Source organism: Neophocaena asiaeorientalis, unplaced genomic scaffold (assembly GCF_003031525.2).
Source record: "Neophocaena asiaeorientalis asiaeorientalis breed wild unplaced genomic scaffold, Neophocaena_asiaeorientalis_V1.1 scaffold648, whole genome shotgun sequence".
Classification (NCBI taxonomy): domain Eukaryota; kingdom Metazoa; phylum Chordata; class Mammalia; order Artiodactyla; family Phocoenidae; genus Neophocaena; species Neophocaena asiaeorientalis.
Genome location: NW_020172781.1, coordinates 8,008,154 through 8,138,713, shown reverse-complemented (window position 1 = coordinate 8,138,713; position 130,560 = coordinate 8,008,154). Strand labels below are relative to the sequence as shown.

The following is a 130,560-nucleotide window of genomic DNA, read 5'->3' as shown; positions in this document are numbered from 1 at the left end:
TTTAAAGTATTTATTTATTTATTTATTGTGGTACCTGGGCCTCTCACTGCTGTGGTCTCTCCCGTTGTGGAGCACAGGCTCCGGACACGCAGGCTCAGCAGCCATGGCTCACGCACCCAGCCACTCCACAGCATGTGGGATCTTCCTGGACCGGGGCACGAACCCATGTCCCCTGCATTGGCAGGCAGACTCTCAACCACTGCGCCACCAGGGAAGCCCAATGGTATTTTTTAAAGCAATCCTAAAATCTATATGAAACCACAAAAGACCCCCAAAGAGCCAAAGCAATCCTGAGAAAGAAGAAAAAAGCAGGAGGCATCACAATTCCTGATTTTAAGCTATGTTATAAAGCTATAGTAGTCAAAACAGTACACTACCGACATAAAAACAGACATATAGACCAGTGGAGCAGAATCGAGAGACTAGAAAGAAACCCATGCATATACAGCCAGCTAACGTTCGACAAGGGAGCCAAGAAAACTCAATGGAGAAAAGAGTGTCTCTTCACTAAACAGGGCTGGGAAAAATGGACATTTACATGTAAAAGAATGAAACTAAACCCCTATCTGACACCACTCACAAAAATTAATTCAAAATGGATGAAAGACTTAATTAAATGTAAGACCTGAAACCATAAAACTCCTAGAAGAAATCATAAGAAAAAAGCTCCTTGATGTGGGTCTGAGCAACAATATTTTAGATATGACACCTAAAGCACAAGGAACAAAATAAAAAATAAATACGTGGGACTAAAAAGCTTCTGCACAGCAAAAGAAATGATGAACAAAATGAAGACAACCTATGGAATGGGAGAAAATATTTGCAAACCATGTATCTGATAAGGGGTTAATATCCAAAATATATAAAGAATTTATACAACTTAATAACAGAAAAACAAATAATCTGATTTTTTAAATAGGCAAATGATTTTTCTTTTTCTGGCCATGCTGCATGGCTTGTGGGATCTTAGTTCCCTGACCAGGGATCGAACTCAGGCCCTGGCAGTTAGTCCTAACCACTGGACCACCAGGGAATTCCCAAGGGCAAAGGACTCGAATAGACATTTTCCCAAAGATGATGTTCAAATGTCCAACAGGTACATGAAAAGGTGCTCAACGTCACTAATCATTAGGGAAATACAAGTCAAAACCACAATGAGGTTTCACAGCTGTTAGAATGACTATCATCAAAAAGATGAGAGATAACAAGTCCTGGTGAGAATATAGGAAAAAGGAACCCTTGTGTACTGCTGGTGGGAATGTAAATTGGTGCAGCCACTACGGAAAACAGTATAGCGATTCCTCAAAAAATTAAAACTAGAACTGCCACATGATCCAGCAATTCCACTTCTGGGTATATATCCAAAGGAAATGAAATCACTATGTTGAAGAGATATCTGCACCTCCATGTTCACTGCAGCATTATTTACAATAGCCAAGACATGGAAACAAACTAAGCGTCCATCTACAGATGAATGGATAAAGAAAATGTGGTACAGACATATACAATGAATTATTATTCAGCCATAAAAATAGGGAAATCCTGCCAATTTTGACAACATGGATGGACCTCAAGGGCATTAAGCTAAGTGAAACAAGTCAGAGAAAGACAAACACTATGATCTCACTTATGTATAGAACCTAAAAAACAAAACAAACTCCCAAAAACCCAGAACAAAAAAGCCAAACCCATAGAAAAAGAGATCAGATTTGTGGTTATCAGAAGTGAAAGGTAGGTGTAGGGGTACTGGATGAAGGTGGTCAAAAGGTACAAACTTCCAGTTATAAGATAACTAACTACTGGGGATGTAAAGTATTACATGATGATATAATTAACATTGCCATATGATGTATTTGCAAGTTACTAAGAGAGAAGATCCTAAAAGTTTGCATTACAAGAAAAAAAAATTTTTTTTCTTCTATTTTTGGTATCTATACAAGATGATGGAAGTTAGCTAAACTTACTGTGGTCATCACTTTACAATATATGTAAGTCATTATGCTGTAAAGTTATACAGTACTGTATGTCAATTATAACTCAATAAAACCAAAAGGAAAAAATAAAGCAAACTAGAAATAAATTTAATTACCCAATTTCCCCTCCTTAAAAAATAAAAAAAGCATGTGGCCTCAAAAAAAATAAAAAATCCACAAACTATGAAAGAAATTTAACGTCATAAAATTAAGAAACTTCTATATATGGAGAAAAAAAAAAAAGCCCACCAAAAGCAAAGTCAAAGCACAACTGACAAAGTGGGGAAAATATCTGTAACTCATATCACAAAAGATTTAATCTCTCTAATGTATAAGGTTGGCAACTTAATAGAAAACCAACCAAAGGGTAAAACTGAAATACGATAAATCCAAAGACTTGGGAGCAAATTCTGCTGGCATGGCTGAGGGGAAATAGTCATTCTCATACATCAGTGGTAACAGTGAAAATTGGTATGATCCCTACTGATGGCAATTTGTTAATACTCTTCAAAATTAAACATGTACCTTTCATTTTACCTAGCAATTCTAATTCTTGGAATTTATCCTACAAATATATTGCAAACATGTGAAATGGTTTCGCCTTGCAGCACTGTAATATCAAGACAGTATTTAAAAACAAAAAAAAAGACACCTCGGAGGCTTCCCTGGTGGCGCAGTGGTTGAGAATCCGCCTGCCAATGCAGGGGACACGGGTTCGTGCCCTGGTCCGGGAAGATCCCACATGCCGCAGAGCGGCTGGGCCCGTGAGCCATGGCCGCTGAGCCTGCGCGTCCGGAGCCTGTGCTCCGCAACGGGAGAGGCCACAACAGTGAGAGGCCTGCGTACTGCAAAAAAAAAAAAAAAAAAAAAAAAGACACCTTAATGCCCATCAGAAGAAGAGTAGTTACATAATAAATTACATACCCAATGGAATATATTCTGAAGCTGTTAATAAACTTTTTTTAAAACAAAACTCCCAAACCCTACAAATAGGCTCCCCTTTATGTACTAATATATAAAGATCTCTGAGCTATCTTAAGTGAAGAAAATAAAGTATGGAACAGTGAGTAAATGAGGCAGAAATCTGTGTGAAAGGGGGAAAATGTTAATGTCTACTTTCATATATATGCATTAAATAAAATCTCCATAGCATACACAAGCAACTAACAACAGCAGTCTCTTATCGTTTGATGAGATAGGACCTATGCAGCAAGAAAGTAGACTCCTGGAAATGGAACCGCCAGGCCAATGGATAAATGCATATGTGATTTTGTTAGATGTTACCAACTCCCCTACATAAAGGTGGTACCATTTTGCACTACCACCAGCTAGGCATGAGAATGTTTCTCCACAGCATCTCCAACCATAAAACTTTTAGATTTTTTTAATAAACTGGTAAGAAATGATACCATAGTGTGTTTTTTATTTGATTGTTTTTAAATTCAGGTATAACTTACACAAAATAACACCCACCTTTTTTGGGTTAGTCTGATGAGTTTTGACGAACATATATCGTGTAACACTACAGCCAAAGTATAAGACATTTTCATCACTCTGAACTATTCCCTCATGTCCCATTCCACGCCCCCTATCCCCCCTGACCACTACATATCTCATTTCTGTCCCTACAGTTTTGCCTTTTCCAGAACGTCATATAAATGAAATCACTGTATGAAGCCTTTGTGTCTGGCATCTTTCACATAGCATAATTTTGGTATCAACAGTTTGTTCCTTTTTATTGCTGAGTAGTACTTCACTGTATCATATCGTAGTGATTTTAATTTGAACTTCACTTATTATGAGTGGGTTTGAGCATCTTTAAATATGTTCAAATGCCATCATTCTTTCCTATGAACTGGAATGTTCAAGTTTCTGCCTAGTGTTGTATTGGGTTTCTGATCTCATTTTTTGAGAGCTCCTCGTATATTGAGATTAGCCCCTTGTGACAGAGTCTGCAAATACTATTTCTCAGTTTGCCATTGATTTGATAGTATTTTTGGTATGCAAATGCTATTTTTATGTAGTCATCAAGTCAGAGTTTGAAAGGCTTTTGACACTACCAAGTTATAAAGGAATTCATCCATTTTTTTTCTTCTAGCTCTTGTATGGTTTCATTTCTTATATTATAGTTGACCCTTGAACATGGCGCAGGGGGTGGGGGGCAGTGAGGAGGGGGTTAAGGGTGCCGACCCTCTCTGCAGTCGAAAACCTGCATGTAACTTTACAGCTGGCCTTCCCTATTGGCAGTTCCCCATCTATGGATTCAACCAACTGCAATTCAAACCAATGCTGTTCAAGAGTCAACTGTTTTATCTCTGACCCACCTGAATGTATTTTGGTGTGCAGTATGAGGTTTAGATCCAATATTATTTTTTCCAAAGTGCTATCCAATGATCGCAACACTACTTATTAAAAAGTTCATCTTTTCCATAGTGATTTGAGATGGTGATATCCATACACCAAATCTCCTTAAGTATGAAAGTCTAGTTTTGGAGTTTCTATTCTGTTCCATTGATTTGTCTATGGTATTACCACACCACTGTCTTCTAATTTTAGAGGCTTTATAGTTATAGTATGTTTCAATATTTGGTGGGGCTAGCGACACGCAACTTATTGCTCTTCTCTTTCAGGGATTTCCTGACTATGCTTGTTTGTTTATTTTTCCATATAGATTTTATAATTAATCTTTCTGTGCCCTGACGAAAACAGCTTTTTTATTGGGATTGTGTTTATTTTTTAACATGGGGAGAAAGTGACAACTTTGTGATACTGAAACATCCTTTTCAATAATACAGAATATCTTTCAATTTGTTCAAGTCCACATTTGTATATTTTAGGACTATCTTAAAGTTATCTTCATATAGCTTTTAAACCTTTGCATTAACTTCATTCTTAAGTGTTTCTTTTTGTTGCTACTGAAAATGAGAATTTCTATTCCAGTGTATCTTCTAGGTGGTTACTGTATATACATAAAGGTTACAGATTTTTGTGTATTAACCTGAAGAAAACACTTTCAACTGTACAACGCCGTAATTTGATTTCAAACTAGATCAAAAATTGTTGGATTCAAAAGCATGTTACATTTGAGTTCAAAGTAGGTTTAGAGTCTTGGTCTTGTTCTCTGTAGCAAGTATTCACATCACAAAATTCATCCACACTAACAGCACATTCTATTGATAGTCCTAGAAAGAAGTAAAGGACAAAATAAACCTAAAAGATAAAACTAGACATCTTTTCTTCAAGATGGTCTTTTTAGGTTAAAATTAATGCAAACAGAGGAGAATGCTCATATCAGTATCTGTTTGGAGAAAGAACTTCAGAAGTGAGCATGTTACTATGGTCACTTTTTAAAAACATGAAATGTACTTAAAATGAGTGGAGAGAAAGAAGCACTCTCTGTTTCGCCTATATGACAGAGATACTAATAAAGACATCTGAATTAAGATCTGTCTTCAGGTAACCTGATACAGGAATGCTTGAGGGTTATACTACCGTTTAATCTAAAAACATTTTCATCCATTAAACTATACTCATGATAGACCAGTAACAGAAGTGAAGACTTAGAATTCCAATGGAAAAAATCGTAACCCGTGAAAGAAAGACATGTCATACAAGAAGTTCACTGTTCATATACACAACAGCAACAACTTTACTATGTACCCATTTTTATAAGGTAGAACATGTTTCCATTGTCCATGATTGTATTACTATCAACAATAAAAAGACTATATCGATTTTTTTCCTTTCTTTTCTTCTTCCCCCCACCCTGTTTTGTTTTCAGCTTTATAGGTGTGCTATCAAGGTACTCTAGTATTTCAATACAGACTCAATGATTATTTACTGATTGCTTCCTAACCACTTTAATTCAATAACAAATCTTTTAAAATTTGACACTTTCAAAATAGTATATATTCTGGAATTTCTCCCCTGACACCAGCTAAACCTTATGAGAAGTGAATTGTAAGAAAAATTAGAGAAACCAGAAAACTTTATTTATTACAAATGGCAAGGAAAGGAGAACTCCAAAGTCACTGTACTACTTGGGCTTAACAGAATATTCCCTCTATCACCAAGTCTTATCTCTAACAGATAACAAGTGAGAAGATTCCACATGAGTGAAAACAGAAAATGCAATTACATTTTATTGTTAAGAAATTTGGAAAAGTATTTTTAACAAAGTTAGCTATTCAAAAAGTGTTACCTTAGGCTGTCTCTTAATAGCTTCTTTTCACAAGTGTGAAATTTAATGAAGGCAACAGCATTTATAAGCAAGACCAAAATGGTATCTTAATTACTAGTTGCATTTTCTTAGGCAACAAGAGGTTAAATGGAAAGAGAAATTAGTTTTACAAATGGCATCATGCATCTTTATGTTACACCCCCCTCCATCAAGCCACAGATGGTTATGTTTCTTGAACTTACTAATACTGTAGGCAATTTTCTTTTCCTTGGGCACACTCCAATCCATCACAATTCTATATTATATGTTATTTTTGGATCATTTATAAGGACTGAAGCTGATTATCAGAGTGATTTAACATTTACTGACCAGACGAAATGGGCTTTTGCCTTACTGCACTCTATATGAATATGACATTGGACACTTGTTGAAACTACTTGCCCTATAAGTTTGCAGTGCTCTCAATACATACAGTTTGGAGGAATACTTTGACCTGACCTAACGACCTGATCTAACTAACTCTAATAAAGGGTTCCTGGTTCAGTTACTACTGCCAAATCTAACAGCCAAACTCTGGAGTAAAGTCACGGCTAATGTTACGTCTGCCTGTCATGTAAATAGGTACTCATGAAGGCCTACTGCTCTCCTCACATGAGCATCTATAAAGCTCATGCATTACAAACAGCCCAGAGATTTTGCTTCTAATCATGACTAACTCTTATTGGAATAACAATTCTACATATAACAACTATAAGTTCTGGACAGAAACAAAACAAAACACCAACAACTCCCTAAAAGCACTGGAGAGCAATCAGAAGCAGAAAGATTCTGTAGTGGAGGGTTGAGCTTTCCATTTTCTAGCTGGGCAGGACCCAATCCATGCCATGCCAAGAAGCTCAGATAAAAAACTCGACAGTCTTACTTTCTTGTCTCAGAGGAAAGATTTCAGGGCAAATGGAAAATGCCATTTCCTAAGGAGGAAAATGCTACAAAGGAGGGAGCAAAAAATAAGTATCCCCAAAGTGTTTATAAACAGTGCCCAAATCTCTAGCTAATCCCTGAAGCACATATATGAAAAGCAGACTCCAAGTGGCCCTAAAAGGTTAAAAGAACTAAAGAAAAATTTCGCCTGCTGCCCACTGTGGAGGAGATGAGTTTCCAGTTTCAATTCAGCCAACCTAATGGTCTGGTTTTTTAAAAAGAAAAAATCAGTACTCTTAGGAACATAACAGAATCCAAAGTCGTTACAATATATCATTCACAATGTCTAGGATGCAATCCAAATGTACTCCACATAAACAGAAACAGGAAAATGTGAACCATATTCAGAGACATTCAATGGAGACTGACCCTGAGAGGACCCCATACGTTGAACTTTACATACAAGGAATTTAAAGCAGCTATGACAGCTATGTTCAAGGACATCAAGGAGAATATGCTTGTAAGGAATGGGAAGATAAAAACTCAGCAGAGGGGCTTCTCTAGTGGCACAGTGGTTGGGGGTCTGCCTGCCGATGCGGGGGGCGCGAGTTCATGCCTTGGTCTGGGAGGATCCCATTTTTTTAAAAAGAAAAAAAAAAAAAAAAAAAAAAAACTCAGCAGAGTAGAAACTATATAAAAGGAATAAATTAGACATTTTAGATTTGAAAATTACAATATCTGAACAGAAAACTTCACTGGATGAGCTAACAGCAGATGAAGATAACAGGATGATATATGAAACTTGAAGAGACATCAACAGAGATTAGACAGTATTTAGAGAGAAAAAATATTTTAAAAAACCCAGAGCCTCAGGGACCTATGGGACAACATGAAAAAGTATAACATGTATGTAACTGGATTCCTAGAAGGAGAGAAAATACAAAAGAAAAAATACCTGAAGGAATGAATAATGGCCAAAAACTGACTAAATATGCAAGATATAAACTTGCAAGCTCAGCAAACCCCAACAAACACAAAGAAAAATATGCCTAGGCACAGCCATAATCAAAATGATGAGAATCAAAATTAATGAGAATAATCTTGAAGCAGCCAAAAGAAAAAAACACATTACATGCAAGGAATAATGAATGATTCAAAATGTCTGCTTACTTCTCATCAGAAACAATAAAGCCCAGAAGAAACAATGGATCAACATCTTTAAAGTTCCAAAAGAATAAAAAATAATAAATCCAGAATTCTATATCCAGTAAAAATATCTCAATTGGCCAAAAACTGACTAAATATGCAAGATATAAACTTGCAAGCTCAGCAAACCCCAACAAACACAAAGAAAAATATGCCTAGGCACAGCCATAATCAAAATGATGAGAATCAAAATTAATGAGAATAATCTTGAAGCAGCCAAAAGAAAAAAACACATTACATGCAAGGAATAATGAATGATTCAAAATGTCTGCTTACTTCTCATCAGAAACAATAAAGCCCAGAAGAAACAATGGATCAACATCTTTAAAGTTCCAAAAGAATAAAAAATAATAAATCCAGAATTCTATATCCAATAAAAATATCTCAAAGTGAGGGACTTCCCTGGTGGCGCAGTGGTTAAGAATCCACCTGCCAATGCAGGGGACATGAGTTCAAGCGCTGGTCCGGGAAGATCCCACATGCCGTGAAGCAACTACCGTAAGCCACAACTACTGAGCCCACGCACCTAGAGACCCTGCTCCGCAACAAAGAAAAGCCATCGTAATGAGAAGCCCGTGCACCGCAATGAAGAGTAGCCCCCTCTCGCCACAACTAGAGAAAGTCCGCGCGCAGCAAAGACCCAAGGCAGCCAAAAAAAAACAGTTAAGGTGAAATAGAGAATTTTAGATAAAAGAAAACTAAGAAAATTCATTGTCAGCAGATCTGCATTATAAGAAATGCTAAAGGAAGTCATTAGGCAGAAGGTAAAGGATACCAGATGGAAACAGACCTTTACAAAGAAATGGATTAAATGAACCTATCTGGCTGATTCTTAAATTTTATATGCTGTGGTACATAAATTTTAACTCTAAGTAGATTATAAAAAAAAAGTTTATATATTTTAATTCCTAGAGTAACCACTTTTAAAAATACAAAGGGGAATAGTTAAAAAGCAGAAACAGAAGAACAAAAAATAAAGGAAATAAACAACAACAATATAAAAAAAAAAAAAAAAAAAAAAAAAAAAAAAAAAATACAAAGGGGAATAGTTAAAAAGCAGGAACAGAAGAACAAAAAATAAAGGAAATAAACAACAATATCAAAAATTACATTAATTTTTAGTGGATTAAACATTCCAAAAGGCAGAGGTCGTCAAAATGGATAAAAAAGACTCAGCTAGATGCTGTCTGTGAGGGATACACTTTAACTAAAAGACACAAATATGCAGAATGTAAATCAAAGAAAAGACATACCATTAAAAAATTAAAAAGTGTGGGGCTTCCCTGGTGGCACAGTGGTTGAGAGTCCGCCTGCCAATGCAGGAGACACGGGTTCGTGCCCCGGTCCGGGAAGATCCCACATGCTGCGGAGCAGCTGGGCCCGTGAGCCATGGCCGCTGAGCCTGCACGTCCGGAGCCTGTGCTCCACAATGGGAGAGGCCACAACAATGAGAGGCCCGCGTACCGCAAAAAAAAATAAAAATTAAAAAGTGTGAAAGAGATGGAGTGTCTACATGAATATCAAATAATGTAGACTTCAAGATAAAATATATTACCAAAGACATAGAGAAACATTCACATAATGATAACAGGTTCAATTCACCAGGAACATGTAACAACCATAATATGTACATATTAAGAATTGGAAATTGAAATTTAAAAAATAACGACAGCATCCCAAAACATAACATGCTTAGGGATAAATTTAATAAAACATGTTTCTAACCTTTACACTGAAAAGTATAAAACACTGCAGAGAATTATTAAAGAGGACCTAAAAAAAACTGGAGATAAACTATGTTAATGGTTGGAAACCTCAATACAGCTAAAACAACATGGATTTGAACTGTGCTGTTCACTTATACGTATATTTTTTCCAACAGTAAATACTACATTACTACACAATCCCCTGGTTGGTTGAATCTGTGGATGTGGAACCATAAATACAGAGGGACTGCATAGTTGAAGGAACCATGTAGTTGGAGGGCCAACTATGAGTTGCATGTGGATTTTCAACTGTGCAGAGGACTAGGGCCCCGAACCCCTGTGTTGTTCAAGGATCAACTGTATTGTTAAGATGTCATTTCTCCCCAAACTGATTAATCAATCCAACCCCACTCAAAAGCCCAGCAGGTTTGTGTTCACAGAAATTGTCAAGCTCTTTCTAAAATTTATATAGAAATTGATGGCCAAAATAATTTGAAAAAAGAACAAAGATGGGAGATTGATTTCAAGATTTACAACAAACTTATAAAAATCAAAGCTGTTATTGGGTAACATATATTCTGGAACACCTGAATACGCGACTGTATAAAAAAATGAATGTCAGGGCTTCCCTGGTGGCACAGTGGTTGAGACTCCGCCTGCCGATGCAGGGGACACGGGTTCGTGCCCCGGTCCGGGAAGATCCCACATGCCGTGGAGTGGCTGGGCCCGTGAGCCATGGCCGCTGAGCCTGCGCATCCGGAGCCTGTGCTCCGCAACGGGAGAGGCCACAACAGTGAGAAGCCCACGTATCGCAAAAAAAAAAAAAAATGATGAATGTAAACCCTTACTCAACCCTTACTTCACACCACAGACAAAAATTTACTTGAAAAGGATGGAAGACCAAACCTTCTATGAAGAAAATGTAAGAGAAAAATCTTTGCAACTTTGGGGTAGGAAAAGACTTAAGATAGGACTCTAAAAGCATGAACTCTAAGATCTAAAAACTGATAAACTGAATTTAAAACTTAAAATTTTGCTCCTTAAAAAGACCCCACCATTTAATAAACAATACATTAAGTAAATTATACATATATTAAAGAACCCATATCCAGGATATATTTTTAAAAAAACAACTCACAACTCAAGACAAAAATAATCCAATTAAAAAAATGGGTAAAATAATGGATTAAAACTTGAACATAAGACCTGAAACCTTAAAACTCCTGGAAGAAAAACACAGGCAGTAAGCTCCTTGACATGAGTCTTGGCAATGATTTTTTTTGGATTTGACACCAAAAGCAAAGGCATCAAGAACAAAAATAAACAAGGGGGACTACATCAAACTTAATAGCTTCTGCACAGCAATGGAAACCATGAACAAATTGAAAAGGCAATGTACTAAATGGGAGAAAATATTTGCAAATCATACATTTGATAAGGGGTTAATATCCAAAATATATGAAAAACTCATGTAACTCAACAGCAAAAAAACATAAGCAATCCAGTTAAAAAAAATGGGCAGAGGATCTGAATAGACATTTTTCCAAAGAAGATATACAGATGGCCAACATACCATGAAAAGGTGCTCAATATCACTAATCATCAGGGAAATGCAAATCAAAAGCACAATGAGAGATCACCTCACACCTGTTAGAATGGCTGCCATCAAAAAGACAAGAAATAACAAGTGTTGGCAAGGATGTGAAGAAAAGGGAACTCTTGTGCACTGCTGATGGGAATATAAATTGGTGCAGCCACTGTAGAAAACAGTATAGAAGTCCCTCAAAAAATTAAAAATAGAATTACCATATCATCCAGCCATTCCACTTCTGGGTACTTATCTGAAGAAAATGAAAACACTAATTTGAAAAGATATATACACCCGCATGTTCACTGCAGCATTGTTTAGACTAACAGCCAAGACACGGAAGCAACCTAAGTGTCCATCAATGGATGAATGGATAAAGAAAATGCCATACACATATCTAAATTTTTAAAAATGGAATAACATTCAGCCATAAAAAGAAATCTGGCCACGTGGGACAACATGGATGGACCTTGAGGGCATTATGCTAAGTAAAATAAGTCAGAGAAAGCCAAATACAGCATAATCTCACTTATATGTAGAATCTTAAATAAACAAACAAACAGAGCTCATAAATACAGAGAAGAGTTTGGTGATCGCCAGAGGCAGGGGTTGGGGGGTAGGGGGTGTTAGGGTTGCACAAGACGGGTGAAGGGGGTCAAAAGGTACAAACTTCCAGTTGTAAAATAAATAAGTCCTGGGGATATAATGTACAGCATGGGGACCATAGTTGATAATACTGTACTGCATATTTGGAAGTTGCTGAGAGAGTAAATCTTAAAAGTTCTCACCACAAGAAAAAAATTTGTAACTACAGTGATGGATGTTAGCTAGACTTATTGTGGTGATCATTTTGCAATATATACATATATCGAGTCATTATTTTACACCCAAAACTAATTTAATGTTATATGTCAATTACATCTCAATTAAAAACTAGGTAAAAGATTTGAACAGATATTTCACAAATGAAGATATATAAATGGCCAACAAGCACATTAGTCATCAAAGAAATTCAAATTAAAGCCACAAGATTGAGAACACCAAAGCTGATGAGTTTATGGCACAATCAGAACCTTCATATATTTCTAGTGGGAGTATAAAATGACATAACCACTTTTGAAAACTATTAGGCAGTTTCCTACTACAAGCAATTTCACATCTAAGTATATACACAATAGAAGTTAGTATAAATGTCACTAAAAGATTAGTGTCACTATTCATAACAGTCAACAACTAGAATAAGCTCAAATGACTAGTAACAGTAACATGGAATATTCTATGAGAATGAACCAAACTGTTGTGGAAGAATTTCACATAGTGCTGAGCAAAAGCAGCCAGACACAAAAGAAAGCCTATTATTCCATTTATGTAAAAGTTCAAAATAAGAGAAAACGAACCTATCATGATATAAGGTGAGACAGTGATCATTTTTAGATAGTAAATACTGGAACGGGCTACAAAGGGAGACCTCTGTGGTTCTGGTAATGCTATCTTTATATTTCTGCGTGTGGTTTTGTGAGTGTTTTTATTATTGAAAATCCACCAAGCAATATATTTATAATTTTTTCAGTTTTCTGTATGTATGTTATATTTCAATAAACCTTTTCTTAAAAAGCTAGAAAGGAAAGATGTATCACCTACAAAGGACCAGGAATTAGATGACTAATTTCTTTACTTCAACAATGAAAGCTAGAAGACAGGGCAATAGTATCTCAAATATGCCAAGAAAAAACATATCTCAGCCAAGAATTCTCTATCAAAGTGTTTTTTATGAATGAAGACAAAACATAGACATTTTCAGACAAAGAAAATATCATTTGCCACTGATAGACCCTTATTAAGGTAAATTTTAGAAGACAAATTTCAGGCAAAAGTAAAATTATCTAAGATGGAAGGGCTGAGATGTGAAAGGGAATGATGAGCAGATATAAAATATGGGCAAATCTAAATAAATACTGATTGTATAAAGTGGTACAAAAAAATGTTTGATTTGTAAGAGAAAAATAGAATGGGACCAATATAAAATCCAGTGTATTGTTCAAACTTGTATTCAAAGTTAGACTATTCTAAACTCCTTTTATTATTAAGTGTAAAAATACTGCTTATTTTTATACTTTACATGTATGTTATAAAAGCTAGAATAATAATTGAAATAGACAAAAGCATATAAGTTCCCCAAAAATAGACGAACAAAATGGAGAAAAGGGGGGCTTCCCTGGTGGCGCAGTGGTTGAGGGTCCGCCTGCCGATGTAGGGGACACGGGTTCGTGCCCCGGTCCGGGAAGATCCCACGTGCCGCGGAGCAGCTGGGCCCGTGAGCCGTGGCCGCTGAGACTGAGTGTCCGGAGCCTTTGCTCCACAATGGGAGAGGCCACAACAGTGAGAGGCCCGCATACCGCAAAAAAAAAAAATTCCCTCCAAAGAAATAAACTGGGGAGGGAGAGTAGATGAAACAGGAACGCCAAATTGATAACTGTTGAAGGCAGGTGATGGACACACAGGAATTCATTACATGCTTCCAACTTTGCATATGATATAATTGCTTTTGTAATAATAAACAAGTTTAAAAAGACAAAACGATATCCCAGGAGAGTACTAACCCAAAGTAACTTGGTATAGCTAAATGAATATCAGATAAAAGGTAAAAGTATTGCTAGAAAGACATTACATATGAGTATCAATTCACCTGAGAGAAAAAAAGAACTTCTCAAGCTACTGTTTTAAGTATCATTTGCCCCTCTTTGTAAAGTACTATCTGAATCTCATGATACTACTAGTTATCTTGTCAAGCCACATTCTGCTATAAAGTGTGAAATGGGGGAAATCAAACATCCACTTCAACAATAACAAATACTTCTTTCAGTAAATGATGCTAAGATTGTTAACCACGTGAGGAAAAAAAAAGAAAAAAGATGTGAAAACTTGACAAAGAAAATCCTAGTTAGAAGGTAGAGGAAGTGGGAGTAGTTAAGAACATCTCTTCAGATATGGAGCCTAGGAAAGTGAGCAGAAAACCAGTCTTTGTACAGTGCCTATTATGTATGCTTTAAAAAAACCTTCAACTTAATCTTATGAAATGTTTTAAATCATATATTATTACTGTATCACAAATAGGATTCAGATACCATAAATGGTGAGCCAGAGTTTTTCTGGCTCCAAAGCCAATATTCTTTCCATGGTAACATGCTGGCATTAACAGAAGTGATCCAGAGGGGAAGGTAACACATGTACATATATGCAGGTGATCATCAAATAGCTTTTAAAAGATGTTTGCACACAACAAAAATTATACGGTCTTTAAATACAGCAGGGTTGCTGCCTCACCTGACAGAACCAAAAATTCACAGGATTATGGAAGTTATTCAACCCAGCATAGTTGTGCAGAAATAAAAATAAAAACTTCTCAAACTACTGTTTTAAGTATCATTTGCCCCTCTTTGTGAAGTACTATCTGAATCTCATGATACTACTGGCTACCTTGTTAAGCCACATTCTGCTATAAAGTACGAAATGGGGAAAATCAAACATCCACTTCAACAATAACAAACATTTCTTTCAATAAATGATTCTAAGATTGTTATCCATGTGGCGGGGGGGAACAGGATCTCAACACCTCACACCATACACAAAAACTAAGCCCGGGTAGATTAAAGCCTCAAATGTAAAATGTGAAACTTTAAAACTTTAGAATATCTTTATCACCTCTAGGACTTTCATAGCTAGAGAGCAGAAGTCAATGCCTGACTTTAAAGCTTCAAAAGACAGGCTGACTCCCTTGTTGTGGGCTAACATGACTGGTGACTTGACGCTGAAGGCAATGCTCATTTATCCTTCCATAAATCCTAGGACCCTTAAAAATTATGCTAAATCAACTCTGCCTGTGCTTTATAAACAGAGCAACAAAGTCTGGATGACAGCACATGTTACAACATGGTTTACTGAGACCTACTGCTCAGAAAAAGATTCCTTTCAAAATATTACTGACATTGACAATGCACCTGGTCACCCAGGAGCTCTGATGGAGATATACAATGAGATTAACATTGCGATCATGCCTGCTAACACAACATCCACTCTGCAGCCCATGGATCAAGGAGTCATTTCAATTTTCAAGTCTTACTATTTAAGAAATACATTTCTTAAGGCTATACCTGCCATAGATAGTGATTCTTCTGATGGATCTGGGCAAAGTCAACTGAAAACCTCTGGAAAAGATTCAGCATTCTAGATGCCACTACGAATATTTGTGATTCAGAGGAAGAGGTCAATATATCAGTATTAACAGGGGTTTGGAAGAAGTTGATTCTAAACTTCATGGATGATTTTTGAGGGGTTCAAGACTTCACTGGAGGAAGTAATTACAGATGTGGTAGAAATAGCAAGAGAAATAGAAGTGGAGCCTGAAGATATGAATGAATTGCTGCAATCTCATGATAAAACTTTAATGAATGAGGAGCTGCTTCTTATGGATGAGCAAAGAAAGTGGTTCCTTGAGACAGAATCTACACCTGGCAAAGATGCTATGAAGATTATTGAAATGACAGCAAAGGATTTAGTGTGAACTTAGTTGATAAAGCAGCAGCAGGGTTTGAGAAGATGACTCCAATTTTAAAAGAAGTTCTAATGTGGGTAAAATGCTACCAAACAGCATTGCCTGCTACAGACAAATCATTTGTGAAAGGAAGAGTCAATTGCTGCGCCAAACTTCACTGTCGTTTTATTTTAAGAAATCGCCACTGCCAGCCCAGCCTTCAGCAACCGCCACCCTAATCAGTCAGCAGCCGTCAACATCGAGGCAAGACCCTCCACCAGCAAAAAGATTAAAACTCAAGGTTCAGGTGATGGTTAGCACTTTTTATCAATAAAGTATTTTTAAATTAAGGTGTGTACATGTTTTTAGGCATAATGTTATTGTACACTTAATAGACTATAGTATAGTGTATAACTTTTAAATCCACTGGGTTTCCACTGGGAAACCAAAAAATTCATTTGGCTTGATTTATTGTGATATTCGCTTTATACTGCAGTGGTTGGGAACCAAACCTGCATTATCTCAGAGGTATGCCTGTATTCTCAATAGCCAAAAGGTGAAAGCAACCCACATGTCCATCAATGAATGAATAAGGAAAACGTGTATATACATATAATGGAATATCATTCAGCCTTAAAACGGAAGAAAATTCTGACACATGCTACAATATGAACCTTCAGGATATTATGCTAAGTGAAATAAGAAGCCAGTTACAAAAAGATAAGACTGAAAGAGTCCACTTATATAATATTTACAGTAGTCAAAATCATATAGACAGAAAGTAGAATGGTGGTTGCCAGGGGCTGGGGAGAGGGAGAATGGAGAGTTATTGTTTAATGGGCAGAGAGTTTCAGTTTTACAAGGTGAAAGGAGCTATGGAGATGGATTCACAACATTATGAAATTAAAAATTAAAGATGGTTAAGATGATAAATTATGTATATTTTACAATTTAAAAAAAGAGGAAAAGAAACTTATTTGAAATAGAATGCAGACCTAAATGTAAAAGGTAAAACTTTAAAACTTCTAGAAGAAAACATAAAATAAGATTTTTGTGACTTTGGGGTAGGCAGATTTCTTAGGTAGGACACAAAAAGCATGAATCATAAAAGAAAAAATAACTTAGACTTCCTAGAATTTAAAACTTCTGCTATTTGAAATATACCATCAAGAAAGTGAAAAGGTAAGCTGCTGAGAGAATATTCACAAGATACCTCTGAGAAAGAACTTATATCTAGAATATATAAAGAACTGTTATGACTCAATAAAAAGAAAACCAATTTTAAAATGGTCAAAAGATTTGAACAGACACTTCACAAATGATGCACAAATGACCAATAAGCAAATGAAAAAGTGCTTAACATCATTAGTCTTCAGGAGAATGCAAATTAAACTGCAGTGAGATATTACAACATATCCACTAGAATGGCTAAAATGTTTTGAAGGGGATGTGAAGCAACTGGACTCTCATACATTGCTGGTGGGAATGTAAAATGGCACAACCATTTTGGAAATCTACTTGGCAGTTTCTTCTAGAGTTAAATGTCTACTTCCCTCATAATTCAACAGAAATTTTCCCAAGAGAAATGAAAACATATCTACAGAAAGACTTCCACACAAACATTCACAGTAGCTTTACTTATACTGGCCAAATGCTGGGAAGAACTCAAAAGTCTACCACCAAGTAAACGGATAAACAAAATCTGATATATCCATACAAAGGAGAATCACTCAGCAACAAACAGGACTGAACTACACACAACATTAATGAATCTCAAAAACACGCTGAGTGTAAGAAGCCAGAAATAAAAAAGGACATGGTACAGTCATTTCTCAGTATCCACGGGGAATTGGTTCCAGGACTGGCTGCGAATAACAAAATCTGAGGCTGCTTAAGTCCCACAGTTGGCATATCTGAATTTCCGCATCTGTGTATTCAACCAACCAGGACCATACCGTATTTAGTATTGAAAGAAATCTGTGTATAAATGGACCCGCGCAGATCAAACTTGCATTGTTCAAGTATATCATTGTATACCATTCAATGATATGAAACTCTAGAAAAGGCAAGTCTAATTTAGAGTCATGGAAAGCAGTTATGCGCATGCCTGGGGCTGGGAGTGTGGGGGAACTGAATGGAAAGGGGCACAAGGAAACCTTTTATTTTATCTTAATTTTTTATTTGTTGGCTGCGTCGGGTCTTAGTTTTGGCACACGGGATCTTTTGTTACGGCCCATAGGCTCTTCATTGTAGTTCATGGGCTTCTCTCTAGTTGTGGTGTGCAGGTTTTCTCTCTCTAGTTGAGGCATGCAAGCTCAGTAGTTGTGGCGTGTGGGCTTAGTTGCCCCACGGCATGTGGGATCTTACTTCCCTGACCAGGGATCAAACCCAAGTCCCCTGCATTGGATGGTGGATTCTTTACCACTGGACCAGGGAAGTCCCCAAGGAAACCTTTTAGAACAATGGAAATGTCACATATCTTGTTTTTGGTGACGATCACCGGAAGTATAAATATTTGACAAAACACTTCAAGCTGTACACTTTAAATGGATACATTTTATTGTCTGTAAATTATAGCTCAGTAAAGTTGATTAACATCTCCTCTACATTAGAAGACATAAGCAAGATTTCTCCTTTATAAAACAGGGATAATAATAGTACCTATTTTCTATGTGCTGTGATTAGTAAATGGGCTAAGGTTAGCATTAGGTCATATGAAACACTTAGGACTTGCTGTATAATATAAACCCAAAAAATGTTAGTGGAATAAAGTTTTCTTAAAGATAAATAACTCTGCACAAGAGTCACTATAAACCAGTGGTTCTCAACCAGGGGCAATTTTGCTCCCAGGGACAATGGGCAATGTCTGGAGACATTTTGGATCATCATGACTGGAGTGGTGCTACTGGCATCTAGTGGATAGAGGTCAGGGATGCTGCTGAACATTCTACAATGTACACAACAATCTTCACAACCAAGAATTATCTGACCCAAAAGGTCAATACTGCAGAGGTTGAGAAATCTTGCTGTAAACAAAGTGACACAACAATCCACATATGGAAAGAAAATATATAAAGTGCACATAATCAACATGGAATTTCGAGTCCAAAGTGACTATAGTATATATCTTCTACAAATCAAAAATAAAAATCAAAACCAACAGGAAGGGCTTCCCTGGTGGCGCAGTGGTTGAGAGTCTGCCTGCCGATGCAGGGAACACCGGTTCGTGCCCCGGTCCGGGAAGATCTCACATGCCGCGGAGCGGCTGGGCCCGTGAGCCATGGCCGCTGAGCCTGCGCGTCCGGAGCCTGTGCTCTGCAACGGGAGAGGCCACAACAGTAAGAGGCCCACGTACCGAAAAAAAAAAAAAAAAACAACAGGAAAATGAGCAAAGATTAAGAACATGGCCAGTAAACATGAAAAGATCCTCTCCCTGTAGAAAAATACAGTGAGTGAGACAGCATTTTTAAACCAATTAAGTGGTAAAAACAAAAAACTGTGACAATAGCAAATGTTGGTGCAATAGAGAAGAAGAGAAATCTACACTATACACTGCAGGTGAAAGAGTAAGTTAAAGCCATATATCAATACATATATGAATGTATGTACATATATCAATATATGCATTCCTATTCATACATTAGTTACCCCTAGGGATGGAGAGGGGAGGAACTTAATTATATCTTAATTTAAATTACAGTTCTGCTCTCTGAAAGCTGTACGTTTTAAAATGATACCCATTCACCGAACACCTAATACATATCAGGTAATGTGTAAGAGACACTTCATACTTTTATTCCTCACAACAAATCTATGTTGTAGATATTAGTAGCTCTTTAGGTACAGAGCCAGCTAGTGGCAGAGCCAGGATTCAGGCCAAGGGCTTTCCACTGCAAGGTCCAATCCTGTCTCTCCCACAGCAGTACAATATTATGACCTATGCCCTAATGTTTGACAATATTAATGCATTCTTGGAAATATTTCTGGTTTTCATCAAAGTATCTCAATCAAGATAATTCTGGAATGGGGAGAAGATAAAGAAAACAGGATGGCAAACTGCAGAGTAAGCAAGGCAAATAAAAGCTATAGACATCTCCCCTAGAAAAATGTGCATAGACATGAAATTATGTATATAATTTCAGTGGTTCACAAATTCCCTGGGAACACCCACGAAAAGGCCTTTGGATCCAAGTTAAGAACGTCTCCTTAGGGGGAAAGAACAGGCCATATTCACTCATAGTATTTGAAGGACCATCCAAATTTCTTTGACCAGAGTTGTACTTTATCAACTAGTGCATAAATGTTCCAAACATTGCTCGTGTTCAGAAATCTTTTGGTTTGCCTCAGTAAAATCTACCATCATTCTTACTGTAACGAGCTCTGTTCCAAATTGTATATGAGAAGTAATGAGACTGGTGGTTCTATGAGGCTTGTAGAATTAAATTCAATTAGACATCTTGTGTGTAAAGGTTACCTTTGCTGAAGGATGAAAGTTAGAACAAGGGACAACAGATATCAGGCTTAAAAAAGAGGGTGGATCTTTTCCACATCCGGAAACAATTACTAATAAGTTATATCCCATCGTATGTCCATATTTGCAAAAATGCATAAGATTCAACATCTTTAGTTTTAAAACAAGAAAATGCCACACAATCCATTAGCTTATTTTTTTTCATGTGTCATAATCTTCTTCTTTATATTTCCTTCTTTGTCATTTTGGGGTGATGGTTCGTCTTTCCTACTCTCTAGTCTTCTTCAATATTCCCTCATTCTGCCTTTTTTATCTCTTAAGCAGATGTAGGTATACAGATTTCATATTTTCTATCAACCTAGTTAATTCTGAATTAGTATCTTTTGTTGCCCACAAATACATACACCTAAACTGGCTAATTTATCTTTTTTTTTAATTAATTAATTTATTTTGGGCTGCACCGGGTCTTCGTTGCTGTGCATGGGCTTTCTCTAGTTGCGGCGAGTGGAGGCTACTCTTCGCTGCGGTGCCTGGGCTTCACATTGCAGTGGCTTCTCTTGTTGTGGAGCACATGCTCTAGGCGTGCGCTTCAGTAGTTGTAGCTCGTGGGCTCTAGAGCACAGACTCAGTAGCTGCGGTGCTCCGGCTTAGCTGCTCCGTGGCATGTGGGATCTTCCCGGACCAGTGCTCGAACCCCTGTCCCTTGCATTGGCAGGCGGATTCTTAACCACTGCGCCACCAAGGAAGTCTGTATCTTGTGGTTTTCAATTGACTGTTTTACTATGCATCTTTACATGGGGAATGGAGACAATGTCCATGCTGTACACTAGTTCAGACTTATGCTCCACCCAGCACACTATCTCTTCATTTACTTTACAAACATATGAGTGTTACTATGAGCAGCACCTGTACTATGCAGAGAATGGAATTAGTGAACACTTGTGGGAAGACTTCAGAAGTTACAGACATGTTCTGCAACGTTCTAATTTTTCTTAATGACTAATTAAGCACATCAACCACAACTTTATTCACATTTTTAAAGCTATTTATATCTTCAGCCTGCATAACATCTGGGGAGAAACTACTAAAATGACTACTTAACTAATATTACCTCCTTGGACCTTAAAAAAAATCTACCAGTGCTCATATTCATTGGTATAGTATTCAAATCTGTAGATTGTCTAGTCTTACCTTTAAGTATCTTCTATGTTTTGACCATAACCTCCTTCTTCCCATAACTGAGAACAATTATTTGTCCTAAATATTGTCTACATGCCTCAACTTTTTATTTACTTTTATCTAGAAAAAAGTCAGTAGGCATACTGACACAAGGCATACAACGGATTCCCAATCAACAGAAGCTACTCCTAGTTTCTAAGCTCCCTGAAAGTAAGAGCATGTGTTTCCTTGAATCTTCACCATCACAATAACTAGCATAGGGTTTCACACATCAAAGAAACTCAGTGGATCCCAGCGACTGCCTTAGGAGAAGTTTCCAGCTTTAGGCAAATATTTCACTACTATTACTTTTTCTGGAGGCAGCCCTAACTCCACTGGGTGTATTCCATATAAATTTATGTAGAAGTGTTTTAAAGATTTTTAAAATTCCTTTAATAACCTTTCAACAACTTCTCATGGTTCTTAGCATACAACGCAAACTCTTTACTATGGCCTAGTTGCTTATTCCCCCCCTGCCCCACACACTTAAGACGTCCTAGCCACACCTGGCCTCCACCTGCTCCTCAACTACTACTCTAAGCGTATTTCAGCCTCCCGGTCTATTTTCCTCTAATTGGGATGCCTCCCCCATCTTCACAGGCTGGGCTAACATCAGGCTCAACCGTGGCCTCCAGAGAGTCCTTCCCTTGATTACTCTGCCTTCGCCTCTACCCTGTTACCGTATTCATGGAAGAGCACTTACCACTACGCCAAATTCTCTCTTATCTGTTTCCAAGTGAGGGCACGGACAGTGTCTATTTTGCTTCCAGGTGTATCCCAGGGCCTAGACCTGAGACTAGCACAGAGCAAGCGAGTGACCCTGCGCTACAACTCCTCCTAAGGCCACCTCCTGGCTTTCAGGCTGGCGCCCGAGTCGTGTGGGGCCTTCACCGGGACCCGCTAGCGTCTCCCCACAACAGGCCCCCTTTCCGGGGCCTAAGGGCGCGCACCCCCTTTCCCCCCGGGGGGCTGGTCGGGAGGGTCGGACGCCCCTGCGGTCGGGTCACAGCCACGGCGGGATTCTGGACTCGGGGGCAGCGGGTGTGGGCGTTGGGAACTCGTGCAGCCACAGCTGTACGCGGCTTGGTTCTGGGCTCGTGGAACCGGCGCGCGAGCCGCCCACCCGTCCAACCCCTCTCCGACACGTCTCGAGTCTTTAACACGGACTTCTGAAGTGAGGGGTCTGTGAAGAAGGCAGGCCTTCTACTCAAGAGCAGTGAGAGAAAGTTTAGCTCTGGTCACCAGAAAACGACTTCGAGGGAACCGACTGGAAAACTCACCAGAGAGCGTAGGCTGCACAGCCACCTCGAGAGAACTTGACTGAAGGGAGGAATCGCCGACGCGAGACAACCGAGCGCGCGCTCAGCGCGCGCTGAGCCGCACAGCCGCAGTAGAAGCCTCGCGCGCCCAGGGCGGGGCGCGGAACTGGGGCGGGGCCGAGCAGCTCCTCTCGCTCGCTGACGTGACGGGTCGTGGCGGAAGGGTGTGGACGCGCAGGCGCCGCAGCGGCCCGGGAGGCAGGGGGCGGGGCCGCGCAGGCGCCGTGAGCGGCGGTAGCGGCGGCGGCGGCGGTGGTAGAGGTAGTGGCGGCAGCTGTGAAGGGGTTCCGGGAAGATGGTGCTGATTAAAGAATTGTGAGTAGGGTCGGTGGGCGTGAGCGAGGTTCCGGGACGGCTGTGGTGGGAGAATCATTGATTGAGAAGTGGCGGAATATTCCTAAGAAGGAGCGAGCCTCGGGCCGGCCGCTCCCTGCGCGCACCCCCTCCCCCGGCCCGCGCCCCCGGCCCGCTCTAGGCCCCTCCGCGGCGCGCCCCCAGGCCCCCCTGGCGTTGTCGTGGTAACAGTGCTGCCCTCTCCCCACCCAGGGGCGGAGGCGGCAGGGTCTTAGCTGCAGCGCGTGGCTCAGGAAGGCGCGGCCGGGAGTTTCCGCTGGGACCCGCCTTCTCTCCCCAATCCCCTCACCCCAGTTTGAACCTGGGCCCATCCCCAGGCTCTCGGGTGGGACCCAGCTGAAGCCCAAGGGTGGGGGAGACGCGATGGGTCTGTGGGTTTTCGTCCGGGGTGGAGCCTGTCTGTAACCCGCGGGAGGTGGGCTTGCCAGGCAAAGGTAGCGCTGGTGTCGGGGCTGGAGGTGGGACGTAGGTGCCCTGAAGTTCATGCTGGAGTCGGGAGTCCGGAAAACATGCTCTTCACTGGGCAGTGAAGCTCTCCCTTCACGGGAGAGCCATCTTTCTGCTCTCAGTCTCAGTTTCTACATCTTTAAGATGGGGTGACACTCTGGGCCCCGTGTACTTCCCGGGGTTTAGATGAGGCGTTAACATGTGGTTGGTCAGATAAAAGGGTTTCCAGGTGCATCAGACCGGCGAAGTGGTTTTGTTGAAAAGTTACGGCATTTCCTACCGGCAGGGATTGTGAATATCACAGGAAATCTGGTTGGTAGGGAATGTTCAGCTGTCACAGCTGGTTCGTGTTGTCAGCATCCCTTGGGCAGCTAGGGATTTCGAGTGTGGCCCGTTCTTGGGTTTTTCAAATGCTCTTTTGATTTTAAACTCTTAAAATTCTTGGCTTAATTTAGCTAACTCCGGACAGCTTATTTTTAGTGTTAGTTCTCAAACTTCTTTTAAAAAGTCACTCCTGTCGCTTCTTTGCTTAAAATTCTTCAGACTCCTTATCTCACTGAGAATAAAAGCCAATGCCTTTACTATAGCCTAGGAGGTCTTAACACTGTTTTGTGCTGTGATTTCAGTTACGTCCCTTCCCTTGTCCCTTACAAGCTCACAAGTTTTCTTGCTGTTCCTCCACTACTCCAGGAAAAGTTCAGTTCGGGGCCTTTCTGCTTGCTGTTCCCTCTGCATGAAGAGCTCTTCCCTCATCTCACTAACTCACCTCATTTCAGGTCTTTGCTTAAATATCACCTTAGGGAATCCCTCTCTGAAGATCTAATTGCACCCCCTCCCCATTTGGTGTTTGCCTTCCCTGCTTTATTGTTCTCCACAGCAGTTATCACCACTAACATGCAGCACAATGGTTATTTTTTTTATTTTACTAGATGTGTTCTCTCACTGCATGTAAACTCCACGAATCTGTCTGTTTTGCTCACTCTCACATCCTCAGCTCATAGAATAGTCTCCAGCACATAGTAAGTGTTCAATAAATATTTGTTAAATAAATTAATGGAAAATTATAACTTTATTCAGTGACAGGGATCCTGAGAAAAGACACATTTTCAGTTAAAGCTTATTTATAGTATTGAACTTCGGATTTATAAAAATTTTTCTTCCAAGTCGTTTGTACAATGTATCATGCAAGTGTTATCTCATTTATTACTCTGAAGTTTTTGTAACTGATAAGTGGCAGATATTAAGACTTCTGGAGGAAATAAGACAGGAGGAAATTGACTTGGCCCAAGTCACATAGCATGTGCATTGCAGAACTGATTTTAGGTCATAGATCTAGTCATTTTTCTTAGTTATTTCCTCCCTCCTAAAATGTGAATTAAGTGTTCAGTAGATCCCTTTGACAGTTATGTGAGTAGTATCAGGCTAAATCATGGAAAGAAATTCTCATTGGGAATTTGCATGCTGTGCGTTTTGTGAATCATTACTTTCTTTATAAAAATTTTAATGTGCCGAGGTAACAAGTGTTGAAATGTGTTCAAGGTATAATACTTTTTCTGGAGGAGTTATACAATTACATTTCTTAATGTTCACTCCTCATGTATGTCTCCCCTAGACTTTTTTTTTCCTCCTAGAGTTTGTTTTTTTTTTGGCTGAGGCGTGGCTTGTGGGATCTTAGTTCCCCAACCAGGGATTGAACCTGGTCCCTTGGCAGTAAAAGCATGGAGTCCTAACCACTGGGCCGCTAGGGAATTCCCATTTTCCTTCTAGACTTTTTGAGGTCAGAGGCTGTTTCTTATTTTATAAGTATTCCCGGTACCACACAGCATCTAGTCTAGCACACTGTAAGAACTCAGTGTTGTTTAACAAAAAAAATGATTCTTCCTACTCACACGTCAACTTTCTAAAATTGTTTTTGGTCAGGAGCAATGAATAGGTCATTCCTATGTGAAGATGTTGGTAAACTGTAATATACTTCGGCAAATGTTTGTTGTCTTTAAAAATGCCATCTATTTTTGACATGAATTAAAAGGTTAGAAATAACTTTCTCAGGTTGGGGAGTTCCCTTCGGGTTGTTGCTTAAGCAATAGATGAAATTGCCATTAGTGTAAAAGTCCTGGTTTTAAAGAACTATTTGTAGTTCGATCTGGAAAATTATTTTAGAAGGATTTTCAGAGAAGTTTGAAAAATTTCAAATTGCTCTAAAAGTTGAATACTGCTTTTAGAATAATAATACAAAATCAAAGCCTGTTTCTTTTCTCTTTTTCTTAAGCAAATCTTGAAGAAGTTACTTGACTCATCATTCATTCACAATGTCTTTATCAGTCATTTTCATTTCGTGAAGTAAGTTTCCCTGAAAGTGTTAGTATATAAAAATAGGGATCTTCCTACTAGTAAGTAGTTGTTAAAATTACTCAGCAGTGATTCTTTGGTTTTGTGAAACTTTAGGGAAGTCTTTAACTGTTTCCTTTCTGTTCTTCCATTTCCTCGCATCCCAGCATCCTCATTTGGACCTTTGTACATCCTTGCCCTGCCTCCCAAAAGATGGCTTTTCCTCACCTTCCTGCTTCTCAATGTTTTTAACCACCTACAGATGACGCCTTCAGGTTAGCTGTAGTTATGTCACTTACCTTTTGGAACAACCTTCCAGGATTCCTTGTTGTCTAATAAATTTAATAGATTTCTTACCATTGTATTCCAGACCCTGATAATATGCTCCCAAACTGTATCTTTGTCTGTATCTCCCAAAATATGCTCCCAGCCTGTATCATAGTCTTCCCCCTGCCTCCGCCCTAGTTCATTTTCTGTTACTGAGACAGTGAGCAAGTTAAGTTAGTGTGTACCCTGAGGAGACAGCTAAAATGATTAGGTGTGGAAGGATTTTGTATAACAAGTTTATTCTTGATGAGAATAAAAATTAGTAACCACTGTGACTTTGAGAATGTTTGTTGTGTTTAGATGACCATTATCAGAAAGACAGAGTGATGAGTGACCCCCAGTAGTCAAGGAGGAGGGAGTAGCAGGAGATGTGTTTTACACGTGTTGGAGATTAAGGTGATGTGGGCTTTCAAGCATCGTTTGAGGAGACTAAGGAGAGAGAAACAGGTGAAAAGTGAGCTGAAGAGAAGTTGGAATGAGGAAAACTGCTGGGAATTTTCTGTAAAATGAAAATTGAGGTGAATGCCATGATATTTTTTTTTCTCTCCTCATAGTAGAAAGAGTTAAATAAGATTTTAAATGGCACTGCTATGGTAGCTTGATGGTTAGGAGGGAAAAGTCTGAGAATGACCAGGCCAAAAATGAAAAAGTTGCTATCTTGGACACCAGCTATTATCATGAGACATTTGATATTCAGGGATGGCCTTGGTTTTCGGAGCTTATTGTGGAAATAAGTGTGAGGGTACTTCCCTATAAAAATCTGGAGATAAAATGCAATATCCTGATATACAAAATAATACATCATAGAATTCTTTTTTCGAATTCATCTTTAGGAGCATTATGCCTCTCTGCTGGTGCTTTTGTATGTACAGTAACAAACTCTTGGACAAGATCGAACACAGAAACCTTATATTGAAAAGGGGTTATATTTATAAAGTTCAACGTATTTTCCATGGTAAAGTTTTTTCTTACTAAGTCTAAAGGACCTTTTACTTGTTTTTCTCAATAAAATTGAGGAATAATTGGGTAGTGGGGAACAGTTTTTGGAGGCATTCATTCGTGAGATTCAAGACATGTATTCTGGGAGAAAGTATCATAAAAACAAAATGCATAATATATAGATGGAGAATGCAACCATACTAAAAGTTTCACAAGGACAACCTGACCAGGCAGTCTACAAATAATATATCCTGTACCCTGCAATGTTCAGTGATGAGTTTTCTCTTGTTCCTTTACTCCTCACAAGAATCTCTACAACTGCGTTTTTGGGGTCCTGGTATAATGAGGATGCTAAATGCAAGTGATTGTTGAGAGCCAGGAATGGGTAGTTTTATTTCCCCCATTTAAAAACTCTTATTTAGAGCTGTAGTCATTGCAAAGACCCTCTTCCATAAACAACATCTTGTACTAAGCTATCATTGGATTTAAAACGAAAGCTCTTTAATCGTGGAGATCTGTGTTTTAAAGCCAACTATTTCATGTTTAACGTATTTGTTATTCTTTTGTCTTTTTAGCCGTGTGGTTTTGCCATGTTCGGTTCAGGAGGTAAGTCTTGCTTACATAGTTTATTTTGATACGCTAATCTAAAGACATATTTTCATTGTATTCATTTACCTTTACTTTGCAGTTTATGTGACAGAGTGAATTATGATGTGTTAAAGATAATTAATTGTAAATGAATTTCTGTTAACACTGCCTTGTTTTGGAAGGCTCTCAGAATGTAGATTAACTTCCTGTCTGGTGCAGGAATTCTGTCTACAGTATCCCAGAGAAAGAAGGTTCCAGCCTCAACTTAGGCACTTTAGGGTTAAGTCACTTGCTGCTTGGAGAAGCAGCCTACTTTACTGTTGCATATTTTAAACATTTGTCATTACTTTAAACCAAAATCTGCTTTCCTATAAAGTTTGCCTGTTGTTTACGGTTCCTTCCACTTGAGCAAAGAGAAGTAAGCCTGTTCTGTCTTGCACATGGTGACCTTTCAGGGTATTTTTTGGACAATTCTCTCTCCTCCTCCTGGCCCTTTTGTTCCATCTTCTCTGCGTGAGGTCACAAGGTTAAACATTCCCAGCACATTCATTTGGCCTAATATAATGTGATCTCCAGACTTTCTCACAAGCTCGTCTCACTGCTCACTGCACGTGCTGTAGTTGTTGCTCCCAACTGAAAAAGTGTTCCCAACACAGTCTGACCACAGAACCGTGAGAGATCATTGTCTCCCTTGATCCGCACGGTACAGAAATGCATCACCTATTCAGAACTTGCATGTCCTGCAGTTGTAGCTCTCAGTAGTATAGCCAGGAATGAGGATAAAAGCAGAGACAGCTTCTGAGAAATCAAGATACGTGTAGGAAAACCCATAAAGGCCTTTGGGTCCTTCTGTAACTTGCGCACAGCTTGCACTCTTAGGTTATCTGGTTTTCCTAGAGCTGACACTCGATTAGAAGCAGTGAATTGGAAGTGGGACAAAACAAACTGATAACCTAAGACGTGACAGCTGACAGAAGGCAGACAGAAAAAAAATAAAATGCAGGAACTTAAAAGGAGTAGCTGTGTGTCACTGTTTCATGTAGACTTGAACATAGCCGCATGTACCTCAGTAGTGCCTGAGGTTTCTGTATTAAAGTGAATTAGAACACTCGAGACAAGCCAGGCACCCCTATTCTTTACTTGTACAATTGTTTGAACTTGAATGTGGAAATTGACATTTGTTTCTGTTAAATTTTTCTTTTGGTTTCAGCTAGTTTCTGAGTCTTAGTATTGTCACCCAGAATAATCTCAGCTTTTTGTTATATTTGGACTTAATAAAACATGCCTCTTGTCTTTAAGTTATTCTTAAAAATGAGAATGAAAGCCTAGTAGCATGTGGCAAAATATCAGTCCATTAATAGCATATTTTTGGATACTGTTGTCCTTCCTGTGTAAGTCTTTGTTACTCTGTTCCTGACCAAGATCAAATTTACCCTCTGGCTTAGAGACATTTTAATCATGTTTTCAAAATATCACAGTGTTGAGAAGTATATTTTGAAAGACGTAAGGATTATAGCATTACTGGACTAACCCTGGTGTTGTATCATGAAAACCAAAAGAAAAAAGCCCTTTCTGCAGTCTAAAACCTCTACAAAAACTTTTTTGATGCGTTTAAGAAATCTTTCCAAATTGAGTGTGTGTGTGTGTGTGTGTGTGTGTGTGTGTGTATATGTGTGTGTGTATGTGTAAATTAACCTGCAAGATAGCATCATGCTCCCATGGGCTTTTTAGATATGAATATTTACTAAGCTTACAACCACCTCTGTTTTTTTATTCCTCAAATAAAATGTTAGTTTTGAATTATTACTTTTGAGAGGTAGCTTTTCTTTGAAAATATGCTTAAAAAAGAAAAAGACCTTTCTTCAAGGCTGTCTTCATTGGAAGGAAGAAATTTAGCCAAATTTGTAGAGACTGAAGATAATGCCATGATTGAGTCACTAGAACAAATTAGAACACAAGAACTTTGCTTTTTATCATTTGTTGGAATTGTTAGAAACTCCAGATTGGCATAGAACAATACTGCCCACCTACAGGTATTGGTGAAGTCCACTGAGAATTCTCATTCACTTTAAAATGAAATAGAAACCACTATCAGCAATTTCTTGCCTTTTATGGTAATACTTGGATATTTATAAATACTTTAAAAACAGTTTCTGTTTACTAGAGAACTTCATAATTAACTGTTCTGACCCTGGGTACCCAGTACTGTTTGTGTTTAGGTGGGCAAGGGCCAAATCAGCCATGTCATATACATAAGCATGGAAAAGAACACCCCAGAGGTCTACTAAAATTTAGACTGTAATGGTTCTTTGTACTTGCAGGCTTTTATTGTTACACTGTATATCCCTCCTCATTATTGAGAACGGTATTCTGATTGCTCTGCTTTCTTATTTGGCGAAGTAACAATTATGTTCCTTCCATACCTTCTTTAGAAGTTTGTGAAACTAAATGAGGTATAATAGATATGAAAATGCTTTGGAAAATACAAATGTGTATTTATTATTCAAAAAACTGAAACAAGTGTCAAGATGTCTTGATAAATGGATAGTATATGTTAAAGCACCAGAATATTTGTAACCAACAGTTTTCTTAAATAATGGAAATCTTGTAAAATATTATAGTTTCTTGAAGCTGTATGATCATCTGGTGTTTGTCTCTCAAAACATATTGATTTCTGATTTGAGTCATGTTTTCATATAGAACATATGTGCTAAATGGTTTGGATGTGCTTTTCTATATCTACAATAAGATTTTAGCACAGGAGGTTCCTGCATTTATGCTGACTTACTGAAATTCTTTGATATTTCAGTATCAGGTTGGGCAGCTTTACTCTGTTGCAGAAGCCAGTAAGAATGAGACTGGTGGTGGAGAAGGAATTGAAGTCTTAAAGAATGAACCTTATGAAAAGGATGGAGAAAAAGGACAGTATACACACAAAATTTATCACCTGAAGAGGTAAGCAGGGTGTTCACATTTGGTGCTTAGTCATATAAAACAATCACGCTTTGACTACCCAGCCTACTTATTCAGTATGTAACTACCTAACTCACTAGTAGATGTGCTGAGGTGCTTTAAAAAATTGTAATGTGACCCCCCCACACACAAAAAATTTTTTTTTCATTGTGCTAATATGTTGCATTTTAATTTTTTGAGAGTGTTTCTCCCCCTTTATTAGTTTTTTGGGGTTTTTTTTGCGGTACGCGGGCCTCTCACTGTTGTGGCCTCTCTCATTGCGGAGCACAGGCTTCGGACGCGCAGGCTCAGTGGCCATGGCTCACGGGCCCAGCTGCTCCGCAGCATGTGGGATCTTCCTGGACTGGGGCACGAACCCGTGTCCCCTGCATCGGCAGGCGGACTCTCAACCACTGTGCCACCAGGGAAGCCCTTTATTAGTTATTTTTAAATTATAAAGTGATCTGTCTGCTTATTAAAAAATTCAAACAGAAGATTATAAATTAAAAACTTAGTCTGCATCTCACATCATCACATACCCATAACTCCAGAGAGAAACTAGAAACAGCCTAGAGTTTATCCTTACAGATCATTTTCTATACGTATTCAAATAAGTTTTTAAAAAACATAGAGGGCTTCCCTGGTGGCGCAGTGGTTGAGAATCTGCCTGCCAATGCAGGGGACACGGGTTTGAGCCCTGGTCTGGGAAGATCCCACAGGCTGCGGAACAACTAGGCCCGTGAGCCACAACTACTGAGCCTGTGCGTCTGGAGCCTGTGCTCTGCAACAAGAGAGGCCGTGATAGTGAGAGGCCCGCGCACCACAATGAAGAGTAGCCCCTGCTTGCCACAACTAGAGAAAGCCCTCGCACAGAAACGAAGACCCAACACAGCCAAAAATAAATTAATAAAAAACATAGAAATATGTCACTTGTATCATTTATTGTTTCCCACAGCAAATGGGATCATACCATACATATGGTTATGCACTTTGCATTAATTTTCATGCAGTGATATATCACGAGCATCCTTTCATGTTGTTATTATTTAATGCCCTTTCCATTCTTCTTAAAGGTGAGTAAAATTTCTTGGTGTGGACATAAGCATAGTTTACTTAACCATTCTCTAAATGGTAGGTTGATTTAGGTGTTTTAGGTATTTTTCTTTTTGTCTGTTACAGGTAGTATTTCTGTAAGTCTTTATGCCTTAGGTTACTATTTCTCTAGGAGAAATTCATTACAGTAGGATTGCTGGAAGTCCATGCTCTTTTAAAATTTTGATACTATTGCCAGATTGCCTTCCAAGAGTTTGAGAACATTTGTTTTCCCATATTTTTCTATCTTTTTAATTTTTGCTAATTTGATACACGAAAAATAGCCCCTTGTTTAAATTTGCATTTCTTTATTAGTGAAGTTGAATGTCTTTCATATTAATTTGGCCTTTTGAATTTCCTGTGTGACTTGACCCTTCAAATCCTTTGTTCATTGTTTTTATCTCTTTTGTTTGCAGAGGTTCTTTTGCACATTCTCCTAAGTTTGGCAGTCTAATCTCTGTCTTTGGCATAAATATTTTAAAATAGAAAATGCATACCAATATTTATCCAAGGGCAAAAGATCAGTAATGGTTTTTAGGAGTCTTTTTTTGTCAGTAGTGTCCCCAGTTTATCAAAGGAAGAGGGAATCTGCTCTGCTCTTGGCTTTCTTCTCTTCATGTTGATTAATGCCAGGGTTTTATAGAGGTTTTTAAAATTGCAGATAAGTTGTGATGATTAGTATTTTTCATATTTTCTCAGTTTGAGGCTATTGCTTCATTTATAATGACACATGAATATAAAGTGGGTCATCACTTTGTAGAACCTTAAATTTTACTTTTATTTTCGCTTAGAACACAGCATTTCTTTGTTTCTGATGCAGGTTTGAATGAAGGCAATAACTTTGATTAATCAATTATCCATAAAGACTGTGTTATTCATAGTTTCTATTAATTTGTTAGCACCTTAAGCATATCTAAAAATGTGCCATTTGAGAGAATTTTAGCATTCTAGATGGTATAACCTATATAATATTTATAGTATTGAATTTACTTATGTTTACTCAGCTTACTTTTCTAGCATTTTATATTTACTCATTAATTGAATTTTACCAATATATAAAAACTCCCTTTATTATAAACATTCAACTCTCTGGAGCATCTAAAATAAACCCAAAAGTTTGATATATAAAATTTTCTGTTGGTCTATGATGTCCATATAAACTTGAAATAGATTCAAAATATCCTTCATTTGAAAACTAAGAGTGGGAATATTGAGAAAATGTTTGATATATTATTACATGGAAAAGACCAGTTGCTAAATTTGTACATAAATAATATGTTGTTTATAATTTTAAAAGTTAATCAGAAAAACGCCTAGAAAGAGATTCATTAAAATGTTAAGAATGTTTTTCCCTTGGTGGTGGAGTTATGGGTGATTTAAATTTATTTTACTCTTCTGTATTTTTGTTTAATGAGAAAGTAAAGAATGATAAATATTAATTTTGAAATATCTGATTTAGGTGACACTCCAGCCATACATAATGGATCTGTTAAGTTCAAGAGGGCTGTATAAATATGGTTAGTGCAAGAGATATTATTATTCTGGAGGAATTATTGGGATGAGGTTCGGAATTCCTTTCAGGCAATTAAATAAAGGAAACCCTTGGCTCTGGAGGCCAGCCTCCCAGCACTGTCTGGCTTCTGGAGCTGCTTCTTCATTCCTAGAAGGAGCTGAAATCATTCCACAGTACCCTTTGGTTTCACCCTTTCATGCACTCCTTTAATCCTCATTGCAGTCCTGAGACATGGGCAGTATACACATTATACATAAGAAGGCACTAAGTTTCATATTTACTCGAAGTCACACAGGTAGTAAGTGGTGGGATGGAGACTGAGCCTGGATTCTGTGATTTCTAATCCCATGCTCTTTTGGTCACAAGTCACAGTCTCAAGGGCCTGCACTGATGAGCACAGGTGTCCCATGAGAAGGGTGAGATGGGGTCTGATCGGATGGTGAGGACTATTTGATGCTCATAGAAGGCTGGCCTTGTCACACTGAGATGGCAGTTCTGGATGGAAGCATGGAGAGGCATGAGACAGGAAAGGGAAGAAGGAAAGAAGGTAGCAGTAATGGATCTCAGACAGTGTGGCAGATAATAGCCACTCTGGTGGTAATGAAAAACAATAAAAAAGCTGTCTGTTAATAAAGGCAAAGCAGGGACCCACTGTCCCTGTGGTCCCGTGGGGGAGGTCATGGAGCAAGGGCAATCAGATGTCCACTCTCAAAGTCATCAGTGTCATACTGAAGGCACAGTAGCCCCAGGATAACTGTTATGGAAGGGTAAAGAATCATTTAGCAGCAAGTGCTCAGGCCTTCCTGTGGAGGAAAGACCACAGGCATGGCCCAGGACTGGCAGTACAGCCCCATCAGACTTCAGTGTCCTGCAAGGGCATCCGTTCAGCATGCTGAAGACATACCCATAGTCCCTAGAGAGTTTTAGAACTCTCTCCCTGAGGAAGTTAAATTTGTGTCCAGAAATACATGTTCCCTTTTCCAGGACTTATTCCATTGGGGAACCAGTAGTGCTCTGTGCACTGTCACTGTGCAGCATTGATAGACAGGCTTGCAGACGTGGCAAACCTTGCTGGGTAAGTTGGTTGGCTGAGGCTGCCAGCACCTTGCTTTACATTTGGGACACTTGAATTCTGAGGTCTGCTTTACCAAGTGTTATCGAGGCCTCTGAATTCCCTCGTCAGTGTGCTTTCCCATTTCAGCAAAAAACACTTCATGGTGAGATATACACACTTAATCTCAGCCAGAAGATTGAGAAACAATCTTGGTGAAGTATTAAAAAATTCAAAATTTAATACATCCATAACATGCTACGTTATTAAAGAAGGAGTTCTCAGGGCTACCAGCCTTACAGTAGAGGTTGAGGAGTAGTATATTTTTCCTACATAAAAATAAAATAAAATAAATACAAAATTTAGTGATCATCGCAAGGGACATTTCAAATGTCTGGTTTCCCTGAGTCTCAGGTAATAGTCCTCTTATGGATTGATATTCTTTCCATTTCCTTTGATAACTTATAGTGAGTGTTCACCCATTGTGATTCTAAGCAGAGGATCTAGTACTTCCTGTGTACTGGTCACTGTAAGTGGTCTAGGTGGGAACTCATTCATTCCCCATGTCAACCTTTGCTAGTGAGGAAACTAGGTCCAGTAACTAAGATTTCAGCAGCTGGCTGATATGTCACTGCTGTTTGGTAGCAGAGATAGCCCAGGAACCCAGGAGGCATTGTGGCTCCTCTTTATCGCTCTCTTTACTGCTGAGCCCTGTGGGAGGAAATTTTCCATTTCCTAAAGTGAACTCCAAAAGAGTTTACAGAGAAATTTCTTCCAAGACCATGGATTTCACCACATCCCATTTTCTCCTAAGTCTTTAAAGTCGCCAGTCTTTATCCAAAATAAAGTTGAACTTAACAAGGTACTTACTCAAGATTACCCATGAATCTCCAATTGTTATAACTCTGTCCAAAGTAAAAACCCTTGGCTCTAAGCAAGCCCATCTCTTTATTGTCCTCGAGAAGTGACCTGTTCCGCCCGTCAGGTTGCTCATAACCTGCTTGGTTTCCTGAGCACAGCTCAGATCTGTCCCGTGCATTCCTTGACTACTTTCATTCATATTGATCCTTCTTCCCTAAACACCATCACTTTTTGTCACTTCTCCATTTGACACCTAATCAGGTATTTCTGTATGCATACATATCTGTCTTGTTGTATACCCCGTTTGCCAAAAAAGTTTGAGGACATTTCCTAAGATTGTTTAATATACACTTAATAGTGGGTGGTGGGGAGGTGAGACAGAATTTATTGGTTGAAGAATTTTGAAGCTGGTCAAGGAAATGTGGTGCAACTTTTAAGATGGTATTTCAGAGAAAAACTTGCAGCTGTCCTGAGACCTCATACAGACACACTGACCAATCCTTTTGCTATTGTTTTCTCTTCCTTGGGGAAAATCAGCATTACTGTTTTTTATTCCCCATAAGCATTATAATCTAGCCAACTTCATTCAGTCTTGGATGATGGAGAATTCATAAAGCTTTATCAGTTGCAAAATGGCCTCGTTCCTCAAATGTCGAAGCAGAGGTTTTATTGAAAATCATTGTTTAAAAGTTTCATGTGGTTCAAGTTAAGAGCTCATTTTTGTAAGCAACAAGAGTCATTTGCCAGGAACTTAAGTTATGTTCGTGTTTAAAAATGAGAAGTTTAAATCATCTGAGGATGCAAAGGTTGATTACATATGATGTTTCACAGAGATATGAGCATCACTGAGTAAGTATAGTAAGTAAGAAATTAATAAATATCAGCCAAATAGAGTAATTCGTTCTTTAGTCGAGAATTAGCTGTCAACACATAATTTTTTTCTCTGTATATAGGCCTGAGTCTTAAGATTTGAATAGTTCAAAGTTTTCTACATCAGGAGTGATCCTATTTCAGAAGAATGTCAGACATTTTCCAATGTAGTTTCTTCTTTATGGTATATTTCATTTCTCATTCCTACTTTCCTTTTGTTCAGTGAAAAATACTTCTTTCTCCTTTTGTTTTTTATAATTCTCTTGAATTTTAGAGTCTTGTTATACCTTCCAGAAGATATTCAGTTTGTGTCTGGCGATTTTATTCCTTTCCCACAAATTGGGGAATTTTAAGTCAGTTTTTAATTTTTTCCCCCTTATATCTCTCCCTTTCTTCCATCTCTAGCACCACTGCGTTAATGCAAGCTCCATGTCTCTCAGACTTCTCAGGTTGCCTCCCTGCATTCATCTCTTGCTGTTCATTCTTTTGACTGTTATAAATAATGCTGCTATAAACATTTGTGTACAAGTTTCTCTGTGAACATATGTTTTCGTTTCTCTTGGGTATGTACATACACATGTACATGTACCTACAACTGGAATTGCATACGGTAACTCCTCACTTTTTGAAGAAGTGCCAGACTTTTCCAAAGTGATTGTACCATCTTACATTCCCAACAACAGTGTATGAAGGCTCCATTTTCTCCACATCACTGCCAACACTTGTTATTTTTGGAATTTTTTTTTTTAATGGCAGCCATACTAATGGGCGTGAGGTAGTATCTCATTGTAGTTTTGATTTGCATTTCCCTGCTGATTAATGATGTTGAGAATCTTCTCATATGCTTATTGATCATTTGTAGATCCTTGGAGAAATATCTATTCAAATCTTTTACCCATTTTTAAACTGGGTTGGCTTTTTATTGTAAGAGTTCTTCGTATATTCTGGATACCAGTCTCCTATCAGATACATGATTTGCAGTATTTTTCCCCCATTTGTGAGTTGTCTTTTCATTTTCTTATATCCTTTGAGGCTTAAAAAGCTTCTAATTTTGACATTCAATTTATGTTTTTTTCTAAGAATTTTATACGTTCAGCTCTTTCATTTAGCTCTTTAATCCATTTTTAGTTAACTTTTGCTGCCGTCCATTCTTGCCCACTCCATTCAATTTTCCACACAAAGCCAGAATGATATTAAAACTTAAATCACATTGTGTCATTCCCCTCCTTAGAGCCTTCAGTAGCTTCCCATCATACAAAGAATAAAATCCAAACTCTTAGGCCTGTGAGAGGAGCCCCATGTGATCTGTCTGCACCCTGCCCACCTCATCATCCTTGTCTTGTATTCCTCTGTTCTTTGTTCACTACAGTCTCACAATGCTGGAGGCCTCCCGAGTGGCCCAAGCAGACCAGATCTTTTGCTATCTTAGGACCTTTGGTCATGCTGGTCCCTCTGCCTGCTCTGGTGTTCGCTGTCTCTTCATGTAGCTGGCCCTCTGCACCCTCTAGTCACCACTGTAGTGTCACTTCCTCAGGGAGGCCTTTCTGAGCACCCTTGCCGCAGGTACTCACTTGCCCACTGCTATGTTCCTTAAAACTCATAGCCTTCAGGAAAGGTAATTTTCATTGTCATTTGTTGTTTGCTGGCCTGTTTTCTGTTTCCCTCCCTGGAAGGTGAGCTCTGGGTAAGAATTGTGCCTGTTTGTACACCATTATGTACATGGTACCTGGCAGAATGGACAGGCAGTAAATACTTTAGTGGATGAATGAATGAGGTCTCCAGTGTCTTTAAGGTATATTTTAGTTGATTATAAAATGAAAGATTATTTATGACAAATTAATGTAGTCTTCAAATTCTTCCCCATGTTTTTCTACATTTTGATGTTTATCCACAGTAGGATGGAGAAGGATGGAAAAATGGAACTTTGAATGGTTTTGTTTGTTTTGTCTACAAGAAGATGTAAACGTTTCATTGGAAAAAGTGCAGTTTGAAATGATTTGCCAAGGTATTATTTATCTCAGGAACAAGATTTTTTTAAAAAGCTCCTACATCAGAAGTTCAGTGTACACAATGGTCATTTATTATGTATCTTTTAAATCATATAAGCCCATTGTTTTCTTCTGCAACTATGACGAAGTTGTCTTACTGCACAACAGATAGGTTCACAACCATTGGTATATTGAGGTTAGATCTTAATATTGATAACACAACTGATAAAACACTTCAGTTGAATTTTACCCTGAAGTTAAGTATTCTTATTTTGTATTCAGAGATGGGGTAGGGGAAGGGCTGTGTATTGGCAAAGTACCTTTGTGCATCTGGACATTATACTGTGGCTGACTCTTAAACTCTGAAATCGAGATGTGTTTACCTTGAGGTAAGCACTGTCATGAATGTTGGTTTATCATGAGGACAACATTTTGTGACTAGTTTGGGGGAATAAGAGGAGGAATGTCCTTTTTAATTTGTTTGTTTTTGAAGGTCTAGCTCTATTTTGTTAATTTGGTTAATATTTGTCCCTTTTCTGAGACTCTAAGCTTCCAAAACAGAGTTTCCTGCATGTTAACTAAAGTGACTTCCTAAGTGATACTGAGGTGGAAAACAAGGTACGTGCTTTCAGTTGTGTACGAATGGCACACTTGACCTGCCTTGTTAGGAATATATTAAAGTTGCCATTAATGAAAATTCCTCTCCTTTAAAGTAGAAGTGAAATTCAGTTTTATTTTCTCCATTTATACATTTTCCCTAAATTTAGTCAGATTCATTGAGAGATGTATGTTAATGTTCTCATGTTAAACGTAAAAAACCAGTAAATTTGAAACAAAACTAGCTCAAAGGTTTGGTCGTTTTTAACTAAGTCAAAACATAAAATGAATTGGAATTCGCATGGTAGGAAAAGCATGCTGGAAATAAGACAATAGACATTTGGAAGCAAGACGATGAAACACTAAAACTTCCTTACAGATTTGGCTCATGCTGGCCGTCAGTAACTGACTGCCAGTTTTCTTGTTTGTGTCAGCAAATTTTAAAACTTGATGAATATTAAGGTTTTTAGAATATTGGACACTATAGGAATATAAATAGAATAGTTCAGAGTATGTTTCTGAGCTGGTACACAGCTACTTTTCTCCTGCCTTTTTCTAAGTTGACCAAGTGAACCACTGATATAATCTGTTCGTCATTCTCTCAGATGACAGGTAATCTTGTAGCTAGTATTATAAAACATTCCCCATATGTATTATGTTATACCCTGATTAGACCTCTCCTACATTTAAAGTAGTTTTGGCTCCAGTTTTTTAGCAATGGAAGAAATAATTTGGACTGCTTAGAGATTCCTTGACTTTTAATGTGATATTATTTTCATGTATCCTGTCTTTTTTTTTGGTTGGAATACATTTATTTCATCTGTCTGTAAACAAGGCATTTTTTAAAATGCGTATTAAATCAGGTGAGTTAAACTGTAGGGAATTCCTAAACTGTACCGTTCTTGGTACTGCAGAGGCAAGGAAAGGACTGTCCACACTGCTGTAGCTGTGCAGCTCTCTGGCTGGTGTGGGGTTCATTCCATCTACCTTGCTTAGTCTCCAAAATTCAACATAGGAATATCTTTGGTCAACTGCTCAATCTTACTATGGGGCTAGCAGTCCTCTCTGGGTCTCATGTATCTTTAGTTTGTTCTTTCTCTTAGTTTAGGAAATTAAGTTGTGCTTGAACGTTGTCAGAAAGCAGCTCTGATGGAAAAAATATACGCAGGGCTTCAAGTTGGAGGATATCGTTTTGACATACAGTTATTCAGCCACTTAAAGGCTGGTTACATGAAATAATGAATTAATGCTTAACTCATAGTGTTATTGAGGGATTAAAGTGAAGAAAGGCACGTGAAAGCACCCAGCTGCATGTCAAATTATAATTAAAAAGCAGTAACCACCATTTAGTGAGCTCTCATTGCACTGCGCCATTGCTAAACACATTACAGATTCTACCTGATGGAATCCTCTCAATAACCCTGCAGAGTAGATAGTATGAAGTCCGTTCAACACAGGAGGAAGTTAAGAGCGCCAAGTAATATGCCCTAGGTCACACAGCTTCTAAGTGGTGATGTTGGGATTTGAATCCAACCTGTGGAAAGCCTGTGCATGTAAAACTGCTTTCTGTACTGTAGGACCATTTACCATCAGTAAAATGGTCATTTCATTTGCACTGCTTTGAAGACTGATAAAACTGATTTTCCATGTTTGTTAACCAGTTGTGTTTTCTGTTTGTGGTGTGTCTGTGGATGTCCTTTGCCCATTTATCTGTTGGAATCTTTCCTGATTATCTCATGAATTTGCAGAAACTCATCATGCATTAATTACATATTTAACCCATCTACTCTGACCATACTTGAGGCAGCAATTAACATTCATTTTCCAAGTCTACAAAATTTTATACTTGAACATATTTGAATATCTTACTCTGTACCTGGATCCTTCACATTATCATTTTTCTTTAAGTTTATTCTGTAAAATGTATTAAAGGACTTTTATTCAGAGTTGTTATTTTGGCGACTATGTACTGCATTAAGAAACAATGTGGTGTAGTCTAAACTGCAGGAGAGAACTTCTGTGTTGTATTATGTGCAGGTTGAATAGCTTCAGTTAACCCTTAGATCTCATATTAGGGGAGTAGGTCAAAAGCCATAAGAAAGAATTGCTTCTATTTTAAAAAACAATAATTTTATATTTGAGTACTCTTTGAAGCAGTCTGATAGCAGCCAACAAAGAATTAATGGTGCTGTTGAAAATATATCCAGTATTTCTCTCCTCAAAGCAAAGTCCCTGCATTCGTGAGGATGATTGCTCCCGAGGGCTCCTTGGTGTTTCACGAGAAAGCCTGGAACGCATACCCCTACTGTAGAACAAGTAAGTCTGGTTCCCAGAAACCGTTTCACCCTTCTACCCTGCGGCTAATGAGGAAAGGGACTGTGGTGCCCGCGCCTTAGAGAAAGGTAACATGAAGCAAGGCCTTCTTTGGGTTGTCGGGGAGTCACTGCACGCACTGGCAGAGAGGCAGCTGGGCTGGGTCCGCCCCCAGGCCCCAGTGAGGGGCACGTGTTCATTCCCAGATGACAGGCACCTTAAGGTCCTCCGTTGACCCAGCAGGCTCCACGGGGAGCAAATAAAAGGAATACAGAAACCTTAAGGGTCATTCTCATGCACAAGTGTCATTTGATGTAGTTTCAACAGTCTTTTACTTGTATTGCCACATAGTAGAGGAGGAATATGACGGACAGACTCCTCAAACAGTTTCCTGTTGTTTGCTAAGTTAGCCTTATAAACGATGTTTTGCTTTTGTGACATTATTCTTTTACCATTGTTTTAAAATTAGATTATTGATTCCACAATCTAAAGTATCCTATAGTGTCACTGTTTAGAAGTTGTGTTTTGCAGATATAAACCAAATGTTCTGTGTTGGCAGGTAGTTTAATCTTTGTGACATTAAATATTGTGACAGACTATTTTGGCTCCAATTAATATTCTGACATTTTTCCCCTTTTGTCGCCTACCTGTTCGTTATGCCTCAGTTGTAACGGTGAGTAAAACTCTTTTTGTGTCACATACTCTTCATCTATAAACTTTGCTTTACATAGTAATATTTTCAACTATTTCTTGCTCTTTTCTTAAAACTGCCCACTGCTGCATGGCTGCTCCTCGGTGCTCCTGGCAGCAGCTCGCGCTCCACCTCGTGCTCCATTGTTAAGGGGCTCTTTCCAGCCTTGCCTCAAAACTCTCCCTATTCACTTTATTTTGCATCTGCTACTTCCTTTGAATGCCAGATTCACTCGCCAAACCTCACAGCTTCTTTAATATTAGCCCTGTGTGCTGCATGACAAGCAGGGTTGTTTACATTATTTAAAAGCATGCAGCAATTGGTTGGCCTGACAAGTCTGTAAAAGTAGGCAGCTAATGATTCTTTGTCACCTGGGGATCAGTGTTCCTATGTCAGTCTTCTTATAGAGTCAAAGCATGGATACTTGTGCTGGGGAAAGCTCCTGCAGACATGAGCCCCAAGAACCAGTGAAAGATCACTATCATTTTGCTGTTGTGTTTTCTGCAGAATGAATATATGAAAGATGATTTCTTCATTAAAATTGAAACATGGCACAAACCAGACTTGGGAACATTAGAAAATGTAAGTTTTGACTCTGGGCTTTCAGTGTAGAAGGCCCTGGCAATGGAAATACTGTAGTCATTTTGTCATCACCAAAGTGATGCCACCTGCCTTAGATGAGCACCTGGCCACACCAGGGTGTGTGTCAGATTGCGGTGAGGCAAGCACACAGCCAGAAACAAACGGGCCTTCCTTGTCAGTCCCTTGCTCTGGTGTGTGAGTGGACTTCGGTGAGGTTGCTGTTTTTATCATCACCTCTCTTTTCCTGGGACAGGGAGAGCATAGATAAAAATTCACAGATAATTCTTTTCATCTTTTCATCTATGTATTTGCCAGAGCTGCTCTGCATAGCAAAATTGATTGCTTTAATTTCCACCTCCATTCCATTTTGCTGGAATATGGGTTGATTTCAGAGAAATGGCCAAGACAGGAGGAGAAGTTACTTTGACTGATTTACAGAAATGTTGACAAGCTCCTGCCTTTTACAAATTGGTGCACATTTATCCCTAAAGTAAATTACCAAAAAATCATTTAAGACTCAGTGTAGTCATTAACTTGGTAAGGTTTGGCAGGGAACTTGGGAGGGCATTTGGTATAGGTTGATGCCTGGTCCAGTGGTTCTCAAAGGTGTGGTCTCTAGACCAGCAGCAGCATCTGGGAACTTGTTAGAAATGCAGACGGCTCAGGCCTCACTGCATACCCACTGAATCAGAATCTCTGGAAATGGGGTCCAGCAGTCTATTTTCTGGTGGGCATTCCAGTTTGAGAACTACCGTTCCAACCTTATGATATGCTGTTATGGGAAAGTAAGTTTATGGTAATTGTGGTAGATTCTTTTCTCCCTGTGGTTTAATGTTATTGGTGCCAATCAGTAGAACTTTAATGATAATTTGCAGTATTTGACTTGAGTTTTTCTTCGAGATGATCATTTGACTTTTCACTTTTTTTTTTTTTTTACAGTAGCTCTAAAATTTAGAGTCGAAATGAGGTATTTTGGTATGCTTTAGTCTGTATGATTTAATTTACCATTTTTAGTTTTCAAATGGGCGTATCTTTGGCAGTTTTTAAACAGTTCTTTATGGGTTCATAGATGGAGTTTCAGAAATAAATGATTGAACAACATGATGTATAGAGGAATTGACATCCTACTGAAACTGAATAGCTTTAGGGTAATCAAATACAGGAGAGGATTTAGACCATACAATGCAGCCTCTTAAAATGTAATTATAACGTCACCTTCTGTTTGTCTAGGACTTAGAGGTTACAAGGACTTTGTCATGTACCATTTGGGTTAAACATAGGTCAGGTACATTTTTTGTATAAATCATCTCTAAGGGCTACCAGAAAATAATGGTGACAGATTTCTGTTAATTTGGCATTATCCTCTTCCCTCTCCCCCTCCCCCACCCCCACTTATTATTTGGGGTTACAGGGGTAAAAGATTTTGAGATCCCTCCAGCCTTCAGGCAAACTAATTTAATGAAATAGCAATTTGGATTTTTTTTATTCCTCATAATGTACTCCGAGAGTCTAAAGATAAAAGATTATGTATGTAAGTGTAGTAGTTTTGCCTAACAGTTTGCTTTGTTTCCTTTCTCTTTGTCATATATAGGTACACGGTTTAGATCCAAACACATGGAAAACTGTTGAAATTGTCCACATAGATATTGCAGATCGAAGTCAAGTTGAACCAGCAGTAAGTATGATGTACAACTCGATGACGTTTTAACCTGTTGCCTTTTACATCTAAAAATTGTTTTATTTTTTTTCTGGTATGACCTACCTTTCTACACTGAAATAAGCCTGGAACTTAGGTCTGGGTCCAAAAAGAGATCAGAGCAGCAAAAGAGATCAGAGAATAAGAGAGAGGGTGATTTGTTTTTTCGTGTGGATTTTACCTTTGTACAAGTGATCCCTCTGAGAAATCCCAGTATACCCTGGATATACATAGGAGTTTGTTTTCATTGAGGGGGAAAAAAATAACATTATTTTACAAAAGAATTTTCTCTTGAGCTTCTTTAAATACTATGGGTCCCTTATACGTTTAAAGTCTGATTAAGAAAACAAAAATTTAATTTACATACAAGTTTTCAGTAATTCAGGGCTAAAGTTGTCATTTGTGGGAAATGGTTGATGGTAGAATATCCCAGTCTAACAGTTGTGTAGCTTTCTCTTTTGAGTCTTACTAGATGTAATTATTTGTCCTCTAGACTTTTGACTTAATTAAAAAAAATTTTTTTCCCAGAAAGTAAGGACCCTTACTCCTCACCCCAACCCCAGCAATTAAGACCCTTGTTATTACTTTGCCCCAGTTTATAAATGTGAACTCAGTTCTTGTTGTGTGTGGGGTACAGTTGTGGATTTTTTTCGTGCTAAAATAACCAGTGGCCCTCTTCCTGCTAGTCTAGAGAACTAAAGCTTTGCAGTAAGAGTGGCACCCCTTGGTTTGTCGTGGCAAAGCATGGCACATTCAGTTAGGATCCCTTTCCATTTCATTTTTGTGCTTATTCCCTGAACTTGAGCAGTGTTGTAAGCTGAACAGAAATAACCCAGATAATAAATGTCTGGTTTTGCCACTGAAATTGAAAGGTAAGCTTTCAAAAACAAAGGTTCGACCTTTTTTCAGAAATCACTGGGGTTGGGACTGCCAGCAGTGACCCTCTGCTAGGCCAGGTCCTGTTCTGTTTAGGGCCCCCTCCCCGATAAGAAGTGTGAGCACCGATAAGGGACTCTTGTCATAGAAATTCTTAAATTTTAGTCATGCTGTGATTTGAAGTTATTCCTTTTTAGTGATATTTCCACCTCTGAAGTTATATTGGACTTTTTTATCCTTAGAAATGAATGTATGTTCTGTTTTAAAAACAATATTCAGGTGTCTGTTTGGCCCCTTTATCTCTCTTGGTATCTCTTCCAGCCATGAGTTCGTGTATGTTAAAGAGTGGTGATAGGGTGAAAGATCCCTGGGAGTGGGTCACTGATGGCTAGGTCAGGGTAGCTCAGATGCCTGGAGCAGCAGTGCTGCCCACCGGGATTAGGTGAAGGCACTCGGATCGTATTGTGGGTGTTTGACTAAGTTGTGCTGGCCAAGCAAAACGGTCCAGTCTTGTGGCTCAGAGGTTTGCATTCCACCTTGTTCTCCAGCAGAGCACAAGGCACCTTTGATTTTGCCGGGGGCACAAGAGTAGTTCTTTGTTCCTGTCCTCAGGCTAAAATGGGCTCCCAAACAATGTTTGCAGGCAACAGTGCAAGGGGAAAGAACAGTTCAGGCTGATTGTGCAAGAGCTCTGGAGGCCCTCATTCCCTTCCTTCCACCGCAGCCTCACCTCCAGAGAGGAGGGAAGGCACTGCTGGCCCGGGATGCACGATAGCAGCATTGCCACAGGGCTCTGGCTGGAAGGCACCACAGTGCAGAGGCTCAGCAGGTGGCTCTCTTTTTGGAAGGATGTGTGTGTGGGGTGGGGGGGATAGATAGTGAGAGAGAATGGATTGGGCCCAGATGAGAGGGGTCTGCATTGTTGAGTCCATGGCGCTGTCACTGAAAACATACACTCTGAAACTAGATTGGGCTTCAGATTCAAATTCTGAGGTCTTGCTACCTACTGGCTATTTAGTTACTTAACCTCTCTCCCTGATTTATGTTGTGAAGAATGGGGCTGATTATCTCACAGGATTAAATTTGAGCGCTTAGAGCAGTGCCTGCTTTAATAAATGTTCGCCATTATTGTCATTATTCTTAGCAGGAGTTCTGAGAATCTGTACACCAAGCATTGTTTGGGGAGTGAATAAGTGTTCACATATGTATGTGTGGTTTTGTTTTTCACCGTTCATAGCTCCTGTTTTCCAAGTTACACCTTAAAGATTAGTTTAACGTTTACTGAATTCACAGTACCTTTTTTTATTGTAATAAAATACACATTAAATTTACCACTTCAGACATTTTAAACGTGCAGCTCAGTGGCGTTTAATACATTCACAGTGTTGTACAACCATCATCACCATCTAGTTCTAGGACATTCTCACCTCCCCGAAAGGACACCCTGTACCCATCACTCCTCACTGCTCCCTCCCCCCAACCTTTGGCTACCACTAAGTGTTTTCTGCCCCTATGGTTTTACCTGTTTGGGATATTTTATATAGATGGAATCATAGCAATATCTGGCATTCTGTTTGTGGCTTCTTTTACTTTGGTATAATGTTTTCAAGGTTCATCCACCTTGTAGCATGTGTCATTTTGTCATTCTTTTTCATGCGTGAAGAGTAGTCCAGTGTATGAATACCATGTTCTGTTTATGCATTATTCTGTTGGTGGACATTTGGGTTGTTTCCACCTTTTGGCGGTTGTAAATAGTGCTATGTGAACATGTGTGGCGCAGTAGCTTTTTGTTTGTGTTTTCTCAGTTGTGGAAACTACAAGTACAAATGATATCGTGTAGGGATTCTCAAAACCTTTTGACATTAAAAAAAGAAAGAAAGAACCTGAACATGCATATTTTCTGCTATAAAAGGGAAGAGGGGAACTCTGTGTGGTGGGAGGTGAGGGTGCCCTTGCAAGTTTGGGGCTTGGGGTGAGGGGCAGAGCACTGAACTGCCTGGGGGCATGTGAAGGCTGAGGTGCGCGGAGCAGGGGGAGTCATGGGGCTTGGGCTCTGCCTCTGCCTTCTGCACAGCCTCCTCCTTCCCCTCTGCTGGCACAGATGGTTGCTCCACTCTCTCCCTTCAGATTCCACCCCCATCTGCTTGGCCTCCACTACTTAATGTTTGCATTAGGATTAGCTCCTATTGCAAACACCTGGACCACCTGGCTCTCCTTACTTCTTGCCAGATCCAGTTTGGTTTTCTGTTGAATTAATTTGTTCCTTTGGTTCTGCACTTTCATGTTCCTTGGAAATTATAGCCCACTGTGTCAAAGGAAGCTTTAAAAACGCACTTGCATTTCTGAAATGGCCACGTTGTCATAGCAGTCAACTCATATCGTGGGGCTCAGTCTGTGCTGCTGGCGTAGCCCCCGGTAGCTCCTCAAGATGGTACAGTACCCTCAAGAGGCTTACACTCTGGGTGAGACAAACCCCGTACAGTGAAATAGTTAACAAATCGTGGGGGTGTGTGCTTGGTCCAGAGCGCATCAGGATTTCAGAGAAAAGAAATGATCTGTGAGGACAGAGGTCTGAAAAGACTGAGGAACAGTCATAATATGACGATGAGTAGCGTTTTGATGGGTGGAGTGGTCCACCCCCACTCTCACTACAGTTTTCCCTCTTACCTGCGTTGCTCTGATGTATGTTTGTTTGTTTTTTTCTCTCCCTTCTAAATAGAAATTGAACCCCAGAGGGAAGAATCTTTGTACTGTTAACCCTTGCTTCCCCAGCTCCTAGAACAGTGCCTGGGCTGTAATAGGTACTCAGTGAATGTATGTTGAATGAATGAGTGAATTGCAGGCGAGCAGAATATAAGCAGAGGTACAGGTGAGTTATCCAACGCTGAGGGAGAGGTTGGAATAATAGAGTTGAAGGGGGAACCTTAGCTACCTAGGCCTCAGTGCTTTCAAAGTGTGCTTTCCAGAACCCTAAGTTTCTTGGAAACCACTCTGGTTGTTAGGACGAGTGCCTAGAGCGTGGGGCTGGGAAGTTGCCTCTGCCCCTCTCCCAGCACAGTCCTGCATGTCTTACACTAGTCTGCACCATACGATTTACTTTGAACACAGTTCTGCAGCTACACATAGTTTGGTTTCAGGGCTAAACAGGGAGGTCCTATCGTACAAGTAAGGAAACTAAGGCCAGATAAACTGCGTTTTTCCCAAGGTCGTTGAGCTGATGCCTGAAGTGGAAATTCTAACTCAGTCCAGTATTCTTTCCACTGACTTGACTCCTTCCGAGCAGAGGCCCTGTCTGCTTTGTCTCTTTTCAAGCTGCCACTTGAGCACTGTCTTCCTCTCCTCAAGCTGGTCTGCCGCTGGCCACGTCACACTTCTTGTTCTGGCCTCCCTTCTGGGAACCTTCCTCTCTGTCCAAAGCCTGTGTGTCCTGCAGGATCTGCCTCCGGGGGATTTCACTTTCGTTGGCATCAGTCTTCCCCTGTGCTGAGTTTCAGCTCTTGTTCATTTCTTCGCTGTGTCTTGTTCTGTGTTCAGGAACCCATCCCCTCTTCACAGAGTGGTGACTTGTGAATAGGTGTCAGATGGACCTGATGAGCTTGAGGGCAATGAAGAAACTAACCTGTAACACCTGGGTTGGCCGGGGGTGAGGAATCCGGCACTCACACACATTCCCTGTGGGCATGTAAGTCGCACAACCTCTGTTGCAGAATTGCAAATGCACGTGCCTTTTGCCCCAGCAAAATTCCACTTCTAGGAATTGGTCCTACTCAATGTGAAGTACCAAATGTATAAGCATAAGATTTTTATAAGGAAACAGTCTGAAGTCTTAAATGTTTCTCCCTCGATGGGGAACTGATGAAAAACGTGGTTCCACCCGTATGGTGGAGTTCAGTGTAGTCACCAGAAGGGCGTGAGTCTTTTGTACCGATAGGGTATCCTTTCCAATATAATGTGGAGGGAAAAAGATAATATCTATATGCATGTATTTGCTTGCTTACATATAGAGGTCAAGAAGTGTGTATAAGATGGTGGTGACAGTGATTCTTCAGCAAACGGGAGCAGCTAGATTAGATGGCAGGGGGATGGGGTAGAAGAGTCAGGGTCTGGCAGAGACACGCCCAGTGGACTGGGGGGGGGATATTCTCACTCCGTGTTCAGTTTTCTGTTGCTACGTGACAGATCACCGCAAACTGAGTTGCCGTGTAATGTAAGCTAATCAAAGAAATGACAGCCCATCGCCTTTGCCATAGTCTCTTGGTTAGAAGCAAGTCACAGCTTCCACCTGTTCTCAGGGGAGGAGATTACACAAGATTGTGACTCACTGGGGGAAAAGGCTCGTCTTAGGATACATCTGCCATACCAGTCGCCAATTTTTAGTACCTCAAGTTTGCTCTTTAAGGATTAAAGTGATACTAGAATTGGGAGCTTGGTTAACTGTGCATGGGCCAACGAGGTGGATTTTCAGTAGGGAGACCTGAAGGTGTAGTCACCTCTCCATGCTCAGCCTGGCACCTTAACTCCTGGAGGTTTTAGTCTCAGTCTGACTTAATTCCTTGGTTTTTATTTTGTTTTTAATGAACTCTGGTTTTACTTGAATGAGCTAAATTTTCTTAAAACGTCTGAAATGGTTGAATTTCTGTCCTGCATACTACTTGCTTTAAAAGAAGTAAAAACAGTCGGTTAGTAATTTTGAGAGGATAAGTAGTCAACTCTCCCAAATCAGGACAAATGTGAAATGGTTGGGAGTTAAGAAACCAGGAAGTTGGAAGTGAAGCTTGAATCTTTTTACTCCACCTGGTGGGGGGTTTCTGTCACTGCAGCTGGATTTAATACAAACACAGCCCTGAACGTTATTCTAGTTGAGAGTTAACTGTTGACTGCTTTTAGCGTTTAACTCTCTCTGCTGTGTTGCTCTCCTTGTAGACTTGCTGGGTTTTGGTCATGCTTATGCACTGTACTTCACCATGCATAGAAGGGATGTGATTAGACCCACAGTGTAACTGAATACTTGGGTGGATGCTTTGACATATTTACATAATCGAAGGATGACATTGTCAAACTAACTCTAGGAACAAGGAGTTGTAAAACCTGTCACTGTGATGCAGAGTCACAGAGTAATTTGCTACAGAAATAATATATACATTTAAATTTATGGGTTATTTGGTTTTTTCCTTGATGACTTATGGGAAGTCTGCATAGGACTGTTACTATAGCCACCATTCTCTGGTATTTTCTAGAAGATAACAGCACTCACTGCCTAATGAAACAAGCTGAGCAGTCTGAGATTTCTGCTTAAATGTCCCCACCCAATTTCTTTTGGCTACCATGCAAAACAGATTTCTTGTTTTAGTGGAAGAGGCATTGGAGTGAAGTATTAAGATGTTACATCCTTTCAGAGGGAAGGCTCCTTCTGCCTGTAATTGCAGCAGCCACTGAGCACAATCACGTTCCATCAGAACACACCCCCTGCCCCCACATCTCCTCCATCCCCTCAGCTTCTTGCCCCTCCCCCATTTCAAATATAACCCAGCTATCACTCTTGAAAAGCCTTCCTCAGTAAATTGGGTGCCCCTTGGGGGCCTGGACTGTACTGATCATCTCTGTGTTTCTAGGACCTAACAGGATGCTCAACGCCTGACATGCAGAGAGCTCTTCAGTAAAGGTTTGATCAGTCAAAGAGAATTTGCAGATTTTTTCCTCTGTGGTGTGAAAAAAAAAGGGCAATGGGGAGACAGTTTGGAGGAAATGAAGTTTTTATTGTTCAAATATTAAATGGACAAATGCTACTTTAGCTCCTTCTTTACTAATTCTGGATCATGAAGTATATGTGATGTGCCTTCAGTTCTAAAAACTGTGTCCTTTCTGAATGAGCAGATGCCTTTCTGTCAGATTAAAAAGTGTTTCAGTTAGATCAGATTGTAAGGAGGAGTCAAGGTGTCCAGCGTAAAACACCAGAATAGAAGTTTTAAAGTATTTTTAATTTCTAAAGTCGTTGTCGATACATAACCACAATAAAAAGTTGAGAATTCTTTAAATGTCCTGATGAAATGCACATGCATATCTTCAACTCATTTCCAGAATATACACAAATGAGTCAGTTGACATCTGCTTCTGCTTTTTTTTAAGGTATGAATTTGAATCTGGCCCCTTTTAATCATCTCCAGCACTTTGTCTAAGTAGCTTTCCATGATTTGTATACAAAAGTCACTTCCCAGGAGAGGAAGAGTCTTTAAAGTGTAAGCCGAAGTGTACACATGATTAACATCAGAGAGACCTTCGTTTTTGGAAGTAATTTGAAAGAAAATGAGCACAATTTAAAAAAAAGAAAAGAAAAGAAAAGAAATTGGAACCACGTTTTAGGTATTTATGTGTAACCGGGAAAGGATTGTATCAGCCTTCCTCTGTAGTCTATGCTTCCTCTGAAGTACATGCTATGGGACTGTATTTTTATAATTTATAATTTTTTTTTGTGGAAATGTTCAATTCAAATTTGTAAGACTCACAGGTCTAAAATTGATAAAGCTGAACATCTGCTTTTTAGATGTCAGTAATAAGCAAATATTAATGGCATAAAAGTTTGGGAGATATAGTTGAAAAATATAGATCTATGCCAAATTAAAATGCATCAGGTTTAAAGAGAGAATAATTTTTTTCCCTTTTTCATCATCTTAGGGTGTATTAATTAAAGGTGAAAGCTTTTTCCCAAATGAGGCATTTCAAAGCCAAGAGTTGCCCAGTTTTTAACCTTAGTGTTGTTTCACTGAAGACGGTATTCCTAAAAGGAAGAGACACAAGCTAGAAACTCACATGCCATATTGTTTCTGGGTCACAGAAAGGATGTGCAAGGTGTGGTCTGATTGATCAGATCCTTAGTGGAGACTCCTCAAAGAGCTCAGAGGGGCACTTTCATTGTGAGTGACCCAGGAAGCTCGTGCTCTTAAGATAAAGCACAGATTTCATACATATCTCTTCCTTCTTCTGTCCTTTTAAACCCCCCTCTGCCCCATTTGTTACTCTCAGGTCCTTATCCTTACATGCTCATGAGTATAATGCTTTGGTTGCCATGTTGTGTTTACCCCAAGTCCTTTTTTTTTCTCCACATTTGCGATTGTCCCCCCCCGGGAAGTGGTGGAGAGGAGGTATCTCACACTCTGGACTCAGAGCTCTATGCCTTCAGCCCTGATGCCTGCCCCCAGTAGCCAAACCTCCCTCCCTGGGCTGTGCTCCTTGGGTCACCACTGTTGGACTCCAGACGGCTCTGTGCCACCTCCTTCCAGTAGAAAACTTCTCCTGAGCAGCTTTTTCAACAGGAGCTCCTGGAGCCAAGTGTGGCTCCCCTCACTAGTCCCACTTCTTTCCTTGCTACCCCAAGGGACACAGGAACTCCCAGGTGAGAGGCCAGAGCTGCTCATAAAGTTCACTCCCTCGCGGGGCCTGGAACCCCTCTGCTCCGTTCCAGCCTATGTAGTTTCCCCACTTGTTTGGGCTCCTTTGGAGAACACCCCCACCACGGCCACAAGGCCGTATATGTGTGGGTCTCAGTTGTGGCTGGATCTGCCCACTGGTCCAGTTCTCTGAACGTTCTTTAGAGGTTACAAGCTTCTTTTTAGGGCCCCTGAGGCCCTCTGGGGAACGTTGTGGCTAAGTCCTAAGCTAGGACTTTGGCCAAAACGCTTTTCTTTTAAGCAAGGTCTGCCCCGTGGGCAGCTTGTTAAAGATGTAAATTCTCCTCCTCCCAGGTCAGAGCCTTCCAGGCCCTGGGCTGTCTCTGTCCAGCTCTTTAGGTGATTTCTGCTCACTCTTGGGAAGTGCTCTAGTATGCTGTTACTGGTCAACAGTGTAGAGGGGGCACTCTCCTTCTAGGATTTTGGAAGCAGAAGGAACCTCAGTTGGAGGCCATGGTCCCAAAACATTCACACCAGTCGCTAATTTTACTGTTTAGGAGTTTCAGCTCAGGGAAGTGCTGTAACTTTCCCACAAGCCGCGTTACCAATGGACTCAAAAGCAGGGCTACTGACTTATTTTTCTAGAACATCTCACTGTATGCTGTTCCTTCCTTTGCATTATGTTGATTAAGAGCATTCTCAAGTGCTGGCTCTTCCATCCATCTTCTCTTGCCCCCCGAAATAGCAGCTTTCGTCAGTGGCCTTTGTTACCTCCATCCATAACTGCTAAACTCTGGCATATTTGGAAATTTGCATACATACAACAGAATAGAAGGATTGGAGACCCTAAGATGTCTTTTGGTGTGCGTACTTACAGTGAGCACCGCTCATATATTTTCATGTTCATTTAGCAAACATTTATTGGAACTTGCTATTTGCTCTGTGTTGGCATGGTAAATATTTTTCCAGATAAAGTAATAATTGTATCTTTCTGAAGAGCCTGCAAGATTCTTAATCAGTGAACATGTTAAAAGTGTTTCTAAGTGACTTGGAGTTCGTTTTTTCTGATTGTGTTGTCTGGTGGTGTCAAGTGCCCTCCACCAAAGAGCTTTTTTTCTCACAACTGATAGAGACCAGTGCTGGTCCCCAGGGTGCCTGCAAAGTCCGGGTTCAAAGGCTGACAGGATGGTAGATTTGGAGTTTAGTACTTTACTAAATGAAGAGCCCCCACCGTTTAATTGCGTATCCAGAGGCAGTAATGGGATTGTTGGGCTCATCCAAGACACTTGTAGGAGTCCCGTGGTGATGGTGGTCTTCAGGAAAATGAATTGGCTTTTAAAGTTTGTGCTTTTTGCTTGTTCTTTCCAGCACTGACCATTTGTTCTCCGGTTATGATCCATTTGTTTGGCGAATATGTTTTGGTGGGCCCGTTTTAGTTGAGAGCAGAAGTACACTAAGCTGTCTCTGATTTTCTGAAATCTTGGTTGCCTTTGGAAATGAACATGTAAGACTTGCCTTTTCCACCCACTTAGCTGTTTTCACTTTGAACACCATTCCATTATTTGAGTATTGAACAATCTGGCACTTTATAATTGTCTTAAACCATGAGTATGTATTGTTTTAAAGTTACTGCTCGTTTTAAACATACTTTTTTCCTAAATGTCAGCCATGGAAAGCTGATGAAACTTGGTTTCATTTATTTAGGCATGTAAGTTTTGGTCACACTTTTAAGCAGTGCTTGTTTCTTGTGCTCTAGGAAGGATTCGGGCATATCTTTTCTTTTGATCAGACATTCTGTGAGACAGTACCCAGATGTTACACATTTGAGTAGATAGTCTTGGCAACATATGCTTTATTGCACTGCCTTTAAAAAAAAACTTCATAATTTTAAAGAAATGTAAGAATCACAAAATATGCTTTCTAAATAATCTTTATAAGATTAAAATTTTTTCTCTTTAAAATCAGAAACATGAAATTCGGCTGGAAAAAGTTAAATATTTGATCAGACCATATGAAATTGTTAATATTTGTCAGCTTTTGAGCCACAAAAGTGACACTTTTGGGGTCAATCTAATAGACTTCAGAATTAACCATTGGTAGCTGATAACCCTAAATGGTCAGCGCTGACCGTCACTCCAGTTCATTCTTGCCCACAGCTTTCACAGAGTGCCTGCATCTTAGATGTTACTTTTGTTCCAGCTGTTGCCTCTCACTTCCTAAGAAGGGCTTTCTGCCTCCCAGAGCTGTGGCTGCCCCATTCTTCAGCCGTGAAGAGAGCCTTTGTTTATTGGAAGTCTGTGGCCGGGCTCCAGCAAGTGCGAGGAGCCTGTGGTTGCCAGATGCTTCAGGTCTCCTTGGCATGAGCAGACACTCAACCCAGTAGAGTACCTCTCCCTTCTGCCACTAGAATGAACCTAGACACTCATTTCTATCTTGAAAGGGTGTAACTTATCCCCGGTATACGTGCAAGAGCTCCAAAAGCTCTTTATTAAAGTGTGTGCATCATAAAGAGGTGAGAGCTGTGATCCAGCTCCTGACTTGTAGTAGTGGCCTCCTTGACCTCTGGAAAATAAAACAGAACAACTCAAGTACAGGTTTTGAGGTAGTGGTGGTTTTGCTTTTGCTTAAGAAACTTCACTTGTCAAAGGCTTATCTCGTCTCCCTTCGCTGTGCTGTGAAGCAAATCATTGTCAAGATCCTTTTTGTAGTGAGTTACAGAGGGTTTTTTCTTTTCTCCATTCTCAAAGAAGATATAAATAAATGTAAGCATGGTTCTTATTAAAAAGAAATGTGAAAATGCTTCCCACTTTATTCTGCTGCCTTACATGGTCAAGTACTCTGGAACACTTAGATTTGCATCCAGTAGTGGATTTAGAGAATGTCCTGTGTATTTGAAGGCATAGTTGGATGGCAGTGCCCTCTTGTGGGAAAAGAGCACATTGCTTATTTCATGCTTGCTTAAATCTTAGCAAGAATTTTAAAATTTCTCTGAAAACTCTGTGTGTACAAGCTTATGTTGCAGAAAATACTTTTTCCACTAGAACCTGTTATTGGTATTTACTTCTAATCTCTTCCATGATTTCAAAGTAAAAAAGCAGGGAGGGTGGTGGAGGTGGTCAGGTGTGAAGTAGTTCCTAGGGGGGAGAAATTGTCTGGTAAGAGTTAGAAAATGGGTGTTTTTTGAGCAGCTAACGGCAGATATTTTTAAAGAAATTAGCATAAACAGCTCCAAATCAAGTTTTTAAAGTCTGTTCCTTATAAAAGCCCTTTTCAGCAGTGTAAAGCCCTCAAGGAGAGGTTCTCTAGACTGAGTGGGAGTAAACATCCCTTAGGGTACTTGAGTCTTATCAAGTGATGAAGTGTAAATCACATCACATTTTTGCAGTAAAGTTTCGTGGTGCCTGGGTGTCCACAGAGCAGCATCTGAGTCCTGGCTCTGCTCAGCCACCGTGAACTTGGGCAAGGAACTTCACTTCCTGACCCCCAGTGGCAATGTTAGTAACTTTGTTCCAAGGTTGTGAGGGTTAACTAGGAGAAAGTGTGTGCCTGGAACAGAAGTAAGTTTTCCTAAAATGGTAGCAAGAATGATGCTGCTTATCAGATTTTGCTCTTGCTGTAAAAAAAAAAAAAAAAAAAAGTTAAAATTTTTTCTGCAATTATTTCCCATTTAGTGTTTGTTAAATTGGTGCTAATGGAATTAATGGGGTCCTGGGATTTAGATGCAGCTGTGCCTGAAGCCCAAATCATGAACCAAAATGGACATTTTACTGGAGAGGGCTCACCCTGTGAATTTTCAAAAGGACATTCCCATTTTAGTGTAAGGAATTCGATGTAATACGTTCTGTGATCTACTGTCATTTAAGGAAATAAATGCATTTATGTTAAGCAGAACTTTCCTAAACATATTGTTTATGTTTTAGGCATACGCAGTTTAATTTTAAAATATATATTTAACAATCATCTTTAATAAAACTGACTTGTTGGTATGTTGAAACTTATTTCATTGGTTTTAAGAGTTTAAAATGTCTTCATTTTTAAATGCTATACTATATAAACATATAATAATAAATATAATGTAACAGTAACAAATATATTGTATATTTGTGTATGAAACACAGGCTTATCCAAACCAGTAGCCTACTGACCCCTGAGAGGAGGGCTGGGGAGTAGTACCCGCCAGCCCTGGGCTCTCCAGGAACCCAGCCTCTGGAGCCCAACTATTTAGTTTCCCTGTCAGGTTGTAGGAGATGGAGACTGTCACATCAGGCTTTTGGTTGTAACTTCTTTTCGTAACTGAAATTCTGAGTTTTTTTCTCTTTCTCTATCAATTTGCAACCTTCCAAAGGCTTTGGGGGTCTGCCTTCATAAACATGACAGTGTTGGCAGGCTCTGGCTGTGATTCGGACAAGATGAGAAGGAATGGAGGAGGTGATTACTCTAGCTGTGCTCTAGCCCAGCAGTGCTCTAGGCTGTGGCCACCTTTCAGCACAGAGCTCTGCTGACAGCGTCTGTCCTCCTCCCCTGTCCGCCAAGCTCGCCCACCCCAGGTCTCTGTGCAGCGTCTCTATGAGATTGAAAAGATTACAAGAAAGTGTTCTGTTTGGGTGTGTAGGTTTGACTGCATTTCTCAGTTCTCAGGGCAGTTGTTTAAAAATTCAGCTTTAAAGATTCATTGGTGGAAAGCCAGTAAGGATTAATGAGAGTGTTGAATTAGAGAATATTTTTTAATGCAGTTTTGTTCCTCTGAGGTACATTCAGTAACAGAAACTAGGCCAACAAGTTATTGACAATTAGTGGTCCTTTGGGAATCTGCTTTAATGAATAGATAAGAATGATTTGTAATTAGCATAATAATTATATGCAAATGAATGCTTCTGAATTGCTCTAAAACACTTCTGAACTGTTTAAACAGCCCTCCTGAGATCTTGTTACTCTATTAATTTGTGTAGCAAATCTTTTTTTCATAGATCATGCAAAGATAAACTTCAGTCTAGCCCCTGTCCGAATTATTATGAATTCCAAGGTGGTAGGACCTGAATTAATGAGATTTACTTATACTACATTAATGGTACTCTATGGGAACCTGAAAGGGTGAGGAATCACTGGGGAGATGTGATTAAAAATAGGAAAGAAAACTGCTTATTTGAAAATAAGTGTTGAAATGAGTTTCTTAAACAAGTTAGTAAATGGTTTCTCTTTACACCTCTGTTACTTGCAAAATTTAATGCAAACTTTTTTTTTTTTTTTTTTTTTTAATGGACTTCCCTTTTAGAGTCTAGCTTGAGTTTTCTCAGCTCCAGTTAGCTATGCACTGGGTCAATGGTGATGGGATCTGGGAACTCCTTTTTTCTAAGTGCCACAGTACTGGAAAATACAGGGCAGTGCTAATAAATGATGATGTTTGTTTATCTACATGTTTAATTCAGCTCTTTCCCCCATCCTGGTCTTTACTTTTAGGATGTGATTAGAAGAAATGAGCTTTGCTAAGTTGAGCAGCAATACCTGTGCATTTTAAACTTAATGATTATCTTTGAGCTATTTGAATAGACACCTAATTAATCATCTTGTGCTAAAGGAAGGCATTTTACAGCAGGCTGCAGGATCCTAATATCTCTCTCAAGTTTTTGTTTACCCTGTAGAATTGTTTCTCTTTGGGGAGAGCAGGTGTCAAGGAGTTGCGAATGCATGTGGATTGGGCACTCTTTTCCTTTCCTTAGTTTACTGTAACCTCACCTGTGGTAACCAGGCATGGTTCTTTAAGCAGTTTCTAGTATCTGGAGCTCATCTCAATTTTTCCACAAGCTGTTAAGAAGCTCTTACCAGCCTACCCCCATCACCTCCTCACTCCCCCATTTATAATCATGAGTTCAGTCTGGCTCTAGGACATTGGGTTGGCTCAGCACAGATTTTTTACTTGCATTTTGGGGGACAGCCACTATGCTAAAAGATCGGCATGTGGGATCTTCCCGGACCGGGGCACGAACCTGTGTCCCGTGCATTGGCAGGTGGACTCTCAACCACTGAGCCACCAGGGAAGCCCCGTAAAACTAATATTCTTTGTCTTCAAAATGAATCTGGTTTCTGTTGAGAGTTTCTATTGAGAACTGTAGTGAGTAACAGATGTACACCCAAGAGGTAGCCCAACTTTTGTATTCCAGTGACAGAAAACAGTTATTTATAAGAATTTAATTAATGTATTCTGTGGCTCTAGCATGGAGTCTCAGTAATCCATTTATTTACCATATTTTATTTTATTTGTTCTCCAAAGGGTGTCTTGACTTGCCTTTTTTACTTAAATAAGAGTTTTCAATTAAATAGAGCTGTATTAACACTTATCTGAATCTACCTTATGCTGATACCATTGTGTTTTTCTGTTGTTCAGGCGCTAGCATTGGTGGAGCAAGCAGTGTCTGGGGACATTACACCTAACTTGATAATGATGGTTTTACTAAACCCTTCCTTATCCTGGCCAGGCCTCTGGGCATTATACAGACAATGAAAATTTGATCATAAAAAATTTTAAACACAGTGCACCTTAGCAATAAGATTTTTCTACTTTTAAACATGATTTTAAAACTCATTTTAAAAATACATTTCCTTGGCCTAGTGAATTTGCTTTCTTTTTTTTCCCAAGGATTACAGAAAGTGCATAGCAAATTCAGCCTTCAGAATACCCAGGAGCTGAAGACTCAAGTAGGCTACAGCTGTCTTCACCCACAGTATTCTAAAAGAACTAATGAGATGAGAAGTCTGCAGCTGGTGGCAAGCACAATAAACCATGAGCCAAGGGCTTCTCTTCATCAGAGCCTCCCCTTTCCCCACGGGATCCCAAAGGAGACAGAATACTAACAAAGCCAGCAGGCTGTCTCATTCCACACTATTGCTCATTTGCAGCTATAATTGGTAGCGGAGGTTGCATTCTGTATGCTGAAACTGTCATACATGAAGGAATATATTTGTTCATTGTGATACGGATATAAATCGGCCAGTTTTCATATACAGAAAGACCAAACTAGCTACCCAACAATAGAATTGTAGCAAAAAAGATACTGTTCAAAAAATTAAATGTTTGTTATAGAGATACAAAACTGAGGTTGTTAAAACCACACCTGCTTCCTGCTTTTTAATATCTTGCTACTTAATTCAACTGATTAAACATTTACGTATTCAAACTAACATTAAAAAGCACAAAAAAATTCCTAGGTTTTGACAAGATGCATTATCCTCATCTGTCAGGGTTAAGGTGCTGTTGTTAATAATTGGGTTTTGTTGCATTTTCAGTATATCCTTAATGTTTGCTGCTTTGTATTCAAGAGAAAAAAGCGGAGAGGGAAGACTGGGTTGAGATATATGTATATATGTGTATGTGTGATATTTTATACACACACACTCATGCCTTATAGGAAAGTCCACTTTGGTATCTCTGGTGCTGCTGCTTCTTGGTGTTTTTGAAATGTGTTTTGCTTATCTGGCTTTTGTGGACACCCTTCTGCTGTCCTCCTGTGTGCTGGACTAGAATGAGCCCAGGACAGAGGGTAAGAAGGCTTGTGTTCAAGTCCTCAGGTAGGTGAGCCTTTGCCACCTTCTTGTTGGACTGTGGTTTCCTCATTTGTGAATTGAAGCGACTTGGGTGGTCTTCAAGGTGCAGTTCACCTCTATAATTTTGTGAATCCGTAGTTCAGAAAAGTTATTCAGTGAACAGCACTAATAATGAAGGCTCGGAAATAAACTTTCAGGATCAGTATATTAGGTCCAGAGTGGAGAACTTTTAAAGTGTTATTCCATGTTCTTCAGTTAATTAATCTATGTCAGATAGGCACTGAAAATCCCTTAAGGTGTCGCTGTGGTATGGAGCTGGCTGGGGTTAGGAAGGAGAAAGGAGTATTGTCCAAAAGTCCGTCTAATCCAACAGCTTACATTTTCACATTCACTGGTGCTGTAATCATGCTTAGACCCACCTCCTGGGGTGAGTCACCCCTTAATTAGTTTACCTCTACATGAAAATAATTTATGCTGGTACAATTTTTAGACCAAGCTCGCTTTTCTTAAATTAGTTCTGCCTTGGTTTATGTACTACCCTTATTGTATACTGTCAGCCCTACTGATACTTGTGTACACTTTGTTTTGTGGATTTTGCTTTTTCTTTCTCTTGGAGCTGGTGAGTTTAGCATCCTCAGAGATAGTTCTGCAGTCTCTATTTCGTCAGATTTGTCTTCCAGTTGTGGCATGTTTTATTGGCTTAGTGTTTTCCTTCTTAATGGTACATAAAATAATGGAGCATCCTGTAACTGGCAGCCTCTTAGATTCAGGAAATGTGGTGTTTACTATTCAACTCATGCCAGGCTCCATAATATCTTCAATTTTGTAAAAAACAAAAACTTGAGCATCATGCCCACAGTAAGGTCACACCCCAGTTAGTAAAAAAGACAAAAGGAAGTATTTTTCCTTCAAATGGGATGAACTGTTAAATGTTAAACATTGGTCAGACCTCTGGGCATTATACAGATAATTAAAATTTTATCATAAAAAAATTTAACACAGTGTTCTTTAGCAGTAAGATTTTTAAACATGATGTTAAAACTCATTTTAAAAATACATTTCCTTGGCTGGTGTCGGTTGGTTTCAATTCTTTCTATAACTCTCCTCTCCACTCTCTGTTGGCAGTCAACATGTAGCCCCCTGGGGTTTCGATTACCGTTTCTTTGTCTCTCTTGCTTTGCTCCCAGCTAGACTGATTTTCTAGGAGCCAGAACCAGGTGTTGGCTCTCCTTGTGTCCTTAGATCCCTTAGACTGCCTCTTAGCTTAGCATCCTGTGCACTGCATGGTGCATATGTAATGCACCTTTTCTGTGATGGCTGTTCAATAAATAGACCTTGAATCGAGGGAGATAATGTCAAAAGTGATTATTTGATATAATGTTAAATATTTTCAGTTTTGGAGGAAACTGAGCTTATCTCTGGGTTTCCAAGCCCCTGACCTAGAAGAAAATGTGTTATGGGGTTACAAGTATTTGTTAGTAGGACAGCTGATTTCTCACTGTGAATCCAGGTCTTGAGACCACCTGTACAGTTGATTCTTTTCTCAGTCAGCAGTGAAGTTGTTAATTTTTAGGGTGCGGTTCTAAATTGGAATTTAAGAATTCATGTTAGCTGACAGTAATTGAACTTTCTGCTGATGTGCCCAGACACACCTGCTAACTCCAGTTGTCTGACTCCTTGCAGTTGGCTCATCCCAGTTTGTCATTCCTGGACAGTGCTGACTGACCTCGTGCCTGTAGCTGCGCCATGTTGCGTATTTTAGCAGTAAGGCTCAGCATGGCCAGCCAAGTTTGCCTGTGTAATCGTCTTAACCCTCTGGGGGACCTTTTTGTAGCTTCTTAGAAGACAGCGGTTAGGAGTTCAAGGTCACACATTTGCCCAGTTATCTTTCTTTAAAGTTTTATTGTCTACCCGAACCTCACTCTTCTCCTTCCTCACGTAATTTATTTATAACTTTCTCTTTAGGAATTATGAACATGTCATATGCATTTACTGAATAACTGTTGAGTCTTGATTGGCTGCTTCTCGGCATGTTTTCTTTGATTTTGAAAGTTTGTATTATGCTTTGGCATGTGTTCAGTGCTTGCACTGCCCCTATCTCTAAAACAATGATTTTTTTTCATATTGACTTGTCTGGGCCTTTTTCTCAAAGTATGTGGTCCCTACATAAATGCTGTGAAGGACCCCTGGTTTAAAAATTCTGCTCAAGAAGAAAGGGGCTCTCCTTTTGTAGTATTTTCAACTGACCTCTGTTCACTGTTACTGTTACAACTCATTTCTTTTTTAAAATCTGGATGTTAGCTCTTCAAAAGTAGTTTTTTAATTTCTATCTGTAGATTGTGTGTATGTATGTGTGTAATGACCAAAGAACTTTTGTAAAGCAGATAGGATTAAAAAGGTTTACTCCTTTCATGTTTTCCATTCTATCAGAAAGAGGATATTAAGGGAAACAGTATTTACACACCAAAACCTCCTATAAAACCTAGATTTTAGGGCTGTTCCCTATGGCATGATATAACTGAGTCCCATATGGAGTCGTAAAGCCCTCGCTCACCTCACTTGGCATTTCAGGCCTGACATGAGTGTAGTCCCTAAGGTTTGCCTGTGTACCCATGGCTCTCCACGAACAAGGCTTTGGAGTGGCTGGCCTCCTAACTGAGGCATCCACCACAGACCCAGCCGTGGCAGAGCTCAAGGGGATGCCATAGCATCCATGGTTCTGATCGGTGTTCCCAGTCATGGGGGTTGCTCTCCAGCAGGCATTAGAGTCCAGTGTCTTCATCTATGGGTGTTGTGAAAACTGGTATGGGTCGGCTTTATTTCTTGAGTGTGATTATATGTATATCAAAATACTGAAACTGTTGAAAAGTTTTGGAAGATTTCTTAGAGATAGCTATCCAGCAACCAGTCATGGTGGACTGTTAGTCAGGACTTTTATTACTTTTTATTATGTAGTTGTTTTGCTACAAGGTAAAAGCTTAAAGCAAAGAGAACCAAACTGAGAACTTAATATCGTATATATAAACGCATTTTCCTGCGTTTATGCAAAGCACAGTAAGCCCCGTCAGTTTCTGTCATGTGTTTAGTAGCTGCAGAGGGCTGTTCTGGCAAGGTTAAAGAATTTTCTCTGGTTTTCTTCTCTGCTTCTGACTTTGTTTTGCTTTGCAGGACTACAAAGCTGATGAAGACCCAGCGTTATTCCAGTCAGTCAAAACCAAGAGAGGCCCTTTGGGACCCAACTGGAAGGTACTGGATGCTGACCTTTCTGACAGGCAGAGTCTTGGCAACAGAACACTTGACAGGTCCTGAGTCTGGAAGAGCTGGTGACGTTTAAGTGAAAAACAGAAATGGCACAAAAATAGTTTTATTTGTGATAAGGACTCACAGCCAGTTGCAGTTGGCCAGCAAGTCTGTGCTGCATTAACAAACAGAACAGAGCCAGGCTGTCACTTTCAGCATAATGCTATTCTGATAACTCTTAAAAGAGACAAGTGATTTAGTCTTTGGGGATTGTAATGTTCTCTTTTGAGACTTGAAGCAGTACAAAAATCCATGTTAAGTGAAGGTTGATAGTTTAAATTTAGTCTTGGTAAAAACTGAACAAGTTCCCCTTCCCCGGTCTCATGTTCCTGGCCTTTTAATAGTTATATTTCGGAAAGCAGGGCACCAGAGAACAATTTTGATGGCAAGTAGTTGTTTTCTAATAAAAAGCACATCCTTACTTTATTCATGGAAGTAAGAAAAGCAATGTTAGGGTAATAATTTAAATTGCTATAGAAATATAATGGATTTTAAAGACATCCGCTAAACTAAATGACAGCCCCTTAGAGAAGGCTTAATGTGTTGATGGCAAGTTATTACAGCTAATTTGACAGGAGAAGAGGAGCATAAAAACCTAAACATGCCCAGAGCAGATTTTCCGCCAACAGGGTTTTACTTGGTAACCAATCTGTTTATGCTGAAGCCAGTCACAGGTCATCGATAAATGATGTCTAGGATTACTGTTACAGTAATCCCCTATCTGCAAGCAACAACTAAATACTGTTAGTTGTTGCTTGCAGATAGGGGATCACTGTAACAGCCCCACAAGAAGAACCCAGTGAGTGGTTCTCCATGGGTGTTGGACTATTTTGGACAGTCTTGCACATCAATTAAAATGAAGAATGAGTCTGACTTTCTTCTATAAGAAATGATTCATAATCATTTTCACATTTGTTCTCTGGATAGAGTTTGGTTCAAGATTCTCTCAGTTTAATGGCCATGACTAGAGACTTTTAATACCCAGAAAGTGATATATGTCACTTAAAAAAAAAAAATTAAGGAACAAGTTCAGTATGCATGTTCTAAATTTACTCTCATGGATTTAAAAAAAAAAATTCCCCACCCCTTTCAAGATTTCTCACTGTGAACTTTAGAACTCACCCTGAGTCAGAGGAGAAGCCTTTCTCTGAGATTTAACACTGGCCTTAAAAGAGAGTGCTGTGCTAGAGCAGACAGGTGTCTGCTTCTAAGGTTGCCATATCTTCTCAAAGGTCTTCTGGCCCCAATAAGTACCAGCTCTTCAGCTGATGATAGTTTTCAGGGAATAGAGGGCCATGAAATTGAGACTTGGAGGTGGATTAAATGTTGAATTTTCTTCAAATTGTCAATTTTTCAGGTATAAACTTGAAAAGGTGATGCTATATTATGTGGTGGGCTATTGTGTCTGGGTGCACATCTTTCCTGTAGGACCACCTAACCAGTTTTATAACAGGCAGCAAGGGTAGTTTGACACTATGACTTTTACCTGATTTCCAACCTTTAGGAACTTGGAATATGAGTTTTACTGCTTTTTTATTTATGATTTTTACCTTTTTAACTAACATTGCTTTGTCTTTTATTATCCATTAATGGTTACTTAAAATTCTAGAATAGGTTTCGTTTTTAGAAATTGTGAAATTTTGCATTTTTTCAGGTTGCAGTATGGCAAATTATTGCCCCCATTTGTGTGTGTGTGTGTGTGTGTGTGTGTGTGTGCGTGCGTGTGTGGTGAGGGGGTTAAACAATAGCTTATTTCTCAGGGAGAGCGCTGGCTGGTAGTGATACCATTCTACCTATTTGCCTGTCGGTTGTTGACTTGAGCCAAAAGATGGTAGGTGCAGCTACTCTCATAAGTTGGGTTACTGTTTAACTGAATTTCAGTGAGTTACTGTGATCTCAGAAATAACTCAGGGAGTCAAGCGTTAAGTCAGAGGAGAAGTCTTCCTCTGAGATTTAACACTGGCCTTAAAAGCATCGCTTACTGCTGAGATAGAAACTAAAGAGTAAGAAGGATTGACTAGCTGATGATACAACATACAGAAAAACAGGAACCTGTGGACTGACTTGCTCTTATCAGCATCTCCTGCAGCTGTTCAGCAGGCCCTATTTGCCTGGCACCAAAGGGAGCACCAGGGAAGGATAATAGTTGAAGGTTTCTATACTTCTGAAATATGAGAATAGGGAAGAAATACATGGTACTTAAGGCAAAAAGGAAGAAGAAACCCTGTTCTGGACCCACTCACCCAGGATCGTATAGAAGAATGCTCCAGTCCAAGTGCTGCCTGGTGGTTCCTCTGCCGCTCCAGAGGCCCTCCATACCCCTCAGCGGAGACTCACCTTACCAGCACACATTCCAAAGGGTAGTCACAGCTAAGTGCACACCCCGTGATCGCTTTGAAACTTTCCCTTACTTATCCCACAGTGATATTTTCCTTCTGAATCATTGCAGTATTTAATGCTTGTCTGCACCAGAATGGATGAGGGAAAAGAAGTTTTTTTTGGTGCCAGGCATTAGACAAGGTTGTATTTAATCTTCACAACCTTCCTGTGGGGTAAATACAGCTGCTTCACTTTATAGATTAGAAACTTGGCCGGAGAAATATGGATAATAGTTACAGGAGAAGCGTCTGCCATTTCTGTAGCACCTGATTCAGTGCTAGTCACAGAGATGTGTAAGGCATGGAGACATAGCAGATTCTGGCTCTTAATCCAGAGATCCCGGCTCACCAGTCTGCACCGTTTTGCCCTCCTGCATCATGGCAGTTGTGTGGCTCTCTTATTCATGGTATTTTCCAGAATTTGATTCTTCTCTTAATACCTGTCATACGTTTCCAGTGGTCAGGGAATCTGTTTGGTGACAGTGGCACTAAGGGAGATCCATTAAAAACCCATCGTGACTCTATCACAAGTTGTGACTTAAATAACTTAACCCTAACTCTGAACCTCGGTTTCCACACCTCTAAAATGGGAATGATATTAGTAACTGCCTCAGGTGGTTTGTGTGAGGGCTGAATGATGAATGTTATAATCCCAGCAGAGAGGAAGTGCACAATAAGTGGTAGCTTTTATCATTGTTGTCATGCTTTTTGTCTTTGGAAATAAAAATCCTCTATCATCTCCTGGGGCTAATGAGGTCAGTGAATATGCTACCCTATTTACGACACAGTTATTCCTTTTCTTTGTCTAGTGTCCAGGGTTCCCTTGGTTCTGGTGTCTGGGGATTGCCGAACATGTCCTGGTTCACCTGTCCTTACCCCTCGTGGTTATGAGTGCTTAATGAGTGCTTGACTCGGGTCAGCCATAAAGCAGAGGCCACACAGTTTAGAGAGCCTTTGCTAGCAGGGGATCACGGGATTGCCAGGGAATAGATTTTCATATTACCTGTATGTGTTAGGAGTACAGACATTTTTTTAGTTTATGGTATGGTACATTATTTTTTTAAAACTACAAACCCAGAGGTGCAGACCTTAGTTGTATACGTATTCATTTTCCCTCTAAAAAAAGAATTTTTAAAATCTGAGCATGTGAATTACATTTTGTTATTTAGGCTTCAACACGTGATTAAGTGACTGCATAGTAATAGGAGAGTGATTTATGACCTATAAAGATTTTTGCTTCAAGGCAAAATTGTGCATTTCTCATGGATGTAAATGTCTTCTGTGTAGCACCACACATGCATGTGTGTGTGTGTGCATGTGTTGATGTTTTGGTTCATTTTATGTTTCGGGGGTTGTGATGTTGGTATGACTACCAGTACCAATGGTTTACCCATTTGCATGTGGATTCCTTTAGCCTTCCAGTTTGCCTTCTCTGATGAGGTGAGGAGTTGTCGTTTTAACCAACTGAAACAACACTTTTGAAGATTACAGCAAGGTCTCATTTTTTTCTTCATTTAATCCAGATGCCTCATGAAGACTTCAGCCTCTATGTCTACATATATATGACAGTTAATAATTAGGCCTATAAAGGTCTTTGTAAGAGGCTTTGCCGAAGCATCTGCAGAGCCCTTACAGTGCTTGACATGTGTCTGAACACTGGGGTATTAGGGGATCGGGCCGAGTAAAGAAGTTGATGCAGAAATTGTGGTGGCTTTTATATTATCTTTTTATATATCTTTATATAAATATTCTCTACTAATCATAAAGACACGTGCAGTTTGTCTTCTGTGTCAGTTAATTCAGTTTTACGTAAAAGCTCTGGCAGTTGGAGCTTGGCCTTGCAGAGCAGTTTGTTGTACAGTCCACCTGCGCGGTCACGCTTTAGATTCCTTTTGGACTTATCGCGGAGGCCGTTCTGGATTCTCCAAGCCGGTGGAGGGCAGCCGTCTCTGGATTATGGGGATGCTGATTTGTTTCCTGCTGTGCTGCCAAGACTCCTTTCTCTTCTCCCCCCACACCTGTGAAAAGAAGGCAGTTTTGGTTGTCTGTGGCCTAAAGTAGAGATACCACAAGGTTCGGTTGGCTGGGGATGGGAAGAATGGAAGTAGGGGATGAGGGAGAATTTGAAACCCCTCAGTGGAAATCTCTTTGAGGTAGAGACTGGCAGGAAAGCAGCCCAGATCATCCATCCTCGTCCTCTAGAGGCTAATGAGCACTGTCTCTTACTGAGCCACCCGAGGAGGAGGGCTGAGGGCGCTCTCCTGTGTCTTCATCTAGACCTGGCTCTGAGTCCAGGAGGGATGTGAAGGTGTTTTAAACGTGCTCCCTCCCTGTAATCTCACATTTGAAACCCCATAGTGGGTGGTATAAAGAGGCTTAATAATTAGTTTCTAGTTGACCACACTGTGGCTTATGTATACTAAAGCAGACCTTAGAACATGGCTCATTTTTTTTTTTGAGTACTTGGTTTGGCAACTAGGTTTTTAATTCAGTATAAAAAATAGGCATTTTGCTCTTAGTATGTATCAATTATGCAACTCCTAAGAGGACACCAAAAAAGCCGTTCTGTGTCTTCCAGAAGCTAAGTGCCCCAGGAGCGGTACATGATTAGTTCTAGCTTTATCTCAGGTACCGAATGCCTCTGTTCTCAGGCAGAGCCGAAGGACTAGGCGTGGACGGATGGGATGTCTCACTCAGGTTCAAGGAGTGATTTGACAGGATGGGCCTCTTGCGGAGTGTCTTCCTGACAGTCAGGGCCATAAAGTTTTCATGAGTTTCACTTGAAGCGTGAATTTGTGATTTCAGTTGTACTTGGTGTCACTCCTGGAGTAATTGGACACAAGCACGAAGCACATGCTTAGTAAAGTTCTGATTAGTAAAATGGGTGTGAGCTACAAAAATACTAAGTTTGGAGGCATGGAAAGTGTGACTGATCATTCTCTCACAGGCAGTAAGCTTTACTGTCTGTTTTTGTGAAATTAGTTTAACCTACGATTAGTTTAATCTTTTGAACTTTATCCCACGTTTACTTCTTCCATTTGACGGTTAGCACTTGCCCAACCAGTTAGGAATCTCCTGCCCTGAACCCTTCCGAGTCCTTTGTTGATGACCTGCTCATGGAACTTGGTGTGTCCTGCGTCAGGGTGGCGGTTCACGGGTTCATACTCCCTTCCTTCCCCCACCTCCTCACCCCCCGTCACTCTCTGAACTCTCAGCCGTAGGCTCTGTGTCCGGCTCACTTGATATTTGCACTGCTGAGCACGGGGTTTGCTCATAGTAGATACTTACAGATACTTAGTAAGTATTCGCTGAATTCAAGTTAACTATCTTAAACCAAATAAAAATCAGTGTTGGACTTGCCATGTACTTACAGAGAATATAATGTCCAGTGTTGGTCTGTCCAAATGGCTACCAAAATCTAAACCAAGTTGAGGGAATGGCTGTGAATTGTAGCATCAGGCTTTGCTTGAAATTTCGGTACGCATACTCCACATACATTCTGTAATCTTGTGTTGATATCTACTGATGGGGGCGCTGGCAACAGCCACAGCAGTGCATTTATTTTTAACTTTCTTAGTGAACTCTGGGTTGGAAACTTAACATTACGAAATCAGCAGCTGAAATTGAGCGTTCAGATTGCCTAAAATTGAAAAATTGAAATATGAAGGGAGCATGAGCCTTATAAAAACTGCTGCGTCCTTGCAAAATATTAACTCTGGTTAGATGTAACTTATACCTATTCTGTCTTTATCCCAACACGTTTTAAATAGGAAAAAGTGTATGTGCAGTTGACATGTAGGATGAAGCTGTGAGAGGACTACATTGTTAGGAAATGAGTTTGCAGAATGCCTTTGGGTGGTTTTTTTCCCCCTCTTTTGCATTTGTGTGTATTTGTTTGTCACAGATACGAGGAAGTAGTTCTTGTGGAGAGCATGGGCTGATTGCTCACCATTCCAATTAAACACCCTGCGTTTTGTTTAGTTACGTTGTGTGGCTTCAGTATACATTACTCTCCCTTAGGCCTCATCCACATACCTCAGAGTAACCTAATATGTGTCGTTAAATTAAAAACATGATTTGAGCTTAGGGGTTTCATTTATAGTTAGAAAAGTGAAATGTAAGGAATTCAGTGAATACACAAACTATTTAAATACAATTTTAGAAACATTTCACAGCGAGCTAGTATTACAGATGAAATTTAAAATCGTGTAGAGATGGGTGATCATTTTGGGTTCTTATGTTAGCCCATGACTTTATTTTTTATAGAACTTCTGATTCTTATCTTTTGGTGACCAAACATTCTTTACCTTTTATTTTCTATTGTTTTTTTAAATTTTCATGCTATAATCTGTATAAAACTTGTATTTTCATTAGCAGAATAATTTTATTTACTGCTACATTAGGTTAGGAAGTGTTAGGTTTGGGCTGGATTGGAATTAGGTGTGAATGATCTGAATTTAGATTTTGCCTTTATTTGCTTTGGGGTTATTTTTTCAAATGATGGAGGAGGAAAGAATCACAAAACATTTGTATTGTTTAAGGCCAAAGAGGAAACTTGGCTTTGTGCCAGCAAAGAGCCCCCTGAAGGCTGAAACTCCTTTGGGTTCTCTGGATTCTAAAACACTGCTCTGAATGTGGGGTCGCAAATACTTGTCCCATTGAGATTTTTCACATTTTTTTAAAGGTTACACATTTTTTCACAAGAATACTTCTGATAACTCTGAAGCTGATAATACTTTACATGTATACCTTGTTTTTGCTTTAGAAGTTTAAGATGAGGAAAAATTAAATGTGGGCTGAACTAAAGTTACGTATTAAAGATCTTAATTCAGCTTTTAGCTTGATTTTGTTTAGCTTTGATTTATGAAACATCAAAAAGAAAAGAAGCAGGAAAATATTTAGATTGTTTATAGTCAAAGATGAATGAAGATTTAAAATAGTACCCAGACAATTTAGGGCGAAGTAAATCTTTGTCCTAAAATACTCAGCTGAAGGCAAAAACTTTTTTAGAGTCTGTTTTTCAAGCGTGTTAATTTTTTTTTCTGATTATAAAATAATACATATTTATGAAGTTTTGAAAATAAAAGTCAGTTGTAGTCTCAGCATTTAATTACCGCTGTTTGTTATATTTCTTAATTCACATAGTTTATTTTGCTGTAGATGTTTATATTATACATAGATACCTATTTATATTGGTATTATTTTTTTTTCTTCACATTCTTTGAAAAGATGGTTTTTAATGGCTGTATGCATAGTAGCCAATTGCTTGGAAGAACTATGAGGTATTTCACCAACTCTCTTTCAGTGGGTGTTTAGTAAGTCCAAGGTTTCGCTGTTCTGAAAAAAATCTACAGTGTTATTTTCTTACCTGATGAATTGGGATGCATTTCTGAAAGTGGAATTATCAAGTTAAAGGGTATATGGTATATATAGGATACGAGCAGCTTTAAAACTTTTTAATTACGTAGTGTCAGACCCCACCCCAGAAAGATTATGCCAAAAGGATTCTTTTACCTTTTATTTACCACATGTAGTCAAGTTTACTATTTTCTGTGTCATCATTAAAGAGACTTTTATTTATTTGTTTGTCTGTTTATTTATTTATTTATGGCTGTGTCGGGTCTTCGTTGATGTGCCCGGGGTTTCTCCAGTTGTGGTGAGTGGGGGCTACTCTTTGTTGCGGTGCGTGGGCTTCTCAATGCAATGGCTTTTCTTGTTGCGGAGCATGGGCTCTAGGCGCACGGGCTTCAGTAGTTGTGGCACACGGGCTCAGTAGTTGTGGCGCGTGGGCCCTAGAGCGCAGGCCTAGTAGTTGTGGCGCATGGGCTCAGTTGCTCTGCGGCATGTGGGATCCTCCTGGACCAGGGATCAAACCGGTGTCTCCTGCTTTGGCGGGCTGACTCTCAACCACTGCACCACCAGGGAAGTCCCAAAAGAGACTTTTAAAGCTATTTTCTTAATTTAATCACTAGTTTTAAGACCACAGCACAGATAAAGAGGTGAATTGCATAAGTCATTTTTAGAATTGGGTGAGACCTTAAATATCACATACATATTAATAATGATAGCTGATGAAAATATATAGCTTCTATGTTCTCATCTTTCTCCCGGGGATCTTTGAGATTGTGCTTCTGTAAGTCACCTTCTGTACCTCACACTAGAGTATTGATACTGTGGAGAATTAGGCCAAGAAATAAAGGCAGCAGGCTGTTTGTTCACTTGTTTATTTTTTTAATTGGTTTACATATTCTTCGCTGCACTTTTTTTTTTAATAATCGTAAATTGGATGGAAAAGAAAAATCAAATTGAGACTGAATGTACATTTTAGATCCATGGAAGATAGCTCAGAGAACTGGTTCTTGTTGTCCCATCACTTACAGTTTTTAAACTAAATGCTATAGACCAGTGTTACTTTGTAAATTACCAGTAGTACTTTAATTAGTCTGAGCAGCCTGCCAAAGTCACTAGAAAGAATGTGAGAAACAAACTTGGGTAATTATTGAAGTCACACGTGTGTGCTTTGTTCTTAGAGCCCCAGTTTAGTATAGGCATGTGTGTATTAAATTTAGCTTACTCTTTAATTAGAGCCATGCTTCATCCTGCTGTTTTTATAAAATGGTGGGGAAATTCTGAAGAGTTGGTGTTTTAGAAACACCCAGGGTTTTCACTTAGCACAAGGTGTCCAATGATTTGGAGTTTGAGAACGAAGCTCTCAGTAGCCCGTAATTAATAGGACCTTGGAATGTTCCATCTGGAAGGTATCTTAGGACTAATCAGTGGTGCATCAGAGGTTCTCAGTCAAGAGGAAATTTCAGCCTGAGTAGGTGGGCAGGAGGATATTTTGTTAAGCCTAAGCATATTACAGAATAAAATGCAAAATTATAGGAAGTTGTAAGACAAGCCATTGAATGTCAGGGACATGAGCTTACCCACTGCAGCCCTGGGCCAACCCCAACCCTCACACTCAACTCCTTCACCCCTGCTTTTAGTGGCATGTCAGTGGAAGATGAAAAGCTCTAGTGGAGCCCAGCCTTTGCTTTTACTGACAGAGAAGTTAAGGCCTGGGGAGGTAAAGGATCCTGCCCACGTTACGTGGGAAGTTACTTTGCATAATGGGAACTGCAACCCGAGTCCCCTTACTCCGAGTCTAGCACTACCGTTTGGCAGGTATACCTCACAGTTTTAAGTGCCTTATTCTACATACGCCCAAATTGTACTTCATGTGAAATTTTCATGTCAGTGACACTTATTGGATTAGAGAGTACCTCCACTCTGGCTCACTGCTTATTGAAAAAATGGTCTGTAAAAGACCAACCTTGTCATTATTTCAACAAGGCTGGGTACTGAGAAGCTTGCTACATCCTGGGGAAGGCTGTGGACTGCTCTTAGAGACACCAGAGCCCAGCTTAAGTGCTGGGTCTGCAGGTCAGGGACGGGAGGGGGAGTTACAAATATGTGATTTTAGTCTGGGGCCACAGTGCCCACAGTAGAGGTGTGTCCCTTCTGATAGGGATTGTTCGTACAAGGATAGTGGTTTCATCATTATTTTTATACACAGTCACTCTCCTCTCTACCAGCCACATGTGTGTCCTCTAATACCACCTAGCACAAATGGGATTGTAAATGGTGCCCACTTAATACTTGCCGAATTAAACTTGTTCATAAAGTATGGGTATGTGTGTGTGCACGCATGTGCACATGTACACATCCATGCTGAATTTTCACATTGGTACTCTGTTTAATGGGAAGGAAATTGGAAAACTAGAGCTGAGCTAGCCAAGTCCTTCTGTTGACATAGAACTCACCTACAAAAGGACTGTCTGCTGTATGTAATGTTTGTATTTAAATGCTTGTGATGTTGCCTCATTGATTTAATCCGTGTACCAGGTCATTATTCAGAAGATGAAATGTTATTACAGAAGACATTTTCTGAGAAAAGTTGATCAGTCATGCAGGACTCTACAGACTTTGAGTCCTATTAATAATACCAAAATAGACTTCTTTCATATATTGTATCATAGAATTCACTTGACGCTGGAACATTATTGAGAGTTTGGGGGGGAAATGTGGTCTGGTTGCTATGATTGTGTAAATGAAGAATAATCTTGAGGTTTTAGAATAAGACCTAGAAGTTCATCATTTTAAAATTTTATGTACGTGTGGCTGAATGGAAGTAATATTTGTTCACACACAACGAACTTAATGAAAGTGGGGGGTGTGTATGAGTGCAAGCTGACAAGAAGTGATAGTGGCACACAGTGTGACTGACGCCAGCTCTGCAATTTGAGTGCTGTGTGAAGCTAAGAACAGTGGTGAAAAAGGGAAGAACGCTTGTAAAAGGCTGCTTAATCTTTTCACTCTAATTTAGTTTTTATAAAAAGGGTCCCCGTAACTCTCTACTCTTTTGAGAAACTTTATTTTAAAATTGTTTTGCAAATTCAAGGTGGTAGGTACAACTCTGTGAAAGAATAAGGGAGGGAGAACTAATCTGTTTTAAGCTCCAAGTCCCACCAACTAAGCACGGAGCATACTCTGCCTTATTTAGTCTTTATAACAGTCCTGAGACATAGCTTTCTTCTTGGAATTACACCAGAACTGGGGCTGAGAGTTTACTGGATGGCCCTTCCCCTAGACCATACCGGCAGTCCGCCTCTGCCACCTGGGATTCTTTGAACCATACCTGCCTTCCATGCTAGACTGGGAGCCCCAGAGGCAGGTTGATGGCTGCCTTTGCTCTGGGCCCGTCCCAGGCTCTCTCCTCGGTCAGCTCGGGAGTGGATCGGTCTCCCGCATATACCACCTTGGGAGAACAGTGGTGCTAAGTGGGTCCATGGTGAAGACACTGATGTGTGCGGTGAGCTCCTGGTTCACCCCTCCCCCACCACTCACCCCTCTCCCCCAAGTAAACATGCTAGTATATTGTGCTTACTAGGACAGTAGCCTGCACTAAGTTTCACAGAAATCATCAGCAATACTATAGCTTGCAATCCGCCCCCCACCCAGTTTTTATAATGAAAAATTTCAGAAGCAGCCATAAAAACCGAAAGAATAGAACAGTAAACACCTCCATCTAGACTGGACAGTTGTTAGCACTTTGCCGTATTTGTTTTTTCCCTCCTCTTCTCCCTTTTCTGCCTCTTCTCTCTCCTTCTCTCTACCTATTTATTTATTTATCTATGCTGAACCTAAAAATCCAGAGTAAGTTTTTATACTCTGGGCCTAGGGTGACATGTTTTGAGGATCCAAATTCTAATTGCTTTTTCATGTTTTCTTATGAAAGTAAATTGCGAACATTTTATTTTTCTGTCCACATAGTCTCCCCTCTGTCTCCCTTGCTCTTTTTTTTTTTAAAATATTTTTCCTTTTTTACCCTAACTCTTGATTTGATTCCCTACTACATTTAAACTATGAGTTGTAATCATTTATGGAAGTTAAAGTCCGGATGTATGGGATTTGCCTTCAAATACTTGATAATTATAGATCACTTTTGCTGCTACATCCCTTTAAATGTCCCCGCTTTTGGTTGAAAAATACCTCAGTTAATAAACAGTGCCCCAGACTTCCCTGGTGGTGCAGTGGTTAAGAATCTGCCTGCCAATGCAGGGGACACGGGTTCGAGCCCTGGTCCGGGAAGATCCCACATGCCGCGGATTCTATGCTGAACCTAAAAATCCAGAGTAAGTTTTTATACTCTGGGCCTAGGGTGACATGTTTTGAGGATCCAAATTCTAATTGCTTTTTCATGTTTTCTTATGAAAGTAAATTGCGAACATTTTATTTTTCTGTCCACATAGTCTCCCCTCTGTCTCCCTTGCTCTTTTTTTTTTTAAAATATTTTTCCTTTTTTACCCTAACTCTTGATTTGATTCCCTACTACATTTAAACTATGAGTTGTAATCATTTATGGAAGTTAAAGTCCGGATGTATGGGATTTGCCTTCAAATACTTGATAATTATAGATCACTTTTGCTGCTACATCCCTTTAAATGTCCCCGCTTTTGGTTGAAAAATACCTCAGTTAATAAACAGTGCCCCAGACTTCCCTGGTGGTGCAGTGGTTAAGAATCTGCCTGCCAATGCAGGGGACACGGGTTCGAGCCCTGGTCCGGGAAGATCCCACATGCCGCGGAGCAACTAAGCCCGTGCATCACAACTACTGAGCCTGCGTGCCTGCGCTCTAGAGCCCGCGAGCCACAACTACTGAAGCCCACGCACCTAGAGCCCGTGCTCTGCAACAAGAGAAGCCACCGCAATGAGAAGCCTGTGCACCGCAATGAAGAGTAGCCCCTGCTCACTGCAACTAGAGAAAGCCCGCAGCAATGAAGACCCAACACAGCCAAAAATAAAAATAATTTTTTTAAAAAACACAAAAAACAGTGCCCCTCCACTTGCCAGTGTTTGAAGACAAGACGACGACTAATCTTCCTCGTGGTTTTTTATTGAGGCTCAGTAAAATGGAGGAGACCTCACCACATCCACGGTGGGAGTGCGATAATGGTGTTATGAGAGCCTTTAGGTATTAAAGGCTCACTACTGATATGATGTGAATTGAATTTGGTGTTTAATCTGAAATATGAATAGTGTAATTTGAGGCGGAGCACTGTGCCTATTAAATTGTAGAGCCAGGAAGTAACTTGGTCTGTGGAAGGAGGGTTTGCAGCAGGGGAATACTGCTGCTTTTGCTAAAATGATTTCAAATTTCCAAATACCTGAATTAAACACATATGAGATGGTAATTTCCTTCATGTACGTCTGTGATGTTGTTACACAACAGTCAATTTTAAGTCACGATTGCCCATTTTCAATTTTCCTCATGCAGAAGGAGCTGGCAAGCAACCCTGACTGTCCTCAGATGTGTGCCTATAAGCTGGTGACCATCAAATTCAAGTGGTGGGGACTGCAAAGCAAAGTAGAAAACTTCATTCAGAAGGTAACGTCTGTTCAGAGGATGGTGACTTAAATTTAGGTTAAGAGTTGAAGAAGCTATTAATGGTATATTTTCTCTTTTGCCACTTTTTCCTTCTTGTTTAGGTGAAATTATTGCCCCTCTGTGTAATTCCTCTCTGCCCTCCTTTTTCTGCCTACAAACAGCAAAAACAGATGCCAGCAGAGGTTTTAAGGGGCTTTCTTTGGAGAAAAGCATAGCGGTTTTTGGTGCAAAGTGCTTTTCTGATGGGTTTGCCCAGCTCTTCTGTAGAGCGCCCTTTCCACGTCCAGCATGTCTCCAAGGGTACCCGGGGTCCTGGCACTGGCTGGAGGGAGAGGCCATGCCTTGATGTTGAGGCTCCTCTGTCCCAGCTCGGCTGATAGCCCCTGCACACAGGTCTCTCCTGACACACACTTTCTGTGCCCTGTGCACTTTCCACCTTCTGGTGGGATGTCTTCTTCAGAGATCCTCACTGAGAATAGTTACGCTGAACCTAGGGTGACATAATCTGAGGATCCAAATTCTAATTACCTCTTTTTTATGTCTTCTTTATTCAACTGAAAGTAACACAAGTATTTTGATGTAGAAAGAGGGGAGAATTGCAGTTGCATAGAAACACATGGTTGTAAACGTGTGAGAAACATGGAAAGTTTCTTTGGTATTTAATTTTCCTATAGGGTGAATAGTTCATTCCATTATCATTATATAGAGGCCCCTGTTATATCTCTGAACTTCCCACAACTAGTTGCATCTGAGTTTCACTGTAACTTTTCTACTTTTAAACTGTAACTGCTCTAACATTTTTTTTAAAAAAGGATGTTATACATATAGCTGATTCACTTTGTTATACAGCAGAAACTAACACAACATTGTAAAGCAATTATACTCCAATAAAGATGTTTAAAAAAAAAAAAAGGATCTTAAAGTGCTGGAAACTTTCATTATTCTTGGGCCTGCTTGCTGTTGGCCACAGTAGGCACTCTGTAAATACTGGCTTCTTTTCTTCCTCTTGGATCACAATAATAGATTAACAATCCAGTTCTGATAAATAGAAGGTACACATGTAATTGATAAAGTCCATCCTGTTCATGGAAAGAAAAATTTAAGTCAATTGTCCAAACGTACTAAAATATTCACTGTTCATTGCACTTTTCTCGCTTCTTGGGAAAGTGTAGTAAAACTTAAATAATCCAGCAATTAAAGCCACTAATTATATATGTTAAAGCCACTAAATATATATGTGTGTGTGTGTGTGTGTGTGTGTGTGTGTGTGTGTGTGTGTGTGTGTATGTATCTAGTAACAATAGAGCAGAAAAATTAATGGAGAGTATATAAGAATTCTTAATTTAATAAAACATTTTATTCTGAAGAACCCAGGACTCTCTTCTTTAAGTACATGTTGTATTCTACATCACAATATTTCTTTGAATTGCAGAGAAGTTAAGAATGACAGTGTATGGTTTTATAGCAGAAGAAATCAAGTTGACCTTTAGTCACTGACATTAGAAAAAGGTAAAACTAAGTCGGGTCTAGCAGGAGTTCGTGTTGGATCAGAATGCCCACCACATTTGTTTTCAGTTTCTGGTAAATCATTCTGCTTTTGCAAGGAGGATTGTTTCACATTTCAAAGGGAGATTTTTCTTTTTATTTTGTTTTACAAAATGTTAATAGGACGGAATTAAGATTTTCACTAATCGAAATAGTGGTCTTTTCAAACCAAGAATATGTAGATTTCATGGGTTAATTGGGGCATATAAAGTTAATATGTTATGTTAGAGTTTTGCCGTCTTATAATCATTTTCTCTTTGTTTTAAAAGCAAGAAAAAAGGATATTTACAAACTTTCATCGCCAGCTTTTTTGTTGGATTGACAAGTGGATTGATCTGACAATGGAAGACATTAGGAGAATGGAAGATGAAACTCAGAAAGAACTAGAAACAGTAAGACTTCCCATTCTGGGGAAATTCTCTACTTTCCCCTTTCTAAAACTGTGTGCTTAATAAGTATAGACTTAAAATTAGGAAAAGTGTTCTTGAAAGCCATTTCTTAATCTCTGTATCCTCAAAATCAAAATCCAGTTTCTTAGACACTAATATCCTTTTATTCCGATTTCTCTTTTGTTGAGCATCTTTCGTGAAAGTAAATTAGAACTTTGTTGATCCAGAATTCGTTACGTGTAAAATGTTCAGTGGTCTTGTATTCTTTTTCATGCATTGGTTGTCCATGCTGGTGCCTGGTTCGCAGTCCTTTTAGGCATTCACTTTATCAGGCCAAGTTGCCTTTGTCATTTTGTTATCGCAGTAAGTTATTAATGCTAGCACAGTAAGTCCTAGTTCCCTATTCTGTAGATAAGATAAGGCTAGTAGTATTGTCATTGATTGCAGAAGTGCCTCCTCCCATCCCACAACTAGCAGTGTCTCCTTATTTCTTACAAGCTTTAGGCAGAAATTCAGGTGATCCTTGGGCTGGAGGTCTGCATGCCATTTCTCAAAGTTAAGCCCACCCCAGCTCCTCCCGCACCAGAGAGTCGGACCTGCAGCTCAAGAGCACCCCCTTTCTCCCAGAGTGGTTTCTTCCCCGACGTACTCTTGCATGCGTCTGGTTTTGCTTTTGCTCTGGGCTACGCTTCTTTTCTGTTGGAAGTAAGGCCCCACGGGGGAAGTAAACCCGAGGAATGTCCAGGGTAGGCTGTGGTTTCCATGCAGGCATCCAGAGTCCTGCCAGCAGTCCCAGTTTGGGAAGCCCCGTGGGCGGGCGGGAGTGTTTGACGAACGCCTGTGTGTGAGGCAGGAACTCCATTTAATCACAGGAGAATGGCAACAAATCAGGTTCTTTGGCACAGAAGGAAATCTATTTGTCTGGCACATAGCATTGTAAAGAATCTGTGTTTAAAATTGCTTACTTTTGGTGATTACAGCAGATCTGCTTCTAATTAGCTTTATACAAACCTTCTGAGAGGACCAGGGCATATTTTCTTTATAAGGCAATAAAATGTTTTAACCTTATCTTATACATAAAGTAAACTTTAAGCAGCCTCCAGCTTATGAATGGATTTTGTTCCAAACGTTTTTAAGTTCAGTTTTTGAGATTTGGAACATGTTTTCCCATAGTGACAACATTATAAATTGGGGTTTGGTTTGCAGGCCAGACAACAGAGGCCTCTCTGACCTCAATTTCTCATACTAATAGTATGGCTCTGAGTTCTAGATCTTGGGAGTAAGGTGATAGGATGGCAAGCATGGAAGACCATCCCTTACACCCTTATTTTTAGGCTGGCCCCAGGCAAAATATTTAAACAGACAAGAGTAAGTCGTGAGTACTTGTTACCTTCCTTCCAATGCCTCTCTCCCACTTTTGTCTTCCCTTTCTCAAGAGTCAGGTTCCCTTCTCTGAGCAGCACCCCTCACCACCACCCAGTCTTAGTCCCTTTCCTCCTGCCTTGCCTGGTTTTGCTCCTTCCAGGTGCTCTAGGCTCCAGTAATAGCTGCCACCTCTGCCTCCAACCCCTCCAAGCAGCCGGTGTCAGCTGAACATCAAGAAGAAAGCAGCAGGATTACACACTCATTCCCACTAAGCTTACGGTACAGCCTTGGCATCTCCAAAAAACGATTTGCCAACACCAAGAAGAAACAGGAAATGGACTTATATTTATTGATTCGAACCCTCAGGAAGGAGGCTTTCATTTGGTTTTGATTTCTATGCTGAAGGCCCATCCATAGCACGAGGAAGAGTGGTGATGGCTGAAGGGGTAACGAATGGAGCCCTCCCTGGTTTGGGCTCTGGACCCCTTGGACGGAACTTGGCCGAGGCCTTGTCTTCCCCCAGGGGAGTGCTTACTTCCCTCACAAGTTTTTAGTCTCAAGGTGCCTGAACACAGCGCCAATGGGAGAGCCCTGACAGGAGGTGGTGACCCTGGCTGCCACCTGTGGCAGAGGGCCTGCAGGCTCAGCTGCTTCTCCATGCACATCTGTTACTTGTGAGTTGGGAATCGCACTCGAAAAGAAGGTGTAAGAAGTGTTACACAGAAGCCCAGTTTATTAGAAAGCATCATTATTGTATCCACACGGCTTAAACTGACAAATTCCCTCATAAAGTTGGTAGAAATCTGTCATTGGTTCAGGGTTGGGAATCCATGGCAGTTTCTTTGTTAAATATTTCAAAAATACTTCAAGTCAAATTGCAGGGTTAAATGCGGATCATCTTAATGTTAAAGCCCATTTATTTTGTTCTAGGTCACTGGGGAGTGCTTTATTCCACATCCCATTGCTGCTGCTCTGAGTCCTAACAGTTGGTTTGTGAGCATCTCAGTCTGGGCAGCATCATGCCCACAGGCCAAAACGCCTACCCAGAAAACACCTGCCTCCTGAAGAGGCGTAACATTTTCAAGTCCTCTTCACCACGGAGGAATTTCCCCTTTTCTTGAGGTCCTGTTTCCCTGACACCTGATGATAGAATTTGATGTGTTATAATTCTCTTCTTAACTCACAAATATCTGAAGAATTGGATTTCTTTCAAATGGGTTTTGGCCCTGGAGAGAAGGCGTAGCATCTCAAGAGGTTAGGCATGAGAGGAATGCCCCTGCCTGTAATCCTGAAGAGGAATACTGGGGTTAGGCCCAGCAACTGAAGGAGTATTTAGGGCAACGTTATGCCTGTTCTCAACTGGACCTTCAGGAGGGGTCGGGAGAGGGGGGAAGGGTTGAGCTTCAGAAATATGTTTATTACATGTGTTCCTTTTCTGTCCATTCTTTTCTAATTTTCTCATTAAATTGTCTCTAGGCTGTTGTTGTGAATGCCTGTCTTTTCTGATGCCTGTCCTTGTGTCCATTGTTTCTCATACATTGTTCCTGTGTTCGCTTGTTCTTCCTTTTGTCCTCCCTCTTTTTAATAAACTTCCTGTAAAGAACTCCTTTGAGGGACACTGGTCTCAGAAGCCAGAGGTGGCCACACCTCATAGCTTCCTGTCTGGTCCAGGGACTATGAAAAGGTGAACCAGACCATCGGGGCATTTTCTCACACTGTATTAGTGAACAGTTCATTTACCCTGGCTATCTTTGATAATTTCACATCATCAGTCTGCAGGCTTTTGTTTCCTAGATTAGAGAATAGATACATTTTTTATGCTGTGGTAAGAAAAGCCTTTTGCAAGATTTACTTTAGATCAAGGTAACTATAGAAGTCGGCAGGCGGACTCTCAACCACTGCGCCACCAGGGAAGCCCTGGAACTTCATTTTTAATGTGGATATGCTTGTAAATAGGCAGCGGTCATTTCACAATCTCTTCTAGATCTTTTTTCTCCCCTTGCTTACTAACCCAATTTAGAGTCTGTGATTTCAGCAGCTCATGATTTTATTTTACATTTAGATGCGTAAGAAGGGTTCCGTCCGAGGCACGTCGGCTGCTGATGTCTAGATGAGTCCCCTGTAGGGTCAGAGACAATATCAAACTGTGTAAGTGAAGACCTGGGTAAAAAGAATGTTTAAAAACCAATACCTTTTTGGTAATGGGTAGTTAACTTGCTGAGTGGAGACAACATATTAAGTATGGTTTAATTTTTAGAATGTAAGAGATATGTATTTCAGACATCGACAGTGAACACCTGAGTTATTCTGTAAGAATTTTATCTGTGGAAGAGGTTGAATTTAGTAATCCTACGTTAGTTCTTAGTGTTATGGGTTAGAATCCAGCTGCCAAGTACGCTTACTCGTCATGCAGCACTGTCCTAGAAACCAGCTGAGTTTTCATCCATAGCCAGTTATTGACCTATTTCTCACTAGGACCATTTGTGGTTAGTAAGGAAATATGTAAAAGCATTTAAAGTCAAAGATCCTTCATCCCATGCCATAAGGGCCAATCTCAATAATTCATTTTAGTTGACAATTTTTGAATATCAGGAAGTCTTCCTTCATGTTGACTTTTCAGTCTTTATATTTAGCTTTAATATGTGTAAATGCACTGTTTTTTGTTTACAGTGTGAAATATTTCTATGGTCTTATTTCTTTCACACAGATTTACATGCCTAGATAAGAGATTTTCCTAGAGGGGAAAAAAAGAGCCTCAAAATCTACCCCACATATTGAAACCAGGATGAAAAACAAAAATCGGCAGTACACTGTCGTCATTTGTTAATACTGAGCTATGTTTATTGAGAAAAATGACAAGACAGAACACACTTCTTACCCCACTGTTTCTTGGCTGCCCCCGGACGTGTGCTACCTGCTCTTTAATTATTGAACACTGGAGAAAAGAAATGTTCAGTCCTGAAGAAAAATACCAAATAAGAATGGATGAACTCTGCCAGGATTCCTCCAAAGCCCTTTTCTTAAAATTTAGTGTTCATTTACAATTTTTTTAAAATTTATTATTACTTTCACTAAGGTCTTCTGAGTTTCTATGATTTATTTCTGCTTCTAATTTATTTTCCCTCTGATGAAACAAAATATTATGCCCTTAGTAAGACCAGAATCAAGAGATTAAACGTTAAAAATGCAGTAGTTGGGGTGCATTGTCTGCCAGAAGTTTTGTTACACTGAGGATTTTTTTCCAAGAGAATGTTTGTGACAAGCTGCGGTCTAACATTTTTTGCGTCTCTCTGTATTTTAACACATTGCACTGTCTCGCTTTCCTTACAGTTACGTAATCAAGGTCAAGTAAGGGGAACAAGTGCAGCCAGTGATGAGTGAAGAAGAATCTGACCATGTCTCGCAGTGTTGACGTTTCCCAGACGTGTGCTTGTGGTTATGTGCCCACAGGCACAGGTCCCAACCACGTGTGTATATATGTGTGTCTATCTGTAGCTGTATATAAAACGCATGTAGAGCTGCAGATCAAAATACACACACTAGTGTATATATGTACATACATACTGAAGGGATTAGTACAATTTCTCCAAAGTACTGTACCTATCTTCAGCAAGAATGCAAAAGAAAATATTTTCAATATATATACCTGGAACAGATTTTAATAATTATCAGAGTGATACCATTAATGGACGAATTGACTGCAGTGTACTATTAGCTGGTATGTTTCATAAATGGCAAGTTGTGGACCAATATATATATATGTAGCCTTTTATTACTTTTCTGTTCTTTTAAATCAGTCTCATAAATTTTAATTCTAGTGCCATAATCAACAGACTCCCACAGAAAAATTTATTAGAAATCTTTTGGTATTCCAAGGAATTTGGAATGTAACTCTGAATGTATTCATAATCATTTATTTCTGGGTTTTCATTATCATACAGCCAAACTGGATAATATCTATTAGTAAGTAGTAGAGTTACAGACCAATTTTTACTTGTTTGCCCCAAGGAAAAGATCCTTTTAAAAAAAATTCCATTTTTTATTGGAGTTTTGTATGTTGAATTTCAAGTATTTTTCTACATCAAGTCTAGCAAAAATGGAAATGACAGTCTGTGATTTAGAACAAACACTATACAATTTTCAGGCTTCTGTTAGGCAAAGAAAGAAATTGATAAAGAAATTAATAGGATTGTAGGCTGTTTAGAAAAACTGGACGTACAGCACTTCCATGGAGTCTCGTTTCTGAAATGACTGCTTTCTGAAATTACAGCTTGGAAACTATGCAGAGGATCTCGACTCCTCACAGCTTACACGGTAGAATATAGATAGTGATGACATTTTGCTCTTTTCATGTTGAAATATACTTTAAGGGGGAGATGCTGCCTTTGAGATAAGAAGAGGTTCGGAGGCAGCATGAGGCTTGTCTGCACATGGTTAGGAGGCCCTGCCAGGGGCCAGCGCAGTTCCACCCGTTGGGATGTGCTCTCAAGTAGGATGTCGTTAGAACATATCCTGAAAAAGCATCATGAAAATGACGGTTAGAAGCTGCTGCCCCTTTTTTCCTTTTTTTTAAAGAAAGGAACAATAGCTAGGTAAGATTTTTATTATCTTTCTCTGTCCAAATCCAGTTTTTCTCCTGTCAGTCCTGGGAGCTTGAATAGAGTGATATTGTTGAAGCCTTCAAGTCACAAACCATCTTCTTTAACCTCCCGTCCCTCCTACAGCACACAAGTCCCTACGTGGTCATATCACATTAGTAATCTGATTTGCTGACAGTCCTGCCCTCCCTGCTCCTTGTTTTCCCACGACCTGTGTCCCCACTGAAGTGATCACAGTGACTTAGACAAGGATGTTTAGGATCACTCCTGCGCTGTGGTACCCTTTATCCTCAGCTGCAGACCCCACGTCGCACATGTCCTCTGTGTACTCAGGATCAAGACTGATGTTTACTCTCTGGGCACCGTTGTAGGATAGGTTTTGTCAAAGCATAATCATTGTCTGCAAAGTGATGCCAGGAAGATTATTGCTCATTTTGTGAAATAAAGAGTCTAGCCTTCTCCTTTTAATGAACTTAACTCTCTCGCTGGCGTCTGTAGCATCATTGGGAGCTTAGACGCACACGGAAATGAGAGCCCAGCGCATGGATTTTAATGTTTTTCTAACAACTGTGGAGATTTGAGGGAATGTGTGGTGAATGTAAAATATCTAGTTTACTTGGCAGTCTCTTGTGTAAATTACAGTAAAACAAAGTAAATGAAATTTAAACAAAAAATAAATTTGATCACAAAATGCCACTTGTGTGCCTGAGTGGTTGTTTCCCTGATGCCACGTCTGGTTTAGAACACTGTGGACGACTTCTCTGCTGTTTTTTCAAGAATTCTCTAATTTGCAGCACTACCACTCTGGGAAAAAAAATTTTTTTTTTAATTTGTCCTTAAAATCTGAGCAGTAAAGAAGGATTATATATTAGTCTCAGGGGTTTTTAAAAACTATTCTTAAAGGGGAAAAATAAGGAAAATCCATAGTATTTTTTAAAGTACTCAGTAAGCATTTTGCTGTTAGATTCTGCTCATTTCAAGATCATGGCTTTTTGGTTTGGGGCCATGTTTTACGTCTCCTCTTTTAGGACTTGGTCACTTCCAATCTTCCAGTTTTGGACACGTAACAACTATTTTCTTGTGGTGCCAACTTACATTCTAGAGCGGTTCAGCCTCCAGAGAGGTGGCCAGGTATCCGGATGGATTTAATAAAATGTTTTATTTCCAGGGTGTTCTTGTGTTTGCTTTCTGAGGTGATTTTCTTAGTGTTTTATTTCAGAGAGTGTTTGCGTTCACGTGGACCGTCTGTCATTCGTGCGTTCAGCAGTGTGAGCTGAGCTCTTCCACACCCAGTACTCGGGTCCCCTGGAGGTGCCAGAGTGAGCAGCAGTGCAGAGTCCAGGGTGGGAGACGGACGTGTTAAGAGGTAGATGACCGCTCAGTCTGATTAAGTAGTCGTTTGACAGTAGAGAATCGGTGGAGAGAGATCTTAAGACGTCATCCACATCGTTACAGATGAGAAAGCAAAAGTCCAGGCCAAAGGCAGCTTGGCAGTGGGGACCCTTGGAGCCCCCCTCCTGGCCCCTCGCAGAGTCTTGGACTCCTTTTCTGTCACTGGGGCCCTGGTACCCTGTAGTGTTCAGGGTCAGCTGAGGCACTGTATCCTCTAGCATGTGTTGTGTCCTCTTCAGTGTGATTTCTCCCCTCCCGTTCTATCCATGTTCTGACTGTTGTTAGACCCTCACACCTGATACCATTGAGAGCCACTGAATGTTAGGAGGTAGAGTTCAGTGAGTCCAAAATTTGATTTTTTTCAATGCTGCCCTCACTGTCAGCTTTAGAGTTTGGCACTTCACGTGATTGGAGGGAGGGAGGGAGGGAAGGTGCTGGGGGATAGGTTAAAGATCATCCTACTGATCCTGGAGCATCTACAGGGTGTGCTTCCTAGGAACCTTGCCAACATCACTTGGGGTTATGTTTTCTGACTTGGAAATATTAAACAACAGCGATCCCTTCAAAACCAGTTCTTAAACCAGATTGGGTTAGGGAAAGTAGAAAATTTTGAGTGTTCTGTTATGCTAGGGCTACTGGTTCAAAAAAAAATCAGCATGTGTCAATCAGAGGTTCTCAACATTGGCTCCACTTAGAATCATGGGGGCAGACTTTAAAAATACCGTTGCCCACCAGTTGCCTTTCTATGGCTTGGGTTCAGTGTGCCCCGTTTTCAAAGGCCAGGGAGAGAGCTTAGAGAATTCCTGCTCCTGGAAGATCATCGAGAAGACCTTCTCTCCAAGTAATCAGACTCCTGCCCATTCTTCAAAGCCCAGGGCAGCCTTTCTTAACCTGGAGTGACCTCTAGCAGTCTACACCCCTCCCCTGGCTCTTAACAGACTGCCACCTTGGTTAATACATCTGTATGTTTTGCTTCCCAAGTGAGCTCAGGAACTCCTCGTGGGCAGGAGTCACAGTTGTACCCCAGAATCACCTCTCCCGATGGAAAGTCTGACTCTGAAACTGATCCTTTTGTCCACAACAGATTCCTGCCTATGCTGTGCAAGGCCCCCTTTGAGTCCTGGGGTTAGAGTGGAGGGGAGTATGATGAAAAATTCAGTAAGATCAGATTTCTGCCCTCAGAGAATCAAATCCTGACAGCCAGCTGCAGCAGGAGGTAGCAGTTCTGGTAGCTCAGGGTACTAAGTACGTTGAGAGAACAGACGAGGGAGCTCCAGGTCCGCATTCCCTCCTCACTTTCCCAGACATTAACAGGAGCTTTGGTAGACTCTTCAAACTGAAGGAGTCTAAGACCAAACTCTTAAGTCTTTCCTCTTTCCCCTAAATGTACTTCTTTCTCCCATCAGTTAACTGTGTCACTGGCTGTGCTGCCCAAGCTAGAAATCCTAGCTGGTCACCGAGTCTTAAAAGGGCCCCCAAACGCTTGTGAAATCCTGCTCCTCTTGAATATCCTGGTCCAAGCCATGCTCCGATGGCTTGTCCTCTTATCTAGGGCAGGGGTCTACAAACACAGTAAATATGTTAGGCTTTACAGACCACATGGTCTGTCACAGCTACTCACCTCTGCCCTTGCAGTGCAAAAACGGCTGTAGACAATATGTAAAGTAAGTGTGTCTGTTCCGATAAAACTTTATTTACACAAACAGGCAGTGGGCCAGATTTGGCTGGTGAGGCCGTAGCTGCCAAGACCTGGTCTAGAGCGTGGAAAGCCTTAATCAGTCTCTGCCAGAGGTGACTTTCTGGAACGCCCCTGATGGTGCTACACCCCCGCTTGAACACCTGCATGGCTCCGTGAGGCCCAAAAGACCAGTGCAGTCAAGGCCAGTGACCAGCGAGAGCCTCACTCTGCTGTCTGTAAAGTGGAGCCAGTGACGTTCATCCACCTCATGGCCGTTGGATGGGTGAAAGGGACCGAGCAGATTTCTGCCGCCCCGGCAGGGATGCTGTCCCTAGAAAGGCTCTAAGCTGAGGAAGACCGTTGCTGCTGTTTGCCATCTGATTCCCAGCCAATACCCAACCGGAAGTTGAAGGGTAGAGCTGTGGTGTGCTAACAAAAGCTGTTGATGTATAAAATACAATGAAGATAATGCCGGTTAGCTAAACTCTTCTCGACTGGCATATTTTATATCGCTGTATGTCTGTTGTCCAGAAAATACCATCTGTGGCTGTTAAACTAAAATGCTATTCTCATGGGAAAGCTCACAGATGCCCTATACATTTTCCACAATTAAAATCTGGCTCCTTAGATACCACTGCCAACGTGTCAACCTGACCTTGGCTCCGTGGCTCCTGACTGGGCACGGTAAGGTTAGGCCTTTGCCTAGAAAAGCAGCCCGGAGTTTCCCTGAGTCAGTGACACTCAACTTTGGGTCGAATCTGTTTACTCCTTGGATTTCTGAGAAGCAGTAAAGCGCTGGGACATGTCTCCGCCTCGTTGATCCCTTATATATTCTGACACCACCTGCTAATCAGCCGATAGCAGAATTGCCTTGCACTCCAGACTGAGGGAGCTTCATGAAGTGGAACGGAGGAGTGGCTTACGGTGTTTATTAATGTATGTGCTAAACAAAAGCCTCGCCTCTGGGCATCCCGTTGCACGCCGGCTCCCTGCAGCCTGGAATACTGATGGCATGTTCTCTCAGAGCCGCCTCTACTTTCCCATGGCCCTGGAAGGCCTGAAACAACTCAGCTTGCCAAGAGGTGCTGTGAGTGCTTCCCATCCAGGGTGTTCTGTAGCCGTCACTCCAAAAATGTTCCCAGAGAGACACTGTGTAGGCTGAGACTTCTCTCAAGTAAGTCTGGAGGGAGGCTTAGGATCAAGCCCAGAACAGCCATTCGTTCATTTAGATCAGACGGTGGCAAACTTTTTCTATAAAGGGCCATATTGTAAATATTTGGGGCTTTGTGGGCCATACAGTTTCTGTTGCAGCTACTCAACTCTGCCTTTGTAGCTTAAAAGCAGCCTCAGATGTTGTGTAAATGAATGGGTGGGGTCGTGTTCCAATAAGACTTTATTTACACAAACAGGTGGTGGGCTGGATTTAGCCCCAGGGCCCTAGTTTTCCGAGCTCTACTTTAGATTCTTTCCGGCCAAAGCAGCCAACACTTAGTAGTGTATGTCAGGCATTGTTCTAATAAGCACAACATGTAAATGGCCTCCTTTAATCTTCACTACCACGCTATGAAGTAGGTGCTGTTATCACCCCTTTTTACAGATGAGGAAACTGAGACCCAGGTAAGTGTAGTTTTGCTAGGTATTATTACAGAAAGCAGGGGAGCCAGGGATATAATCCAGGGACCTTTCCGGAGTCACGCACAACCACTGCCCATCATCCCGTCTCCCTGTGTTTGACAGCTGCAAGTTTCCATGCCTGTAGCATATACTAAGGCCAACATAAGGAGCAGCCATCACGATAAAAATTCTACTGAGGACACTCTGTGTTCTTAAACACCACTTAGGAGCAAAATTCCATGACCGATTCTTCCCAGAGCTCAGAGCCAAGAAAACTTCCTCAACAGTGTTGAATTTCCCCCTCAGTCTTGGTGTCAGGAAACTCCCATGTTGCATTTTATGTGCAACTGAGGCAACCTCTTTAGGCAGGCTTCCTGGCATCACTCCACCCCCACCCACCCAGTCCCCCTTGCCACCTCTCATACTTGAATTCTGTGATGGTGCTGTGAAATTTGAGAGTTTGTGGTTCTCCTGTGTCCACGACTGCTAGGTAAGTTCCCTCAAACTCCTTGGGGGGAAAGGTTTAGTGATGACTCTGATGTATGTAGAAACACAACGTCTGTTCCATTGAGGTGAGAAATCAGAAGAACTGCAATCACTCTTCAGCTGCAGGAAATCTCGAGGGCTGTGACTACCTGGAGGGGAGCCACCAGGGTTGTTTTGTTAGCTTTGCGGGCTTGTGGGTAGTTTTTTCCTCCAAGAATTGTCCTCAGTATTTCACTTTACAAGAGACTCTTCCTTGAAACTATTTTTGTAACGCACGAGACCTTGAGAGCACCTCCCCATATGTGAATGCCCAGTCGTGCCTTGTATCACTGGGGATAAGAATTTTCAGTTCAGCATCTGGTGGCCCATGAGCTCACTCCTCTTCTTAGGTGCGTGCCAGAAAGCCGTCTGGGGGGGGTGGGTGGATTTCACGATTTCTCCTGGCACCTCCCAACCCAACAGGCTCAGATTTTCCACTTGTGTGACTGAGGTCAGTGCCTGCATTCTGGCTGGCGAGCTCCCCACACATGCTAGCGCCAGGCCTTAGGCAGGGGCTTCTCTCATTTGCCCTGGAATTCACTCCCCTAGTAGGCCCTCTCCATCCTGCTTGCCACCCATGGGGTGGGGAGGCTCCATCGGAGACTGGGGACAGCCTGACCCAGCTCTGGCTCTGGGCCACCAGGCTGAGATGCAGCCCCTGTGTTTGCTCAGGCCTGAGAGTGAGTATGGAAGAGTCCTCTAGCCAGGAGAGGAACAGTGGGATTACCGTTGCTTGCAAAGAGCTCCATCCCTTCCTTGTCAACCCACAAGAGAATGTGGAGGTCGGCAACCATGACCACTGCCATGGGGTTTACTAATGGTCACTGCTGCTGACTCTCCCGGAGAGGCCCCGCTGGACATGGGGGCTTTGCCATCCGCCACCTGCATTCCAAGCCTGCCACGTCCACTTACTGAGCAACGGGCCAGCAAATAAGTCTTGGCCCCTCTGAGCCTCACTGTCCTGCCAGTGAAGGTTGGGGTAACAATACCAACATGGAACGTGGCCAGGAGACACAAATGTGTACGTATTGTGTGAAAATCTCTCCAGCACTGGATTTGCCCCTGGGTTGGTCTGCTAATCAGCTAGGGTGACCAGCCATCCTGGTTCGCCCAGGATGGAACTTTGGGTGCTACAACCAAGACAGTCCTGGGCAAATTAAGACCATTGGTCACCTTATTTTTAGCCTCAAATGTCAAGATTCTTGAAGCCAACAGCTTTCACTTAAAAACAAATAAATAAACTGAACCCAAATTGTATAGGAAACAGACTTGTTTTGTAGCCTGATGTGCCCCAAACTAACTAACTGCCTCTCTCTCTCCAGCCCGAGGAAGTGCTGGCCAGGAGGGCCTGGAAGTGCTTTCCTCAGGTGGGATGACTCATCAAGGACGGAGCAAATCCCTTCTCCACCCAGGCCTCCTCTGCTCCAGCTCACAGGTTCACCCTGACACCATCCTGGGGAACAGGAAGTTCTCACACTTCCCATAGGTCAAGAAGCTGTCCTCGGCTAAAAAGAGGCTGCACTTCCTGCAGTCAAGGCCTCTCTCCCAAAGCAGGTGGGTCAGGTCATTCCATCTTTGCTTCCAGGACAGAGACCAACCTCCTCGCTGTGTGTTGGCCCAGAACCCTCTCCATCCTCACCCTCACCTCCAGGCTTCAGCCACATGTGCCTCATTCCAGGTTCTGAGACCAAAGCCCACGGTGCCCTCTAGGCCTGGAGCCCCCTTCCCTCCCCTGTTCATCCTTCAACCTCAGCCCAGGGGCCCCGTCCTCCAAGATGCCTCCCCTGACCTCCCGAATAGGCCAGCATCCCTACTGGGTGCTGCCATCTCAGCCAAGCCGGGAGCGCCATAAAGGCGGGTACCAGGAGCACTAGCGGCACTCACCAGCGTAGGCTCAGGGCCTGCCTCGGAGTCATCCACACTCCACAGATCTGTTTTGAATGAATGGAGCCGAGAAGCCCCAAATTTAACCCCTCTCCTCCCACGCCTTTCCCACCGAGCAGCAGGCAGTCTCTCTCTCTCCATCATTACCTGTTAACCATTCCCCTGACCCTGCCTGCAGCCCAGCCGAGGCCACATCCCAGTAACAGCCACCTCACCTCGCTCCCTCCCATCATTTGCGAGGAAATATTTCTGTTTTATGACTAAACTCTGCTCCTCATTTCTCTCGCGTTATCTTAATGAATTAACTGGGTCCCCATCGTTCCCGCGGCCCCCTGCGGTTTACGAGCTGTACGGCGATATCTGCGATCTTAGTCAACCCACACAGTTGTTGTGCTGGTTCCTATTACAGTAATTGGCATAAACTTTATTCTTTTGCAGAGAGATTTTTTGGCCCGCTGAGACTGCATAACCATCTGCCATAAATTGAGACTAGTACGGCTTATTTTGGTGAATGCAAAATTGGATCCCATTCTTTACTCTGTGGCTTGATTCAACTTCCAGATGGTTAATCCACATGAAGTAATAGGAATGCACCACAGCTCTGCTTAGCTGAAGATGGAGACGTAATATTTATTTGCTGATGTGGAAGCCTCCAAATGCTGCCCCGTCGGGATGTCAGTATATAACGCAGCAGCACAAAAAATGTTGGCTTGTCCACAGGAGTGACAGTGTTCCTCCGAGTTTTCATGGGGGACCCCGATGTCATTTTTTTTTTTTTTTTTCTGGTCTGCCCGTGACCTAATCTCAAGAGATTTTGTTCTCTCCTGGGCTGTTTCTTATCAGCTATGTCTGCCCATGTAGCCGGCTTCACATCTGCTTTGACTTTAGTGCCTGTGACATTTTCATTAATACTTCTTCAAGGTTGAGCCTTGATTCCAAATATCCTGCCGCTCACGGAAGCCGTAGCTCAGCTGTGCCCAGCTGGGGGCTGCTGGGAAGTTTGGCCCAGTGGTATCAACAAGCTTGGACATCTCCACCCGGTTGGGTTAATCAATCCGTTTTTACTTTTATTTCTGCCCACACTGGCCCGCCACGCCGGGGGATGGGATGCTCTGAAAGAGATCTAGGTCAGCAGATTCGGGGGCTTAAGTCTCAATTGTGTTTCCACTCCCAGGAGTCTTGACTGCCTGATTTGCCGGGATTACGCACCCCCGCCAGCCACCTTGCCCTTGCAAACTCACCCTGGACTTCCCAGCCCAGCCATGTTTCCCCATCTACCCTGGGGAAGACTGGGACTCAGGGCCTCCTCTCTGTACCCGCCCAGGTCCCTGGGAACCACCTACATTGGAATTACCAGAGGATGTTAAAAATGCACACGCCTGGATTGAGGGAGAGAAACTGTCCCAGTTTGCTCAGTACTATCCTAGTTTTAGCACTGAGAGTCCTGTGTCCTGGAAAACCCCACCAGATCTGGGCAAACCAGGACGGTTGGTCACCCTACTTGGGCCCTACCCCAGACCCCAGAATGAGAACCTCTGAGGGCTCAGGCCTAGGGATCTAGTTTTGATCAGTTCCCATGGGTGATTCTGAGAAGCTTGGAACCACAGGTACCCTCAGGGCCCGTGTTCTCTCACTTTGCATGAACGTAGCACACGATACCCTCATCACTTTCTTTGGTAGAGTGTTTGATTCCCTCACTGTGAGATCCTCAAGGGAAGGGATCAGCCCAGTTCGCTTTTGCCTTCAGTTCCCAGCTCTGTGTCTGGCCCAGAGTCGACACTCAGAACAGACCGACGGAAGAAATAATTGGATACAAGCAAATATCCATGCTGGGGAAAGTGACCCAGACCTGTTTCCCACGTACTTTTCCAAAGTTCTAGGGTGGACTCGATTAGAAATTAGATCAAGGAAATTCTAGTAGGGCAGGAATTGGATCTAGGATATTTTTTTAAGGGAGTGAAAACCTTGAACGTTCCAAGATGGAACAAATAAGCAATTAGATCTAAGAAATTCTAAAATGGAATGGACTGGAACCGTGAACGTCCTAAGACAGAATTGTTTTCTTCCTTAATTGTCATGGGAGCTTCTGCAGGCAGAGAGAACAAGAGGCCATATGCCTTGTACCTGATTAACAAAGCCTAGCATCCCTTAGTGCTTTCAAATGTTTAAAGTCTGCAGCTCCTCAAATAATCACAGCTGTGCCTGAAGATGGACTCAAGTGTGAGGTCTCCAGGCTGAGCAGTGGGGATCAGGGAGCCCAGAAAACATGCTAAGCTGAGGGGAAGCAGTAGGAGCCAGTGTCTGGCCCTGGCAGGATCCCAGCATCACAATCCTTCACCCCTCAGCCTGGCCAGGGCTCAGCCAGGTGATGGCGGTCTCCCCATCACCGGAGTGCAACCCCCAGCTGAACTGAGTTGCCTCAGGCAGCAGGTCCTACTGCTTCCTAATGTAGTTTCCTTGTCTTTTCAATAAAGATGGAAAGACTCTTCGCTGGTTATGGCTTTAAAGTGGGTGCAACATAAAGGATTATTTGTATGGGTTTTACGTGTCTGTGAAAACACTGAGGTTGACCCAGGGTCCTAGTCCCAAACCCTGTTCAGGAGTGCACACGAGGAGTAGAGTCTGCGAAGGTAAAAGGGAGCCCAGGGATCACCTTAACAGGGGTCATGCCCGCTGGCTTGAACCCACTGGGCTTGGTCGCTGTCAGCATGCTTGTTCAAGTGGATAAAGCAAAGCCCAGTGACAGGCTGCAGTGGAGGGAGCCCGGGGCACAGCTAAGCAGATGTACCTCCACACCCCCCTCCATCTCCCCCCTCCCAGCCCCCCCCGTCCCCCCCGACTGGGTCAAGTGCGCCTCTCCCACCCCACATCCCCGCATTGGTTCCTATGGGCTCCACCTTGAACACGCATCCAGACTCCGACCCTTCTCACCACACCCACAACGACCGTAACCCAGCCCAGCCACCATCTTCTCTCCCTGGACTGTTGCTCAAGACCTTCCTAACTGGCCCCTTCTCTTCCCCTAGAGAAGCCAGAGTGGTTCTTTTAAGTATCAAACAAGTTGTGCCCCCCTCTGCTCAGAGTGCCCCTGTGTAGCTGACAGTGACCCGCTAGACGCCTCTCTGTCCCTACCGGCCCCTGCTCCTCCTCTCCCTCGCTCCACTCCAGCCACACTGGCCCCCTGCGGGCCAGTTCTCCAAAACAACAGGCGAGTCCCCTCCAGGGCCTTTGCACTGGCTGCTCCCACTGTCTGGAACACTTCCACCAGAGCCCCTCCCAGTTCCCTCTCCTGCCTCACTCAGATGCTCTAATGTCCAGGAGGGCCTTCCCAGGCCACCTTATACAAAACAGCCCTCCCCGCATCTGTCATAGCTCTTTATCCTTCATAGCACTTATCGCTACCTGCATGGTGTGTGTTGTGTGTGTGTGTTGCTTGTCTCTTCCCACTGGACTAGAAGTTCCATGAGAGCCAATTTCGCGCTGCCCTCTGTGCCTGGAACCCTGTGTGATCTGTACTAGGTGCTCAGTAAGCATTTGCAAATGAGTAACTTTGGCGTTTCTCCCATGTGAGAGGAGGCTGGTGACTCTCAGTGAACCACATGGTAGATACAAAGATCACAGCATAACCGAACAGGGCTGTCCAAATGTAATGATGGCCATTAGCGTCTCTCCAGCCCAGAGCAGCGATTCTGGAGGAATCTGTGTAATTGGAGTACAAGTGTTTCCACCAGCCCACAGATCTGATTCTGAGCTTCCCCGAAGTGGGCTCTGGTTTCTTTCTTTTTCCCCGTAACAACAACCTGGATGCACCACCCCATGGTCTGGATCACAGGGGAATACTGGGGAATGAAGATTCATGCTAACAGGATTTAATCCTGAGACACTGGGCTATATATCCAGTGGCGATTTCCTGGATTTTGCAGCCAACATAAATAACAGCGAGAGGATTCCTGCTGCGTGACGTGAGGTGCGTCCTGCTGGTCTGGGGCAGGAAGCTGCCCAGCTCGGGCTGCTATTGATGGACGAGACTGGGCCCCCTTACGGAATCAGTGGAGCTGCACCCCCCTCCCCCGCCACCCCCATCCAGCATGCCAGATCACTCACTGGCCTCACTCAGGAGTGCCAGGCGCTCTGCAAAGCATCCTCAGGGTGAGAGGGGCCAAAAACAGAGACGAAAATTAAGACATATATTTGGCGCCCAGTTCAGCCAAGTAGTGAAATCCCTCGTTTGTATGTACAAATCATGACTTTTCCAACTGGACTGTGAACTTCCTGGGGGTGAGTTCTGCATTTTAGGCAGCCAGCTTATGGAAACTTGGAAGTCATCTGTGGCACCTCATTTTCATAAAAGGAAATGAGGTGTCTGGTAGGGTAGGGTTAGAAATAACTTACATTGTGGGGGAATGGACAGATAAAATAAGGGATGTGCATAAAATGGAGTATTATACAGTAGCTAAAAGGAGTGGGCAAGGATGAACCTTGAAAATTTATATTGACAAAGAAAAGAAAATTGCAAATGAACCACAGAGGATGTTATCACTTACATTCATTTTAAAACCACCTACCCAAGGCAATGTCCGTAAAGGGGTGGCAAGCATCCTGGAAGTTTGAAATTACATTTAAATACGTTATGCCCATGTCTATGGTAGCAAGGAGGGAACAGACTGGGGGGGGGAGGGTCTGTCTAGACTGATGATGATATTGAGCTGCTCACAGATGAGTGTCCTTGAGGGAATCAGTTCATCCCTGTGCATCTGCCAATTAAAAGTAAGTAAATCAGGCTCCCAGCATCTCCCGGCCTATGGTGGCACAGCCTGGGCCTGGGTCCCTGGGGCCTCAGTCTGCCTTCTCAGTGGGTCTTTAATAAATATCTGTTCAATTCATGGGACTCCTGCCTTCATAAAACAGATATACCAGGAGCATTTTCTCAGCCAACAAAAGATCCTTTATTGAACTGTAAACGTGAAAATCTACCACTTAGTGCTTTCTCCTCTCTCCCTGTGAGATTCTATTGATCCCCTGATTTGCATGGAACATTGGTATGTCTGCTTGTTCTTGCTGTTGTATTCATTTTGTTCTGCTGTCTACTTATTCTCACTACAGGAGTCTGATTCAGCCATAGCATCCCCTTCCTTGGTGGCCTTCTTTTCTCTTCCATAACCAAAGTTCTTTGGTTCTTTTTCCTTTCTTCTCTTTTATTCAACCCACTTGTCTTAAAGAGCTTCTCTGTGCCATAAACTCGGCTGGGTGGGATTCAGATGTCAAAGCAAGATAGTTCCTCTTCTCATGGGACTTCAAATTCAATACCTCTCCTTCCCCAGGCAGGTCAACAAGCACAGGGCAAGGCCAGGGGTAGAGAGAGAAACAGGGATGCCCAAAGAAAGAGATTCTCTGTTCCAAGCAGGAACTTTCAAAAATGTCATCAACAACAGGGCATGCGTGCAGAGGAGGGCGGGCAGTGGGAACTGGGTTTATGAGGAATGGTGGAAGGGCCTGAAAGTCCAAAGTCCATTTCAGAGAGAGGGGCTCTCTGCCTGCAGCCCTCCAGGATCCAGTAATACTTGTTTGGGGGAAGGAGGGCCTCAGCTGGGAGTCCACACAGGTTGATACAATTAGCAGGTCTCCATCAGCATAATTGCTCCAGACTTCTGCTTCTCTTTGACACGCAGTAAAATAAGTTAATCCATGGCTCAAAAAGGGCTGAGTCTCCTCTTGCAACATGGCATTAACAGCAAAGTCTGACCGAACCTGACACCAGAATGACCTGGTGAAGACCCTGTCCCGGGGCAAGAAGCAGGGAACATAGGGGGAAAAACAGGCAAATTATATCCCTGCCCCAAGCCTCCACGCCTCAATCTGGGCAACAGGAATTATGCTGTATTCCATCAATTCTAGAAAGTTATGTTTTTCCCTCTCGCATTTTAATATCTCTACAATTGGGATGTGGTGTCTTAGATTTGTGACATATGGTGATAAGACGAGAAAAATACAAGAATCACTACCGTCTATAGAATGCTTACTCCATGCCAGGTACCATTTCTAAGAACTTTGCAGTTTAATCCTCTCAACAACTTTCTGAAACGAATACTGATGTCACGCCCATTTTGTGGATGGAAAGACCGAGGTTTCAAGGGTACTTCCCATGCCCTAGGTTCCACAGCCAGTGAGTAGAGGATGCAAAGTCTGGTGACATGGTTTTTAAAAAGACTATGGATTTAAGTTTTCAGCTGATATACAGTAGGTGCTTATTTGTTCTACCCTTCCAGGCTGTCTCTGTTCAGAGCTTAGCACCACCAGGCACCTGGGGCCTCAAGAAAGGTTTGCTGCCTGCCAGACTGCATGGATGGACAAACTTCCTGTAATCGATGCCCCAGCCATGTCTCCCGGCCCACCCTGGAGGTCACCTGCAGACAGCCTCTGTGCTCTCTGGCCAGATGAGTGGGCAGGCTGGCTAGAAGCCCTGGAGAGTAAACACCCACCCCAGAAACAGCCTTCAGCCATAGCAGGATGAGCTTATACCCCAACTCCCTCACCCCTCAGGTGGGTGGGGCAACTCAGGTGGGTGGGGGCAACACACTCTCCCAGAAGTCCCAACAGGAATGTGCCCCAGTTGCCCACAGTGGAAACCCACTCCTGAATGCATCCTCAATGGCTCTCCCCTGTCTCACTTCCTCGCTCCCCATTCTACTTCCTGTATCACCTTCTAATCAAAGTGCTTGCCTCCAAGTCCTTTCCTTGGGGCCTGCTTTTAGGGGAACCCAGAATGAGTGTGCCTAGATGCCTGCTAAGGTTGGGGGGGTGTCGAAGGAATCAAGTGATAATGTGAGGGGGGGGCCAGGCCCTGAGATACCAACAGCGAGATGGCACTGGCCACTGAGAGAGCACCTAGTTCATCAGCTGGAGGTTGCTCAGCCCATGGACCTGCAGAAGCTGCAGATAAAGCTGCAGCATCAAAGAGACGTGGAGCCAAACACGAATCCCTCACCCATGTCTGTGCACAGGGGCGGGGCTGGCTTCAGCCAACAAACATTGTGAAGCTGGTGCAACTTTGATACGGTAGAAACCGCCCTGGACTTGGAGCCAAGCCCACCGGGATTCAGACCCCAGCTCTGCAGCTTCCAAGCTCTGTGACCTTGGAGGGGTCACACGCCCTGCCTGAGCCTCACTTTTGGTCATCTCTACGATGGGTGTAGTAAAGGTCCCTGCTTCACAGATCACAGACTCATTGAAATAATGTGTGCAAAGTGCTTCACACAGAGCCAGGCACAGTGTGACACCCCCTCAGTCAACTACCATTTTAAGGAAATACCCTCACGGTGGAAGCACTGGATTTAGAGATTTTGTGCAAGAAGCTCAGAGTCAGCGTGTGTTGGCCACAGGGCAAATGTTAGCTGGAATCACTTGCGTCAGGAGTTTATCAACATTTATCTTATTCCCTGGACACATCTGTGCTCCTGTCACATTGACCTTTTTGGGTCTCACCACAGGGCCTTTGCACATGCTGTTTCTGCCGCATGGACTACTGTTCCCTTCCCCCCCCCACTTCTTTGCTTTGTTACCTGCCTTCAGCTCTTAGCCCGTGTGGCACTTCCTTGGAGAAGCCCTTCATGGCCCCCACATTCTCATGGTATCGTGTTCCCCTCCTTTCATTGTTCAGACTGTATAGCTGCCTGCGCTGTTGAATGCTGCCTCTCTCTTTCGTCTATAGGCTCCAGGAGGGCAGGCGCTGTGTCTTTTTTGCTCATGACACCTTCCCTTCCTCCGGGCACAGATTCTGGCATACAGTCAATGCTCAATAAATGTCTGTTGAGTGAATGTCTGAAAACGGGGCTTGGGTCTAAAGAAAACTCCTGAAGGAGTGACTCAGAAGCAAAGAATCTGGGGCTGGGGTAGGGGAGGGAAGACAGTTGTATTTGCTTGCCTGGGCTGGAGGACAGGGGCATATTCAGAGCCAGACAAGCATCCTTCATGTTTCTTGTCTGTGAAACAGGCAGGAAGACATGTACCTTAATGAGATCTCAGGAAGAGTAAATAAGTTAACATGAGAGCCTGGCCTAGCACAGCCAGCTCTGTCTGTAGACACAAGTTACTTCTTCCACTTGCCTTCAAAGAAGGGGCTTTTCACCCAGCGCGTGACGCTCTAGAATTCTCTGCAGAGCCTGGAGCCTGAAGCCTGGGGATGCGCACGCTGTGGTTATTGAGGCCGTCGCCTACTGGGAAGTCATAATTGCTGGGTCAGATTTAATTGCGCTCTAAAGAGCAGATGGCCACGCCGGGCGGCTGTGACACATCGCTCTGTTTGCCCGACTGGCAGTGCCGCTCCGGTGGGCACAGGGGCCTTTGTTCCGAGACTCACACAAAAGTCAGGCTGTGGCCATGTGGATGTTTTTCAGGCAATTCTCATCTGTCGTGGGGGCTTCTCCGGCCATTGCTCCCTCTTGGTCTGCGATGGGGGACTTGAGGCCAAGTCTTAGCAGGGACAGTGAGGGTGCAGGAACAGTCTAGGAGGAGGAGAGAAGGCCCTGGAGGCAAGAGTTTTGTCTTCAGGTCCCAGGAGGGCTGCGGAAGTTGCAGGCCAGGTGGAGACAGTGGATAGGATCACAAGGGGGCTCAGAGACAACTGCCTGGTTCGTCCCAGCAGCCACCATTTGGAGGGGGGTGGTATTAAGGACAGCATTTCCAGCAGGGCTGTTCAACAAAGGGACAGACCATCTTGGTGGCAGTGAGCCTTCAGTGCCTGGGCGTGTGCAAGACAACCGAGGCAGCCATTCATTGATCTAACAACTATTTGTCAGGCCTCACAGTGTGCTAGGCCTGTGTTAGGTGCTGAGGACATAGGCAACATGACCCCCACCTTCCTGGAACTCACAGCCTGGGAAGGAGACAGAGAGGTAAAGGACAGAGACCTCGCAGCGTGTGCTGTGCTGTGTTGCTCAGGGCTATTTATTCCCCTGCTCACACAGCGAAGCCCCCGCTCCAGGCAGACACAGCTCTGCATGTCGGAATGAATTGTGCCCTGGCGACGGTTCACTGTGGTATCACATGCTTCATGGACCCCAGCTCCATGACCTGCAGCCCTTTCTTCATGCCTCACACAAGAAGTGATTTGTCCTGGGGGCTTCCAGGACCCGTTCAATCCTGACTCTAGACCAGAGATTTCTTGAGGCTCCCGCCCTTTTAACGTATGCCTGCAGAATGACTGGATATTGAGACTGGGTGTGCAGGAGGGCAGCTTTTAGAGATACTTCTTAAACTTCTGAGAGTCCATGGGCAGCTTCTCTAGGCTGTCTTCAAGGAGTGTGCATAACTCTTACCCTGCAGGGCCCACAAGGTGGACTGCTGGCCTTAACAGTTGTCTGAACAAAGTCTGGAGACCTTGGGTTGCTGTGTGACCTTTTGCCAGTCACTTCACCTCTCTGTTTCCACCTCAGGCAAAGGGGAAATGGTAATCCGGTGGGTTCCAGCCCAAGGCTGGGCTACTTCGCTCCTTCCCTTCATGGTCTATTCTTGGTTCTGAACACCAGATCAGGCAAACTCAGTCACAAGAATTGTAAAATTATGGGGATATGTGGGAAGGCCCAAGAACAAGCATTCACAGAGCCATTAGAATGCAAACTGGATGAACACACTCCATTCCTCCCTATCCGTCCCCGAATGCCCTATACCCCTGCTAGGAAGGGATATGTTACATAAACAGGGAGTTGCCATCCACCTATTGGGAAGCAAACTGGAGATTGGCGTCCCCTAGACAGTGGGCAGAGATGACAACGTTAATAGCTGAGGACAAACCTCCTCGGACAGGGCAAGTCGACCTCCCTGGAGTAAATCCCGAAGGCTGGGCTCAGGGACCGGTGGGACGAATTGCAGGAGCCAGTCCTGTTGATAGTCCGTCTAAAACCCGAACGTACACAGCCAATAGAAAACAGTACCCTCTCTGTCAGGAGGCCTTCTTGGGCATTGCCCCGTCATACAGGGCTTAATTGACCTTATTAGACCTTAATAGACCAGGGCCTTATTAGACCAGGAGAATCAGCCTTTACTCCCATTCTCCCCGTAAAGAAACCCAGTGGGGGGACTTCCCTGGCAGTCCGGTGGTTAAGACTCATGCTTCCACTGCAGGGGGCGTGGGTTTGATCCCTGGTCGGTGAACTAAGTCCCGCATGACATGCAGCGCGACCAAAAGAAAAAAAAAAAAAACAACCCAGTGGGGAATACTGGATGGCACAGGACCTCAGGGCAGCCAATGAAGCCACCAATGATATATATCTGGTGGTCTCTAATCCCTACACCTTGCCAGTCACTCTACCATCCACCAGGACCTGATGTTCTGTATTAGATTTAAAAGATGCCTTCTTCTGTATTCTGTTAGCCCCAGAGTCACAAGACATTTTTGCTTTTGAGTGGCAGGACCCAAACACACAACACAAACAACAATACTGCTGGACAGCCTTGCCCCAATGGCTCAAAAATTTCCCCACTATCTTTGGGGAAACTTCAGCTAAAGACCTAAAAGATCTACAGCTGGAGGAGGGAACCCTCCTCCAACACGCAGACAACATTCTAATCACCAGCCCCACCAAGGAGGCCTCTGATAAAATACTGTAACCACACTGAGCCACCTAGCTGATAAAGGATATAAGGTGTCCAAGCGCAAGGCTCAAATGTCACAAACTAGGGTGACCTACCTACGTTTCATTCTCACAGAAGGTCAGAGAAGCCTAGCCCAGGAAAGAAGTAATTTGCAGCTTAGGGGTCTCCTAGGGATGGCTGGGTTTTGCCACATCTGGATCCCTAACTATGATCTAATACCTAGGCCTCCAAATGAAACGTTGAAAGGAATGGATGATGACCCTTTTGAGTGAATTCAGAATGCAAAGGGGCCTTTCAAGAGTCAAAAAAGCAATTACTGTACTTCAGGCCCACCCTGACCCTTCCAGATTTAGCTAAACCCCCTGACCTTTATATTCAAGAGAGAAGGGGAATGATGCACAGACGGAGAGAAGGGAAAAGGCTGGTGGGACACGCAGTGACCGTCCAGACCCAAGTCATAGAGGCACGAAGCTCCCCCAGGGACTTCTGCCCAAAAAGGCTGAGCTGACAGCCCTCCCCCCAGCTCAGGACACGGAAGATCATAAATGTTTACACAGACTCCCGGGATGCACTTGCCACCCCACAGGCCCCAAACTGGGGCTCATGTCTTTCAGTAACACTCTAGCCACCTTGGGTTGCTGAGGGATGCGGACAGTCAGGGCCGAGGACGGGAGAACACCAAACACATCTAAAGGCGGCCAGGGAAGCAGTTCTGCTCCTCCACCCGGTCACCACGAGGCCCGTGCTTGGCAGGAAGCAGTCACAAAAGACGGACCTGCACCCTCAGCGCCCCTGGAGAATGAGGAGCAGGAAAAAGGCAGAGGAGGCATTAGTCACCGGCAAAGCCCAATAACAGTTCCTGGGAAATAAAAATAGAATCCGGGTATAATAAAGTCTAACCTTTTTTCTCCTTTTCCTCTGTGGTCAGTCTAGTTTCGCGCGCTCAAAGGGGACTGCGTGCAGAGGCCTCGCACCAGGCACTTCAGACCAGAATTCCTGTTGCAAAACGGCTGCGCAGACACGTCAGCTCGGCCGGCAGCGCGCCGAAGCGCTGCACGCGACACTCAATTCAAGATGGCGGTGGCCGGCTGTGTTCAGAGACGCTGCACCCAGCACGGCGATCTGGAGCCGTGAGCAGCACAGCTGTGCAGAACTCCGCCCCCTCGCCGCTGACCCTATAAAGCAGCCCCGCCCACTGGGGTGGGGAGCCTGCTGGGGAGACCCTGGAGTGTAGAGCTCAAGCTCACATCTGTCCATTGTTTGATCGGAGAATAAAGCTTTCCTTTGCTTCCGAATCGAGCTCCGTCACATTCTATTGGCTCAAACGACACTGGGCAGAAAGACCCTTGTTGGGGACCCACTTGGGAGGGTGGGTTACAAAAGTACAAATTTGACCTTGTCATTACTCTTTAAACCCTCCCACAGCTCCCCAGTTGCCCTCAGGATGAATTAAAAGTTCCTTAGCTTGGTGTTCAAGCCCTCCAGACCTGGCTTTGTCAACAGCAGCCTCCTCTTCTGCTCTGTCCCTCGAGGGGGTTATATTCAGCTACACACTCACCAGCCTCCACCAACTCTGTGCCCGTCCTCATGCTATTGCCCCAGCTCAAATGCCTGTCCCCACTGCACTTGCCTTTCCACGCTCAGTTCTGAGGCCATTCCCAGCAGAGCTTGGTTGAGTTTTGCACATTGAAATTACTTGCTCACAGAATCACTGGGAGTGTGTGTTATAAGTGCAGGTCCCCAACTACCGAGTTGGGGCCCCCAATGGTCCTCTGTTCCCCTGCTGTTTGACTTCCCCCTCTGAGTCCCAGTTGCCTGGTCTGTAGAATGAGCATAACCGACATGAAAATGTAGCTGGGGAAATGAAGTGTGACAGTATTTATATAAACCCTAGTATGACAAGGGACACTTAGCAGATGGTCTATAACGGTTACGATGGTTGTCATTATTACTCTCTTTTGTAGGGTGACCAACTGCCCCCATCTACCCTGGACTGAGGGGTTTCCTTCAATGTGAGGCTTTTAGTTTTAAAACTGGGAAGGTTTCGGGCAAATCGGGAGGATTTGGGCGCCCTACATCTCTTGCTTTCTTCTCCCCAGATCAAATATCTTGCTTGCCTGCGTTGGTCCCACTGGCCAGTAGGAATCATTGAATCTGGGGCCCCAATGAAAGGGCTGGAAACTCAGTGAACAAAAGCACAGTTTTTGAAAATATTAAGAATTGGTGTTTTCCTTCCAGGAGTGATGTGGTCTGCATGTTGCCCTTTATCCCCCTGAGTGGGTCACATTATAACCTCCCCCCGAACCCTCATTCCCTTGGCCTCTGAGCCTCACCCACGTGCATGATGGGGCTGAGAAAGTCACGTTGGCCAAACTCTGGCTTGATTTTTCTGAGTTCTTGATGCTCCAAACTATACATCTAAATATTCCCTCCATTAGAGTCTTGGGGATTTTTTTTTCTGTGTTGAGTTCCTGGACTTATCTTGAGCCAAATGTCTCCTCACCCAAACTCCTCTGCCTCCTTTTAAAACCCAAGGCCATGTCCAACCTTGCAGGCCCAAACCGCGCTTACATAACCACCAGTGACAGTAAGTGTTTGTGAGGCCAGTGGAGAGGGGCCTGGGCCGCCCGCTCTGGAGCACAGGGGATATTTTGTCCAGCAAAATGATGCTGTTTGGGGTGTGTGTGTGTGTGTGTGTGTGTTTTTCCCCTCTGAAATACAAAAACAACTCCTTTTGCTCAAGCTGTCAAAAGGAGAAGAGAAGAAGAAGAAGAAAAAAAAGGGTTGCAATAATTTCAGTGTTGGTCCCAGATCAAGAATTGCAAAGGCTAAGAGAATATTTTCCAAAGTTAGGAGTTGAGTAGGAGTCTCCAAGTTACAGGAAATCAGAGACCAACCTTGTATAATTTCCAGGGGCCCTGTCTCCTGGCTGGTATCTCAACGGTGATGGGTTTCTTCTCTGACCATTGTACTCACAATGATCTGGTCCTTACTGTGTGCCCCGTGCTTCTATTCCGTATCTTATTTCTTCCATACACACAGGTCCTCTTCTTATCCCCATCCTGCTGGAGAAAAATCAAGTTCCGATAAGTGGAAGGGACTTATCCAAGGTCAGTATATTGATTACTGGAGAGCGGTGATTTGAATCCAGTTCTACCTGACTCCAAAGTCCAGACTTTCACCACTGCCTGATCCTGGATGGAAGCACCTACTGTGTGCAAATAGATATCATGTTGCTTTCTTGCTGAATATCCAACCAAGACAGCTCCAGGTTTCTAACCAGTCCTCCCAAGGCGGCATGTGGTGTTTCCGTAGGAGGAAGCTGTGTTCGGGAAGGTGACACCTGTAGCCACACTGTGCGGCTTGGACAGCTGGGCCTATGAAGAATGCTCCTAGAACCTACATCTTTGATGGAGAAATCTGAGGCCTGGAATCAACCCCAAAGGGTTGCTTAACTCAGAATCTGCCTCCATGAAACAGGTCAAAGAGATAAAAGAACTGCTGTTCGGTTGAACACCTACTATGTGCATTATGGACTTTGTCTGGCTTAATTCTTGCAAGAAGCTCTGAAGCCAGGTGCTGCTGAATATAACCACTTTAGAGCTGGTGACACTGGGCTCAGAGAAGGAAAGGGATGGCCCATGGTCACGTGGCCAGAAGCAGTGGAGTTGGGATGGAACCCAAGTTCACCCATTCAACCAATGTTTCCCGAGTGTTCACTATGAGCTAGATGGGGGCCCTGATGAGATGCAGGTGAATGAAACACACTCCCTGGCCTTAAGGAACCTAGTTGAGGAGAGGGGCCAGTCACTTTACAAGATGATGGTATTGAGATGGGGGTGACACAGGGGGCCAGGAGAGCCCATAGGAGAAGTTGGGACAGTCAGGGAAGGCTTCTTGGAGGTGGTGATTGTCTATGCTGAGACCTGCCAGTCTAAGAGATCCATGACGGCAGAGGTTGCATTTGTCCTAGTCACTGCTGTTTCCCCAGCACGGTGCCTGGGACATCGTAGGCACACAAAATGTATGCATTGAATCACTGAATAAGTAGGAGTTAGTTAAGGTAAGAGGAGGTGCTTGTGGCAGACAGAATAACAGCCCCCCAAGAAACCCCACATCCTAATCCCTATACCCTGGGACTACATTTCCTTGCGTGGCAAAAGGGTCTTTGCAGATGGGATTAAGATTCGAGATCTGTAGATGGGGGGATTATCCTGGATTATCTGGGACAATGTAATCGTATGAGCCCTTCAAAAAGGGGAATCCTTCTGGACTCTGTTCAGAGGGAGATGTTACTATGGAAAAATGCTTGGAGAGGTACAATCCTGCTGGCTTTGAAGATGGAAGAAGAAGGCCGTGAGCCAAGGAATGCAGCAGCTTCTAGAAGCTCAAAGAGGCAGTAAACCGGAATCTCTCCTAGAGCCTCCAGAAGGATACGCCTTAATTTTAGCCCAGGGAGACCCTAACCTCCAGAACTGGAAAGACTTCTAACCGCCAGAACTGAAATAATAAATTTGTATTGGTTTAAGCCATTAAGTTTGTAGTAATTCATTACAGCAGTAACAGGAAACTAATACTGCGGAAGAGAGCTCCAGGCAGAGGCAACAGCATATGCAAAGGCCTGGGGGTGGGAAAGAACATGCAGAGCCATCAGGGGGCCTGAGGCTGGTGTGCCTGCTGCTACTTCGTGCCCTTACTTGCCAAGACATATTGCCAGTGAGACGGGTGGGCAGCTACCAGCACAGACAGGCATCTGAAGGCCCCCCTCGGTACACCCATGGGGTGTGCTCTGGAAAGCTGGCCAGGGTGGATGCGCTGGCAGGTTGTGCTTGGAGAACACCCCTCAGCCCTGGCCTGCCTTCTTTCCAGGGATTTTGTGAGAACAAAGTGAAGTAGGGCCCTTTGGAAAAAGGAGGGAAGCTTGAGCAATGTTAGCGTGGAGCCCAAGGGTTCTATTCCTGTTTGCTCTCATTGTCATGATATGAATTTTTTGAACAATATGGTCTCCTGCGTGAGCTTGCCCTGAGCCTGTGAGATCTGCAGGGCCAAGGGCAACAGGCCTGATGCACAGAGGAGAACAAAGATGCTCAGAGAGGGGCACTGACTTGCCCAAGGGCGCCCAGCATGTTGGACAGAGCTTAGCCGGGACCTATGTCTTCTGATGCTCTTTTCCTTGTTCTCTCAGGTCACCTCTTTCCTGAAAGGGGACTGACATACAGGTGTGTGTGTGTGTGTGTGTGCGCGCGCGTGTGTGTGTGAATGGTAAAATACACATAACATAAAATAATCATTTTCACCATTTTAAAGTGAATGATTCATTGGCATTAATTACATTTACAATGTTATGAAACCATCACCTCTAACTAGTTCTAGAATATTTTCACATCAAAAGGAAATCCTATACCTACTAACAGCCACTCCCTATTCCCCTTCTCCCAGCTCCTGGCAACCACTAATCTATTTCTGTTTCTATAGATTTGCCTCTTCTGGACCTTTCATATAAATGGAGTCATACAATATGTGGTCTTCGTGACTGACTTCTTTCAATAGCATGATTTCAAGCTCATCCTTGGTGTAGCATCCTTGTTGTACATCCTTGTTGTATTAGTATTAATACAGGCATGTATTAGTATTCCATTCCTTTCATGGCTGAATAATATGCCACTGGATGGATAGACCATGTTTTGTTTATGCATTCATCTGTTGATGGACATTGGTAGTCTCCGCTTTTGGCGATTATGAATAATGCTGCTATGAACGTTCACGTACACGTTTTTGTTGGAACACCTGTCTTCAGTTCTTTTGGGTATATTCCTATGCATGGAATTGCTGAGTCATATGGGTAACTATGTGGAACTTATCAAGAAAACTACAGGTTCAAGTTGAGCCACCAGAGGTTGGGTGCACCACTGAAGGTCAATGAATGTTTGCAGACGTCTGTTAAATTCCAGCCACTGCGGTTGGGGCTGAGGCTGCAGCAGCTCCCTAGGCAGATGGGTCCTTCATCCTCATGGACCATCTGGGAAGCACGTGAATATGATGTGTCCCCTGAGGAAGCACTAAGCTCTGTGATATTGGGCCTTCAACTAGGAGGTGGCATCCAGGTGAGCTGGGACGGGTGAGGGAGAGGCATCAGCTGGGGAAGAGGAATGGCAGGAGAATTCCAGGCAGAGGGGACAGCATTGCAATGACCTGTAAGCTGGAGAGAGCTTTCTGTCACCCAAACTCACCCCCTTTTATAAAGAGGGAGAGACTGAAGCTCTGAGAAGGGAAGGGACTGGTCCAAAGCTTATCATGGGTAAAGTTTAAATTATGGCCTGTGTCCACACCAGCTACTGATCGTAGTCTGAGTGAGAGGATCCGGGCCAGTTTTAAGAGAATGAGAGGGGCCTCCGTGTGTTGTCCCCTGGGTCCTCCTGGTGAGCGTGTGTGTGTGTGTGCACACACGTGCGTGTGCATGCACCTGTGTGTGTGAAGTGCTTGGTGCACACACTTCCTCTGCAGGCATGTTCCCTGGCCCTTGCTCCTACAAATGACCTGCTGTTAAACCTATCACATCCCCCCACCACTCTCAGCTCCTGCTGGACCCCAGCTGATACAGGCACAGAGTAATCTCTCAGTACATAAACGTGGAGAGTCTTCTCACATGCTTGCGATGCACAGAGCCCTGATTCGATGAGAAAAGTCAGAAGCAAGGGCCAGACTGGGCACAGGGTCTCAAGTCCTGGTTTGACTTTGCACTGAAAAGATCAGTCAGTGGTAACGTACCCAACAAAGAGTGGGGAGTTGATGGCAACTTTTAATCGGAACGTCCTCTTTTCCAGAGATGTAACCATGACAGGGCGGACACTGCTGAGGTCCAGACAGAGCAGCGTTCGGGGTCTGCCACACCTCACCCCTGTCTATGCTGAGTCTATGTCTATGCTGAGACATATGTCTATGTGTCTATGTCCTGCTCTACAAAGGGAACCAAAGAGCAGTTCTGAGAATTAAAGTAAAATAAAAGAGCTGCTGCCACTCGCTTGGTGTCAAGTTCTTTAAATATGTGATCTTCCTGGATCCTCACAATAGTGTGTGAAAGTAAGGGAAACAGGCACAGAGACAGTAAGTAAATTTTTAAGAAATAGTAAAATTCACATATCATAAAATTCACCATTTAAACTGTTTGAAAGTGAATGATTCAGTGACATGTAGTACATTCACAATGGTGTACAAACACAACCTCTATTTATTTCCAAAATGTCTTCATCACCCCAAAAGGGAACCCCGTACCCATGAGCAATCACTCCCTATCCCCCTCTCCTCCTAGCATGAGCCCATCATTAATCTGTTTTCTGCTTCTGTGGATTTGCCTGTTCTGAACATTTCATATGGATGGAATCATATAATATGTGATGTTTTGTGTCTGGCTTTTTCACTTAGCATTATGTCTTCAAAGTTCATCTATATTGTAGCTTGTATCAGTATTTCGTTCTTTTTTATTGCTGAATAATAGTCCATTATATGAATGGACCACATTTTGCTTATCCATTCTTCTATTGATGGGCATTACATTGTTTCTACCTTTTGGCTATTATGAATAATGCTGCTTTGAACATTCATGTCCAAGTTTTGCTGAAACACTTGTTTTTAATTCTCTTGGGTGTCTACCTAAGAGTGGAATTGCTGGGTCATAAGGTGATTCTAAGTTTAACTATAGAGGAACTGAATTCACTTTTAATTTGCCCCCAGTCACACAGCTTGTGAAAATCTAGGTAGAGCTGGTGTTTCTGATCCAGGTCCAAGTACTTCACCCAAGTGCTCTCCCGATGCTGAGGGGTATGGAAACGTCTGCATGCTTTAGCCTACCACACAGCCCTGAAGAACTGTCACTGTCATTTATTAAAAACTCAAGGGTAGGCATGGTCTGGAACCAGCGGAGTTGCTTCAGAGGAGGTGAGACCAGTTGGCAGGAGAGGTTTGAGGGAGGTGCTCCTGTGTGAACGTGGAGGAATAAGGTGCGTATGGGGTCAAGTGGCCATCATCTGTCCTCCTGGGTGACCAGTGAGACAAAGCTCAGAGGTGGGGATGTACTTTACGTCTGTGGCCATCAACAGCATGAAGAGAGAACACGAGAAGCAGTTTAGAAGATCCAACAGACCCAGTTCAAGCCTGGCTCTGTCACTTGGGCCAAGACTTCCCTAAACCTCAGTTTTCCCATCCACAGAATGGTAACATAAGTCTAAATCTGAAGATTGGAAGTAACTGAGGAACTTCTGAGGATTGGAAGTAACAAGCATAGGCGGGCTGGCACCTGTCCAGGGCTCTGTAAATCACAACTGGCTTTGTCGTTATGATGGCTGTTAGGATTATTTCGCCACTGAGATTTCCCAGCCCAGGTCCGAGGGCCAAGTCTGCCCTGAGCTAATCTTGTTCCTGATAAGAAAGCACAGGGCAGATTCCATTTAAACAATCACCCCCAAATTTGAAACATGTTCCTTAAACAATTTCTGAACCAGCTTGCAGTGTGAGCTCCCCAGCGCTGCTAATATCTTTAGGGATTTAAAAAATATATATTTGCAACAAAGAGACCTTTGTCTGCTGGGCTGGGCAGGCTGGCGGGGATATTACTCGAAACCTGATCGGCAGATCCTGGCCACAAACCTGCTGCATTGTGCCCCAGCTGCCACAGCAGTGATGGCGGCTGGATTAAATTGGGCCTTTTGTCGGGGTAAGAAGGGCAACCAGCCACGTGACACGGCAGGGCCTTAAACTTGCCGGGCTTGACACCCCCCCTTCCCTGGTGTGTCCCGGCCTTGGTGATCCATCAGTAGCCTGGGAAAGGAGCACTAACTTCATCCCTACTTTCTAGATTAGGAGCTGGCGAAGGACTTGGCCAAGGTCACCCAACATGTGAATGGCACAGCTGGAATTTGTGTTTGGTTCAGAACACAAAGCTCTGAGCGTCTCTGTGGGACCAGGCATCGGGTTTCAGATCCAATCATTTAGCAATTGTATGTTGAGTACCTACTACACGTAGCCCGGGTTCCAGGCACTGGCGATCCAGTAATGAACAAGACAAAGACATTGGTTCATCCATCCATCCATTCATTCATTCAACTAATATTTATTGAGCTCCTACTTTGTGCCAGGAGCTGGAGAACCAAAAGAGGAACTGCCCAGCAGGTAATCCACTTTATAATTCACACACTTCATCCCATGCTGTGTTGCAAAGAGCTCAAGGGAGCAGATATGTTTCCAGCTTATTCCCTGTTTCTTTTCCAGAGCCCAGTACCATGCCTGACACGTAGTAGATTGCTTCAAAAAGCAGCAACTTTATGTACATTTGTGTTCATAGCAGCACCCTTCACAATAACCAAAAGGTAGAAATAATCCAAGTGTCCATCAGTGGAGGAATGGATATACAAAAGTGGTCTATCTATTCAGCCATGAAAAGGAAAGAAGTACTGACCCAGGCTACAACATGGATGAACCTCAAAAACATTATACGAAGGGAAAGAAGCCTGGTACAAAGGTCATATATTGGAATGATTCCATTTACAAGAAACGCCCAGAATAGGCAAATTCAGAGAGATAGAATGAAGACTAGTGGTTGCCAGAGGCTGGGGAAGGGTGGGGGGAGAAGGAATAAGGAGTAATATGGATACAGGATTTCCTTTTGAGGTGATGGAAACATTTGGAACTTGATAGAGGTGGTGGTTGTACAACATTGTGAATGTACTTATTGCTACTGAATTGTTTTCTTTAAAATGGTTAATTCCATGTTATGGGAACTTCCCCATTTTTAAAAATGTGACTCTCACAGTGACACTCTGGAAGGATAGGATTTCTGCAGCTCCATTTTACAGGTGAGAAAGTAGAGGTCCTGGGAGGATTCCAGGCTTGCTGGATGTACAGGGGCTGGCCTGTGGTTTTCTGGCAGTCCTGGCCTGTCTTCCACATGTCCCCTACAGTGGCCTTGGAAAGGGGTTTGCATTGTGTCCCCTCCCTACCCCCCGGGCTTGTGTCAAGCCCTCTACATGGTTCCCCCGATGGTCCAAGGTCAGGGTGAGCGTGGGGTCCTGTCAGGAACCTGTCTTAACAACGAGGACCCCAGAGAGGTCTGGAGGGAGCCCATCAAACCAAGGTGAAGGGTCTGCTGTTACTGAAATATATTTCCATGGGGCAAGGTAAACCATGCTCATCAGCTGCCTTCACTATGCCTCAGGCGGCCAGGAGATACCCAAACGTCTGTGCCAGGGGAATTTATGTTTCTCCAGATGTCCAGGGTGCAGTGGAGACACATCTGCAGTGAGATGTGCAAGGGAGAGCAGCCCCTTCTGACTCTTCCAACCCTGACTTCTCCACGTGTGTGCAGAACTAATCCCCGAGCTCTGGTCACCTCCAGGTCAAAATTAGATTCTGCAGGACTTCAAGTACTTCTTGGGCGGTTGTCTTTGGTTGGAGGAGTTGTGTTGACATTTCTCCTTCTGGGGGTTGCAGGAAGGGGGTTCTGATTTTCTGGGTCTAAAGAATTTCACAATCAGGGGTCAGGAGATCTGGTTCTTGCCCAGGTGGGGAGTGGTTTCTGAGTTGCTGGTGATCCCCTGGAAGTCCTGCATCTTTCTCACTGTGCCATGTCTTGGCCCAAGCATGAGAAGGATCCAGAAAGGTGAGTGGGGTCTCAGCCGGCTCTTTTAGCCCATGCCACGTGCTATAGAAATATTATTGTCACCACTCAGACCCAGCCCTCGTCCTCTCCAGGTCAAGGTATTGCACACAGACTTTTTTCTAAGTTTTAATATTTGTCTCGTTTTCTGTGACTGTAGAGCTCTAAGAGTTACAGTATGTTTTTCTGTCTTGAGTTATCATTGTAGTTATTTTAGTAATTATTAGCATACAATTGATCAAAATAACAAATGGATTATATTATTATAGTAAATATTATAAAACATTTCCTGTAATACTATAAGATTATAAGTATAAAACAACTATTTATGAAATAGTTTGTAACTATATATTTTGGGAACTGTATCCCATAACGAGGTGAATCACGATCAAACTTTTCCTCTGCCTTGAGTGAATGATAAATGTGTAGGCTGCTCAAAACTAACCAGTCTGCAGTTAGATTTTTAAAAAAAAAATTTTGTTTATTGGGGGGTCAAACCTATTAAATGTTGTATGAGATGAAATGCAGGTTGACTGTGACTGAAATGAAATGCTTTGTGATGCTACTCGACAAAAGATATTTGAACACCTAATTGAATAACACATGCTGAATCTGGACACAATTGCATGAAATTTTTATCCGTGAGTTTTTTCCAGCGTGTATCAGAAAAAAAGCTGGTGTCGCTGGAAAACGTTCTAGTTGATTTAAAAGAACCAGAGTGTACTGATTTGAATAGTGTACCCCCCAAATTCATGTCCACCCAGAGCCTGTGAATGTGACCTTATTTGGAAACGGGGTCTTTGCAGATGTCATCAAGTTAAAATGTAGTCATACTAGAATAGGCTGGGCCCTGCAGCGAATATGAGTGACGTCCTTATAAGGAGAGGGAAATTTGAATACAGAGACACACAAGGAGAATGCCACAGGAAGATAGAGGCAGAGACTGAAGTGCCGTGTCTACAAGTCCAGGAATGTCAAGGGTTTCTGGGAGCCACCAGAAGCTGGACAAGGGAGGGAAGGGGCCTCCCCTAGAACCTTCGGAGAGAGCATGGCCCTGCCAGCACCTTGATTTTGGACTGCATTCCTCTAGAACTGTGAGAGAATAACTTTCTGCTGTTTGAAGCCACCTGGTTTGTGGTACTCTGTTATGGCAGGTCTAGGACACTAACACATGGGGTCACCACCCATCTTGTTCAGGTGCTTAAAGATGATTTTTCTCCAGCTGGTGATATGACATAAGGACATTGAGATTGGTGGGAAAGGATGGCTTAAGTTAAGAAAAGGGAAGGAAGGAAGGAAGGAAGGGAGGGAGGGAGGAAGGAGGGAGAGAAAAATAAGGAAGGGAAGGAAGGAGGGAAAGAAAGGCTTATGTGATATCACAGATCTGGTCTCGAGAGGGTCAGCTCTGTGAGTGTTGGGTCCTTGTCAATTTTATTCAGCATTGTATCTCCAGAGCCTAGAACTGAGCTGAGCAAAGAGGGGCCCACAGTAGATGCTGAATGCATATTGATTTGTTGAATGAATGAATGAATGAATAAATAAATAGGTATCACTGCCCCTTAATCTTCAAAGGCTGCCTTTGGTCAACGAGTCCTGTAGTCCTGGACCCTGTCATCGTCTCTGGCCCCTCTGATCATTTCTTGAACTTTGCGTGCTGCTTCCTGCCTCAGGACCTTTGCGTATGCCATTTTCTCTGCTAGGAGCACTGTTTCCCTTTCTCTTTCTGTCTCTGTCTCTCTCTAACCTGGTTAACTCTTATTTGTTCACCCTGTGGCCCAGGTTTAGTCAGTGTCTTTTGCTGTGGGCTCTTATTGTCCAGTTTCCCTCCAGAGCCTTCAGGGCTCTGACCTCTCTGTAATGCTCTGCTGTTCTTCTCATTGTCGCATTAATACCTGTTTCCCTCTGGACCGTGGGCCCCTTGAAGGCTGGAACCATGCCTGTTTGAATTCGTCATATTCCTTGCGCCTGGCACATAGTAGGTATTCAATTAAAGTCCGTTGAAGTGAACTGCCTCTTGTAGGAGTCCTAACCTTGTCTCTCAAGGGAAAGAAGCCGTGGCTATGGAAGGGATCTCTCCTGCTCTTTCATTCAGCCAGGGGGTGTCTTGAATGAAGATTCTGGGTTCCCTGGGGCCAGGCAGGGCTGGTGCCTTCCTGCCTCCCCTCCAGCTGAGTCCCCTCCACTCCTCCACTCTGCTGCCATCCCTCCCTTTACCTCTTCTCTGCTTCTTCCTGCCTCCCCACCAGCCAGTGCATCCAGGACACACACACACACACACACCACACACATATACACACTCACACATACACACACACACACATGCAAACTAGAGCGAGGACCAGCTTTGCCATCCAGCCCTCCAAGCAGGAAACAGGGAGCTATCTGGGGCTCCTCCCAGTTGGCTTGCTGTTCCACTGCCTGGAATGCCCTTCCTGCTTCTACAGTGCTCTGCTTGGGTGTCACCTCCTCCAGGGGGCCTGCCCTGACCCTCTTTCCCCTCCAGGGTCTCCTCCGTGCTCCTGCCGGCCCAGAGCTTCCCCCATAAAGGCATCAGTGACCGTTCATGTGTTTATCTCCCCAGCCAGTGCAGGGCTGGTCTGACCCACAGTAGGGCTCATGAAGCCTTTGTGGGATGAGGAGGAAATTGATTCTTCTCTAGTCCTGGGGCTGTGACCACATGACCCTCGTAGGGAGATGGGAGGCAGCAAAGAGGCCGGGCTCAGAGTCAGACAAACATTCCTGGCCTCAGTTTTCTTGTCTGTATAATGGGTGCTGGGAGGATTTGCTAAGATAAAGCTCCATAAAGATAAAGATCCAAGACCTGCTTGTCTTGCTCACCTTTTAATCTCCAGGGCTGCCCGTAGTAGGTGCTTGAGCATCTGTTGAATGAATGAGTCAATGTTTATAAAACACTTAGCCTTGCATATAGTAAGTGCTCAATAAAATATAGTAGGTATTATTATTATTATTATTATTATTAATGGGAAATGGAGGCCCAGAGAGCTGAAGTGACTCATCTGAGCTCACACAGCATATCAGTGGCAGAGCTGGGACTTGGCATGGCAGTGAATCTGAAGCTGGGACTGCTGTACTCACCTATACCCTGATCATTTCTAAAAAATGCTGAGTACCTACTATGTGCCAGGCACTGAACTTGGTATCTCGAGGGCACAGAGAGGAATAAGACACAGTCCTTGGCCCTGATGAGCTTGTGGTCCAGTTCTCGTGACCAACAGATAAACGTGAGATTAGACCACAAGGGGAAGCTTGCCGAGTGCTGAGAGCCAGCACAAAGGGGCCTGGGAACAGAGGGGGCAGAACGTCACTCTGCCCGAGGTCAGGGCAGGCTTCTGAGGATCCGTGACCCCTGAGTGCAATGTTTTTCAAAATTATTTGACCTTGACCCTACGTCGGAAATATATTTTACACAAACACACTAACACACACACGAAACAAAAGTTTCACCAGATAATTCTTACTTGTGTACTTACTTGGCTAGCTTAATGGGTTTTTTTTTATTGTGGTAAAATATATATAACATAAAATTGACTATTTTAGCCATTTTCAAGCATGCAGCTCAGTGGCATTAAGTACATTCCCAGTGTTGTGCAGTCATCACCTCTGTCCATTTCTAGAACGTTTTCATCATTCCAAACAGAAACTCTGTCCCCATGCAGCTCAGTGGCATTAAGTACATTCCCAGTGTTGTGTAGCCATCACCTCTGTCCATTTCTAGAACGTTTTCATCATTCCAAACAGAAACTCTGTCCCCATTGAACAATAACTCTCCATTGCCCCCTTCCTCCAGCCCCTGGTAATCTCTGTTCTGCTTTCTGTCTACAAGTTTGCTGATTCTAATTACCTCATGTAAGCAGAATCACACAATATTTGTCCTTTTGTGTCTGGCTTATTTCACTTAGCATAATGTTTTCAAGGTATTTCCATGTTGTAGCATGTACCAGAATTTCACTTCTTTTTTTTTTTTTGCGGTACGCGGGCCTCTCACCGCTGTGGCCTCTCCCGCCGCGGAGCACAGGCTCCAGACGGGATGCGCAGGCTCAGCGGCCATGGCCCACGGGCCCAGCCGCTCCACGGCATGTGGGATCTTCCTGGACCAGGACACGAACCCGTGTCCCCTGCATCGGCAGGCGGACTCTCAACCACTGCGCCACCAGGGAAGCCCCCAGAATTTCACTTCTTTCTATGGTTAATATTCCATTGTATGTATATACCACACTCCCTAAATGATTTTTAACCTATGGACTGGTCACAACCTGCAGTTTGACAAGCACTGAGTGGACCCTTGCAGGGTGAATAGGAGTTTATTGGGCCTGGAAGGGAAAGTAACAGTGAGACCAGAGAAAAAGGCCACAGAGGGGATGGGGCTGAACAGGGAAAACTGGAATGTAAGGGCCCTCCTTGGCCGGCAAATCTGTTGGGTTTGACCTAATAAGTCTTAGATATGCTGCTCTGGACCTAACCTTGTCACTTTCTCTGTCTGGCCCAGAGAAACTGTCTCATTTCATTCGTTCATTCATTCATTCATTCAGCAAATGCCTATGGAGTACCTATATGGTACCAGCAAACAGCAGAGACCCAGAAACAGGCAGAGTCCCTGCCCACCGGGCACCGGCTACTGAGTGGGGTGGACAGAGATTCATTAAAGGATCCCAAGCGGTAATGCTACTTACTGGATGTCACACTCCCTGCTCCTCAGGCTGGGAAAGCATCCCGAAGTCGGCTGATTGGCAGGAGTGGCTGGGAAGATTTCTCGAAGGATGTGGCAGCTGAGCAGAGGAATGGCTGTGCCTTCTTACCTGGGCAAAGGGGGTGTGGGCAGGAAGGAGCTCTCCAGCCTTGGGCACAGCACCTGCAAAGTCCTGTGAAGGGGGAAAGAAAGAAGGACAGAGTAAGGGCCAGTGTGACTCCACTGGGGAGACTGGGGTGGGCACAGCGAGGTCTCCAGGGCTGGGCAGACTGTGGCAAGGAATTTGATCTTTATTCCCAAATGATGGGATCCATTGGCTGCTTTAACGATGTAGGTGGAGCCGGAGGAGGGACAGGTGTGACTGGATTTGATCTTGCCCAGGTGGGGAGGAATAGGATTAGTGCACCCTTTCGCGTGCATGTGTGTGTGTGTGTGTGTGTGTGTGTGCAGGTCCACACACCCCCGGTGAGTGTCCACGTTGGACAAGCACCTCCAGGCCCTCGTCCCTCCACCTGAGACTCCTCCAAAGGAGGGGCGGCCGTGACCAATGGTGGGAGGAGGTCTGGTGCCCGGTAACAGTCTCTCCCTCACGGCCCCACATTTGGAGCATCACTGGGTCCCTGCACCTCCCACCCCTGTACTCTCCCGGCTCCCTGTGATTTAGGAGGCATTTTCCTTTGGGGTGATATAGATTCCATAATGCCGCATTCATCTCCCGGGCCTGGTGAAGCCAGCCTGTCTGAGTTATAGCAGATTGCTTTCTGCTTGTTCGAGGGGGGTGGAGGGCAGAGTTTTGCTATTCTGCTCGCTGGGCCTGGAACATTTGAGCAAACATTCCTGGCTGCTTTGGAAGTTACCAAACCCAGATGAGCTCATCCGAGGCAGAGATCGGGGGGCGGGGGGGCAGCTGGCGCCTGGAACCCACCCGGAGCTTACCAGGTGGCCCAGTGGCAAATGTCAGAGGCTGCTGGGCCTCAGCTGGGGAGGCGACAGCCAGGGGAGGGTGGGCCTCGCACAGCTGCGGCCTAGCCTGGAGAACCCAGGGTGGAGTCACCGGAGCGCCGCCCCTCCTCGGAGCTGGCAGCGTGTTGGCACTGTAAGGCCTCTGGATGCAAGCTGGGAGCCTTGGGACCGCACAGCCAGGGTCTGAGAGGGAGCAAACGTATGACACGGGCACCTCATCAATCCATCTCAGGGCCGCCCTGTGGGAGCCGGCCCGCCCGGCAGGGGCCTCTCTCCGTGCAGTAGCACTGCTGTTTATTGAGTGTTAACTGTGTGCTAAGTGCTCTCTCTGCTGGATCCCCTCTCCCTGACAACCCTAGGAGCTATCATTCTCCCCATTGGACAAATGGGGAAACTGAGGCTCTGAGAGGGAAAGCCACTATAAGCCACTATAAGCGGCCAAGCTTGAGGTTGACCCCATTCACTCCTAGGCGGTACTGTCCTCCTGGTTACACGCAAAACAACGTTCAGAAGAAGATCTGTTCGTACTGTCACGGACCAAGCAGTGAGAATTTGTGAACTTTTCCAAGGATCTGACTCAAATAAGCACATTACTTACTCTCTCTGGGCTCTATTTCCTCGTCAGAGTGGGAAGGGCATTCAAAGCCCACTGGTCCCGGGTCCGCTTCACAGCCTCAGTGCCAGGGTTGGGGGTTGGGTGGGGGGGAGTCTGAGGCTTCCCTGGGGAGTTCTGTTTGATTCCTGCTGGGGCCCTTTAGGTGACAGGTGTGGACTTTGTTTTCGGAGAGACTCTCCCCACGCTCCTTCCCAAAGCGGTGTGCATTCCTCTACATTCCCTTCTGCAAAATGGGCACACACGTAGGACCCTGTTGTAAGGTTTCTGTGGGAATTAGAAATAACCTTATGGCAAGGATTCAGCATGGAACTCAGCACACCGTCAAGACTGGAGACCACTTCCCTCTTACTGTGAGTCATTGGAGGAGGGGGTGCATTTCCTACACGGCGGTTCACACTTCCAGGAAGCCCTATAGAGGACACTTCCGTGTCCTGATAACCCCTCCACTTACCTCCTAGGGGAAATGCGAGACTGTGACACTTAATCTATCCTCACAAGTGCCCTTTGGCAACTGCTTTTCCAGATGAGGAAACTGAGGCACAGGGAAGGGAGTGACCTGTTTAAGGTCACAGATCTCAGATCTGTGTGATGCTGTGAGCCACACCAGCCTGCCCCTCGGTGATGGAAAGCAAAGAGGGATGGGACAGCGCTGAGCAAATAGGGACCTGCCTGGCCACCCTGGCAGCTGCGGCTGCTGCTGCTGCTGATACACAGAGCGGGTCCCTTCTGGGAGACAAGTCCTTGGCCCTGGGCACTGCGGGACCAAGTCTGGGTGACCTTCCCCTTGCCTTGGGGGTGATTCTCCCAGCCCCCATCCCAGCCCCATGGAGACACCGCGTGCAGCAGCCTTCCCCAGCAGGGGAGGGGTGGGGATGGGGGAGCAACAGAGATGTGACTTGAAAAGCTTTGGCTAATGACTGGCTGGTCCAAAGTTTTCCCATCATGTATGCTTGTTTGGTTCCGTTTATGAAGCTGGTTTGCCAGCTAGATTCTCGGTGGTAATGAGCCCACATTGCTGATTGCTGCAGGGAGAGAAAATGTAGGGGTGGGGGGGATCAAGCTAAATAGGTTTGTTGAATAATTATGAACCCTCCCAAACTTCCCATTTTCTGACTAATTGTGTGGTGCGTGATGCTTTATGTACGATGCCTGTTTGTTTTTTTTTTTTTTTTGCTGAATGGGAACTTTTTCAAGGGGAGGCTGGACTGGGCTCTGGAGTCGCCAGGGGCCTCAGTTCCAGCTCGTGGGGCTGGTTTGAGTTATTTTGGGACCAGGGCCTGGGTTCAGTGCACTCCGCTTAGAGAATGGAAAATAGAAGCTCATAGCTGGATGCCATCTGGAGAAGAGAAATCCTCATAGATGGAGAGGTCCGCTGAATCGCCTCAGGATCCTATGGACCGGGCTTGAGACTGGGCCCTGCCATGGACAAGCCTCGTGGTCTCCAGAAAGTTCCCAAGGATAACGGAGATTCTGTCCTCCTGGAAGTGCTTTCAAGATTAAATGAGGTCTGGGAGAGCTTCTGTGCTCAGATAAGGGGCAGCTCTTATCAAGGTTGCTATTCATACTTCCAGGCGGTGGCCCTGTTTCTGATCCTCCAGGTCACAGCTAAGCATGTTGCCCTGCAGTTTGGATGTCTATGCTGGCTCTGAGCTAGATCCTGGAAAGGGAGTGTGTCTGAGGGAAGGTTAGGTGGTCAGGGAGGGTTTGATGCTAGAAGCAGGCCCCTGTGTGTCTGGTTCCCTGGGAAGTCGAAATGCCTTATGGTGGCCAGAGCTCTCGTCCTGTGCAGGTGGCCCTACTTGGCCAGGTGAGCTGGGAAACAGCCACTCCTTGTCCAGCTATTGTTCAAGGGAAAGGTCAGTGGCTCCCTTGTATTGAAACTCTGTGTCAGGCCCCGGGGGCCTCTGGGAAGCAGGGAGGTACAGGAAGAAGCAGAGGAGGGGTATCCCTCCCCAGGCTGGGCACTCCTGGGGCAGAGGAGGGGGTGTTTCTTAGGCCCTTCCCATGTCCCTCCCTAGCCCCAAACTCTGGGACTCAGACCTGGGCCCAAGTTGTTTAGACTGTGGACTGGTTTGCAGGCTGATGGTGGGGTCACACTGGGGCTGGTGTGAGTCCCACTCTGCCTTTCACTTGCTGGATGACCTGGGCCAGATCCCTTCACCTCTCTGTGCTTCAGCTTCCTCCTTTGTAAAATGGGAAAACTAACAAAACCCACCTCACAGAGTAGCTATATAATATAATAATAGAATATATAATATACTGTGAGAATATCTATTGTATATGATACATGTTATAGAGTGTAGGCTGGGTGCTTTCCCACACTTTTAGCCTTCCGGACACCCTGGGACACAGGTATCACTATAGATCCAGAAAACGGAGCTCCAGTCCAGGGCTTGCCCAGGGTCATGTGGTCAGAACTGTGTGTGTGGCGGAACTGGGCTTTGAACCTAGAATGTCTCTCTTGGAAATGCCCCTTGGCCTCCCCCAGCTGAGGGTGGGAAGTCCTACTCAGCAGGAAGCAGCATCTGTCATCCCTGAGGCAGGAGGGGACCCTTATCTGTGCAAGCAGCCCTGGGGTGGGAGAGCCAGCAGGTATTGCCTTGATCTGTGCTGGCTGCCTGGGGACAAACTTGGGACTTTCCCTCTCCCAGGTCTTGTTTTCTGGGAAACCAGTGAAGATGGCTTCTGGGGTTACCTTGAAGGCAAAGAAAAGGGAGATCCTGAGGTCCTTTTGAAACTCGCCTCTGATTATGTCACTTGGCTTTGCTTAAAACCCTTTCATGGCTGGCTCCCCAGAACCATGTCCAAAATGTCCCATCTGCCTTTGTGGTCCTCCTGATCTTGGTTCCTGTTGACCTCTTGGGCTTCAGACCCTGCCCCTCCCTTGTCCTACTCTAAACAAAGTGCTGCCTAAAACTTCCCACACTCCTTCTAATCTGATTCCCCTGCTTGGGAAGTCTTTTGACCCTGGTTGGGTTGTTAAACTCCTATTCTACCTTCAAAACCCACCTCTGGGAACACTTCTCAATTATCCATCTCTCCTAAGACAGTTATTTTATCCCTTATAGTGTGTAATGTAGTCTCTTTTGCATAGAATACGAGGTTTCCTTTGATCTGGCTGGGACTGGATCTTCTACTTTTTCCCCAAGTTCCTAGGCTGAACCCTGACATTCAGTAGGCATTCAATATGTATTTATTCAATGGAGAAGAGACCCCAAAAGATATCAGGCATCATGCATAGAGAGAGGGAGGGGATACTGTTGCTTAGCAACTGGCAGCCTGTGGCTACATGAAGGTCTCATCCCTTCTAACCTCTAGCCAGCTACCATATCCTCTATCCTGGCCATAGCTGGACCTTCCCCAAAGACTTCAGCCCTGGATGCTCCCTGAACAGATGCTGAGCCTGCACCCACTTATGCCAGCACAGTCGGGGGTGAGAGAGTTTGAGGTGACCACCTAAGAGAGTCATTCTTTCTCTCAAAGACTGGCTGGTGAGGCAAGGCTGATTTGTTAAATAAACCCAATTTCTCTGGCATCCTTGTTCTGCTTTTCACCTCCCTGGATCCAAACACAGAAGAAATAATAATGATACTAATGGTAATAAGAGGCTACCATCTAATGAATGCCCGCCATCTGCCATGCTCTGTGCCACTTTTAAAACCTTGTCTCCTTATGAGACAATCCTTATGCTCCATACGAACTGGCTATGAGTCCCCTTCCCAGCAGGGGAAACTGAGGCTCAGAAGAGGAAAGTATTTTGTCCAAGGTCACACAGATGAGAAGTGGTGAAGCCAAGATCTGAATCTGGGTGTGCAATGCCAAAGCTCACATGCTTTCCACCACTGACTCAGGAGAGAGAGGTGTCAGTGGAAGCAGGTCCCCCTCCAGGCCTCCTGGGGACTTTGCCTGCAAGAGAGACTAGGCCTGCTGTGATTCCTGTGAGTTTCCAAGCTCTAAAGGGGATGGGGGTTAGTGGGGAGCGGGCTGAGAACAAAAGTGTGTGTGTGTGCGCGCGCTTGCACGTGCACTAATTTCTCACATCGGTGTGGTAGAGGGACACCCAGAGAATAGTGCTAATCACCATCCCCATAATATTAATGGTGATCATAGTGGCAGTAGTGATAAAAGTAGCCAACATTTCTTGGCACTTACCACGCTCCCCGTACTGTGCTAATCGCTTTACCCGAACTAGTACATTCGGGTAGAACAGGTGGTGGTTAAGAGCCAGGGGTCAGGGTCTGGCAGATTGGTTTGGAATCCCAGCTCTGCCACTCTTTGACTTTGGGAAAGCCATTTGCCCAGTCTGAGGTTCTATGTCCTCATCTGTAAAACGGGTTCAGAGTCCCAACCTTGAAGGGTTGCTACAAGGATGAAATGGGACCCTGGATGTAAAGCAGGGAGGCTTCGATAGCCAGCAGCCAGTGTGCTGATCTGTCCACTATGGAGGTATGTGTGAGCGTGTTTGTGAGTGCGTGTGCCTGCATTGGTTTTGGGGGCCTGATGGGCAAGGGTGAAGGCTGTGTGCCTACTGAGGAAAGGGTGTTGAGTGTGGGTTGTTTTGTGCTTTTTTGTGGAGTGGGGGGCTCACTAGTTGCAGTCCCCTTTGGGACTGGAGCTCCTGGGGCCATTCGGGGCAGCTCCCCACTTGTCACCAGCTGGGAGCATCCCTCTTCAGCTCTGGGGCCCCAGTCCAGCTGTGTCTCCTCCTTTCCTTGCCCGGGAGGCCTCTTCTGACTGGTGCCAACACACTCAGCGCCCCTCGAGGGAAAGGCCGAAGGAAGGGGAAGAGGAGGGAAAGGCTCCGGGGTTGGAACCCCTGCTGCTCCTGTTGCTCCAGGCTCTGCACCGGCGGGCGGGAACTTTGAATGTGTCTGAGCGCTAGGGGGCAATGTGTCTGTTTCAAAGAAGCTGCGGGCTGGTGCAGGCAGAATGTACACACAGGGACACGCAGGGGCGCCCACACCGTGGAGGCGCACACGCCAGCACGTCCACCGGCACAGATGGGCACAGGCAGGGGCACGGCCTCTTACACTCGCAGAGAAAACAGACACACGTGAGCAGAGATGCAGGCACGCAAGGTGTGAGGCAGCCACACACACAGAGGTACAAACACAGAGGCATCCGCAGAGAGGAGCATGGGTCTGGGGGGCAGACAGGGACGCTCACGGAGACACCCAGAGACACAGGAATGTGGGCACACACAGGCATGGACACAAACACGCGCAGGTGCCCTGCACCGGCACACACGGGCCAAGACACAAATGCAGGCACAAGCCACACCCCCGCACAACATTCTTCAGTGTTAAGGAAAGGTGACCCAGGCACACATTCTGAACAGAAACACAGCCGGGCCCAAACACACTCTGCTTTCAGACACTCACACACCTTGTAGACTTAACTCTTGGAAACAGCCCCAGAAAAATACTCCCACACACCCCCTCCCTGGAACGCACAGAATTATTCCACAGGAAACCTGCCCAGGTGTTCAGGGGACCCTCTCCCAGCCCCGTGTGAAGTCATGCCTCAGCCAACAGCACACCCCAACCGGGGTCTCCCCAGATCTGCAGGTCTGCGGGTCATTTTTCCCACCGCCCTGGCCCACCCAGGGCTCCAGACAGGCCCCAACTGTCCCTGTTCTCTCCAGACACACAGAGACATAAAGCCCTTAAATGGTGCCTCCTGAGGCACCCAGAACCCAGAATCCACCACTCTGGACCAGGTATGTGACCAGATGTCATGGGTTTTGCATAGGTCTTTCCCCATGCAGGGTCCTCCTTCTGGCAGCCATTCCTTCTACTGGTCTCCTTCCTGCCCAGGAGGCTCTGGGTCTCCCCAGCTCTGGCCTGGGGCCCCAGGGTGGGGGTGGGGAGGTCACTGGAGGCTTACCCACGCCCTTTATTTCTTCGTGTCGAAATCAGCCAAGCCTCAGTCTTTTCTTCGGCTCTCACTTCCCTGTCACTTTGCTAAGTAATAATTTCCATGTCCGATTCCATTTCTTTTCTAGTTCTGAAACCTCTAAGCTATCAGCAAGAGGATAGTTCGCATGAAAACTAATTACACAAAATCAATATTTAATCACAGACCAACAACCTGATCCTGCAGAAAAATCCTTTTAAAACTCCACCTCCCTGTACAAATACTTCTTCCCGGATGCTTATTTATGGACCTAATTTTTGGTGGGGGTAATTTTCATTTTTAATTTCAAAAAGGAAAAAAAAATATCTGTAGACATCCACAACAGGGAGGTCCCACGAAGGGCCTTGGATCTGAGCTTTGCGTCTGCTCTCTGAGCTTTAAAGTTGCAGGTTCTTATTGTTTGCTTTTATTTTTATTCTTATCGAAGGGGGGGTGTTATTTTCTCCCGGAGTCCCTGAAGACCCTGCTTCTTCCTCCCCTCCCTCTAAATTGAGCCCATTTTCCTGGCATTTTCGGTTCTGGAACACCCAGCGTCTGCCTTCCCAGCAGTAACTCTGGGGAGCGATGAATCCGCACGTTCGTCCTGGTAACTTTTTAACTCCCCGCCCCGCGACGGTGAAGTGCAAGCTGAGGTTTTTAAATAAAAAGGGCTCAGGGGTTGGTTTTATTATAACGTTTATTTCATTTCAGATTTCATGCACAATTTAGCAAACGCTAGACAGTCTTGGGCGATAAACACTTTCTTTTGTTGGGGGGAAAAGGCATTTTTATACACCATGCTTAATTTTATTTAGATTTAATAGCGATATCAGGGGCACTTCAAAGAAAGTTCCTTTTTCTCCTCTTCTCCTAAGAATGCTGGTCTGCTAGCAAAATCGCCTCGTGCTATTTTATGGCAAGGAAAATTAAAAGCCTGCTCCCCCTTCCTCCCGTACAAACGCTTTAGGGAGGAAAATACACACATGCAGGCACAGAGAATAAATACATCCTCTACCCTCCATCACCTCTAACTCCCAACTTCTAATTGCAAGATAGATTGCAGACTCAGTGGGGATCAGGAAGATCTAAACATTTTAACTAAGATTATTGGGATAAATATTTCATAAAGAGCAGGGCAGATATTAAATTACTCCTATTGATTTTAGTATCACAACCCAATTCCGTTCTTTGGGCTCTTCAGTTTAATTGATCTCTTAAGGAGGCCAACCTCGCGCCCCAAGAGGGCCTGGGCCTTGACCGGGGTGCCTGAACTAGGGTGCTCCGGCCGGCCAGTGTGGCCCTCTGCGCGCTGGTCTTCTCGGGGCTCCTAACTGCCTGGCCGCTCTGGCGCTGGGCTCCTCCGATATGCCCCCCATAAAGTGGCCCAGTGGTTATGGTTCCTCCGGGCGGAAGCCGGCCATTGAGAACCGGGAACCCTAGACAGTGGGGATAGGAAACAATTGTGCGCGCCCTAGTGAGGGAGGCGATCCCTAACTTCGGGGTTCCCCGTCTGCTTTCACCTCCAGGGAAATCCGAGGGCCGGCTAACTTGGGTGCGACAAGTAATCAGACAGCGGTGGAGAGCCGAGGGTTCGCTCCAGCTGAAGCGCAGTCGATCGACACTTAGCGACTTTCCGCGGTGAGTACAGGATCTTTGCCTGGCGACCCCATTGTCTGAGCGCCCCGCACCGCTTACCGCCCACCTCCCCGCCCCTTACTCACACCGCAGGTCTCACTTCAGTTGGGGGTGGGGAGTTGGGAACTGTGGTGAATGGGAAGGGGGGTGAACAAAGCCAAGCTCCCGCCATTCTCTGCCTGCGCCCTCTCCAGACCGATGCGCGAGGAGGCTAGGGTGCGCCCGCAGCGCACTGGCACCGGACCCCGAGGCTGACCGGCGCTGGGGACCCCCGAGCTGGCGAAGTGCGGGTTCGTGGTGGGGGCCTCAGCAGTCAGTACCCAGGACCACCTTAAAAGCGGGCCCCGCCCCGGGCCCGGAGCTCGGGCTGCGCTGATTGGTGCAAATGTAATGGCTGAAATTGATTGCTGAAATGCAAAACTTGTTGCTGCTTCTCCGGGCTCTGGGCGAGAGGCAGACACAGAGAGGGGAGCCGAGACCCTCGGAACGCCCCACGCAGAGCCCCCCCGCCAGCCAGGAGAGGGGTGCGCGGACCCCCCAGAGCTGCCCCCGCCTCCCTCCCATTCCGGGCTCCGAGAGCGCAGCCGGAAAGCCTTAGCCTGCTAGCCCAGCGTGGCCCCCAACCAGCGTACGCCCCCCTCCCTGGGTCCGAGGGCGACTTGCGAAGCACCTCGGCGGGGAGGCAGGGAACCCTAGCCTTGGAGCGACCCAACCCCTCGTTTTGCTGACCGCCCGCGCCTGGAACGGGGCGCGGAGATCCCTGCGAACTCAGAGACCTAACAGCGGAGGACAGAAGCGTCAGGCGGCGGACGTGGCCGCGAAGCGGCGCGCCGGGGTGCAGCGCACCCGCCGCGGAACAGGGGAGCCGCGCCTTCCACCAACCCTCGGTTTCAACCCCGGGCACCCGCCTCCTCCTCAGCCCCGCTGAGCTCTCGGCTCTGGGACCGGCACCGGTGATGCAGAGCGGAGCCTCCAGTCCTCCGACTCCCTGAAGAAGCAGTAGCCGCTTGCTCGGGCCGACGGGGACTGTGCGAGCGGATCCTGCTTGGCTGAGGCTCGGGCTGCGGAGCGCGGGGACTCCGGGGGGAGGGGGGAGGGACCGCTCGGTCTTTGCCCCGGCGCCAGCCACGGCTTTGAAGGGTCTCCCTGCTTGGCCCCTTAGCAGCTCCGCCACGGACTCCGGGAGGCTTCAGGCAGCGTCCAGGGGCTCCCCACCCAAACCGATCGGACTTAAGAAGGTGATTGCTCTGCTTTCCCTCCCTCCTTCCCGCCTCCTTCCCCCTACTTAACTTTTTGTCTTCAGTCACCCGCAGCTCCGTCCCCTCCCCGCAAACCCACCCGCGGCTGTGCTAACGTCCCAGGGCATGGGCCCCCCAACACGGCTCCTGGAGGCCCCGCGGCGCCGCAAGATGTGAGAGGCCCGCGTCGGGCAGAGCGAGAGCTTCGGGAGAGGAGCTGATAACCCCCAGCCTTCACAAGCCAGGCGAGGTGGCGGTGCGCGCTGCGTCCCTGCGCTGCTGAGCGTCTCGGAGCGCCCAACCCAGGGCCGAAACGAGTAGCTGGCCGGAGGCGCGCCGCGGAGAGCAGGCTGTCATGCCCTATTGATCTCCCCGCCCCCCGCCAAGTATGTTTGGGCTGGACCAATTCGAGCCCCAGATCAACAGCAGGAACGCTGGCCAGGGCGAGAGGAACTTTAACGAGGCCGGACTAAGCATGAACGCCCACTTTAAGGCCCCGGCTTTCCACGCGGGGGGACCCCCTGGCCCCGTGGACCCTGCCATGAGCGGGCTGGGCGAATCCCCGATCTTGGGCATGAACATGGAGCCTTATGGGTTTCACGCGCGCGGCCACTCGGAGTTGCACGCGGGGGGGCTGCAGGCGCAGCCGGTGCACGGATTCTTTGGAGGCCAACAGCCGCACCACGGCCACCCGGGAGGCCACCACCCCCACCAGCATCACCCCCACTTCGGGGGCAACTTCGGCGGGTCGGATCCTGGGGCCTCGTGCCTGCACGGGGGTCGTCTGCTCGGCTACGGCGGCGCGGCCGGCGGCCTGGGCAGCCAGCCGCCCTTCGCCGAGGGTTATGATCACCTGGCGGAGAGCCAGGGGCCGGAGAGCTTCGGCCCGCAGCGACCTGGGAACCTCCCGGACTTCCACAGTTCGGGCGCCTCAGGCCACGCCGTGCCTGCCCCATGCTTGCCGCTGGACCAGAGCCCTAACCGAGCCGCCTCCTTCCATGGCCTGCCCGCCTCCAGTGGCTCCGATTCCCACAGTCTGGAGCCCCGGAGGGTGGCGAACCAAGGAGCCGTCGACTCGCTGGAATACAATTACCCGGGCGAGCCGCCCTCGGGACATTTCGACATGTTTTCCCCCTCTGATTCTGAGGGGCAGCTGCCTCATTATGCAGCGGGTCGTCAGGTTCCCGGGGGCTCTTTCCCGGGTGCCTCGGCCATGCCTAGAGCTGCAGGCATGGTGGGCTTGTCCAAAATGCACGCCCAGCAGCAGCAACAACAGCAGCAGCAGCAGCAGCAGCACGGAGTGTTCTTCGAGAGGTTCGGCGGGACCCGCAAGATGCCCGTGGGTCTGGAGCCTGCAGTAGGCTCCAGGCACCCGTTAATGCAGCCTCCCCAGCAGGCCCCGCCCCCGCCTCCGCAGCAGCCCCCTCGCCGCCGCCGCCGCCTCCGCAGCAGCAACAGCCGCCGCCGCCGCCGCCGCCACCGCCGCCGCCTGGGCTTCTGGTCCGGCAAAATTCGTGTCCGCCTGCGCTCCCGCGTCCCCAGCAGGGCGAGGCGGGCACGCCCAGCGGCGGCCTGCAGGACGGGGGCCCCATGCTGCCCAGCCAACACGCGCAGTTCGAGTACCCCATCCACCGGCTGGAGAACCGGAGCATGCACCCTTATTCTGAGCCTGTATTCAACATGCAGCACCCTCCTCCGCAGCAGACGCCCAACCAGCGGCTGCAGCATTTCGACGCGCCCCCCTACATGAATGTGGCCAAGAGGCCGCGCTTTGACTTCCCGGGCAGCGCGGGAGTGGATCGCTGCGCTTCGTGGAACGGCAGCATGCACAACGGCGCTCTGGACAACCACCTCTCGCCCTCAGCCTATTCCGGCCTACCCGGCGAGTTCACGCCGCCTGTGCCCGACAGCTTCCCCTCGGGGCCACCCCTGCAGCATCCGGCCCCGGACCACCAGTCCCTGCAGCAGCAGCAGCAGCAGCAGCAGCAGCAGCAGCGCCAAAACGCGGCCCTCATGATCAAGCAGATGGCGTCGCGGAATCAGCAGCAGCGGCTGCGCCAGCCCAACCTGGCCCAGCTGGGACACCCCGGGGACGTGGGCCAGGGCGGCCTGGTGCACAGCGGCCCAGTGGGCGGCTTGGCCCAGCCGAACTTTGAGCGCGAAAGCGGCGGCGCGGGCGCCGGGCGCCTGGGCACGTTCGAGCAGCAGGCTCAGCACTTGGCGCAGGAGAGTGCATGGTTCCCAGGTCCGCACCCGCCGCCGGGTGACTTGCTGCCCCGCAGGATGGGAGGTTCAGGCCTGCCCGCTGACTGCGGCCCGCACGACCCCGGACTGGCGCCGCCCCCTCCGCCCGGTGGCTCGGGGGTGCTGTTCCGGGGCTCTCTGCAGGAGCCGCTGAGGATGCCCGGAGAGGGCCACGTGCCCGCGCTGCCCTCCCCTGGCCTGCAGTTCGGGGGCAGCCTGGCCAGCCTGGGGCAGCTGCAGTCGCCCGGGGCTGGGGTGGGGCTGCCCAGCGCTCCCTCCGAGCGCCGGCCCCAGCCGCCCGATTTCACAGCGCCAGCGCTCGG

General features: G+C 43.8%; 2 protein-coding genes and 1 non-coding gene across 4 annotated transcripts in view; all 3 read left to right on the top strand.

Annotated features, from left to right (window-relative positions):
- Nucleotides 1-23,323: 23,323 nt before the first annotated feature.
- Nucleotides 23,324-85,303, top strand: PITPNB (phosphatidylinositol transfer protein beta). Of its 2 annotated transcripts, XM_024741484.1 has the most exons (12): nt 23,324-23,428; nt 28,084-28,114; nt 30,906-31,051; nt 41,245-41,336; nt 41,999-42,006; nt 42,532-42,606; nt 44,198-44,281; nt 63,271-63,348; nt 76,600-76,710; nt 78,525-78,647; nt 82,072-82,157; nt 83,340-85,301. In XM_024741484.1, the coding sequence occupies exons 1-11, from the start codon at nt 23,409-23,411 to the stop codon at nt 82,117-82,119; spliced, it is 816 nt and encodes a 271-aa protein (XP_024597252.1). In that variant the 5' UTR covers nt 23,324-23,408; the 3' UTR covers nt 82,120-82,157; nt 83,340-85,301. The 2 variants fall into 2 exon arrangements, with proteins under 2 accessions (XP_024597252.1, XP_024597251.1); XM_024741483.1 differs by lacking the exon at nt 82,072-82,157 and having other exon boundaries at nt 83,340-85,303.
- Nucleotides 34,917-35,041, top strand: LOC112397389 (small nucleolar RNA U109). Its single transcript, XR_003002796.1, has one exon. It is a non-coding gene; the product is annotated as a small nucleolar RNA U109 (small nucleolar RNA).
- Nucleotides 85,304-128,381: 43,078 nt separating the features above from the next.
- The window catches only part of MN1 (MN1 proto-oncogene, transcriptional regulator), a 43,449-nt gene continuing 41,270 nt past the window's right edge, over nt 128,382-130,560 (top strand). Inside the window, 2 exon segments of the mRNA XM_024741565.1 lie at nt 128,382-129,431; nt 129,434-130,559. Of these exon segments, the coding sequence (XP_024597333.1) occupies nt 128,382-129,431; nt 129,434-130,559 (2,176 nt within the window).

Excerpts from the sequence above, each read along its gene's own strand:
- PITPNB (XM_024741483.1), top strand. The coding sequence starts at position 23,409 with ATGGTGCTGATTAAAGAATT. Across the intron at positions 28,115-30,905 it reads TGCCATGTTCGGTTCAGGAG|TATCAGGTTGGGCAGCTTTA; the intron begins GTAAGTCTTGCT and ends TTGATATTTCAG. Across the intron at positions 31,052-41,244 it reads AAAATTTATCACCTGAAGAG|CAAAGTCCCTGCATTCGTGA; the intron begins GTAAGCAGGGTG and ends CTCTCCTCAAAG.